Source organism: Phaethon aethereus (assembly GCF_964289735.1).
Source record: "Phaethon aethereus genome assembly, chromosome: 8".
NCBI lineage: Eukaryota > Metazoa > Chordata > Aves > Phaethontiformes > Phaethontidae > Phaethon > Phaethon aethereus.
Genome location: NC_138584.1, coordinates 2,434,372 through 2,578,550, shown reverse-complemented (window position 1 = coordinate 2,578,550; position 144,179 = coordinate 2,434,372). Strand labels below are relative to the sequence as shown.

General features: G+C 42.4%; 1 protein-coding gene across 2 annotated transcripts; it reads left to right on the top strand.

Moving 5' to 3' along the window:
* The first annotated feature begins 32,109 nt into the window (after positions 1–32,109).
* Positions 32,110–101,756, top strand: PLA2G4A (phospholipase A2 group IVA). 2 transcript variants are annotated; one of them, XM_082003127.1, is made up of 17 exons: positions 32,110–32,931; positions 40,853–40,934; positions 56,170–56,318; positions 59,935–60,048; positions 63,288–63,325; positions 66,113–66,254; positions 76,318–76,454; positions 79,943–80,165; positions 81,591–81,705; positions 86,182–86,319; positions 86,640–86,732; positions 89,600–89,671; positions 91,525–91,767; positions 96,928–97,112; positions 99,618–99,813; positions 100,017–100,174; positions 101,190–101,756. In XM_082003127.1, the coding sequence occupies exons 1-17, from the start codon at positions 32,899–32,901 to the stop codon at positions 101,319–101,321; spliced, it is 2,250 nt and encodes a 749-aa protein (XP_081859253.1). In that variant the 5' UTR covers positions 32,110–32,898; the 3' UTR covers positions 101,322–101,756. The 2 variants fall into 2 exon arrangements, with proteins under 2 accessions (XP_081859253.1, XP_081859254.1); XM_082003128.1 differs by lacking the exons at positions 63,288–63,325; positions 66,113–66,254.
* The last annotated feature ends 42,423 nt before the right edge of the window (positions 101,757–144,179 follow it).

Sequence of the window (144,179 nt, the reverse complement as noted above, 5' to 3'; positions counted from 1 at the left end):
CGCTATCCAAAAGATCAGATTTCCCCAGTCCTTCAGGCAAAGGCGAGGGAGTGGCTGAGCAGTGTCACAACTAGGAAGCTATGAGACGTGAAGACAAGTCAGCAGATAAATCATCCGAGAGAAGAAGCCAATGACCTAGTCAAGCCATCTTTCCGTGTGGTGAAGAGCTGGATGGGACTGTGTCCTGGGGAAGTACCCAAGAATCGCAGTCTCTGCTGAGCATTGGCAAGGTGAAAATTAAATCCAGAATCAACAAGGACTCAGAGAATGATGAGTTAGCTGATGCGGGGACACCTTTGTTACACAGAAGAGCGGCTGGCTGCCAGAGTGTGATGAGTGTCCCTATGGAAAGCGTCATTCTTAATCTTCCAGCTTCGTTAACAACTTGTTAAACCTGAACAGGTCCAGTTGTACAGAGAAAACCTCAGGTGGTAAGTGTTTCTCTCTTGGTTTCTTTTAGCTTTCTCGGTTGTGAGCTATCGATGTGATACACTATGATGCAGGTTGTGTTTGCCTTGTTTTTTGTGTGTGTTACTGGCTCATACTATACTGGACAGATGTACTTATGTAGATACAGAGAGTGTGTGTGTGCGTACATATGTTGCACGTCCAGTCACATAAACATGTACTTAGAGGATTTTCTGAAAGTCCAGTGTGAAAAATTAATTTGGTGTGTCTGAAACTCTAGACCTAATTACAGTCTGGGTAAGAAATGTATTTAATTTCCGAAAGGTCTGTCTGTAGATAAAATTTTAGATAAAATGTAGATAAAATCTTTAAATTAACCATTTTTGGAACTTGTGGTCATTTCAATTTAGATGTAGATTATTTGAAACTAATAAACCAAGTGATTCACATGGATGCAGAGGCTTGGTGTGGTGCTGATGGCTCTGTGGATCCCATTGCACCAGGGGCTCGTTGCACTCGAAGAAGGTAAAATTAATGATGGCAGATCTATGTCCTGGCCTTCCTTCTCATCCTTTCCTCCTGAAATTCCGTCCAATCACTTCAGTCAGTGGATGAGAAAATGGCACAGATATTTCTCTAATTTGGGAAGGAAGTTCGAGACTATACGCGTGTGCACTGGGCAGCATAATCTGAGGCATTTCATAACGCCAACAAAAACATACAGAGCTGTTCTGGCATTGTCAAAGTTGGCATCGAAGAGAAACAGTGTGCTTTGCTAGAACAAACAGTTCCCTGTTAAGAAACAGTGTAAACACAGGGATGTCATCCTTGAGAGTCTTTTAATTCTGTAGAACTTTTACCACTGTGCTAAATTTAAATTGGAAATATCAATGCCATTAATTATTAGGAAAGGAGCAGTTAGGTACTTCTACCTAATCTTTCCTTGCTAATGACCCTCTGTGTCCGCTGGACTACTCGGTATTTTCTCTCTGAGTCATTACACTTGTCTGGCAGAGGAATAAAAAGTACTGTGTACGTAAAAAACTTAAAACTCTACTGATAATGGGTATTCCTAGCGTGAAAGAAGATGCTGTGTGCGGAATCGGAGTGAGTTATTTCTCCTGAAGATTCTCCTAAGATTCAGTAAGGACGTCAGGAAGAATGGGTTCACTTTGGCAACCAGTGTTTTCTGACAAGAAAAGCAAGGACTATTAACCCGGATTTATAAACTGCTGAGCTTTAGCTGTAACAATTGTGAGCTTCAAATTCGTGCTCGGTTCTTAGAAACAGTTAAAAATCTTGATGTTTTTACACTGAAGAATAAAAATTTTGAAAGAAAAATGTGTAGGGCAAAAGGGTCTGGATCTGAGATATATTTTTAGGGCTTAAAAAGTGAATCAAACTTTCAAAACTTCAGGTGTTGTTTGGTTCAAGCTTGGGTTAAAAATATCCCTTGAGACCCAGGAATAGTAATCCGCCCCTTCAAAATTCTAAGATTCCTTCTTAAAAGGAGTTTTATAAAACTAGTGGCTGAAGAGATGACAGCATATTATAAAACAAAGTTTAAGTAAAACACTGTCAAAAGAATAAAAATGAAATCCTGTCATCTCAAGTACAAAACTACTTGAAATTTCCAGTAAGCTGATAACGGGTTCGTGAACAGTAAATCGAAGTTAATCAATGATAATGGTTTACTTACAGGAGTAAATACCCAGTCAGTTGTTATTAATAAGTTAGTTGATTACCTGTAAGCAAATACTAATTAAATTTTGGACATTTGGCAGAAAAATGGTAATGATTAAACTGCTTTGATGAGGATTATGATTATTTTGAAACTGAGAAACTGATTACTAGTGGTGTCTTCATAAGACGATATTGTATTCTTTCGAATTTATGATAATGCAAAAAGAGGGCATAGACTTGAAAGACATAGTAATACTACATTTTGTTTTTCTTCTACTGCTGGTTTTAAGCTTCAAAGGATGAAGTGTTACATAGGTCTGTATATAGAGAAGCCTGAAATGACACTAAATGGCAGGAAGTTGTGAGGACAGGAACACAGTAACAAATAGCTGAAGAAGTCAGGACAAAAATATACAAAATGAAGTTCAGGATGGGAACTGCAAAAATTTGTAAACAAAAGAAAATAATCTGAAAAGCATAGAGAGTGCAAGAGAGAAACAGGGAAAGAATTATGCCATGGAAATTCTGGTATAACGATTCACAACAAGTTTGTCACAAGCCCCCAGAACAGCCCAGCAGAATTTTGAGGTTGGTCCCATCACATACCAGAGTGGGACGTAGTAATTTTTAGTGCACTTACACCTAGAGTGTGGCATTCCCTTCTGAGCAGAAGACAGCTGGAAGAAGTTCAGAGCAGACCCAGGAATAAAAAAAGTAATTGGCTGGAAGGTTTGGGTTATGAGAAGGTATTAAAGCAGGTAAATACACCGCGTAACTTGGCTAAATGACAACTCACTGGACTGCTAACTGTCTGTGGACATTGGAAGGGTATATACAGGAGGATGAAAGAAGAGATTCGGGTGTCTTTGAAAATAGCGGGCAAAGTAATGGAGGAAACGTTCCTCTGGATAAGAGGAATCCTTTAACAGTGATGCCTCGCAGGCCATCCCATCCTCTCTCTGGGAAGTGGTGGAAAGAGATGCGGGTGCTGAGCAGGGCAGGAGGAACGGGGAGGAGGTGGCCTGGTAGCCAGAAGCAAAGCAGGCACAAAGAAAAGGCAGGAGAGGGGGAAGAAAAGACATGCCCGGTTCTCTCTTCCTCCCGGCCGTGCTTGGCTGCCCTCCCGTTACGGCGCTGGAGGATGTTCTCAGTTACGCTGACTTCTGGAGGACGTTCTCCTGAGCAAGCCGCTCCGGCAGCGCTGGTTTCACCTGCTAGAGCCTTTCCAGCTCCAGCGTATTTGGACTTTTTATCTCGGCGACTGAGAATTCATTCAGTCCTGCTTAGAACACAGCATTCCATATGAATGACGGCGGATTTTTAGTTAGCAGCACACACATTAATCGCCTTTTTCCAAGTGATTGTCAGCGGGGAGCTCTGATGTTCAGAGAACCTGAATTCAGGGCTGGCCCGGGAGCAGAGGGGGTGCATGCCCATCCAGAGTAGTCAGAGCAAGAAATGCCCATTGCCCACAGTGATACCAACTAACCGGGTATTCATGTCAGAAATGATCGTATTCCGTGACTGTTCTTTAGTGATGTGTCCTATTCCTAATGGGCTGACAAGAAAAGAAATCAGAAGGCTCGAGGACATCACTGGAAAGATGGAGTATGAGCGGAAAAGGCTTATGGCAGAACGATTTGTTTGGTGACCTTTACTCACTGGTAGTGTTATAATAAATTCCAAGGAAATACACCTAGGAAATTTGTTGTTTGAAATAAATAATGGCCTGAAAGAGCAGTTTGCAGCCTTAGGCAAAGCTTAAAACCAAAGACGTAGGAAATTAATCATTAACCGCAGTAATGATTTGTTTTCAACAGTTTTTTGTAAGAAAAGCAGTGTTTTAATGTCATGTCTGAGAATTATTACTCAAGATTTAGACATTTCTCCTGGTTAGGCTTAGGATGGTTTATACATACAGAATGGAGAAGGGATTTTGTCTTGAAAAAATGAATGTGTGAACACGAGAATTAATTCCCCTTGAGGGAAATGCAAGATCCCGCAGGATTTTGAATGAATGTAGAAGGTGGCCATCTATGACCCATTTCAGACCAGCCTTTAAGCATACAATTAAAATAAAGCATATGCTTAAATTTCTTTGACGTCAATGGAACCTCAACAGGGCTTAAGTGATGTCCTGATTAGAGAAGCTTCCATCACCTCACACTTCTGCCAATTTAAAACTGGACTGAAACAGAAGTCGTTAAAGCCTGTGTGCCCTTTCATGTTCCACTGGCAAACAAAGGAATAAAAATGCAGTGACAAATCATATTTGGAACCAGAGCTAGCCGGATTATTTATTGCAAATTTTTATATAGCTTTTGCACAATTTTATATACAGGAAGCTTTGTTTGGGGACGTACGGAAAGATGTTTCATTAGGGGGAGAGACAGCAGGGAAGACTTTTACATTCCTTGAATTAGACGTCATCCTGCCACATGAGCAGGGAGGGAAGAGGTAGCCAGCAAGGAAACAAGGGCTTTATGTTGATAAGCATCATGCTGGAATAAGCGCTGTGTTCTTGGCATCAAGCGAGAGGGAATACTGATGTAAACTGCGCTGAACTTGGCTGTCAAGTCCAGTTTGCTGTTTAGCGAGGAGACTTCTGCTTGCTGAGATTTGAGTATTGACAGCATTTGCTGAAGGCTGGTAATGATTTATGTTACTTCTTAGGTAGTTAAAAAAAAAAAGGCAAGCGGAACAAAAGAAGAAAGGTCAGGGCTGTAAACTCAGAAGTGACAAGTACAACTGCAGTGGAGGTACCTGGTTTATATCCAGTGCTGTTTTGACAAGTGCCGCTTTGTAGAGCTCCACCAAATAAAAGGAAGAACAAATTAAAAAGAGATTCTGGAAACATCTCAAGCATAAGAACTGCTTTGTTCTCTTTTATTTTCTGCTTCTTTACTATTTCTAATAACTTCTGTGCTTGAGTTCCTTGTCACCATAACAATTCTTCACTGGAGTCTTTATGAAAGTACTGATACAGTCTGTCTACTGTTTTTCTCATGTGTTTCATTCACTTGACTGCTCCTCCATGTCTTCTGCCAGTAATGGGCTGGTTTCTCTTAGTGAAAGATTCCGCTGCCACAGATTAACAAAAATATAGTTTATACTTCAATCTGTATTATCTTACATACGTGTAATGTTTTCTTCAGCTGTTTGGCTTGGCAGCTTTGCAGGAGTAAGCCCTGTTGTACTGATGGTAAATATGAAGTTATGTCCCTTAAGAGATTTTAATTTGGGCATATCCAGGAATGTGAAGAATCATAACCACTGAGGACTAAACTATTTCACCCATTTAGTCATTAATAAAAGGGATTATGCTCTATCAAATAATAATAACATCCTCTACTGATTTGTGTATAAGGTTTGTTTTATTTGGAAAATTACTGTATATTCCTTTCCAGTAGATAGTGATACTTGTAAGGGGCAAGTAGACTGAAGATTAAGCTAAAGGGTGTTGCAAAAATTGCACCACCATCCTCTAATATATTTAGGGTGTATTTACTGAAATGGGGGGTTGCAGCCTGTTCTTTTCCAGGCAAGAAAGCTGTTTCTCTGGTCTTCTGCAGTCTGATTTTTGTTCTCCCTGGAGGAAATGGGTAAGTGAGACTTGCAGTTTGAAGGAAGGATTATGGAGGGAGGCCCTCCCCGAAGAGTTAGAGACACTGCCTGGTGGGGAGGAAGCTGTCGTATTCGATGAGATGGTCGTGCCTTCGTTGGCTGCCGACTCATTGGCATCAGCCAGTGGAGTATGCTGGAGAGAAGAAAATAAGAAAAGGTCAAATATCCTTTCCAGCATTCAGCAAGAAATGGTTTAAGAACTTACTGAGGCTGAGTAACATTGCATTTAATGGCTGCGCATGGACATATCCTTCATGTATTTCTCTACGCTCTGAGTTCGCTTAGTATTTGAACCTTTACAGTATCTTCTGGTAGGGATCACCACAATTTTCTTACATGACAAAAACGACCTGATTCTAGGAGGGTAGAGCTCATCACTGTGAGACGTAATGAGTGAAAAGCCTAAGGCACAACCTGCGTTCATTTAGGAATCATCCATCGCAGCGATTTTAATTCTGTATTAATTCAGCTGCAACAGATCCCCGCAGACCACTGCATCCCAGTGCAGAGCATGCGTCTTGAGAGCTGCGGGACAGGGTTCCCAGAGCTGAAAGCCTTTTCTTGCCTCGTACAGACTTGAGCAGCAGCACTAAGGATGGAAGACTGGGGTGCAGCGACCTGCTTTGTGCTGTTACAGTCTTAAACTAGCCAGCCTGGCACTCCGCGCAGCTCAGCACTCCTCCCGCTTCTTGCCTGTTTAGATGAAATTTATCTGGGGAACACATCAGCTAGATGTGCTGTTGGAGGTCAGTCACGTCGGGGCCTTAAGCTTGGTGGAAGCCCAACAACTCAGATAACAAGAAGATAGCCGATAATAGAAATGACCACTCTTTGGAGGAAAAAAAAAATTAATCGGACCCCAGAAACTTTCAAGCTTGCTCTAGGGTTGAACTGATGGAACAAAGCACAGTGTCAGCCTGCCTGCAGGTTGACATGGCCTCCGCTGTGTAGGCTCCTGCTTTGGAGATTATCTCTAATTAAAAAAACCACCGAAAGCTTAAGAGAATGAAGGAAGGTATAGGAAAATTACCCGGGGTATATTTGTAACTCAGAGCTGTGCAAAAAGGAAAACGAAAGGATATTCCTGAGCCCCAGGTTCTGAGACATGAAATGCGGATTTTTTTCCTTGCTGTATTGGGGGGTTGCCCAGGTTTGTCTGTAGAACTGTAAAAAATATTTCTGAACGCATCATGTGTTATCAGTATTTCCACGTTGATCTCTGTGTTGGTCACTTTAGGTATTTCTAGGTTTTAATTCTGTTTCTTAACTTCTACTTGCAAAGCTGACCATCAGTCTGTTATTTTGAGGAGAGCGATGGATTGCTGCTGGGTGGGGTGGTGTTGGTGATGTTTGTTTGGTCTTCATGCTTTCCAGCCATTCCTGGGAGCAGATGTCTTTAATCATTACAATACTTTACTTTAGAACTAAATAACAGGAAGTGTTCATAACAGTACATATAATTAACTGCCAGGATCAATTTGATAAGTAACAGCAACTCAAAAATTAAGTTCTCAAATAGTGGGAAGTCTTCAGGTTTACTCTTATTCTGGAGTGCCTTTGACCATTTATAAGATAAAGAAAGGGTTTCATAGTTTCTCTGTGAGAGATGTGTAAGTCTGTATAATCTCTGAGAAACAGCTGGCTCCTGATTTTCTTGTTTTTATTTATATATTAAGGCAAACATTGGAGCTGTGTTTAACTTCCAGATGATTTATTCCTTATAGTGCAAAACCAAAAACAAAGCCAAAAAAGATACAATTTTCTCATTCTGCAGATGTAAAAATTGTTCACTTCTGTGTGTATTCTGCAAGTTTGGACTCAATTCTTCCCAAGAGATTGTTCAATACAAGACTTATGTTTGATTATTAGATGCTGGGTACCAGATAGCATTTGTACACTGAGGTTCAGCTGGTCTAGAAGTATTTTGAAAATTCAAATTCAGCCTCAGCACACCAAAATGTCTTAGCTTCCTTGTAGCGGAAAAGGGCTGCGGGTCTACAACTCTTACTGGTGGAACAATTTCCTATTTGAGTTTAACTTGTTTTACAGAATGTTTCTTTGTGGTTAGGGAATATTTTTATATGTGCTTTGTTTTTGTCAGAATAACATAGTAGTTTTAGGGCATTAGGGAATAAGGTTTCCTGATAGTCAAAGACTCTTTAATGGTATCTAGGAACTTTACTGACTATTAGAACATATAAAAAAAATAAAGCCACCTCTCTGCCTAGTGTAGTGTCTCATAGTGGTCTTTGATGTAGATTTTTTATGTCTAACTTAGTTTATGGACATGAGACAAATGAAGTAACATTCAGGAGAATGAAGACAAAATAACCTGAAGAGATTAAAGCAGAATTTATCAGCGGAAGATGATTCTTCACGTTGGTGTGTCACACCTGGATGGGGAGCACTCCCTGGGGAATTCGCTGCTCTTTAGCAGCAGGCAGCACTCTTTGGAAATAGCACCCGAGATTTTCACTACTCCTAGGCTTCCATTTTAATTTCTGTTATGGGTGTCGAGGCTCTTCTTGTGGTCACAGAAAAGCTCAGACTCATTTTAGTCAAGGAAGAAGCAGAAGAGTAATGGGCATTGTGAAAAAAAAAAATCCCTTTAGCATACAGGATAAATTGGAAATCTGGGTTTAAGTAACAAAGACAGCGGAGAAGACTGGAGTTGAACTGTTTATTGAAGGGGATGCAGCTGAAAAAAGGCTTAATCATCTTATTGTCACACATTTTCACTTTCTTAACCTCCTGAGCATATAATTCCACTACAAACAGAATTGTATTAATCTGAGTAAGAAAGACATTTCTGGAGTATTTTAGATGTTTAATTCAAACAAAGTTCTTTACTGCAAAAGAAGAAAAAATTCTATTAAAAAAATACTTCAAAAGAAAAATTAATGCCAAAATGAGCCACTGGAAATTTGCTTACAGTGTTATGTTACTGTAGTGGAAATTTTGTTGTAAATAATACAGTGAGAATCTTTGCCATCACAAAAAAAAAAGAAAAAAAAAGAGGATATTATAACAGAAATGCACTCATTTAAGAGAGGAAATGTGCAAGTTACCCTTTAACTGGAGTGTTGCCTCTGAAGAACCTGAAAACCAGTGACCCATGATGTTAATCATAGTATGTCAAGAAAATGTTTATTATGCAATAATTCTCAAAAGGGCAAACAAGGTTGTCCAAACACTACCTTCAGCTTTTTAACAGAAATATTTTACCTCCTGAAAAGTGTCTCTGATATAAACTATGGGTTCCGTTCCATTTTCTTGTGATTCTTGCAGGAGTTCTTTGCAGAAAACATCATTTGCATGATTGAAGCCTTTGCCCTCTCCAGGACTATACACTCAAGCACAGCAAGTGTTGGAGCTGCTCCATCCCATCAATGTTAGAAACTTATTTCTAAAAATTCCAGGGTTGTTGTTTTTTGGGGTTTTTTTTGAATCATGCAGTTTTCCATAAGTCTCTTTGCACACAAAACACTTGGAAAAAATAGAATGAGCAGCGAGTCCTGCATATACTTATTCCCAAGAGTAGAAGGAACATGACCGTAAAGGATATGGGACACGATGGAGTCCCCGAATACCCTATATTCATATTCTTGTTCTTGCTGTGATGAAGAGAGTACAGTCCAAATGTGTACTTCTCTGCTTTTCACTGATGTGGCCTTCCAATCTCCTGGATATTTTGCTTTTAATATTTTGAACCACTCTACTGTGTAGTAGTGGGGTCGACTTAACTTCTCTTGATTTCTGTGTTGATGCAGTTTTTTCAGATCAAGAAGTCTTTGTTAATTATTTTTAGTTTGAATTTCAAACTGAAATGTATTTCATATAGTCTTCTGTTCCAACTGTCATTTTCTGCTCCTTTACATACATGCAAGGCGTAACAGGGGCACTCAAGGATGACAGCAAATTGCAGTAAATCTAAACAAATCATACATCCTCCACAGAGCAGAAGGCAATGAGATTCCCACAGTGGAGCCATTCTTCACGGGATGGGGTTAGAGGGAAAGTCTTAGTTTCACTAAGAATTTTGGGAGAAATTGATAACACAAATATAACTGTAGCTCATGTAGCAAATTTTGAATTGCTAATTTGGTGTGTGCAGCCTATCACTTGATTCAGTTTCCCTGTGAGGCCAGTAGCCGGTGTGCTACTGATTTTTTTAATAGTGGTTGTAGGGCAGAGTGGAGACTTCTAGACCAGTGAGTTCTTACTTCTTCCCAGGCAATATTAAATTATATCTATAAATATGTGATAACAACATGATTTTTTTCAAGGGGAAATCATGCCTCACAAATCTGCTTTGATGTTGTCAACCACCCTTTAGGTGATCCAATTTGATAAACCGGGCTTTTTGAAAAAGAAGGTAAAATATCCACAGTCCTCTCATGGATTAACTACTGGTTAAAAGAGGGGAAAAAGGATAGGAAGGAGCGTTCAGTTTTTGTAACTGAGAGCGATAACCAGTGGAATCTCTTGCTGGAACCTGTACTGTTTAATATATTCATTCAGGGAAAAAAAAAAAAAGGTTTAATAGGGAAGGAACCGGCTTTGCAGCTAACATAATTATTCTGTGTAGCTAGAACTGCAGTACCTATAGACAAATGTAGATCCAAATTCAGTATTGCTGTTTAGGAAGGAGAGCTGGTCATCACTGTGGCTCGCTCAGCAGTCAGGAAAAGGCAAGTAGGAAGTTAGAAATAGTTAGTAAGGAGACAGAAAACAAGCAAAACCATTGTTACTGTATGAACTCACAGTTAGCCCATGTTTTGAATGATGCATGTCATTCTACTCGGCCATCTTAGGAAGAATATAGAAGACAGAAAATGTAAATGAAAGACCAGTGACTTATGCAGCTCAAGAGAAAACCTAAATAAACATGGATTCATCAGCGTGGAAAAAAAGTGACAAAAATCTGTAAGTAACTGGTGATTTGGAAAAGGTGTACAGGAAATTACTCGCTATTACTTACAGCATGAAAACTCAGCTTAAGCCAATAAATGACCAACCTGTAGACAAACAAACAAAAGAAGGTCAGTTTTCTGCCGACTCAAATTGTGGAATTTCTAGACACAGGAAGGTACAGGGACTGAAGGTTTTCCATCAAAAAGATTAGACAGATATCATAAGAATTATGTCCACAGACAGCATTTAAAAATCATGGTCCTGGTGCAACCCCAAGGGGAGAAAGCCCCTAGTCTACATATCGCTTTGGGGAAGGGAGCACGCTACACCCTTTCTGGTTCCTGCATTTTTTCCGTAAGTCCCACTACTGGTCACAGTTGAAGACAAGATACTGAGCAGGAAGGAAGGTGGGAAATTACAGTGAGGACAGCAGATCTTCAGAATAAGGAACTCCATACCATTCACGTTGTTAAAATGATTTTATTTTTTGTCTATTACTTCTTTTTGTGGCTGATCTTTGTTTAGACTGAGGCAACTTTATTTACTTCTATAATGTAGATCATGTTCCAGGGTGTAATTTAATAAAATATTGGGTCCTGTACTCATCTCCTTTAAAATGAATGCTTTTAAGTGGTCCCAGTATAAATAAGATCAGCCTTAGTGTATAATTATTCTAGTTTGTTGAAAAGTCACACGATTTTCCTGGCAAGCACGTGGCAAAGCAGCTGGTAATACGACGTCTGAGTTTTAAATAACGTAAAGCTACCTTGAAGCGCCCAGTGCTGTGAGGTTACTTCAGCTGACCTGGCAGCTCGCGAGGCGGCTGCGCGGGGCGTTCCGCTGGTTGCTCTGACCCGGCGCCACGGCACTCGGTGCTGGACACGGCTGCTCCCCGCTGCAGGATCCGGCGTGAGGTAGAACAGCTCTGCCTTCCGGGAGGGCATCGAGAAGAGGCAGCCAGGTCCTTCACCGCGGTGCACGACGGGGAGACCTTAGACGATGGATGTGAGTTGAAGCGAAAGGGGTACAGAACGGATCTAATGAGAAACTCTTCCTCCACGATGAGAGTCCAGCTGCCCGGGGAGGCCGTGCCACCTCCACCCTCAGAAGTTTACAGTTTCCCACTGGGTCAAGCCCTGGGCAAGCTGGTCTGACCCCAGCCACTGGTTTGAGCAGGAGGTTGGATCAGAGACCTCTTGAGGTCCCTTCCAGCCTGAGCTATCCTACGATCCTATCATTTTATGAAGCCAGACGTAATAGATATAATAGCAGACAATTACAGAGACTACCTTCTTCCTTAATACGAAGGTTTCAGCCGATGTGCTCTACTTCAGGCTCTCAGAAGATATTTCAGGATCGCAGGATTCTGTCTGAAACCTGCGGTTATTTTAGCCCTTCATGTTTGTTTCCATAACAGCCATGGGTGACTTGGCCACAGCCCCAGAAAACTACCGTGTAGGTGGAAGGAGGGACAGAAAGAAGGGGTCTGCCAAGGAATCGGACACCTGAGCAGAATTCATTTGGAGTGCAAATTTTCCTCATTCGTAGTGGAAAGTCCTCCAGAATGATTAGTTATTTTTTAAGTGATAGGGGGAATGTTTGCACATGGATGTGGGGAAGTAAGTGCAGAGGCAAACAGGCTTAGAGGAAATTTCAGTTTTCTGCTCTACCAGTATGACACATAAATTGTCTTAAGAGGACCAAACTGGAAATTAAGAGTGCATTTATTTCTGCCTAATGTCAATGATAGGAGGCACTTGGATAGCTGTTGCTTGCTGAAAATCCAGCTTTAGGCAGGGACCCAGCTAGACTATTTCAGGTTATACAATTGATAAGCAAATTGCTATTTTTCACTAGAAGCACTCTTAAAAGTAAGGTTTACAAATTCCCCCCCCTCGCCCTGTGGTGTTATATACAATGGATTAAATTATTTTCAGCAAAGAGAAAGAGACACTTTATGTTGACAAGAGCAAATTTCTCTTTTTAAGTCGAGGCCTCAGGAACGTGGAGCTATTCCTCTATGGAATAGCCTGATCAAAGAATTTTAGGATTTTTTTCTGATACATTGTCTGTGTCTGTGCTTAAAGTGTCTGTGCTTAAAAATAACTGGAAGAAAACACTGGGTTTGTGTTAAGCATCTGACAAAACATCCCTTTTTGTTTACTTAGTTGCTCGTTTGTCCCGATATGCTCAGTCTCACTTTTCCGTGGTTTGCCTGAAGTTGTGTCTGAGCTTTGATGCTCCCAAGCAGCACATGAAATTGGCCCCTGTAATTTGTCATAGCTTCCCTTATGGGTCTGCTTCAGAAGAGACCTCTGTCTGCTTCGTACTTCACAACGCCGTTTTCCACAGCCTCCAATTGTCTCCCCGTAGCTCACGGCTTGTTGCCGCTGCGGACCAGCCGCTTTCGGGGAGAAGAGCTAAGGAGGCAGCTCGTGGTCTGGGGGCTTTGGCAGATGGAAACGTAAGTCCGGCACGTGCCCATCGGTGGAGGGCAGAAGTGACATCTCCCACTGCGGGGTGTTGCAGAAGGAACAGCAGCAGCAAGTAGTTGTTAGTGGGTTGAAATCATCTGGAATAAAAAAGGAGAATGGAAGGAGGTTTCTTAACCCGTATCATTCAGAGATTAGGTGATGAGGCACCCCACAAAATCTTACACGGGCACAGTGAGGTGAGTAAGGACCTGCAGTGTGTGGGGAAGAATGAGAGATGGGGGAAGGCATCTGCTAAACTTGTTTTGTCACAGGAAAAAAAAATATCATGAAACCCTACCCATAATTTTCTTGAAGAAGTAGGAATAAGACCAAAAATAACTTTCATAATATTATATGAAATAACAGGAACAGTCATAATGTAAAAGAAAGCTTTTCATTTCTTCTTGCGTCAAAAGAAGGGAAGAGGAATTTTTGCTCGCTAGTTAGTCAGCTCCTTATCAAGTGTCTGCGCTGTTTCCTTGGGCAGGGAGAAATCGGAGTTTTCCTACTCAGAACCAAGGGAATTTTGATGGAAATACTGGAGTTCCCCTGTTTGTTGAGTTTTGTGTTTACTTTCACATTTGCTATCTGTAAAACCACGAAGAAAGCACATAACCAGAGCCATACCCTGGGAATAGCGTTTTGCATAAATTCAAAATGCCAAGAAGGAGAGCTGGAGATTAAGCCTCGGGCTGCAGATAACCCTTCCTCGGCACAGTTCAGGGACAGCTAATCAAGCCTGTGAGCAACATGTGGCTTCACAGAAGTTTGTATGTGGCTGGAGCAGGACTGTGCCAGGGTGGAGATGCCTGGGAGAAAGTCCAGCAACAAGACCCCTAGAACACAGCTCATACCTGTGCTGGAGTGGTGGGTGCTTACAGGCACCTCTGAGACACACACGGCTCCTGGAAACCCTGCCTCTCCAGTGCTCAGCTGTACGTGGAACATGTCTTGGGCACTACAAAGTAAGAAAATTTGGGAATTTAGAGCACAGGAAAGGTGGCCACACCCTCAGCCTTGCCAATCAATCGCCAGTCAAAGGAAGAAAGTAACTGACTTGCTAAGAGCAATCATATTCCTGCCTTTTGTCATTTCTACATATCTCAAGACCATTACTGAGCTCTTCTGACATGTTTTAAAGAGTTCTTTCCTAAGAAAAGATGAGTTGATGGTCACCTTCAGACAGTAGTTGACGTGGAAGCCAAAAGGACCTGAATAATGACACCATCGTGGTTTTGCTGAATTTTTCTGGTTAATGTTCCCTCAAATAAGCACAATGAGGAAGTGGGTGAAGGCTGTCCACATCAAATAAGTGCTTTCTGAGCTGGCAGTCCTAGGTTTGCTTTCTAAACATAAACTTGCCCTTCTTCATGACAGCACTTACAGGACAGCACTTTCCTACCATGCCTTTTTTCCTTACAAGATGAGACAGAAAACTAGGTTAAAAGTAATGGCCAGAGTTGCTCAGCTCTTGCAGTGCATCATAGCAGGAGACCACTAAGGTGATGGAGAAAATGAGGTTTCTGGCTTGCACTGCTTTGCACCGAGGAGTGGCTTGCTGCCCTCTAATTGTGGCTACCAGTCTACTACACATTAACGAGCCCTGTTAACAGAATGTGAACGCCACTTATTTACCTCTCACTTGTAGCAGTGTACCCTTTGGTTTTCTGCGCTTTGAGGAGGTCCTAGCTGAGTCATTTAAGCCATTTTTGTTCTTTTCTCTCTGCTTTTTTATGGCCACATTTTTCAAAGAAGTCAGTTCCTATTTAGATGCTAAGTACTAAATTTTAAGATAATACTTAACCAAATACCATTTTTAAACGTTACATTTCTCTATTTTGCAAGGTCTGAAAATGATTTCGACCTGCAGATGTGGCACTTTGGGACATGGTTTAGTGGTGGACTTGGCATTGTTAGGTTAGCGGCGGGACTCAATGATCTTAAAGGTCTTCTCCAACCTAAATGGTTCTATGATTCTATGGGCAAAGCTCCAGCACATTCCATCACAAAACTTAAAACTGGGTCTTTGGAAAGAGCTTGCCGTCACCATCAGAGTGAAACTCGGTCTCGTCTTTCAGTGTCTCTGGTCTCTCTTTTTGGTGTCTCTGGCTTCTCCGAGATGCGTTTTGCGGAGAGCGCTGGTTAGGGGTGAGCAGCGGCGGAGGTCGGAGCCTGGCAGGTTTCCCCACTGACTCGCTGTCAAGTTCACAAACCCAGGGGGGAAGGTATTTTTTTGGGTGTTAATGATGCAGCAAACAATGCAATACTTCAATGTATAAATGTACTTCGGTGCATGTCAAGTTATTTCCATTTAAAACCCTTTAAAGCAAAACAAACAAACGTGGAAGGGAGCTTCAAGTTAGCCTTACATCTTCACCGAGGGCAAAAGTGATAAACTAATGGAAATGGATGTGTCGCCATTAAAAACAACCAAACCCGGCCAGCTGCGGCCCCTCACCCCCCCCTGCCCACTCCCCCGCCTCCAGGTGAAGCCGGTGCCCGCAGCCAGGGCGGGCCAGTCGAGGAGCCGGCCGGCACGGCGCGCGGCAACACACCCGGTAGCGGCGACGACCGGCATCGCCAGGACTTGGCGCGGCCAGAAACGGCGTCTACCTGCGCGTCCGCTCCGCGCCCGCGAGCCGCGGGGCGGGGAAGGAACTAACGGGCAAGGCGGGGCCTGCGCCGCCGAGGCTTGCTTGCTTCTCGCCGAGCTGAAGGGCCCCGCTGCGGCCCGAGGCGCCGCAGGCAGACCCCGTGCGCTGTGTCCAAACCGCCCGTTTACTGATTCACCCCTTTGGGCAGCCCGGCAGCGACGCGGCCATGACCTCACTCTCTCCGTCTCCCACTGGGATGCCTTTATTCCCGAGTCAGGCCCGCGGACGGGAGGGGACACGCCGCTGCCGGCCCGGCCGCCGCCCCTCTCCTCACGGCAGCGCGGGCCGCCCTTAAGGCTGCCCGCCACTCCCCGAGGCTGCCCGGCCCTCGGCGGAGCCTGCCCGCCCGCCTCCCCGCCGCCGCCGGGCGCGCCCGCTAAGCGGCCGAGGGCTGAACGCCACCGCCGGGCGCTGACACCCGGCGCTGCCGCCGCGGCGCGGGCCGGCGCCTCACGCCTCCTTAAGAGGCGGCGGTCAGCTGACGCTGGCGCCTCCCCCGCCGCGCGGCTGAAAAGTGCCGCGTGCCCGCAATGGGGAGCGGGACCCTTCCCCAGCCGGGAGCGATGGCGGCGCTTGCCGGACCCCAGGCGACCGTAAGCGCGGTGCCTCCTTCTTACGCGCTCGGCAGCGGCTCCTCGGCGGGGCGGGACGGGAGAGGAGGGTTGGCGGGGCGGGGGGTGCGCGGCTGCTGCGTCCGGTCCCGCGGGCAGGCAGGGCGCGCAGGGCCCGGGCTGAGGCGGCTGAAGCGCCCGCGAGGGCAGGTCAGAGCGCGGCGGCGGGGAGCGGCGCGTCCCCCCGCTGCGCCCGCCCGCCCCCGCGGCAGCGCGGGCGGCTGGTGGAGCCCCCTTCTGTGAGGGGGGGTGGGGGCGCGGCGTCTTCCCGCGGGCGCCGCCTCAGGTACCTGCCGCCGCCCGGCCGGCCCTGCCCGCGCCCCGCCGCTCGCCTCTGTCCGAGCCCCCGTCGCTGCTCGGTGCCCGCCTTCCCCCGGCACGTGCGCGCGTAAGACGAAGCTGCCGCGAGGTAAAAGAAAGGCAGCGAGGGGCCAAGACGCGTTTGCAGCGCCCGCCGGAGCAGCGCGGCCCCCGCAGCGAGCGGGGCGGGGGCGCGGCGGCGGGCGGGCAGCACGTGGAGGAGGGGCCGCAGCGGCGGCGGGCGCCGCGTTGCGCGTTAGGTCCTTCGGTCTCGGGGTGGTCGGTTCGTGCTTGGCTCCCTCCCGTGTCGCCGCCACGGGTCTTGGCAGCCGCTGCCGCGAGCTGTGCCGTCTCGTTTACTTCTCCCCGCGCGGTATGCGCAGTGAAGCAATCCGTTTTGAAATTTAGAGGGAAGTAAAGCAATGCATCTGTTAAGGAAAAAAATTGACAAAATGTCTGCGACAGCAGCTTTTCTTTTGGGTGTGATACGAAAAGAAAATGTCCGTAAGAGTTCCTGTTCGTGACTTACAGCAGGCGTCTGTTAGCATGTATTACAAGTACAATCACAGACCATAACCCCTTCTTTTCATGGAGTTACTTGTTCCTCTTTGGGAATGAGCTAGCGCACTTTTACTGGCAGAGGCTAATCTATCGTCCCGGCCGACCCCTGGTCAGTCCTGCTGCGTCCTATGGAGAAGCTGCTGCCTCAGTGGTATGACCAGTTCCTGTGCTGGTGGTTGTGCTTCCCCCCAGTAGCTCGGGGGTTTGCACTGGCACAAAGGCACTCGCCTTCCCTCGAGCAGCCCCTGACCGTGGCTCTGAGCTGCTGTGCTGGTCTGCCAGCTGGAGCTGCTGAGGCTCCCGCGTCCGTGGGCTGCGTGACCCCAGCAGGGCTGCTCACAGCCTGTCTGTCGTACCTTTGGGGAAAAAAGCCCTGAACTGCAGGGCCTGAGACTTTCAATCTGGAGGCTCCTTGTAGACTCTGAAACTAGATAAAGGTCTAATCCCAAGTGAGGGGCAGTGGTGTGGGCAGAGCTTCTGGCTGTGGTGGGTATTGCTGGCAGGAAGATGGTCTTCTGCACCTCAGTAGGCTCAGACACTTCCAGTATGAAAGAGTTCATTCATGGGATCAGATGCTTTGTGGTTACCAAGAGTTGTTCAGTCTACGAAGCATTTCAGAGAGAAAATCTGAACCTAAACCTGATATGCTTATTTTATTTTCTTTCTGTTAGAGGGAAGGTTTTTGAATATACACCGTAGAGTTAAGTGCTCCTCTGCCATTGTTGCCTCTCAAAATCTCCATGTTGTCCCTTTGTGACCACCTTTCTGCACTCTCTTGTTCTGCTATGGCAGGGAAACATAACAAAAGAGAAATGGAAACATTTATGCTTGAATCAAATAATTTAATCGCCTCCTGCATGGCCAGTTAATCTGTGCTGGAAAAATACTGGTTCACCCCTTGGTCCCAAGTGCTGTTTATGACTTGTTTGTCTTTAGAAGAATTAGACAAAAAGAAAAAAACCCAAATAAATCCAATGCTGTTGCTTCACTAAGATTGCATACTTGATTTAATCTTAACTGGAATGTATTTTATTGAACATAGTTATCATAAGGTTCCCTTCTTGAATTTTCGTGACACTTTGAATAGATTACTTTTGTCAGCTGGCCTAAAATAGCCAGAGTAGGAAATGTTTCAGCTGATCTGTTTTTGCCTTAGTACACTTCAGTTCATAACTTTCAGTCATACATAGGGGAAAAATAATGAGAGTGGAGTGATTCCTGACTATTTCCTTCAGAGGTATTCCTCCAAAGCCATTGAGCAGGCTTCCCTGACATTTTGGGTAACCTCTATTCTTCCTTGGCAATACCAAGGGACTGAATCCAGTGCAGTGCAGCTTTCCAGGTGCACATCACTTCAGGAGTGCTAGAAAGTGGCTCTGTTTGAGTCTATTCTAATTGACATGCAATATTCAGGTATGTGGCAACTTTGACTTGCATGTGGGTTGGAAGGGGATGGCATTGTCAGTAGAACTGAAGTTCAAGCATATGAAAACGCACTACAAAATATGAGAAAATACTTAGTTTCCCATGGAAGCTTTTCTAGCACAACAGGTAGAAGCTGAGTATGGTATATCCCATGGTTAGTGCGTGGACTTGACAGATGGGAGATTAAGTTCAAATTTATTCTTTACAAAATGCTGATGTGGAGCAAAGTCTCCTTATCCTTTGGGGCAGTACCCTAAGAAGGGGAGTGATTTTGAGGGAGCAAAACTGATTTTTTTTACTGTTTACTTGACATTGATGGGGAAACCCACATTTCAGTGGCTACTCGAAGGACAAGCACATGTCAAAAATACTGTGTCTTGTTGTCCAGAGATGGTTTAAGCAATGAAATCAAGTACTTCCCTACAGCTCTTCTTCAGCTGGTGTTTCAGCTCCCAGCTAAAGCCTGTGGGACCAGTCATGAGACACGTTTTTAAGTTGAGTTTACAACTGCTCTGTTTTTGTTTCATTTGCTTCTTTCTAAACAGAAGCTCCATGTAATCTGTGGAAGGATTGCTCTTTGGTTTCATGGGCAGCGGCAGCAGAATTGGCTATCATCTGTCTCAGAGGTGATGAACTCTCTCGTGTGTGTTTGCCATGCCCCAGTGATATAACTGCATCTTTCTCACTAGTCTGAAAAACAAATCCCAGAACCTGTCTTAGTAATGGAAGTGATCTCATCACTGCCCTAGGTTATAATAACGTGATGTAGTAACAGAATACTTTCAAAAGAACTCTCTCTTTTTTTTTTTTTTAAAAAAAAAAACAACCCTAAAAAACCCCCAACAAACCCACCCTGGTATTCAGACTTTCCTGAGGGCTTTCATTTACTGTTTACCTCAGAGAAATGATACGAATTTCCTGACTGTACCAATTTCCAGTAGCCTGTGTGTCAACGTCTGGAGCAGCATTACTCAGCCCATGGTGCAGGGAGGGGAGGTGGTCTCTAGGACATGTGAAAGTGGTCCATAAAGCAGGAGCAAACAATTACCAAGAACCTCCAGAGGAATTTTTTTTAAAAAAATAAATTGTGGGGAAAATAAAAGTAACTAATGAACACTTAACCTTTAGCCTAGTTTTTTTAAAATGGAAAACATTGTGGCACTACTGCAAGAGAGAATTAGCGGACTTTTCTTAGAAAGGTCAATTCATTCTTCAGCTTGAAAGTGTTGTATAGAATGAGATGGTTTCTATAAAAATTAAGACCACAGAGTGGGTGAGGGGAGAAATACCAGACAGTAGATGATGGGGCCATCACTGCACAGATTTTACTCATTTTCTCCAGTCTTCATAATGAAAGCCAAGGGCTGTCACCAGCGGTAACTCTGAAGCCTGTGTTGGTCCTGTGTTGGTCAGTTGGCAGGTGTGGCAGGGGCACGGACACTGCAGTTTTTCTCCCAATCCGTTTTCCTTTTCCAGAAAGATGGTTACTGAGATAGCACTTTCCATCTCAGCTCATCCTTTTGCTGCATGCCGGGGCTTCCAAGGCTGTCAGACTGTGTAGTGACGGAAGCTTTTGGGATCTGGACTGACAAATACAGACAGTGTAGAAGTCGATGTGGGAGTTGTCCAGGCTCTTCAAGTAATCCCTGGAGGAAAAACAGGCACCTCCAGGATAAAATTAATGTGATCCTAAAGCAGATATCCATCAGGCCACATAAATTATGTGCTAGGAGTGCCTCTTTCCCTCCGCTAGCCAAGCGCGGATGAAGACTTTTCTGTGGTAGACATCTGAAGTTAAGTGAGGTGAATCCTACCTCTGGTATCTCTGTCTCTGAGCACAGTAGTCTCCTGTGCAGGCTGCCCAGCTCTGTTTGCGAGCACTCTTCTTAAATTTTGAGATGCAATCTCCATTCAAAGAAGTGGTAGCATTGGCAGACATTACAGGCTTTATTACTAAATTAGATGTTGCTTGTTGTTTATTTCCCCCGCTTTAGGATACTGAAAGCATATTTTTCAAAATACAAAGTAGGCTGTTTGCAAACAAGAATCTTTGTCTCTCAATCATTCCAGCTTCCATCCCTAAATATGCAGATTTAGGAAGGAGACAGAAAATATGAGGTCAAAAGCTTCTGCATACACAAGTTCAGAACTATACATGATTTGACTCAGTCACACTTGTGTTTTTGTGGTTACCTGATAGTAAAGCCATTGAACTGACTCATCTTTGATATTTATCTAATAGTTTCCTTAAAATGATCTCAGCATAAATCAGTAAAAGTTATTTCTTTTCCTACTCGGATTATCAGTGAGTTATAACAGTCCTTAAATCCTTAGCCAAGATCTGTAGGAATGTGCACTTCTTACAATATATTGTCTTTTTATATTTACAGTGATTATGAAGTTATTTATTTATTTGCACACATGCACAGAGATTATAATAAGATCTGTACAAATGTGTATTTCTAGTAGTAAGTGGCAGTCACAGCCCCCAAGGGATTGCATTTTAGAAGATGTGCATGATGAACAAGACTGGTAAGTGGAACGTTGGGGTAGATGGAGATGATGGAGTAAGAAGCACAGTGAATGCATATGTGTGGGCTGTCTCATCCTGTCTGGTCCACTGCACTGACCAGACTATTAAATAGAAAGATATGGCTTTTGGAAAGCCTTGTAGGTTAAGTGGGGGGTTATTTTTGTTGTGTTTTTTTTTTTTTTCCCTTCCTCCTCCTTGTTACTGTGTCTGTGTCTCCAGACATGTAAATGGGGCTTAACTACTAGAACTGTATTTCTCATGCATTTAACTTACTGTGTTGTCAGTTGCATGCTAAAAATAAATGCCCCCAAATAGAGGATTCATTTTGGCTTGTTCCAAAATCCATTAACGTCAGTGCGAAAACAGACAACGCTCGTGGGCAGTTGTTGTACCAAACACGGAGGAGCTCTCGCTGTGGCCTGAGCCATTACTTTGCATGCTCTCTTAGAAAAATTGTGCCTTTGTACTCAACATGCAAAAGTATAATTCTATGCAAAACCAGCAGCTGCTGCCTAAGGTTGCAGTCCTGTTAGAAAAAAACCACAAAACTACAAATCATTTTGGGGAGAAGGTCTACTGTGTGGACCCTTCGAATTTAACTAATTAGAAATTTTCTGGTTGTTACTCTTGTGTACCATCTTTTAAAAATAACATATAATGGAGAATTGTCAAAAATAATGCACTTTGAGGCACTTCTTCAGGTTTTATAGATATGGATGTCTGCTTAAATGAACATCTGCAATGATGATCATATCTTGACCCAGGCATGATATATACGTACATGCGATCATTCTATAAAATATGAAACTAACCATTCTTATGCTGCTGTTTTGTTTGAATCCTTTTTTCTCCAAGAGAATTGATAATGAGTTTCAAACCATAGCACTGAGTGCAACACCCCTTTATCTTTTGATTAAGGCACGAATCTGCTAAGTTTTCACAGCCATGGTGTTTTTGGACTGTCGTCTTATGTGGAAAAACACTTCTTCATAACCAAAACCCTGCAACTATGAATCAAGGATAGTGCTTGTGAAAAACCTCAAGACAAAGGAGAATAGTAGCTTGTACAACACCTCAGAGGAAGATGCTAGGAAGCAAGTCCTAGCTTTTCTTACATCCAGTTTATTTTTATGGGTTTATGTGTGTGTGTTCAGTGATGATACTTGCAGACTCCTTTTTATTAACAGTCGGTTTAAGGTTGCTGTAGGATGTTGGTGTGATGTCTGTGCTGACAGTAATGGAAATCGTTTTTTTACTAATTGCAAAATCTGCCAATGTCTTGCATTTCTCTGGGATTTTCCACTTTGAATAGCACATGCTCATACAGACCTTCCTAGTAAATGACTGATTACATTTAACTATGACATACTTCCAAGTGTTGCTTTTCTTTTTATACTTAAATTCCTTTTTCCAAGGATCCCAAATGTATTAATTTAATGAGCTCTTCAACGCCTCTGTGGCCTAGTGAATATAGGTTTAATTTTTATAAGGGTGTTTTTGATATAGAGAAATTAAATAGCTGCTTCTAGTCATTAAGTCAAATCTGAATCAAAATTATGTTTAAAAACCTGAAGCCATGTCTCACAGTCTCACCTTAGAAATTCTCCCCTCCCAAATCCATAGTGTTGTGAAAAAATGGCCACTATAATGACTGTGACTTTCATTAGGTGGTGGTGTCTGAAAAAAATTAAGGTGTAGTGTTTTGGTTTTGGGGGGTTTTTTTGCTTATCTTTTATGTGCTTCCGAGGATTTTCACTACAAGTGAACTGAAATAATTTAAAATTTCAGTTTAGGAACTGAAATAATGCAAGCATGAAAAAGATGTTTGATGTGGCTAAAGCGGAAGGAAAACAGGTTTTGTTGCTTGTAAAACTTTTTTCACCAGCAAATGCAAAGTAAGGAGGATCATATGAACTGAGCCTGGCTTCTCCCTCCAGTTCCTTCTTTAAAATTACTGCTTTACATAGGTCTGTCCATGATCAGCAATAATGCTGAATTAATGTTTCTGAAAGAAGAGCAGAAAAAATGATGGCAGTGGAGCAGGACAGTGCTGGCTAACACGCTGGTGTGTGCAGGAGGAGAACAGTGTCCAGCCTGTTTTCTGCATATTTCGGATGAAGAATTTGACCCTGAATTTATTGCATGTTAGAGCAGAATGTATGGTTCATTGTGTGGCTGTCCTGCTACTTGGTATCACTCGTTATGCATAAATGAAGGGCCAGGGAAAGAACGAGCATTGGGGATGAGGGAGACCAAAATTCCTATTGCGGCTCTGAAATGAATAATGTGGGAAGGTGAACATGAGTCTACCCCAACTGAGAGTGACCTGGCCACATACAGACTGGCTATTTTGAATTAACTTCAATTTTGAGTATAAATGTGATTTAACTCTCCAAAAAAGAATTTTAATAAAATTGATGTAGTTCTCTAATGACAGCTTTTTGCTTTGACAAATTGGCATTTTCTGGAAAAAACCTCTTGTTGAAAAGTGCTTGAACATCTCCACTGTGTATTCCTCTGTCCTGTAATAAGTGGCAGACCTTTTCCTTTCAGCACAGGGCAGGCACATCAACCTGTGCTTTAATATGCTGAGAGAGAGTTTGAGTTGGCAAGGGAGGTAGTAAGCCCTTGGTGTGTTAAGAAATAGTAAAATTAAAAGCTTAGATGGTTTGGTAAGAGCGTAGTCATAGAACTTTCTCTGGCTGACAAATCATCTATGTCTCAGAAAAGAGCATGAAAGTCCCCCTTATGTCCCTAATTTTGCAAAGCTGTTTTAACAAGGCAGTGTGTAAATTTGGGGTTTCTTCCTGACTGATTGCTGTCCATTTACTTCTTGAGTCATCGTTTGTGGCTCCTTAGTGAATGAGATTGTTTGTATCTCATTCCTGAAGGCCACATTTAAGGTCTGGGTAGCTGGCAGTTAGTGCTTTTTTGTTGGTTTTGTGGTTTTTGTTTGCTTTATGTAACCATTGGTGGAGGTAACCTCTTGGTACTGGTAGAATCAGATTACAGTAATGTTTGATGTATCTTCTTGCTTATGATAAATAGAAAATTTTCCAATAACTGTATTAAAACTGAAAATAACGTTTTGATTTAACCCATCTCCAAAGCCTTAGTTGGTAATGTTGTGCACCCATTAATAGTGGCTTAGATGCTTCCCCTCGTTCTCTCAGGGCTTGGCTGTGTTGTTAACAGGAGCACTTGAGATAGCTGTCTAAAAACGAAGCATCACCCGATTCAAAGCTTTCTTCCTACATCAGCGGAGAGACTGCACTGAGCTCTTGCAGCAGCTTGGTGTTTTTGCTATTGTTAACTCTGAACTTGGCAGAAGATTCATGCCCTTTTGAAGCTGCCACTATAGCCCTGGGAAAAGAGCAGGCGCAGGCACTTGTCGGCTGGAGCGCGGGTGGCAGAGAGGACCGGGGAACGGAGAGAGCTTCAGAGAAGTCCTGAGAGGCACGGTATGGAAAGAGGAAGCCCAAGAAGGGACAGAGTAACGTGCCACTCCCTGGTGGAGCCGGCGAGCAGGAAGATGGCTTGCTGCTTACCTCTCCAGCCGGGAGGGGAGGGCTGTGGAGGAGCCTCGACAAAGTCTTACTTGGGTTTGTACAGAAAATCAAACCCCCTGGGTAAATGCTTTGCCGATCTCAGTTTGGCTTCACACGCAAGATGAGAGCTCAGGAGCTTTTTTTTGTGACTGCTCTAATCCTGGACTGAAAGTCTCTCCGGGTGGAGACTTGGCTGTGTGGGGTCAGGCGGGCTTTGTCACAGGCTGTTTGGCTTGGTGTGGAAGCCGGGTGTTAGATACAAGGTGAAGAGCACTGGTATTGATGCACTTTCTATTGCAAAAGTGTTTATCTGCAGGCTTCTGAAGAAAAAGGATAGGGCAGTTGGGCTATCCTGCTAGGTCTAGTAATTATTCATTAAATCAGTTGACTATAAAATTATTTATAGATTAAATATGCAAAGAAATCTTTCATAGTGTAAGTTTAGCATTTAGTCTCCCCTCAAGAATATAATGTATGCAGTAGGGTTGTCTGTGTTTGACTTTGTGCCTCTGTGTTTGTGTGTAAAACATACGTTTATATTACATACTCAAACTCCAGCTTGACAATAGTCATAAATTATTTCATATAAATTTTACTCACATCATTTAAAAGAAACTGAAAAATCTCAGTGTCAGAAGTTTGTTCATGACTGCTTTTACTAGAAAGTCCTGACAAATTTTCTTGAGTCACTCTAGCAGCTTTGTCATGCTTTAATATTATGACCATATAGACCAAAGGAAGTGCAGCACAATTGTCCCCATTATTGCAGACAGTGGCCAGAGCTCATATTTTGAGGAAATAGTCCAAAACCAGAACATGAAAGTTGTAATGTTGAGTCATGTTGTACAGACACTATGAGTGTAAGATGACGACACACACCTTTTTGTGTGCAGTCCTTTCTCCATCCCTGCAGTGCCAGCATGACAGGAGCCTCCGTGTGTGCTGGCTGGCGTTACAGTTTGCACTGAAATGCTGGGAAATTCAGAAAAAAAGAGCAGTTTGGATAATGTGCTCTGTATGCTAGTTGGATTGAAAAAGAATTAAAAAAGATATTTAAAGGAAATGTTTGCCTAACTTTCAGCTAAATTTGTTTTCTTTTTGGCATGTTTTACCTGAGCAGAAGCCAGCTATTAACTTCACCAGTTCCTTGGATTTTTAGCTATTATTGCGGTGGTTCTTTTGTGTGTAACCACTGCATGACTGTAATGCAGAAGGATTGTCATCTGCAATTGAAGCCTGAGAGTATCGGGCAGCTTTGCATGCTTGTCTCTTCCCCAAAAAGTCAAGCATAAATACTTAAATAAAAATTCATTCTAATAGTTTCCCTAAAGTTTTTTATTTTAAACCATTCCTGTTTTACAGCGGAGAGGCAAAAGAAGGAATGAAGGTGCGGATAAGTTAAAAATATCTAAGAACCAAGCTCACATTATTTTAATAAAATCTTTGAAAGGTGTTGGCCCAGAAATATTTAGAAGTTGGATGACGTCCCTGTTGTCACCAAGGGAGCGTGAGGGATTTGGATTGAGATCTTTGGAGTCTAAACCTAGTGCCCTAAAACATGGAGAAACGGTTCTTTCCACAGTACCAGTGAGGCTTCTTAAAGGGAGTTCCTGAAGGTTTTGGCAGGCAACAGCTCTTGCCCAGCACACTGCAGCACAGTAGAGGAAATGGAAAGTTTTGTCACAGATCCAGGTAAGAATGAAATACAGGGAACTGTGTTTCTTTTCTTCCCTTCACCTAGATTTTAAAGGGATATATTCAACAAACAACTCTGTCCAGTCAGGTGTTGCACTTTAGATGTATTTTAGAAGCTATTGTTTAAGTGTTTTTTCATTTTTGGCAACACTTTTTAAAGCTGCCACTGGGTTTCAGTTTTTTTCATTTTGGAGAGCCTGGCTTGACATCTCAAACATGCTAGGTACTTGGGGCAGCCATTATCTTGAAGTTGAAGCGTGAATTTTTGTTCTCTGCTGCCTTAATTTGACCTTCCAAAAGTAGGAATAGCCTTAAACGAATAACTGTCATACATAAAAAGTTTATTTGTGGAATAACTATCCCAAAATCCTAATGTACAGAAATGCTGGACATTTTTTAACCTTTTTCTTAATTGCAGTGTGCATATAACAAATAGCCTTCATAGAAGATCATCTGGAAATTATTTAAGTAATAGGTGGACTTGACTGGTGTACTGTAATTGTTTTTTCAGGTAATATATCCTAATAATTCTTCTTTTTCATGGAAATTCCATCAGATTTTTCACATTCTTTGGTTTTTGGCCTTCTTGATGGAAAAACAAGTTAGCTGATTACCACATAAGCTACAGGCAGTCTGACCTATGCAGTGGAGACTAGTGATCTACTGTTTGAGGTTTTTTGACAAGTTTTGAGACTCTGCCATTTAAACTATCTGTCTTGTGGCTTGGATTTCTGTAGAAAAAGACAGTGATCTTTGCCATTTTTAAAGAATATACTAGGAGTCCCTCAGGTGAGCTTTTTTTTTTTACATTCCAGACTGATTTTTATTTCTGGTGTGATTTCAATTGAAGTAAAATACAAGACATTGGAGAATAGTTCTGTAAAGGTATTAACTCAAGGAACTCTTTTATTCTCAGAATAAATTAACTCCTTCCTTTGAATTTACTCAGTTCTACTTTCTGATATTTCTGTTAAGTTTGTCGTATGGTAAAATCATGTACAATGACACAGCTTTTTCTTGTAACCTCTCACACACTGTTGCAGTGAGCCTTGTTAACCCCTCTTTGTGTAAGAAATATAATTGTAGAGGTAAACCATCATGCACAGAATCAGTTGCCTCTTCCTTCAGGCCCATAGTTAGTGTTCATGGTGAAAATACAGTACTTGGCTGGGTAGGAACTGTACTGGGAACTTCCACGGCTGATGTGAAATAGGTGCAGGTATTCAAGCAGAAATGCTTCCAGCCTCTTGAATACTTCTGTTGGTAAGGTCGTTCCATGCAGAATGAAAGATAGGGATTTTATTTTTTTTTTTTCTCTTGGACTAAGTCCAGCTTAATTAAGTTTATTACAAGAGCATGTCTAATTTCCCTGACTCACCAAGTCTTGCCTCCTGTTACAGGAGGTTACTGTACCATGGAGTTTTCCAGGCAGTACTGGGCAGCTATATATGAGAGCTGGCCTGAATGGTATTACCACTTCTGTCTTCCTTGCTTTTGGCCTCTAAAGTAGCGTCCAGCACTAGATAAGGTGTAAATTTACCTTGCTCAAGATTTCGGTGATGTTTCCAGAGTTTCAGCCCTACAAGTGTATTTTATAGCGCTCTCCTTCCATTGAAAGGAAATCTTAGTTACTGTGTGTCACCTGTAGTCTCAATAATTGCTTACAGGATGACAGGTCATTTTTCAGAGAGATTCATGATCCTTTCATCTGTTATGTCCTCTTCAGCATGAAGTCAAATGTAGTTTCCTAATCTTAAAATCTCCTGTCTAGCTGTTCATGCTGTGTCAACTTCCTTGCCAAACTTCACCCCCGAGCATCTTCCAAAAATGTGGCACAAAGGTTGAGCTTTTTTGCTTTTCTGCTCAGAATCCTTCCTTCCCATGCTATCTTAGCAAGGCATGGGAAGAACAGTCATTGCATGTCAGCAAAGCATATACTTTTTCATTTGTGATGGAAATTGAGTGATGGGTGCTCTACAGAGTAAGAGGTAAACCTTGTTTCTTGTGTGGGAAGACCTAAATTAAGAAATAACATTACGGTGATTTTCCAGGATGCTGGGCAAAATCATGTAGAAACAGATTATTTGTTATTTCTGTCATACAATCGTAGGATCAATCTGTAACCAAATAAAATTCCGTAATCTGATTTGATAAAAATGGATGGTGACATTCATACCAAAAGCCTGAGTCAGTACTTAGCTTATTCTGCACCCCTTAATCTTATCATATTAGATTGAGCATTAGTGACTGTACTGGTGAGTCGCACTTATTCACTTATTTTTTAATTGTCCGTGTCCTTAGTCTTTTAAGAGGAATTGGCCAGCTTGATATAAACAATCTCCCTTTTATGATTTTTCTTACGATCCTGAGGATGTATTCTGGTGGCGATATTTATACTGTGTTCTGCTTTACTCATTTTCAGAGCTTTTCCGCTTGGTGAGACTAACTGTCGAGTAAGCTCATACTCAGCACGAAATGGGAAAATCTCATTATTCTTCTTATCCTTTGTCCTCGACATATCCTGTAAAACTGTAGGAATTTACTGGATCAACACTGAGAATGAAAATGTTCTGGTAATAATCTCTGTCCATATGTGTGTGTGAACTTCTTTTGTGGAATTGTTCTGTTACTGTAGGTCTTTAGAGACAATAATCCCTTATCCATTTCACTCTGCCACCTCAAGTGAAAATGAGCTAAGATCACAGAAGAGTCTTGATTTAAACAGCAAAGCCCCTATCCACTAATAGCTTGTTCCTTTTGATGTCTGAAACTCAGCCTAACAATTAAATGCTCTTGGGCTGGTAGAAGTAGAGTTTATTTTTGGGTGAAAGTGAGATTTAGGAATTTAGCAGAAAGCTGTCTCTGTATTACATGACCAAGCTAAACTCTGGCCTGTTCAAGAGGCTATGTTTGCTATGGTGTTTTGTAAACTTGGACATTTGTCAATAAAACATCAAGAAATATATTGTTAATCATTCTGGCCAGCTTAGTTAATTTTGGTGGCACTGTATGAATTGACAGAGTTTGTGCTTGTGTCGTTGCAGAGGCACCGCGTGTGAGGTGCTCTGTTAGTCCTTTAGGAAGGAACGCTATGAGCCCTGGGAGCGGCACGGTTCACAGACGATGCGATACCACTAGATATCGGGGAAACAAAACAATACATGTTAATGACATTAAGGTGTCCTTGAAGATCTGCTTAGAAGTGCTGCTGGCTGTGCAGTCTGCCAAGGCTTGGCCTGCCACCAGCTTCAATTTGAGTTCAGTTCTTTGTATGCGCTTGTGGATCCAGTCCTTAATTAGTTGATGATTTTTTCCATTAGGCTTTGTGGGATGGATAGTGTATAGTGGCAGTGTTAAGCGAGATGATTTTGGGATCACAGCTTTATTTACTGCAGATGTTTGAATTAAACATTCTCCAAGCTTTTTGCAGCTCTTGATGGGTGTAAAAGGTGGCTTCTGTTAGTGCTGTATTTTGGATCCTCTGCCACACTAAGACCTTAGAGATAGAAATGTATTAGTGTGCTTAACCCAAGCTCCATTGATAATGTAGTGCAAGCTTGCAGACGGTATGGTGTAAGTATCTTAGAGTCAAGTAACTCTTGATTTGAATTAAGTCCATTGTAAAGGACATAAGTATGCAAGTCACTTAAACATAGATGTCTGCTACCACTTCAGATGTCCTGCTGGCTTCTGGCAGAGCATGGATGCCTGTCCCTCTGCCAGCCCCAGTGTGCCTCGTGTACACTCACATGTATGAAGTGGCTCTGGATGCCTGTCTTTGGGTACCTGCTTCTGTTTATCACATTTTGAAAGAATTAAGATGGCAAACAAAGCGCTCCAATTTGGAGTAATACCAGCATGACTAGGGCTGGGATCCGACATGCTGCTGGTTGGAGCTGTATGGGAAACTAGGATATTGGGCTTTGCCTGTCGCATCAGGGTCTACTTGATCCCTGGCCCTTTTCTCCCTATTCAGAGCCTCTGCCTGTGTAGCTTTAGCTCACACTTTGTGCATGTGTCTGTGATACAGTCGTTAGTTACGTGATTGCATATTTGTCTGTCTGCATGATCCTTGCCTTATTCAACATGGAGGGCAGATGGTGCTCAGGGATTTGTTATGGCTCTGTAGTCAAAGAGGCTGCTGTTTGCAGGATCACAAATGTGCTTCTGGCAGATGTTGAAATAAATGAGGCAGGGGTTAGAGGAAAAGAGAGGATGATCTCATGTCTAAGCCAGTCGACCAGCTGAGTGATGATCTGGAGAACTGGAACCCTGCCTCTAGGATGCTGGACAAATAACTCAAACCAGGCTTCTTGTCCTAGGCCTAGCCCATTTTCTTATTTCCACAGATAGAGCAGTATCCTGAGCTTGGTTTTGTGTATCTTAAAATGAGCATGGTGACTTGTTGGTAGCTGACTCTGCAGGTGTATCTTCTGTATTACGACTTGCGAATTTCCTCTTTGTTACAGTGATTGGATAGTCCTGACTGTTCCCTTTTCTTGATTGCCTTTGAAGTTTGCAACACTTCCCCAAACTGATATGGCAGGGCTTGTTTACCAAGGTTCTCCAATGTCCCACTTTAAGTAGGACACAAGGTAAAATAAACTTGAATACAACAAACCAGCTATACAATATGCCTATAAACACAATGCTACTTCCTGCCCATCTGCCTGTTTACACCAGTGCTGAATTTGTCTGATAGAATTTTAATAAAAATAAGTCTTTGCAATTATTATTACAGTAGGAGAAATAACAGTGAATTTGTGTTAAATCACTTTAAGTCTGAAAAGCTACTTGCTTTCTATGATAAAGATGGCTTGTTCCTGTTGCGCTGGCATTGAGCTGCCTCTAATGTAAACGATGAACTGAATGTATGTTAAAGTCTTGCTTATTCAGACTTCCTTAGATAAAAACAAATAAATAAACCCAGGGTAATTTCTAGCCTCAAGCTCTTGTTAGGGCTGACAGGATCAAAGCAGGGATATCGTAATGTTCTAGTGATCATAACGAAACAAAATTTTTATGGAAATGCCTGCACATAATTGCTCAAGAGCAAGGGTTTTGGGGGTGACATAAATCATCATTCTTTAGGGCTGATTCTGCCATTTCAAACTTTGGGCTCAGGAATCATTTCCTTGAGACCAAACCCCACATGGTGCTTTTTTCTTTTCAGTCTGAAGCTTCTGCTCATGGTTGAGGTCTGATCGTGGTCCAGCTGAATCTGAGAACTGATCCTGTCCAGTGGTTTCCATGTTTTTTAGTGATGCAGAAAGGAATAACCTCTCTCAGTATATTTTTACTTTGATGGTTGGAAAGAGTTCTGAAACTTAAGGCCTCTGGTGGCGGCCTCTGATTTCTGTAGAAATCTTCACAAAGTGTTCGGAAAACAGTGGCCAGTGAAGAACCTGTTTAAATCCTGCCAGCTGGTTTGTAGTTTGTCCATCAAAGCCTCTTGTGGATCTCTGTAGGCAACTAAGGTGGCCAGGGAGGTTATACATGGCGTCAGTTGGAATTCCCTTCCCAGGTTTACAGAAGGGCACTGTTGCTGCTCGTTTATAGTTAAATGAGCAGCTGCTAAATGAACTCTCCTGTGCTGTTGCTGTGGGTTAGATCCTGGAATTTGTTTTCTGTTATTTTCTTAGATGCAGTTAGGGGCAATGTTGGGAATTTGCTGTTTGTGGAAAAAGCTTTCGAATTGAAGGTGATACGCAAAGCTGTGTTAAAATGGTTTAACAGACGGTTGCACCAGACAATTGCAACCCCCTATAGTAAGTTCCTGACTGTCATGCCTGTGCTCTCCAGCTGGCTTTTCAGTTCTAAAATTCATGTGCCTCGGTGTGAATGCAGGACATATCCTTGTACCTCACCTTGTACGGGGAGGAAGGTACACAGAGAAACTTCATCTCTGTCCTGTCCTGACGATGTGAGCATCTTAATATAGAAGCAAAACATGGGAACCAAGAATTTGTCGCTACAGTAGAAAGGCTGTTAACTAAACACTGATTCTTTTTTTTTTAACTAGGGTTGTAATGCGTGGAAGCATGTACATTTGAATGTATGTAATGGATAAATATAATTGCTCCATTCTTTTGTTTATCTGTAGAGCTGCTAGAAACACTTGGATGACTGGAATTCAAGATACTTGGTTCGTGCTCTTACCCTGAGGTAGAGGAAATAAGCTCAAGAAATTTCTCAGGCAAGTAAATATCTATACCTCCATAACTTACATGAAATGAAGTTCTTGGTAAACAGAGGAATTGTGGGAAAGGTCCTGAAGTGGAGGAACTAACTTGCTCTGTTACAAAATACAGTTTAAAAGGAACATAAGAATTTTAATTTTTTTTTTTTATTATTTAATAGTTAGAGGATCTGTCACACTGAACTCTGCTCTGAAAAACTGGGAAGCCTCTTCTGTGTAGAATTGAAGTAGACATTTGACAGTTGTCTTGAATAAAAATTAAGGCAAAAATGTCTGTCATAGATCCTTATCAACACATTGTGGTAAGTGGCTTTGAATCTTCTATGTATACCGTCTTGTATAACACATACTGTCTCATATAATGTATCCTATTAGAAGTTACTCTAAATAAGTATGCAGCATTAGAGTTATTGTTAATTCCTTAAAGAAATGGTAACTGTGGTTTCTTCATAGATTTATTTGAATGAAATTTGAAAGATTCAAGTTAGCTGTTTTGAAAGCACGTCATGGCTTTGAGTGTGTAAATCGAAGTGGAATATGGGCTCCTAACTTAACCTCATGGGTATGATGTTGTACAGCATTGTTCTCAAGGTCTGGCCTCTTCAGAGTGTTTAATCAAAGTGCCTGTAGTTGACTAGTTTTTCATACAAGTTTTTCCACACATTGCTTTTCAAACTGAACTGTAGTTTACAAAAGTAACACCATGTGTCTAACTTTCTTTCTCCCTTACAGTACAATGTTTTTTGTGTAATTCTAGTTACCGAGTAACACTCTCTTCTCATCAGTATGGATAGAGGGTTGAGTTGACAATTTTGGATATTTAGATCTTAAACCAGCGTGTATCGGTGAAAAGTGGTCTCCCTCAGGGGACCGTACTGGGACTAGTACTGTTTAATATTTTCATCAATGACTGAGTAGTGCGGTGGACATGCCTGAGGGATGGGATGCCATCCAGGGGGACCTGGACAAGCTCGAGGAATGGGCCCCTGTGAACCTCATGAGGTTCAACAAGGCCAAGTTCAGGGTCCTGCACCTGGATCGGGGCAACTCCCAGTATCAGCACAGGCTGGGGGTGAAGGGATGGAGAGCAGCCCTGCCCGGAAGGACTTGGGGGCACTGGGGGATGGAAAGCTGGACTTGAGCCAGCAATGTGCGCTCACAGCCCAAAAGGCCAACCGTGTCCTGGGCTGCCCCCAAAGCCGCGTGGCCAGCAGGTTGAGGGGGGGATTCTGCCCCTCTGCCCCGCTCTGGGGAGACCCCCCTGCAGTGCTGCATCCAGCTCTGGAGCCCTCGGCACAGGAGAGACATGGACCTGCTGGAGCGGGGCCAGAGGAGGCCCCAGCAATGCTCCGAGGGCTGGAACAGCTCTGCTGGGAGGACAGGCTGGGAGAGCTGGGGGGGTTCAGGAGCAGAGAAGGCTCCGGGGAGACCTTATTTCAGCCTGCAAGGGCTTAAAGGGGGATGATAGGAAAGATGGGGACAGACTTTTTAGCAGGGCCTGTAGCGATAGGACAGGGGGTAATGGCTTTAAACTAAAAGAGGGCAGATTTAGACTTTAGACTAGATAGATAGAAGGAAGAAATTTTTGACCATGAGGGTGGTGAACCCCTGGCCCAGGTTGCCCAGAGAGGTGGGAGATACCCCATCCCTGGATACATCCCAGGTCAGGCTGGATGAGGCTCTGAGCAACCTGCTCTAGTTGAAGATGTCCCTGCTCACTGCAGGGGGTTGGACTAGATGGCCTTCAAAGGTCCCTTCCAACCCAAAGTATTCTGTGATTCTATGTAGATTCAAAGAGAACCTTCAAAATAGAGCCTGCAAAGTCTAAAGGTCAGTGAAGTGATCTGTGCCACTCAAGAGCACACTGCTGCCAAAAGCTCCTGGTCCCCCTTTCCTGCTTTTTTCCAGTGCTCACGCTGCATCCCTTGTACCAGCTCTCAAACGCATCTGGTTGGGGTAAGCCAACTGACCTTGCTGAATTGGCAGAAAAACAGTTCAGTGCAAAAGATTAGTTCTCTGCTGTCAGAGCTGGCCCAAGGGAAGGATACAAGCACATAAGCACAACCTGTATCATTAGAGAAGTATGGGCAAGGGAGGGAGGAGAAGGGAAATGGGAGCAGAACTGCCCTTTGTATGGCAAGCCAGCAGAGTGGCTCAGCGGCTTGTTGAATCCTGGCTTTCAGCTGTAATGCTCACTCGTGTATCTTTGCTTGAGTGACTTTCCAAAGTAAACACTGAAATTGCAATTCCTACTCAAACTGAAATCTTGAGAGAAGATGGGTGTGTTCATATCAAGCACTTTTCGTAACAGTCCCAGAATCTCGCAGCAGGAAGAGTGGTATGTGCTCAAATAGTTACCATGCACTTGTCATAATGTTGAACTTTTACATTGCTAAAAATACTCTGTATGCTTCCTTGAAGTGATCTCTTATCAATTATGTGGTTTCTACCCCACGCAGTCACATCCTTTACATGAGTTTGCAGCCAGCAGATGTCAAACTTGTGTTTTACTCGCTGTGTAGTTCTGTGAACGCTGGTGTAAAGGCAAGTTTAAGGTTGATGTCTGTATTTAACAGTGTTTAAACAATACACAAACTCCCTCCTTTCTGCATCAGTGCCCTCTCCTGGATGGAATGCTTGATCTGACCTGTACCTTTATGAAAGAGGTCTCTGAGCTACTCAGTTGTATGTCATTGAATCATTCACGTGAAAGATCTTTTTTGATACTAACATATATACCATAATGAACAAAATGCCACCCTAGAAGTATATGTAGTTATAGTCCTCTGGCAATACTGAACGGCTGCTGTAGGAATGTTGCTAATGCAGGAAGCAACGCTCTTAATGCAAGAGCTGATCCTATAATTGCTTGAAAAGTGAATGGACATCTTTGAGGTTTCTTAATTCGAAAAATGAAATTGCATGGGAAGTTTTACTACAGTTTAGAACAGTCAAGGGCAGCAGGCTCGTATCAGTGCAAAAGTCTTGAATTTTTTAATGACACTTGGCATTAAAAGACTGAAAAGAATGCTGCATTTTCCAACAGTCCTTCTGTTAACTATTACATGTTTTCTGATCACTTTATTTTTCTTTTTTTCCCCCCCCATTTTGTGAAAGATTTTTGTGAGTAATAAAAGAAGGCATTTGCAAAGTTACTGCAAGTACAGACAGAACTGACCGTACCAAAAATGCTTTTAGATTCAGAGAATAAAGGATTAAAATGTGTAATACATCTTCAGTTACACTGATATGGGGGATAAATATTATAACAATGGGGAAAATAATTTCAAGATAAAATTTGTGTGTGTATATGCATAAATGTTTGTCCTTATTGTAAGACCCTGTGAAAGCAGAGTATGGACTTCCTGAAAATCTGTTAGTTAAGAAAACAGGCAAATGTTTTCATTTGTCCAGCCCAATCGTGAGCTCAAGTGTCCTTAATATGAAGGAAGTAAAAGTAATTAAATACTTATTACACAATCCATGTGTACCAGAGCTTCCCAATTGATTTTTCATGTGCAAGTGTATCTCCTGATTGAGTTGCGTTCTGTGACTCAGCATCCTGGGATATGAAAAGTACTCTATTCAGTGCATGCAAATCCCTTGCATTCTCAGTAAGTGTGGAAAGTTTGTAGGTAAAGCTCAATTGTGTTGCAGGAGATCTTAGCATCTTGTTCTCTTTTCCAGTCCCATAGTGGGAAGGTAATGGCATGTATGTACATACAAATGCGGTGATACGTAAAATAGAGGAAATAAGATAATTAAGGAAATTTTAGTGTGAGGCAAAAAAAGCAGTCAAAGGTGGGAGAGGAACAAAGGAAGCAGGAGGAGGAGTTAGAGATGGAGAGCTGTGGTGTGAGAACAGGAGATGTTGAACTATGGCTGTGCAGGATACTTGGAAAACCTTGTGGATTGAACCACTAGAGAGTAGATACTGACCACAGGAGTTTCTGTAATTTGGGAAACCCATGTTCACAGAGGGCATATCGAAAATTTTTTTCTTTCTCTCCTTTCTTCTCTAAATTTATGAAGAAAGTGGAGGTGAAATGAAACATGTATGTAAAGCTAGGTCATTTTGGATGATAGGATTTAGGTTTCTGAGTTAATTGTGAGCTTCTGAAATTTTTAACCTGGATGAGATTTTTAAAGGTATGTAGATGTTGCTCCACTCAGTGTTGCAATGTTTAAGTGATTTATATACCGTCGTCTATTTTTCAGAAGTAATTGAGGAGTTGGCAATGTACAGATTTTTATCAAGACTTAAGGTGAACATAAGTCACTTTAGAAAATGCAGCTTAGTCATCTTAACTAGCAAGGGCTGGATTTATAAAGGTATTCAGAGTCAATACATTTTGTGAGGTATTTTCAGGGGGCATCAAACTTTATAACTCAGTTTTTCCAAAAACTAACCAAAAAATGCTTCTGAAAGTTGTGCTGGCTATTAATACGGACATTTAGCCCTCTTAATGCCCTTAGAAACTGGATCCTAAGTGGAAAATTGCCTTAATTTCCGATTGCACTTAAGTTGCATGAAAAAAGTTTATTTTGGGATAAGAAAAGATCTAGATACACACTTCCTGTGTATCTCTGTGTATCCCGCGCCCCCCCCCCCGAAGATCGTTTATTTTAGTAGTTGCAAATTTCTTCCAAGCGTGTGACTATGGCCAAATATTAATAACTCTATAATTATAAGCTTTAGTGTGTTATTTTGGGTGAGGCATGGGGAAAGAAGATAATGTTTTTCTGTTTTGCCAGACCTCTGTGTACTCACATTCATTTCAGAGGAGACCAGATCTTAAACCAGACTTAACTTTCTTGGCAGAACAACAGCTGGAATGATGGGGTTTGCCTCTTAAGTCAATGAGAAGCAGTTCTCACGATAGCATTAGCAAAACAGTTACCAACTTGTAATAGCAAGTAGTGACGATCTCTGTTCAGCTCTCATGAGAGTACACTAGGAAGTGGTGGTTTGGCCTTGTTTTGACGGTAGGCATTTTACTTAGGCATATGAGTTTCATGAGTAGGACTAGGAGATGCAAGAAAATTACTTTATGGAAGTGCTTTTGTCAGTGAGCATCTTGTAGTATCCCCATTTTACAGCGAGGACTCTGAGGCACCAGAAGAGCACACGAGTTCCACATAGCAGCTAGTAAGCAGCAGAAGTAAATCCAGCACACCCATGTCCCATGCTTGTAACTTAAGTATGACTCCATCCTCTTCTTTGTTGCTAAATATTCAGTGATCTCTGATTTGTGGTCTCTAGTGAGGACAGGCTCTTTCTCAACAGCTAAGAATAAGGAGAAGGGTGGTGCTTTTGTACTTTGGGCTATTTCTCTTAATTATAAGGTTGTATATGACAAAGGAACTACATCAGTCTGTGTGAACAAACGCTGAGGCCAGTGCCGCATTGTGAAACCGACATTTCGGTGATCTGACATGCGTGTGAAGGAGGCACACACTGATAAAACAGCTTCGAGCACTTTCAAGCAGCAAACAAGGGACAGTGAGAGTTGTTGTTTTCTGGAGATTCACAGCTTGTAAAAATTCTTGAAGCAGGGTAAACGACAGAGCTGGGGTAACTTTATGTAACTGTGTTCACAGTAGCACCAGCTGTTCCCAGATACCCACTAAAATCCCCATTTACCCTGCTGTGATGGAAAGCTCTGGACTTCTTTTTTGCCATGTAGCAGAGGCAGAAGTTTGTTCAGGGAGAAGTCCCATCCATCCATCCATCCATCCATCCACTCTTGGAAGCTGCAATGCAAAAGGTGACAGATGGCACGAAATCATTAGTATGTCTTCATGTCGGCACAAGGCAGCCGTTGTATAGGTGTTGCTGCTTAACAGCTCTGAATTCCAACATCTAAACCCTTTCTGTTGGGTTTGAGACTGCGGTGAGTTAACAGTCCTGGTTGGGAGAATGTTTGAGCCTGGATTCCATTTTTACTGTGGTTGGTGGCCCACTTGCTGTGCAATGATGATTTCAGTATACCACTTGTAAGGTAATAGTTTACATTGCCACAGTTTTCCCCCTGCCTGCTTACTTGTTCTTTGAACCAGACAACTCCTACAGCTTACAGGGAAAAAATTACAGAGTTGAAACTTACTGCTGGGCAGACTATCGTGAAATGAGGCTCCAGCAGTCGTCACAACATGTGGGTGATTACAGTCTTAATAAAGATGCAACAATTCAGTGTCTGGGTCAGCCAGTGTCTGCAGTGAAGTATCACGGGGCATTTTCTCCTGGATATTTTGCCATGGTGATGTGGCTATGCCCTTGCAGAGCTCTAGACTGCAGACTTGTGGAGGAGTTTGGTATCATTTGTGCTGTTTTTTAATGTGTCCTTGACTCAACTGTTACTTAAGCATTCATAAGCCACTTTTGCTGTCTTTAGAAGATTGGTTTTGGCTTTTTTTATTTTCCTTATTTTGAGAAAGTGATGCATAACCTATAAGAAACTGTCATTTTATTTTATTTTTGTTTCTTTGTATTAGAGACATCCTGTTCTGGTTCTACTGTCTGGATGTAAGCATGTTGTAGATGTGGAATAATGAGGCTTGGCTGAAACAACCAGTTCTGAAATAGTCACAAGACCAACCTGAAGGCCCATATAGACTCTGGCAGCTGAAGCAGTAGCTTAAATGGAGGCATGTGCCACTGTTGAAAGCTAAGCCACGTGTGGGTTGAAGGGTTTGTTGGCTTATCTGTTTGTTCCTTTAAAAAGAAAAAAGAAGCATCCAGATGAAAACATAGCAAGAAGGCACCAGGCACAGTCTGAATAGTGTATCCCATGTCCCATATCAAGGGTATTGGCGATAATTTTAAATAAATTTCAATGAATTTCCTGATTCTGGTTCTTCCTCCTTTTTCCTTCTGATTGGAATATGTTGTAAGACCTTTAATATTTGGTTAGTTGTTCCTAATGACTGATATGCAATGTTTATTCTAGAGTATTTCACAAAGTTAATGGCTGTTTGGGAAAAGATAGAAAGAATATTGCTGTTTCAGTTTTAGAAATGGAAAGGTGTGGTAGGGGTGTATCACTGTGTAGGATGGGTGACTACCTGAGGTCCCGTAGGAGGTATGCTTTTGGTACAGCAGCTTGAGCTGTAAGAGCCCGGCAGCTTGGACCTGATGCCCTTTGTAGAGGCAGGCTCAGATGTGAGGGGATCCCCTCCCGCTGCCCGAGTTTCTGTGGCAGGAGGGTGAGCTGGCACGCTCCAGGTCGCACCAGTGGGTCAGTCAGTGTCTAGGCGCCGTGGGCAGTCAGACAGCTTCAGTGGCTTAAGCTGGCAGTGTAGATGTAAGTGCTGAGAGGCAATTGGCGTGAGACCTGATCCTGGCTTTAATATGTAAAATTTAAAACTTGCCAACGAGCTCTGTGCTGTGTCCCTGTAAAGGCCAATGTCGTCTGCCTTGCAATATGCAGTGGTGATTCTCATAATGGTATTCAGTAGGTTGGTCAAACTTATGGCTATGTAGATAAAGTAAAAATAGGTCTGAGTTACTGACCTCTTTTCATTAAGATTTTAACTTTTGTTTCTTAATTTCATGCCTTTTTCTACTTCCCTGTTTTGTTCAGAACAGACCTGCTCTTAGAAAGGCAGCTCCTCCTGTGTGCTTGGGCTTTGCAGGAAACAGGAAGCTCCAGAAACTGCATGCAATTTGCTTGTGAATGTTTTAACAGCTCGCTTTTCACCTTCCCTCCATTGTCTTAGGGACACTTGCACTTTGAATAATGACGTGTATTGAAAAGGTATATCCCATGCATTACTAACTATACCCCTTGCGTATGTGGTATGCATATGTCCGTTCCAGAACGTATACTTTGAAATAATTGCACCTATTCTTTTTACTGGGTGAGGGTAATTACAAAGACAAGCACACTGTAAAATATTTCCCTTTTTTATTTCTCTTCTTACCATACCAACTCGTCCCTGACTGACTAAATGCCTTAAAGCAGGTTCTGTAGAGAGGAGGAGTGTTATTCATTGAGATTAGTAGGTGTGGCTGCAGGAACATCAAGCAAGCCTGGTATAAGGTCTGACCTTTCAGTAAAGCTACAGGGTGCAGTTCAGCTTTTAAGATGCTCTATCCTGTATGAGTTTCACTCTTACATTTTGACTGGGTGATTTCTCTCAGTTTTTGGACAAAATGAAACCTATTTTGATAGGTGATTTTTGGTTCTGGAGCTTAATCACCTCTAACTCTCTGACTTCCAGGTGGAACACCAGTATTCACACATATTCACTGTGACAGTAAAGCAAGCCACAAATGTCACAAAAGGAGCGATTGGTGACATGCGTGAGTATTTCTCTTTCTATTTTTCCTCTTTCTTCTAGGAGACTGTTGCCATAGGCGGGGGGGAGATGACACATCAAGCTTGTCATGCATTAAATACTTGTTAGTGGGTTAGTGGTTTTTTTGTGCCTTGCTTGTTAAAGCCAGGGCAAGGTACCCATTTCATTGCTCACTCACTCTAACTCAGAAAGCAGATTTGCTGCTCCTTCTTTCCATTGATCCAAAAAGGCTGAGTGAGTTGTAAACAATTTGCCTACAAGCAAGCAACACCTACACTTAGTTTTTTGGCTCTGTCGGAAGTGCTGTTCTGTGTATAGTGAAACTGGCAGTTGCTGTATCCAAAAGGCTGTGGTTTGGTGGAGGGAACACTTAAAAAGAAAGAAGCCCAAAGCTCTGCTGAGTCAATGCATTAAGAAGAAAAAAAAATCCAAAACAGGTAAGCAGATTTCATGGTGGAGAGCTGTATGACACCAGCACTTCTTCCCCTTTCTGTTAGGCTTCTGAGCCTCTGGACTTGGTAGCTGAACAGGAGGTCACTAGGAAGAATGACCCATGAAAACTCGTTTGCCCTTAAGCAGGGAAGAGGGAGAGAATAATATATTGGCTGAATCTGTAAAAAGACTATTCTTGCTTCCTTGATTAGGACTGTTTTGCTGTCAGGTAGTCTCTCCCTTTTCCCTGGTGCTTCATGTAGAGCGTTGCATAGCCCACGTCTTGTATGCTGGGGCTGGGAGGATGAGTGTGGTGCCTCACTCCTGCTCTCATCAGGCTTGTTTGACATTGCGATTGTTTCTCTCCCAGCACGTTCCTGGAAACTGCCTTCAGGTCAAACTGCAGCAACTGCTTTGACACATAGCTTTGCTTCAGTGGCTTAACAGTTTTTTGGGGTTTTTTTGTAATTAGTGTCTACTGTTGATATTAAACTTGGGCATAAGTGGGAGGGACAGTTGGAAAGGGAACATTAAAGAGCCCCAAGTATGAGGGGGTAGAGGGGAGTCCTGGCAGAAGGAGAGAAGAAGGAACTGGAAATCTATTCAGCATCTACTGTGGGCTGAAGGAAAGGAGCACACAGAGAAGATACAGTGGGGTGTAATCCTGGTGGCCTCTCAGGGGGTCTTCAGGTAAGAAGACCTCGGGAAAAGTGCTGTAAAGAGTAGAACAAGGAGCCCGCAGGTTTGTGTATGTATGGAGATGGGTTAAATGGAAAGACACAGGTTTTCAGACACAGGGGTCTCTGGCATGAGACAGTGTGGGGACCATGGGAAGGGAAGAAAGGGGGTTAAAATGGGGATCCCATGATATGATATTAAAGGGAGTCTGGAAAAGGTGAAGAAAGCCAGAAGACTATGCCATTATTTTTTTGTATTCCCTCCTCCTCCCCCCAGGACAAGTATGGTCCTGCAGTATAAATTCCAAATATTATCTATCAATATAATTGGATTTTTTTCCAGACAAAACTCTTATCTTACCAAATCATCAAAACCAAAAAGCTACTCAGGAAGAACTTTTTATTTTGATAAACCTGACAGAACTATGCTTAAGGGCCACTGAAACCTGCTTGGTTTCCTGTCTGAGGCAGCTATGAGGCACTGTAGCCTGAGGCACCTGCAGTCTGGGGCATCTCTGAGTGAGCTTCCAAGTTCCCGGGGCTTGTTCTTGGAGTCCTGGCAAATCCCCCAAAGTGGGGAAAAAACCCCAGATCATTGCTTCTGTTTTTATTTTGGAAAATTAAAACTGTTTTTATTTCCCATGTATACACAAAGCTTTGTGTGTTGGAGCCTGGAAGCTATTTGATCAAATCAGTAATCATTTTAATGATTTAAGAAAGATGCATGAAGCTGTGAGCGGTGGAGGGTCTTTACAGTTGATGGTGCCAGCCTAAATATATATTTTTTTTTTTTTCCATTTGATTTACCAATACTGTAACTTGCTGAAGGCTTTTCTGAACTTTTACATTGGTTTTCTGATATCAGGGATAGGATTCACTACCAGAGAGGGTGGCTGTGATACATGAGATGCCTTGATTGGGGTGGGTACCTGTGTGTTGCTCTCCCATGACGGACACTACCAAGCTGTTGGCTCTTGTGGTGGGTTTCTCCTAATTTATTCTGTAGGTGTTGCTCCAGTTTGTGTAGACAGTGACTGCTCTGTGGGCAAGAGGTAATTTTATATCGTGGTGGTGATGGAGGTCCTGGGAAACATGAGAGATTTTGTATAATGTTTTGCTTCTCTTCTTTTTTCCATATCAGTCTTTGCAAGACTGAGTGAATTGAAGTTTATTAAATATGTGAAAGTGTTTATAATTTTGCTGTTTATGTAATATTTTTTATCCTAAGCATTTGAAGCCTACCTCTGCTCAAGGAATTTTAGATGAGAGGTTTAGTGGGCATGGTGCCCCAGCTCTGTGGGTGGTCATGGAGGGCCTGACTTCATCCACACCTCTGTCTCCTCAAGCCTAGGGTGAGGAGATGTACAGTACTTTGAGCAAATTTTTCAAGATTTCTTGAGCTCTTTATTAATGGAGAACATAAATGGTTGTGTCATCCTTAAAACTAGATAACAGATGCCCACTGCACTGTAACTTCCACAGGCACTGTGTTCCCTTGAGGGAACAGTTCAGCCACAGAGCACTGCTGATTCAAGACACATTTTTAGTGTCCTGGCTGATCTGGGTGGCTGGAACAACAGAGAAAGCCAGAGCTAAGATAGCTTCCAGCCCTCTATTTTTATTTTATTTGGCTGAGGTTTCCCATTGTCTCTGTAAGCTTTGAAATTTTTGTAGAGTGATCTGACAAAGACAAGCAATCAAATCTGAATCTGGGTCATACCAGAATCTGAGTAGCTAAGCTACAGTAGCTGCTTTTGTTTCTCACTGATAAAGCCCATCAAAATAAATGAAAATGGCAATAACTGCATCATAGAGTTTTTCCTTGCAAATGCTTTTCATGTATGAAGGAAGCTAGTCCACTTACACCAGTTTGTCATCCTGTGAATGTGTTGTGTGTGGATCATCAATGAGAATTACTGTAAGAACTCATGACCCAGGATGTCTGGGAGCGGGGAGAAAAGCTTTGAGAGCAGACTCCCTCTTTCCCAGGGCTTCATTCAAGTCCCTTCTTATTTCAGGTATCTGCCCATTTACTCTTGCCTTTGTGTAGGAGTACTTCCTTTACTGATTTCACTTGTTTTAATTTTATGGTGTCCCTTTCAAGGTGACTCCTGCGCTCTAGATACCATCCTAGCAACATCCAATCAATGCAGCTCTATCTTTACAAAAGATTTAAATTCTGCTTGGTGACTACTGCTCTAATAGCTGTGCTCAAGGCTTCTGGCTAAGTCTTTTTACAAGCTGGAAGATATATGAGATGAGCAACTGCAGCAGAGGTGTGGTGGGTTGACCTCGGCTGGCTGCCAGCTGCACACCAAGCCGCTCTGTCAGTCCCCCTCCACCAACAGGTTGCGGGGGAGAAAATACGATGAAAAGCTCTCATGGGTCAAGATGAGGACAAGGGGATCACTTACCTATTACTGTCACAGGCAAACCAGACTCAATTTGAGGAAATTATTTTAATTTATTGCCAATTAACTGTAACAGAGTGGGACAGTTAGAAATAAAACTAAAGCCACCTTCTTCGCTACACCTCCCTTCTTCCCAGGCTCAACTTCACTCCTGAATTCTACATCCTCCCTGCGAGCGATGCAGGGGGATGGAGAATGGGGGTTGTGGTCAGTTCATAACACGTTGTCTCTGCTGCTCCTTCTTCCTCATGCTTTTCCCCTCTTCCAGGTAGGCGTCCCTCCCACACCATAAAGTCTTTCACAACCTTCTCCATCCTGGGTCCTTCCCGTAGGCTGCAGTCCTTCAAGAACTGTTCCAGTATGGGCCCTTTCCATGGGGTACAGTCCTCCAGGGACGTTCCTCTCCACGGGCCACAGCTCCTGCCAGGAGTCTGTTGCTGTGTGGGCTCTGCATGGCTGCGGCTTCCTTCAGGGCACATCTGCCTGCTCCAGTGTGGGATCCTCCATGGGCTTCAGTGTGGATCTCTGCTCCTCCATGGTCCTCCATGGGCTGCAGCCTACAGTGGAATCTTTGCTCCAGCCCCTGGAGCACCTCATCCCCTCCTTCCCTGACTTGGTATCTGCGTAGCTGCTTCTCTCACATTTTCTCCTTCCTCTCTCACAGCTCCTGCACCATGTTTTTTTACCCTTTCTTAAATATGTTATCACAGCGGTGCCACCACTGCTGCTGATGGGCTTGGCTTTGGCTAGCAGCCAGTCCATCCTGGAGCCAGCTAAAATGGGCTCTGACACAGGGGCAGCTTCTGGTGTCTGCTCACAGAAGCCACCACTGCAGCCCGCACCCCCCCCCCCGCTGCCCAAAACCTGCCATATAAACCCAATACAAGATGGAATATCTCAAAATCTGCATGTTCTTGGCAAAGATTTAATTATCTTAATTGCTTAGCTTTCTGCTGGTTGCAGGGGTCAATAGACCTTGTAAAATCACTCCTTTGACAGGAGCTTTTGGAAAAGACCTTGCCTCCAGTCCTGTGAGTTCTTACATAGTAGATGTTTGGTTTTCAATCTGCTCCAGATACCACACAATACCATAGAGCCTTTCCTTACTTCTGTGACAGTACAAGAACTTGTAGAAAAAGACCAAACTGCAGCATTCTGGAAGAGACATGCTTGCAAACTGTGGTTCTCCTTTCCATAGGATCTGTCCCCTTCTGGATTTTCAAGGGGCTTGGTGGAAAACTGGGCCACAGGAAGCATTGTGAAATTTGTCTTACAACTTTAAAAATCCATTATTCTTTAAGTATCCTAGCTTTCAAAACAATTGGTAGCATCTACAAAGGAAACCAGTTGTATGACTCTAATCTTAATGATCACTAATCTTGCTTAATCCTGTTTTGAAAGTGCAGTTTTTATTTGCTTCATCTACTTTTGATGTTATGATAATAAACAGTGTCATTCTGGGCACTTTAAACGTTTTTATTTGTAAGAAAATAAAGTTTGGATAGCTTGTGGCACTAGTACTCAGCTTCTCTCCCAGTTTCTGTCCACCCAGTTGGAATTAAGGATGCATTTCCACTGTAGTTAGGCTGCTCAGATAAACAAGTTAAAGTATTGGGAGCACTCCTGTCAACAGAGCTCAACCCTAGTTGCAAAACTTGCTAACACCGAGGTGGAAAGCAGATTCTATAAGCGGCTCTTGGCATGGTTGGCCCACGCTGCTGCAACCAGCAATAGACGTCCCCCACAAGTCAAGGAGATGTTCTTCCACTGGGGCAGTGTCGCTGATGTGCTTCCTGGTTGCCTCCTGCTTCTCCAAAGGAAACGAGGAGCTGTGGCCTTGCGTGGGACGATTGTGCACCTTTCCCTGCCTGCGGCACCAGCCTGGCCCTGGCTGTAGGATCTGCTTCAGTGATGTGGAGGGAAAGAGGAGGTGATGTCCAGTGCAATTTCATTCACCGTTTCTCTCTTCATACGCCTTTACCCCAGGGTTTGCTTCCAGCCGTACCTCTTGGTGTTGCAGTGTTTTAAGTGTGAGCTAGCTGAAAGGAAAGGAATTGGAGGTTTGCCTGCCTGTGTTAGAGCAGGGACAGAACAGTTTGTGTTACAAGCATCTCGTTCAGGACTAATCCAGCTGTTCTCTGTATCACAGCTGGCTGGTCTTGCACCTTGACCTAGCTACAGTATGCTTGATTTAACTGAAGTGTCATCAGATAGTGTTCTTCCTGCAAGACCATGAAGCAGGACCTGATTTTTTTCAAGGGAGCTTCAAGAGGAAAACAAGCCAAACTCCTCCCCTTTGCCAGCCTAACAACCTGGAAAAAGTAGGTCAGAGTTGGCCAATCTTCTAAGTCCTAGAGGCTGCACATGCAGATCTTCACATGGCCAGGAGCCGTAAGATGTACCTAACAGAGCAAGGTGGAGGAGGAACGCTGGAAGTATCCTGCAGGAAGGAGATAGAAATGTTCCTCTTTGGACCCATGCTGCTCCAGTCTGTGCTAGAGTGGCCTGGATGGGCAACAGAGTCCCAGGATGACTAAGCTTTGTGGGCTTCAGCAGCCCCTTTTGATTTGACTCTTCTCGAGAGCCCTTGTACCAGCTCTGCTGTTGGTCATGTCCTGCAGGGGTCCATGCTCCATTGCCAACCATAGCAGCTGACTCTGGCTCTGAAATATGTATCCTTAAAAGATGGGTATCTTCAAAAATGAACACTACTAGTAACAACTGCTCATGAAATGTCTACTGCAGATCTCAGTCTAACACTGAGGCCACTGTAGACTAGCTTTCAGTTTCCTTGACACATGCAGTGGTTTTGCCCTATTGTAGGGTTAGCCAGAAGCAGTGCTGGGAGGTGAAAGCCATGTTGGAAACAGGCTCGTGTGTTCCACAGTGAAACTGATCCAGAAAATGCTGCTCTTTCCAGTTGCAAAAGTATCATCTTGATGAGACCCAAATTCTGTCTCTGAACACTTGCCATGTAGTTATTGAGGCAGGGATTGTTTCTGTAAAATGTTAGTGAAAACTTACGTTCACCCTAGAGGAAGGCTCTCCTGTTACTCCGTTACACTGCAATGATAACATCGAAGCAGTCATGCTGGCTTAGACCCAGGATCCGTCTTGCCCGATATTCTGGTTGAAGGACTTCCTTGTTTCCCAGCCCTTGCCATGCTGTGACCAACTGCAGCCCCAGGAGGAGGGAGCTTGACAGTGACTGGGAACTGTTTCTGTTCTGTGTGCTGTCATGTCTTCAGACAGAACTTCATGGTGGGCCTCTCCTCCAGGATGTTGCAGACACCACTGTCTCCAGTTTGAGCGTTTCACTCCCTCCATTTAGGAGGAGTTTCCCTCTTATTCCATTTGTCCCCTGTAATACTTTGATTTCTTCCTGCTTTCTTTTCCCTCTCATCCCCCTTCCCAGGGAGGGCTTTGAAGTTGTGTTAAGAGTTGGGCTAATGCCTGATCCTAAGGGAGAATCAGGAAGAACATCAGTTGTAGTCACATACAAAGGCAAAATACAAACAGGGTAAGCATGTGATGCTTCCCTCTGATCCTCTCCAAGCACTCGACTGTCTTCAGCAAGGGACTCCCTGAGCTGGGTGTGCTTCTGACATAGTAAGTAGCCCTCACTGAGTTTCTCTTGTATAAGCTTCACTGGTTTTCCTTGGATCCACGTAAGTGTTCTCATCCACAGCTCCTTTGATAAGGAGTTCTGCAGGTTGGTATCTACTGCATGAAGACGACTTTTAATTTGTTTTGAAAATGGGGTTTTTAAAAGTGTGATTTGAAGCATCCTCAGGTTACCTGCATTTTGCAGGGTGCCAACTGTCCCACATACCGGTGTGTACTAAAGAGGAGTTCTTATGCATAAATAAATGTGCTAATTTATATATTTGTGACTGAATGTGTTCTGAAAAGGAGAAAAAAGATATTATTTAATCTTTTTTTTATTATTTAATCTTATTGCCACAGAAAAGAACACTTTCATAAAGCCTGTCACTGAAAACTGTGCTCTATCAAAGCATCTGGCCAAGAGCGTTATAGGACAGTTGAAATACAGGGAAAGTCTGCTTAATGCTAGGTTGTGCCATGCTGAGTTGGACAGGTTAGCTCACACGCACAGCCGTCCCTTTCCCTTTATGGACCTGTGAACGTCGGTGTTCATATGCAGTTCTGAATAAGCGCTTCGCAATCCCTTCTTCAGTCCTGTAAATGAAATTCCTGTAATCTGACTGAGCAGCGAGGTTGGAGCAGACACAACCCACAGGTGTCACTTTATTTTTGAGTTTCCTGTAATTGCTTGTAGTAGCAATGATGATGGTTTTACGAAGATGTGATGTTTATGTAGCCAGCCTGAGCCTATACTTAGCTCTGGTTCTGCCCAGTTGGGACAGCTACAGGTTTTTAAAACTTTCCTGACCATTGTCTGAATTAAAAAGTCAAAGGAAAAGCCTCTTCTCACTCAGAGGCCTGGAGGCTGCACTTCAGCAATATAGTGAATCAAGATCTAGGGCTGCTGGTAGAGGACCAAAACCTCTAAAGCCTCATGATACCAAACACAGATCCAGTGTAAACTTGTTCTGCGGATTCAGAAAACGTTGCCAGTTTCAATTTGTATTAGCAGACTTTATGCCAGACTAGGAATAATCTATACTCCATCAGCTAACATAAATCTGGAATAAAAGTCATATTGTGGGTTTTGAGTAATACATCAGGAATGTGATGATGTGCCTAAACCTACTCTAGCCCAAATTATCACTGCCCAGATCTGGCATTACTGTGGACCCATGGTCATAGCTGAACTAGGCAGCCACGCTGCCTGCTCCTTCTCTCCTGCTTGTGTCTTTGTTGGCAAAGTGAAATGTTTCACAGGTTTAACACTGAAAAAGCTCTTTAAGAACTAGCCATTTCAGTTCATTAAAAAAAACCCAAACCCCTTAGATTCTGGCACGCTACTAGGAAACCAGATCTTTCTCTAGGCTATTGCAAGCTAATGTTTGTAAGCTAGTGCTAAGTAAGCACTTTTCACTGCTGTCTGTCTGCAAAGGGAACCATACAGATAACCTAGAGAAGTGAATATTTTTTTGGTCTTGGCACTTCCTCAAATTCGGTTTAGAACCTACTGAAGGGTTCAGCTGACCGGTTTGGCTATTTTTTCCTTTCAAGGCTGGCTCAGCGAGAGCACTAGTAGTGTCCTACCCCATAAACGAGGTGGTAGTGCACAGCCTCTGCTGGAAGTTCAGCTCCTTCCTTCACTTAAGTAACACCGGAGATGAAAAGCACTGTAATAAAAGGCACTAATAATCTCTGATCCTGTGGTTGGGTAATATGTTTATTTCTCATAGCATAACTGCTGCTTTGGGAGCTGCCTTACTTCATTTGTAGTCACCTTCTGCTCATGATATCTTGCACTGCATCATCCCCTTTGCAAAACCCATCCTGAAGATGAAGGCCAAGAGCCCTGGCGTTCCTTATAGTACCTTAAACACAGGCAGCAAGTGAGCTGTCACCTCCTCCTTGGGACCCCTTTCTGGTAATTGAATACTCCTGGGTATTTTAGGCTCCCTGTGGCCTTCTGACATGGCTCTAGGCCCTTAGCCTAGCATCGATATTACTGCTGGAGTATGGATTTTTCTGTTTGAAGACTCACAGAAGTGTCTACTCGAAAGGAGTGGGAGGCCTGAATTTATACTGGACTCGGCTACAGTCCTCTTTGAAAATGGAAATTCAGAGCATACCTAAAAAGACAGATCAAAAGTTCGGCCCTGTTGCTGTTAGCTGCTTCGGTGTTTTATGGTATTGGATGGAGGGCTTGTGACTGCACGGCTGTGGTGGCTTTTAATGCAAAGATTACCTCCGAGAGCGACGAGGTGCGTTTGTACATGGCAGCCTGGCACAGCCAGTTCGGCTCCCGGCATTCCTGGGCTCCATCTCTTCAGGCGGGAGAAGGGCTGCTTGATTTCCGAAATCACACCGCCAGCCCCCGCAGCGAAGACTCTGCGTACTGGTGCGTTGGCAGGGAGGGTACACCACGCCGGCGTCCTACCCCGAGCACCCCGCAGCCGAACCGCGGTCTGCCACCCCCTCCGTCCCCTCGCACGGCCAGGTAGCATTGCTGGCTGCTCTCAGGGGGACTTTGCGGCTCTGCCTTTTTTCCATTCCTCCTTGCCCCTCTGATGCGCAATTAATTCGTCAATTACTGGTGCCTGTGTTCCCCTGAACGCAGGAGACATCATTTTTTTTAGGCCCTTGTGTTAGTTTGTCCTTTCACTAGTGTGCAGCGGAGCAAGGGTAAGCCAAATCTAGTAATCCATATATTTGTTAGTATGTTGTTTGGGAAACATTAATTATTTGGGAATTACTGATATTTGACAATTCTTGAGAAGTACTGTTTTTAAGAATTCCCTTTTTTAAAATTGGAAAATCACATTAAACTGGGCAAAAACTTTATTTTAAAATTTGTTACATTTGTACCTGTAAAAACCTTCTCTCTGACTGTGGCAGAGAGATCAAATCGTATTCCCTGCCACTGTGAAGCATATTGTCCAGTGAGCCCCATAAAATTCACTATTTGAATAAAACCTCAGTCATCATTTTTAAACACTCATCAAAATTATCTTTCTGGCCTAGGAAGAAATTCATGTAGCTCGTGCCATGCTGGTTTACTGTGATTGATCCTAGTTAGCCTTCAACCCATTGCAGACGCCTTCGTGCCCCCCGCGTCGCGTTTCTCTAGGGAAATGGTAGGTTTGATAACTTCCAGAAGATTCAAAGGAGCCCTGCAGCCACCAGCAGCAAGTACGTATTGCACAGCCTGCTCGAGCTCCCTTCCCCAGCCAGCGCCGCTTGTCCACAAGGCACAGCTGGCATTTTTTAGCTTCCGTCCCCTCGGGGGAGAGGGAGGTAGTCCAGCAATTCCCGTTATTAGCTTAGCCTCAGTGAGGCCGCTCAGCTGCCCGTAATTTCATGCTAACCAAATTGTACTGTAGCGCAGTAAGCCAAAAAAATGGTGGCCAGTAGACAAAGATGGTCATTCGGGGCCTAGTAAGATTTTGTCAACAGGGAAGCACTTAATGGTGGAGGCTGTTGGTTAACTAGAAGGCAAAAAATTCCAGTGAGCCAAACTACCATAGTTCTTTAAGGAAATTCCGCCAGGTACTTGCTGGAATATTACTGTAATTGCATAAATATGGTACCTGGAGAGCGTGGGTCCAAAAAATTTGGATCCAGATTTAGTTTCTATAGTGACTGATGCATATATTAACTGAAATTAATGTCGTTTTATTTAAAACTATAAACAAGCGTTTATGACATGCTCATGTGGGGAAAAAAAGACAAATTCTTACAGTGCAGAATTTTTTTGTAGGAAACCAGATTTTGGAAGGCTTCAAGAACTTTGCATTTTGTTCAACTTTTGTTGAACAAATGGGATAAATTTTAACCTATGATGGTAATGGCTTCATCCTTGGTATTTTATATTTGAACAGGATTTCTGTAGTTTCTGTATGTCTATTATGCTATTGAAATAATTGAAATTGGAATGACTGAAATATAAATTACATGTCTGAAATATTAATTATATTATATGGGGGCCTGATGACAGTCATCTCACCAAATTAGTAACATAAGATCAAATGGTTTCCAGTCATTGTAGAAAATTTTACAGGTTTCTTTAGTAGGCAGATTGCTTAAAGCATTACTCATTTTTAATGTGAAAATGATTGATTCTAATTGGTGTCCATTGTGTGTTTCACTTCATGATTCATAATGTAATTTAGAAATAGAATTCTATAGCAATTACTTAACCAGGTGATAAATCAAACAAGGAAAACACATTGAATCTTCACTTCCTACCTCTTGGCCGTTTCTTAAGCCAGTGTGTTTAAAAATAACAGCTTAGATGCTGACACTGCTTTTGTTATTGGATGTCTGTCTTCAGCCTCTGGAGATTTGGTGGATGATGTAAATCTTACAAAAGGATTATTAGGAACATTTTGTTAATTACCTTTATAATTCATCTAGCTATAAGCTGCTAATTGCAGGACCCTCTGTTAGTTCCATTGACATCAACGCTGAAATTCTAACTGTATTTTTTAGTGTAAAGGTGGGCTTTTAGATACACTTTTACTTAATTGTCGGTTCATATTTGTTTTTTCCTGAGAAATACCAATGGACTTTGGTCCCCCTATTCCAGAGCGTTATCTACGCTGTTACGTATGAAGCTCTTTGACACTGGGAGAAGCGTGACGTTTTAGTTGCGTGCGCTTATCGCGGCACTCGCTGTAAATTGAGTGTGCCAGGAAGAGAGGAGTATGGAATCATCACATGCAGTCACTGTCTTATGGTAGTGCATGTGTCCAGTTGCAAACCTTCCGAGTTTTCCGTTTGCGAACCTTCCAAGCTTTACCTACATTAAAAAGTTGAGATGTGCTGCAGATTGCTAGCCCACAAATTATGGAGGAGTCACACGGGAATCCTTGTGCAAAGAATAGCCTGGAGCCTAGCTGAGCTGTTTAGAAACTTCGTTTTCTTCAGAAGTGTCCTGAGGAAGAAGTACAAATTCTTACATGTTCCTTCTCCTGAAAAGTCTGTGGTTGGTATTTCAAATAGACTTCTAAAATAAAAGAGCAATTCCACAACAATGTTGTCTCTACATAGATGAACTTAATTCTCTTGTACTGATTACACTTGCAAAACATCAGATTTTGACCCATAAACCTTTTCATAAAGGTGCTTCTTTTGAAATCAAAATATAGATAATCAACCTACTTCTCACTTACATTTTCAGATTAGCTTTTTGAAAAACATACCTGGCAAATCAACTAGCAAAAACACGGGCAGGAATAAATACATCCATATAAAAGGATACACACTCTCTATTTATCTATCTGCGTATGGTTCTTTAATGTTTTGAAATACATGAAGTGAATACTTTTGTGTTACTTGCCAGATTGCTGGTAGCTAGTTTTTGGTCCCCAACCAATAATAGAGAGTAAGATTTTGCTTAATATAGTGTAGCTTATAGCAATATCTTAATCAGAGCACCAGTCTTCCAGTATTTTTCCTCTTCATCTGAAGAAGGAAGTTATAGAAGAATAGATTTTCTTAATTGAAAATAGCACAAAATAAACTTTCAGACATGAAAGGGCAGATGATTAATTCTTTGCCTTGGGTTAAAAAAGATAATAAAGGCAGGGAGTGAGGGGGTGGCTTGGCAATACTGAGTTACGAAGATTGATTGTTTTAAGTTTAGTTGTTCTGTGCCTTGGGTTTAGTTTCTGTTTCAGCACTGATTTGGAGTCTGTCTGATAGGAAGTTAGTAATAGCATCTGTATGCCAGCTGTGCAGCGGTACGGGGTTTCCACGTGCTTCAGGATTTTGAATACAGATAGGAAACCATTGGTGTTTGTGTTTAAAAGAAAAAGTTACGGGTTTGTGACTTAGAGCTGATCATATAGTCACATGAGAAATCGAACGGAAGGGGAAGCATTGAGGTTTTGCCCAGAACACTGTTCAGCGCCAGTATTTTGGTTAAAACCCAAGCGTTTTTAGGCAAGTTCTGTCTCTTGGCAGAGCAAATCTGTAGTGCTTATTGCCAAAGTAGTGCTCGATGTCTTACTTAAGACTTACCAGATGAGAACTTGTCACTGCTGATTTCGGTAGATATGTTGCTGTTTAGTTTCAAGGGGCCTTGATTCCCTTCTTTCTGGCACAGTTTTGTGTAGTAATTCAAGGGAGCTAATGTATTCAGTAAAAGTTGGCCATTAGTTACATCTGCCAGTGAGAAAACAGATTTAAAAAACACTTGGAGGTTGATCCCCCTGTTCCCCTGACTTTAAATAAGAGACAAGATCAGACATAAATTCTTAGGAGCTAATAAAGAGTGCTATTTAAAGGTTTTCCACATTGATCCTCAACTTTAAATAGCTTCTTGTTAATTAATACAGGTAGCAGTGTGACCTGCCAGACCATAGCAATTAGCTAAGCCCCACAGACAAGGAGCACAGTGTAAAACTCCCTAGGAAGTTCTGGGGAGTGCTGTAGCAGTCCAGGGAAATTCTCACAGAGTGAAATCTCTGAATCACAAAATCTGTTTACATACAAAATTTTAATTGAGGAAGCCTGAGTCTAGGAGAAAGTTTGTTTACTGTCCCTAAAGTTGCCCTAGCTAGAGGAATACTTAATTCAAAGCATGACCCTTGCGTGTTGTTCTCCATCTCCAGAGATATTTGAAGTATTTTGTGGGTAAGTTCAGTATCTTTTTTTGTTTGGTGGTGGCATCAGAAGGCACGTTAGGTCTGGCTGATGTTGCCCACAAAAATTGCCAGGGGGCCAAATGTTTTGAGTTTTGATTCTGTTGTGCCCTGGTACAAATACAGAACCTCCTGAGTAGTTTCAAAAAAGCCTTTTTTTTTTTTTGTTGGTTGGTTGGTTTTTTCCAAAAGATGATTGATCTCCGTTTGAGAGTATCAAACTTTTTTGTTTTGCTCTTTTCTTCTCCTTCTCCCAGCTGAAATGACCATGTGGTTCTGGGCCTCAGCTGTCTCACTGATAATGTCTTACTGGAATCCAAGGGTCTCTAAAAACATTTGACTTTGTTAAAAAAATGCATCTTTAGACTTAAAGTGCGTACAAGGAGTAACGTTCAGACCTGTTTTACCTAGTAATGGATTTTATCTCTTTCAAAAAGAGACCTTTAAAGAAAAGCTTCTTGTTTATGGTGTGTATTGTGTTGCTTGAAAATCTTTCACTAAAGCCGAGGACAGACTTTGAAGAGAGGATGCTGGAAAGGTGTGCGTTTTGCCACAGCAGAGCAGGTGGCTTTTCATGATCACCAAAACCACAGAAATAACTTCCCATGCTTTCCTGTGAAGCATCTGGGCAATGTTTTAGTGAAATCTGTAAAGGACTACATTGGACAGAGAAAACCTCACTGGATGGAAAAAAAATACACGCTTTAACTGGCTGGAAAGGTAGGATTTTTAGGGCTGCCAACAATGCATTCTTTTGTCTCAGGAATGGCTATTATTAGACAACAGATGAGTTTTGTCAACATGTATTTTTCTCCCACTGATAATTCTGATTAGCTATAGTTGGCATATGTTTCTGTATTTTCAGTTAGTGTTCTGCACAGTTGTTATTCAAATATACTGTGTAAATAAGTTCTTGATTCTATGGTGACTTCCATGAAGCTCTGGTGATTGCAGTGGCTTCAGATTTGAGCAGCTCTCCGTATGCTGTGTTTAGCAGTACGTAAGTGGCGTGACTGATTTCTTTTATAATTGCCAAACCAGCAAAGGTGAAAGAGGATCCAAAACTGTATATCAAGCTGCTTGTTTTCATTAATTGAAGACTCTTTTTGTGGAACACTTACTTCTGTGACACAAGCCAAAGTAATTAAAGGCTAGAAAGAGAGGAAAGGGATAAAAGCTTTTAAAAAACATTACCACTGCCTGGTAGAAGTACACGTATTTCCAATAAACTTGAATCAGTCCCAGTGCCATTCTGTTTGTTCCAGGCTTTTCTCCTCCCTTCTTAAAAGCATAATATCTGTTTCTTTTTGGGAGACTGTTAGTATCATTGTATCATTCATGTCATTGTATTTATGTAATTTATATCTCTCTGCCATAGACCATAAGGTGATCTGTGTTTTCACACAACTGTATTGATTAGTGCAACCCAAACTTGAGTTTTATCTGACTTGAACATCTGTTTTGCTCTATAGTTGACACACCAGATCCTTATGTGGAGTTGTTCATCCCATCCGCCCCTGACTGCAGGAAGAGAACGAAACACTTCAATAACGATGTGAATCCTGTGTGGAACGAGACCTTTGAGTTCATTTTGGACCCCAACCAAGAGAATGTTCTTGAGGTAAATCACATCGCTGGGCTGCATCTGCTAAAATGGAAGTTGTACAATGTCTGGAAGGTTAAAATAACAGTAGCTTGTACGTGTATGGCATCTGTTGTCTCAAGAGTACAGGGGTTTTTTAAATGTTAAAGACTGGTTTTTGCCTTTAGGCATGGTGCTAAGCAAGAGGTGTTGTATAAATTGTATTATTCAAGGAGTAGCCTTGAGAGTCATTGTGAGATATGCTTCTGAGTCATCTCTCGGAGTGCTCCTGAGGGCGAGTAGCTTACTATTCTTCACATCAGCCATAAATTATTTTCTCCTGCTTCCTACACTGATTCAACTATTATGGACAGTGAATAGGTAGGGGTAAAGTCAAGTCTCTGCCCATTCCCTGCTTCTCTCTGAGGAGGCAGAAAGCAGAAGCATGGTTCTGTTGTCTCCTCTATGCCTGGAGCCAAGGACTGAGTAGCCCACCCAGTGGTGTTATTCCATGTGCAGGCTTGTCGACTAAGCCACCATTAAGTCTCAGTATGTTAAGCCTTTCCGGGTTGTGTACAAAAGGTGAGTGTTAAGTGTAACTATTTCATAAGTGGGCATGGCAAGCATTTAAGGTTATCTCTAGTCCCTTGTTAGCTTCTTCATAGGGGATATCCCTAACATGTGAAGTCTTCTGACCCAAGCTTAGGGAGTTTCAGGTTAAATTGTCCAACTGGGACAGAGGCTAAAGCCTGTGAAGCTTCTCATTGAGCTAGTAACCATAACCCCTTGGGATAAACTGTTCAAGATCTGAACATTGAATTGTGCTTCCTACAAGGCTCTTTGTGTTCCTGGGGAGAAGGGCAGGTTCTACAGTTCGGGGGGGAGGAGGAATCCCATGATCAGCTCAATGGTGCATGAAGAGCTATTGTATGCATCCTGCACAAGAGACAACAGTACTAGGGAATTCACAATAAGTTCACTACAGCTTTGCAGAAAGCGGATTACCCAAAATAGCTTCCACCAGCTGGTCAGGTGCAACAGTCACCTGAGCTGATTCTTACTAAATGTTTTGGTCGTAGATAGGCAAACTGACCACATGAAACTCAAGTTTGAAAATCTCTAACTTAGTTCTTGCTTTCTAATAACAAGTTAGGCAAATAGATATCAGGAATTGGAAAGAGGAATGAAGTGATTCTGGCTTCTTTGTGAGAAACTATTTGTGGAAATAGGAAGAAGAAAAGAAGAACTTAGGTTCGTCAACCTGCCCTTGTTGCAGTATGGGAAATAAAAACTGTTTCAATTTCGCCTGATAAAGCCTCTGTGGAATCTAACAGACATCCTGGGGCAGAGAGTTTTACCTGTCTCTCTGCAGATCCTGTGTTTTTTTTGAAGATCTGCAGGAGCTAAAGCCGACTAAATAATTGACATGACCTGTAGCAGCTCTCATGATCTTCAAAAGATGAGTGGAATGGCAAGTAATAGTTAGAATATAGTCCCTTGGTTTTACTGCCATTGTATAAAAACTGGGTCAGATTCTACTTACGCAGCTCCCATAGTAATGTAGGAATTTGTTGAGTATGAAATTTTGTTCAACGTAAAGGATAAACTAGTAAAGTCACAGACAGCAGTGCAGAATGGCTTATCTGCTGCCTTCTTGGGAACAGTACCACCTCTTGTACTTGGTATCTTTATGCATTCTGATATGAAGAAGTTGAGATGCTGGCAAGCCATTAATTTCTTACTGTTACATGACCTCAGATATTTTTGACCATGTGGAGGCCTGGGTCATTTGGCTTCCTTCTGTGGTAATAATGTGACTAGCTTACCTCCCACCAGAGTGAGAGCCCCCAGTTACTAAAACATCTTTTATAATTTGGCTAACATTTTGTAAGGAGTTTCTCAGTTTTTAGCACGGTTTTATGCTGTCATTATAAAGTACAGGATTTTATGAGCTGGTACACTGTTGATTTCCAGTATGGCCATAGCATACTGCCAGGTTCTTACAAGTCTCTATCTCCTGTAACAGAACACAAAAAGATTGATTATAAGTAGAATTTGGAAATGTATCTTTACAATAACTAAAGGCTCTTGCTGGTTTCTGAGATACATGCTATAAAATTCCATGAAAATTGCCTGCAAAGAGCCAGTGATACCATGTAATAATGGCTAACTGTGGACCTGGTTGATAGGTATATTTGCATACACACATGTGTTGGTTTTGTTCACGGTAAACATTCTTTTCATCATGAAAGGTATAGTCTTTAGGTTAAAACTGATGTTTGTGTTCTGCCATTGTTGCACGCACACACACGTGGTGCCTGGCAGAGCCTTTGGATTCTGCATGGAGTGCAGTGTCAGAATTCAAATCTGTGAAACCACCTCCCCACACAAAACCTCTTTGTGAATTCTGAGGCTCACACAGATTGCACAATCCTCTCGACTCCTCAGATTATTTTAATATAAATCTTTAACTCTATCCCAAGTGCAGTTTTCACTCTGAAGTGTAAGAAGCTCTACAAAATCCCATTAAGAAGTTCCTGCTGTTGCCGTTGGTTTTAAAAGACAGCCCTCACAGATTACAGCAATGGGCATAAAGTTCTGCAAGGAAGCAGAAGAATGTAGATGCCATTAAAATAATGAGTTCTGTCCTAAAATACAGTTCATCATTTCAAAGGGTTGCTTGTGGCACAGGATGAAGAAGATTCTTTATAGCTGAGAAGAGGCTGAACCCAGATGTAGCAACTTGTTATTCAAGTGATTGTATCTTGATTCCATTTGTTCTATGCAAAAGATACTGTCCAAGCCACAAACATATGATACTTTAGAAGATACAATTCCACAAAATGGAAAAAGATCGTAAGCCAAATGGGTTTGGAGAACTCATTTAATAGAAAACATGTAAATGAAAATTTGAAATTCTTTCTGAATATCTTACTTGAGAACTTGGAAGGTTGCCACTGGGAAAAAAAGAATGCTAGACATAGACCCACATGAATTAGAGCGAAAGCATTGAACAGCGTTCAGCGGTACCCACATACATCTTTGGATAGTATCACATTTTGAAAAGATATATGCTCTGACATGGAGAATATGAGTAGAGACTTGAAGATCTGGCTGGGTACAGGGAAAAGCTTTGTGTAATCTGGAATGCTGCACATTTTGCCAAATCATTGCTGTAAAATCTTGGTCTGTAGATACAAGGCTAGGATGTATGGATTCTACCTTCATTGAAAAGTTGCTGTATGTTTTTTGGCATATCACATTTAAAACTATATAAGTTTCTCCATGGAGAAGTTTTACTAACTGGAAATCAGAAGTAATTTTGTATTTTATATGTATAATTTGAAGTTATTACGTCTTGCTTAGAAAGATGGTGAGATTTGCTGACAGAAGGATGCTCGGACAAAAAGGCCTTTGTGACTGATACTGTCATACTCATGCAATTGAATGCATTGAAGGTGCCATCTACGCTGTACATGAGCTTATACTGTTTTAAAAGAACATGTCTGTTGGCGTTGGGCGTTGACTGGGTTTGGTTAATCGTATTCCTTTCCATTTTTTTTTTTTTTTTTTTTTTTTTACTTTTGGCATAGGCTCTATGGAATTAAAAAGGGAGTTACTGAAGTCGAATTGAATACCTGTGTATCTTTTCTAGGTTACTTTGATGGATGCCAACTACGTTATGGATGAGACTCTTGGCACATCCACATTTCCTATATCTTCTCTGAAACTGGGAGAGAAGAAGGAGGTCCAGTTAACTTTCAATGATGTAAGTTGCAACATTCATAACTTTGCCTTTGTTGGTGCAGCTTTGAACATAATGGGAAGTTCTTAAAAGAGCACCTCAACTGAGAGACCTAAACTGTTGTGCAGACCAGGACATATCACGTTTCAGTCCTTCATCAGGTGTCTGAATTTCATCTATGCCCCATTCTGGTTAGACAAAGTTTCTTCACAGACCGATAGAGGATGGTGCTTATTTATAAAGGCTGAGAGATGTGTCCTAAGGACCCTCACTGAGTCTGATATTACTCAGAGTATTCCCTTAGCCACTTTGTCGAAGCGTAAGAAAAACATTTGGCCTGTTCTTGATACTCATCAGAAGTACATGTTCCTAGATGAAAGGAAATCCAAGACTATTTCTGATCCCATCAGTCTACCTCAGTACTATGTATGTATGTGTTTTCTTAATACAGAGCTAAGTTTTGAATTCAAGAAGGGATTAGAATATGTCATGGAGGGGGTAAGGGTGGCAGCCTTTCAGTCAGGAAATGGTTCAATATTTGGGAGCACAGGAGCAGGTATCTCAGGTGAGGGTTGTTCTCTGCCTACCCTGTTCTGACACTCATTTCTAAGCATTTAGTGTTGTCCATAGTTAAACACAGAGTGTGGCCTAAAGGCCCACATGTTTATCTTCCGAGAGAATTAAGTAAAAACAGTGCTACTGAATGCCTTAGTGAGAGAATCCTCTTTCTGAGAGAATCCTCTTTAAAAGTGTAGTTTCAAACTTTTGCTTGCTAAACCAGTTGCTGCACTGTTGGCTCAGTTTAGTTTAATGGTCTATGTTAGCATGAGAGGTTACGCAGAGTTTGCTGGCCAGTTTATTACCTCTACTACTGATGCCTGTGGCTTCCAGAAAGCTAAGAGAAGTTTTTTTATTATTATATGTTTCACTTTCAATAAATGGCTTGTTGTAACAACCCTAGTTAACATGCAATAACGCAGTAATGTGAACGCTCTAAAAAAAAAGGCAAGTCCCAATTGGATTATTCTCTTTAAACACGTATACAAAGCAATTTGAGTCAATTTAACTGGGATTGTCTGCCTGCACGGTAACTCCAGGAAATTATTCGAGCTGTGTGTAATTGAGCCTGTTCTGCATGTATTAGAATACCATCATTTATTAGAGTAAAATACCACAGGCCATTCTGAACATAATTCAGTACTTGTAGTTATATCCATCAAATCTGGTTATCTTTATATATATTATAGGCATATACTGTATGTATAAATACTGTCTACATTTCTGTTTTGGGCTATTGTTTATTACATGGTCCGAGGTCTGGATTTGTGACTGCTCTGCTGTTTTCCATGTGATTTAACTTTAAAAGTGTAGTTACAGCAAATAACTGATTAAGACCTATTTATTGGAAATCGGAGAGTCCTGTTTAAGATTTAGTGTTTAATTAGGCATAGCCTTGGGGCAGTTGGAATTTGGTACCCTCCTTTTTTTCTTCTTTTTCCCCTAAAGTTACTGCATTTTTTTAAGTTTCTGCATATTTATTTCACTAAGCGCTTCACTTGTAACTCTTGGGCTTCCAGAGTGTGGGCTGACTGCAGATGCCTGGTTCTGCCATGCACGAAGTGAGGTAGTGAGAAAGAGCTGATGGTCTTTTAGCAACAAATTTTGAAAATACTGTTTACAAAACTCATGTCAGTAATATAAGGCCTTGCCACATTACAGATATGCTTTAACTTCTCATCAGCACTCAGCAAAGCTTGGTAGAGGGGAAAAAAAACAGTGAAAAAAGCCAAATACACTCTGAAATTTATAAGCAAAGGCTAAGGGGACATCCAGCCAGGTTGAGCTCAACGTATACACAACGTGTATTCCTGAGATTTCTGTGGCAGTCTGTATAAGGTATAGAAAATGGCATGCTAGTTCCGTATTGGAACGTTTCACGTCAAGGGTTTATTTAATACCGTGTACGTACATTTCTTTCAAGCATTGGATCACTGCGTGGTTTCTGAAGTGCTTTCTAAATTAGTAATATCAGGTGCTGGAATAATATAATTACTACCCTGTCTTTGAAGTATTTCCGTAAACGACTCTTCACTCTGTTTCTTCATGTTCGCCCTTTGTTATTCCTGTGCCTTTTCTTTCTCCCACCACCCTGTTAATACGCTACCTCATTTACAATTCCCGTTTCAGAGGGCAGGAGTGGAGTGCCAGGTTTTACCTGGCCCGTCGGCAGGTACGTGAGATGTGGGAGGCCAGAGGCAGCTTTGCGCTGCCATATCCTTAACTACCCTGTATAAGTGTCAGGCAAACGCTCAGTCTGAGGTGTTCTAGCTCTGTTCCTGGTGATCACATACCACAGGCGAGGAGCATAATTCATTTATAGCTAGAGGCAGGGCGAAGCAAGACGCTGTGTGTGAGCCTGTTGCACTCCTACAAGGCCGTCCCAACGTGTTGGTGACCACTGCGTCTGAGAGAGCTCGCGGAGATGTGAATGCCTGTCTGCTCTGTCTTAGTTCTAGCAACCTTGTACTCTTGAATTTTGCCTAACAAATGCAATTGGTACTTTAACCATCATTTTTTAACCTTTTACGTGCAGGGACCCCCTTTAAGTGCTCTATGAAAGAGGTAGAGGAGACAAACCCATCGCTTACAGATCACGTGGTGGTGTGCAAGTGAAATCATTGTGGAGTCACTTCTATTAATTTATGTGCATCTTCCAGAAACTTCTAAGCAGTCACTCTTCCTGACTGATACTTTAAGTGTATTTAGCTGCGTAAGGACACTTGGTGGCTCGTGTGGAACACAGAAGTCATTCCCTCACAAGTCTTTGTTTCAGATACAAGTTGCGTATGAAGTTTACCTGGGAAGCAAGTGGCAGATAGAGAGTGGCTGGCAGTAGAAACAAAGGATCATAAGTGTGTGAAGACAATTAGATCCCTTCAGGCCAAGGATGAATAGCACTGTCAAAAAGTGATTGTTGGTGGAAGAAAGCCAAGACAATGGGATCTGATGAATGAAAGTCAGGACCCAGCAGCACCTAGCAGCATTTTCTACTGTATTCAGTGCTAGTGGTGTATTTTGGAATCACGTTTTTTAAAAAAAAAGTTCCATAGGACAAAACTCATTCATGTATTTCAGAAATGTCCTCCTTTTTAAAACTAGTGGCTTAAAGAAAAATTCTGGCAGTAATAGTTTATGTTCCAGGTGTGTTTGTGGTTTTTTCCCTTTGCAAGTGGTGTAACCGTACTTAAATATTTCCTGTTTAGGTCACAGAAATGACTTTGGAATTGTCTCTTGAAGTATGGTAAGTATCTCGTATTTGAAAAAAAAAAGGTGGAAAATATATTAGCAGCAAAGGTATTTTTTATTTTACTCTGTTAGTTAGAATTTTCTTAAAAACATGTCAGAGTGCAAAAATTTCTTGTTTTAACATAGAAATACCAAGTATTGTAAAGTTAGGAGATTTTAAAATTGGGGGTTATTTTCGCATTGTAATTCTATCATTGACTTAAGCACCATTACTTGTACTAATAGGTGTGCCCTTTCCACGCATTTGCAGGAACAAGGCCATCACATATGAATTGCTCATCCTGGTTTATGTTAACCGCTTTCCTTTTCAAGCGCTTTTTCTTTAATAAACTCATAGACATCAGGTTCAGCTGTTACCCTCATTATTTTAGCTTCTGCGGTAACTTTGTGTGTCACGTTAACTTTCAGCATATGCGGATACTCATTCCAAAGCTGCCACTGAAATGTATTTAAATGTTAATACTATGCAGAACTGAAGTCAAAGGTGAAGATCTCAGTAGGGCCGGGATTTCACCACGTGCAAAGCGCAGTGGATGCCTGCCTTTTTTTTTTTTCCATTTTTTTCCTCTCTAGCTGTCTTTCTCCCTCCTTCTTAGCCTATCTAGGTGAAAGACCAAAAACCACCTGAAGGCATAATCAGAAAAATATCTTTTAAGTCTAAAAATTAATTACTGAGAGTAAGGCATGTAAAGAGTCTTTTTTTATCTGTAACTATAAATAGCAGTGCTGAGCACTGTAACTGTAGAACTCTTTCATAATGACTCTGGAGACTGACAAACATCCCTCAGGGATAATTTCTGCTCATCATTTTGTACTACTGAAGGTGCATATGTGGGTGGTCCTTGAGACCACCCCTAAACATTCCAGGGCTTGTACATTACAAGTATTCCATATCTCTGATATTAAATTAACAGAAGATGCTTGGCTATGTCTCGCTGCTCTTAGGTGATAGGCTTTGAAATATGATAAACAAAAGGGTAAAGGGTCTGATCAAGTTCTGCTCTCTTATTCTCAGATGGCCGCACAGATTTTGGATCCTGTGTGGACCGCTTGTTCACTGTATCATATATACCTTCACAGAACGTTACTTCTGGGCAGTCTTTTTCTTAATTCCATTATTTTATTACATAATAGGTTTTTTAAAACGTGAGGCATTATTATTTGTGCCTAAATAGATCCATTTCACCGTTTTATGTTTTTCATAAAGGACTTGTAAAAATGCTGCCTAACGTGTCAAAGTATCTGCACACATTTTTAGCTCATCTTTGTAAATACGGGAATTTCCATGATGTGGATACCAGGACAAATTTCCACACTGCTCCTCGCTGCTGTCTGCTAGAGGCAGTGCTGCTGGGAGGTGTTGTAGCTCAAACGCCTGGAATGACGCACAGCCTCAGTGAGTTACCTAATCCAAATGAGGTGACGGTTCACATTGTTCGTCCTGCCTTGATACCTGAAAAGGGAAGTGGGAGCTGAAGTTGTAGCTTTTATTTAAGTACAGTACTGAGGTCTTTACGCAGCCCTATGTACATTTTTGATCACACAATGTGGGAAAAAAGCTAGAGAAAAAGGCTTAGTTTTTCCTGTGGCCAGCCAGTAAGTACAATTTGGGTGAGATCCATACATTGTTTGATTGTAAGGCTGAATGGATACAGGGTGAAAATTGCCCTCTCTAACGTGAACCTCTGACTTAAGAAGAGTGAATGCTAGTAGGAATGTATGAAAATTTTTCATTGCAGTTCTTTGTTCAGTGGATAAGTAGAGAATTCAAATTTCTAGACTGTAAATTTATAATTGTGAGTGGTGAACTCACTGTATTTTAATTTAGGTTTTTTTAAGAACACATAATATGCCACAAGAAGTTGCATACTTTGTGTTTGGTTTTCACTAGTATGTTGTCATGGTTTAACCCCAGCTGGCAGCTAAGCCCCACACAGCCGCTCGCTCTCTTCCCCCTGGTCAGATGGGGAAGAGAATCAGAAGAGTAAAAGTGAGAAAACTCGTGAGTTGAGATAAAGGCAGTTTAACAGGGAAAGCAAAAGCCGCGCACGCAAGCAAAGCACAACAAGGGATCCATTCCCCACTCCCCGCGGGCAGGCGGGGGTTCAGCCATCCCCAGGACAGCAGGGCTCCATCACGCGAAACGGTGACTTGGGAAGACAGATGCCATCACGCTGAACATCTCTCCACCCCTTCCTCCTTCTTTCCCCAGCTTTATATGCTGAGCATGACATCGTATGGTATGGAATAGCCCTCTGGTCGGTGGGGGTCAGCTGTCCTGGCTGTGTGTCCCCCCCCAGCTTCCCGTGCCCCCCCAGGCTGCTCGCTGGTGGGGCAGTGTGAGAAGCAGAAAAGGCCTTGACTCTGTGCAAGCACTGCTCAGCAGTACCTAAAAGATCTCTGTATTATCAACACTGTTTCCAGCACAAATACAAAACATAGCCCTATATTAGCTACTCTGAAGAAAATTAACTCTATCCCAGCCAAAACCAACACATGTGTGAACAATGAGGTTTCTATATAAAATGCATATCTTAAATACACAGTGTGCCATTGTTCTTTGTGTCCATAACTCCATGGAACCAGCTGATGCAGTTGTGTTGCATGCATAATCTTTATTTTATTCTTTTTCTCCTCTCTCCTCTCTCTTCTCTCCTCTCTCTTCTCTCTTCTCTTCTCAAGTTAGTGAGGAACTTACTTTTCCACTCATTTCCCTAGGTGATATTTTTAATTCTGTTTTGCATTCTGCCTTTTGTTAAAGCCTATCTGTTTTGCAATATAGCTCTTCAACTGATCTCCGCTTCAGCATGGCTCTGTGTGATGAAGAGAAGAAATTTCGGCAACAGCGAAAAGATAATATCATGCACAGTATGAAATCATTTCTAGGAGAGGAAAACAGCAAGAACTTGACCACTTCCCGTGATGTAAGTACGGAGAGTTCACATCAAGACTTGTATCGCCTTTGGAGTCATGCATTTGTCTCTCAAAGGAATGAATGAGACACATGAGGTAGAAGGGTTCAGTGTGAAGACAGCTGGCAGAAGCAGAAAAAATTATTTTTCCTCTATGCGCATACAATATTTAGGCTGGAGAGTAATGTTTCTTGTGCTCTAAATTTATAGATTAGAGTTTAAGGAGACAAAATCCTGTGCCAAAATGAAGCTGCACTTAAATAAGACATGCCCATTATGTGCAAAAGGACAATACTGTGTAAATGCCATCATAGGATGGAAGTCACAGCTTTTCACTTGCACTGGCACATTAAACAAACTGCTGTGACTTCTGTCTGGTTCTTTATTGGTATAATGCTTAGCAGGCTGTGCCTAGGTTAAAATTGGGCAAAGGAGATAAATCCATGCTTTTTATTTTACTCTGATTCTGAATTCCATGCTTTGTTAAGGTGTTGGTTCTGAGCTGAGATCGTCGTCTGAGAAATGCCTGGAGGGCGTGTGAAATATCTGCTGCACAAGGCGTGTGCAGTGGCTCTGGGCACGCGCCCAGCTGCCAAATCTGCCTTTGCACACTTGATATCCAGCCTGTGCTCTTAAAATGGGCTTCTGTATGGCCTTCACGTCTAAAGGATTAGGCAGGAAAAGAGCTCTTTTCATGTTAGAGTCAGCTTAGGAATGATTTTCTTTCTTTCCTTCCTTCTTTTCCTATAGCTCTTTTTATAGGATTAGGATTATGAAGTTTATTTCTTAGAGAATGGGAGAAACTGCAGCTTTCATTGACTCACTGGCACTCTGTATCAAGCCAACAGAAAGTTAAGCCAACAGATCTAGATGGACTAATGGTGGCTTGGGTCACATCAAAATGAGGAAGGATGCTGAACCCTGCTGATCTTTTCGGTGATTTCATAAAACAACTGTGTTATTTTGAGTTAATTAGGGATACATTTTGTAGAGATCCACTTGTTTTGTAGCAGTTTTTTCATCCACCTCTTTCTTCCTTGCTTGTTCCCTCTCCTCCTCTGCTCCCAGAATTCTGACAAGGAAGATGGTTGTGTGTGGAGGGATGTAAAGCAATGAACAGAGCCAATGACTTAATCTGGGTTGATTAATTAAACTGGGTTGATTAATTCATTGATATAAATTCCTTTCGTGCATTTTTAGTACAAGCAGGATGTAAGAATCTTTTGCAGGAACTGGGATCAACAATGAAGAAAATTAATTTTTAATTTCTATGAAGTGTTGAGCAGGTGGTAAATGTGTTATTGTTGTATACTTTTGAACTCTGTCTTCCTTAATAAAATGTGCTTGTGTGAGCTTTCTGAGGAAGATGAAAGAATTTGACAAGCATTGTACTTATTTTATTTGTAGTGTTATAAATTGTGCATATTGTGAAGGAACATTTTCAAGTTTTTTTAATTCTCAGTTCAGTTATTTTAATCTTAACACATGCAAATCTTATCAGAGTAGATATTTGTGAATGTGACATGTCTGATCTTCTACAATGGAATAATACCATCCTTAGAACGGATGCAGATATTCTACCAAGACCCAGTTAGAACTGGACTGATATTCAATGCCTGAAGTATCAGTTCTATGCAGGTGGTATGTGTGCATGAATTATTGTAAACCATAGGTAAGATTTCATATTCTTTTTGACATCATCTTCCATTGGTATCCCTCACTGTCTCAAATACTGAAATTTTATCAGTTAAAATGCATCTTCCAAGACCAGACAGTAATCTCTAATTGTAGGTTTATCAGCCCTAGGAAGGACTGAGGTAATGTGATCCTCCTGTTTTTCGTGTACCAAGTGTGTATTTTTAAGCTGACTTGTCAGAATTTTTAGCTGCTTCTAGCGATGAAAAAAACCTTTTTGTTCAAATTAAAATATAGTTTTGTCCTTAGAGCCTGCCATTTTTACTTTTATTGCAACAGATGGGAGATAGCAGGAGGATTTATAGGATGTTTGTAGTCTTAACATGGCATCAGAAGTCAGGAGATATAATGAGTATTCTTACTTATACTTAGCTGCCTATGAGTCATTGTTTAATCTTAAGTCACTTACTCAAAGTTCACCTGAGTTTCTTAATCTGTGAATAGCAACACGCGTGCCTTGCAGGGATGCTAGGAGACTTCAATACCTGTGAAATAATTATACATCTCTGGATGCTGAAGTGAATACTTCCAAATTCCCTTACTTAATCTTGAGGCATATTCTGAAAACATAGAGCATGAGATTTCTCATACCTGTGTTAGTGCTCAGTTTATTTTTATAATTTTTGTTGCTTTAAACACTTTTCTAAAAACACCATAATCAATTAAAGAAAGCATATGGTTCTCTAAAACTGGACTTGCAGAGCAATTTTTTAATAATCATCTTTTTTTTCCACCACAGATATTCTTGTCCAGATTTTGTGCACTGTTTTTCCAGGACATTTGGATAAAAACATCTGCACCACTCATTCCCATTTAATAAATCCCTGATTTAATATGGTTTAACTATTTTTGCCAGATAACTGGAAAATCTGATTGAGATGCCTTTTTCAGAGCTCACTTCTCTTAAAACATATCTTGTTTCCCAAATTCTTTTCATTTTCCTTCCCAGTTGGGTGATTTAGCAGTCAGCACTTGTTGAGCTTGAGGTGCCCGTTGATTGAAGTGGAACTGTGTGGTGCTGAGCTTGTCCACACAGTACAGTGCCCCACGGATCCTAGAACTGGCACAGATGCATTGACAAAACACTTCATCAGCGTTGTTAAATGCTGTTCAGCGGAGTTTGTTTGGATGCTGGGTGAGCTGGTGTGTTTAAACTAGCTTGGGTCCCTCAGCATTGTGCCGTGCAGACCCACCACAGAAAAAAGAAAGCCATGCTGGCATGGCCTTGTGGTTGTTCAGAAGTGGGCACAACCGTATAGAATTGAGCGTGGCTGTGTGGCCATTCTGAATTCAATTCACATTTTTGCCGTTGACTCACCACGTCACTTTCTTGTGAGTCACATAGCCTTTTGGTTTAAGTTTAGTACCTCTGCCCTGGTTCTGCTGATTATGTACAAAGAACTTGGGGATTTGGAGTGCCTCAAAGAGTGGGGTGCGTCAGCCCCAGCCTGCGTACATGGAGGAGCGTGCAGACCTTGGTATCCTGTCTTTTCTCTGCTCTTTCTCAATCGTGAGATGGCTTCTTGGTTCTTTTCCCTTTGTACTCTGTCTGCAGCTCCTTCCCCCCCACCTCTGCTCTATTTATCCTAGAGGGCAACATGTAAGATGGGTGTATGTAATTTCGAATTTTACCATTTCTTGCCCTTAAACATGTTGGAAACTGAATTGCAGCTAAAAAGCTGCTTTAACAAACTTGCCTGATTGGAAATGCTCTACTTCTCTCTGCAAAGCAGGAAAGGACTTTTAACCTTTATCACCTGACTTGTGCCTACAAGTTGACTTAATCAGTTGGCTGAAGTAAATGGATGTAAAAGTGCAGTAGATGCTTCTCTTCAGTTATTTTTTTCATTTAAAACTTTTACGTACTGTGAGAAGCTTACTTAAGTTGCTGATCTCTGCTCTAGAGCTCTTCAGTTGAACTTAATTTCTGGAAATAAAATAGTGATTGCAGCTCTTCGTACATACTTTGCTTTGGTATCAAGCGGAAATGGATACCATACATCCACCTACCTCTTGGTATACCTGCCCTCCCCCGGTATGGGTATCTATGGTTCCCAGAATGCCTGTGGATTAAGTTTACAGGAAGCATTTGCAGTCAGGATGCTAGTGACTCTTCTCAACATTCTTTGTTGATCCTCCTTATGGATTTCTCTGCATCCCGAGGAAAACTCAGATTTTCCCTTGTGCTCATGCCACTTCACTGATGAATAGATTTGTTGAATACTGGTGCTTTGGAAGTGTTACCGCATACTTTTTCCAGGCTTGCACCTGCAAACCACTGTCTTCATCCTGTTGGGATTTGTCTGTGTAGGTTAATTAGGTAGTGTTTGTAAAGACCTTTCAAAGCCTAACGTACATTATTAAATTTGTGGTTAGTAATATGGCTCTTCTGTTCAAAGCAACTGCTCCGTTATTGGGGTGTTGGCTTAACAAAACAGGCATGTCCTAAATCTTTACCTTTGTTTTGTCATTTTTTGATAGATTTCTATCTCTGGAGGTGCATGATGAATGCTGATGCCAATAAATACCTGTGGTTTCTATTACTAAAGCTTAACATTTACAGAGATAATCAAATAATCTCACTGCATCAAGAATAAGCAGTTTTAGTGGAATGGAAGCCTCGAGAAATGTCTCAACATACTTGGTCATTGTGCATGGTCATTTCCACGTGACTGCACGTTTTCAGTCTGCAGGGATGTCTCACGGCTTGGAGTGTGGAATCTGCAGAAAGAAACTAAACTCAGTAGTCACACGGTTCCTTTTCTTGTAACTAATCCCATCTATTGACACCTTAAATTGCATTTCAGTGAAATTTTTGACTGATTACCAGTTTGATCAGATAGGGACTTTCTGCACAACTGTGTAATTCTTTTTATGCTTAGTAACAACCAAGAGGTGGTTACCTTATCACCATTGAACAGTGGAAAATTCTTCTAGGTTTCGGAAACTGGGAACCAGGTGGGACCTTTGCTAAAACACTTGATGATGGTAGCAAGTTAATTTTTAGAATCATAGAACCACAGAATCATAGAATATCTCAAGTTGGAATCGACCCATAAGGATCTGGTCCAACTCCCTGCTCCTCACCAGACTCCTCACCTAACGCTAAACCGTATGACTAAGAGTCTTGTCTGGATGCTCCTTGAACTCTGACAGGCTTCGTGCTGTGACCACTTCCTTGGGGAGCCTGTTCCAGTGACCAACCACACTCGCAGTGAAGAACCTTTTCCTAATGTCCAATCTGAACTTCCCCTGACGCAGCTTCATTCCATTCCCTCGTCTCCTATCTCTGGTCGCAAGAGAGAGGAGATCAGCACCTTTCCATCCACTGGCCCCCTTGAGGAATGTGTAGACTGCGATGAGGGCACCCCTCAGCCTCCTCTTCTCCAAGCTGAACAAGCCAAGTGACCCCAGTCACTCCTTGTAAGTCTTGTCGTTGAGGCCTTTCACCATCTTGGTTGCCCTCATCTGGACACAGTCTAATAGTTTGATGTCCTTCTTAAATTGAGGCGCCCAAAGCTGCACACATTCCTTGGGGTGTGGCTACACCAGTGCAGTGTAGAGTGGGACAGTCACCTCCCTTGACCTGCTAGCTATGCTGTGCTTGGTGCACCCCAGGACACAGTTGGCCCTTTTGGATGCCAGGGTGCACTGATGACTTATATTCAGCCTGCCATCAACCCAAACCCCCAGATCTCTTTCTGCGGGGCTGCTTTTTCAGCCTCTCATCCCCCAGTTTGTATAACCAGGACTACCCTGTCCCAGGTGGAGAATCTGGCACTAGCTCTCATTAAATTTCATACAGTTGGTGATTGCCCAATTCTCTAGTCTATCCAGATCTCTCTGTAAGGCCTCTCTACCCTCTAGGGAGTCCACAGCTCCTCCTAGTTTACTATCATCAGCAAACTTACTTCATGTACATTTGATTCCTATGTCTAGATCATTTCTAAAAAAACATTCAGGAGTCATGGTCCTAAAATTGAGCTCTGGGGAACCTCATTGTGACTGGCCATCAGCCTGATGTAACCCCATTTACTGTAAATGCTGAGCCCAACCCATCAGCCAATTGCTCACCCAGCCTATGATGGACTTGTCCAGCTGTGTACTGGACCTTTTGTCCAGAAGGATACTGTGAGAGATGGTACCAAAAGCCTTGCTAAAATCCAAATAACCGACATCTACTGGCTTCCCTTGGTCAACTTGATGGGTGACCATGTCATAAAAGGAAATGAAGTTAGTTAAGCAAGACTTGGCCCTCGTGATCCCATGCTAACTATGACCGATGACTGCTCTGTCTCTCAAGTGTTTTTCAGTGACTCCCAGAATAACCTTCTCCATAACTTTACCAGGCACTGAAATGAGACTGACAGGCCTGTAATTACCAGGGTCTTCCTTCTTACCCTTCTTGAAAATTCAGACAACATTTGCCAGCTTCCAGTTGACTGAGGCCTCTCCAGACTCCCAAGACTGCTGAAAAATAATAGAGAGAGGTCCCACAATAACACCAGCCAGATCTTTCAGTACCCTGGGATGAATCCCATTGGGCCCCATAGACGTATGTGCATCCAGCTGGAGCAGTAATCTCAAACAAGTTCAGGGTCAACTGGGAGTTTTATCATCCCCCCAGTCATGGTCTTCCAACACAGGGCTCTGGGCATCCCTGGGCCAGCCATCGCTGATGCTAAAGACAGAGGCAAAGAAGGCATTAAATGTCTCTGCTTTGTCCGCATCCCTATTTGTGAGCTGACCGACCTTATGAAGTAATGGACCAATGTTATCTCTGATCCTCCTTTTGCTGATAACATATTTTAAAAAGCCCTTTTTCTTCTCCCTCACAGTGTTGACCAGCTTGAACTCTAATTGAGCTTGGCCACATAAATTTTCTCCCTACTGCTTTTGGCTCTGTCACAAAGATATCATTTGGATTAAAGCTGGTGTTTGGATTGCTTTAAAAATTTCTGTGGTTTTGTAACTAAATAGTTTATTTAATAACTAAATTTAATTTCTTCTCTATTTTGGATTATGGATAAGAAGGACAGACATTTTAAAGGAATTCTGAGTATATTTTTATTTAGAAATCTTGCTACAAGTGGCAACTTCTTCAAATACATTCTAATTCTTCAGAAAGTAGGCAATTAGAGTTCTAAGTAACAGGGCATTGTGGGGGCAACAACTTACTAATGCCAAGACCTGATGTGGTTTATTCACCCAAGGGTTAGGGTTAGGGTTACTGGTTGTATTTTAAGGTTTGAAGCAGTGCCACAGGTCTGTGCTAGTGAACTGAACTTGAAATTCTAGACATTATTTCAGTAGACAGGAAGCTAAGGAGGGTCATAGTGATCGTATTTGACTGTCACTATATATACATATTTTACTATTTGACCTGAAGAATCAGAAAAATCAGGCATTTCTCTTTCCTGTAAGGAACCTAAAATGGTGCCCTATTAGCAAGTAGTAGTGAATAAAAAGTGCAGTATAAGAGAGTCCTAGAAATACTGGTTGGAAGGGACCTCCGGGTGTCAGCTAGTCCCAGTTGTCTCTGGAAGGAGCGCTATTGCCAAGACTCAACTTACTGACAGTAGAGAAAATCAAAGGGATTCTGCCTAGCAAGTTCCAGAACAATCTAGAGTTTAGTGAATTCCAGAGACCTAGCTCTCATGCTCACTTTTCAACCTTGGTCTGAGCCCAAACTCAATCACTTTGTGAGGTGACCAAGAAGGCCAACAGCATCCTGGCCTGTATCAGCACTAGTGTGGCCAGCAGGAGTAGGGAAGTGATCGTGCCCCTGTACTGGGCACTGGTGAGGCCACATCTCGAATCCTGTGTTCAGTGTTGGGTCCCTCACTACAAGAAGGATGTTGAGGTGCTGGAGCGTGTCCAGAGAAGGGCAACAGAGCTGGTGAGGAGTCTGGAGCACAAGTCTTATGAGGAGCGGCTGAGGGAACTGGGGGTGTTCAGTCTGGAGAAGAGGAGGCTGAGACCTTATCGCTCTCTACAATTGCCTGAAAAACGGGATTGTGGTGAGGTGGGTGTTGGTCTCTTCTCCCAAGTAACTAGCGTTTGGATGAGAGGAAATGGCCTCAAGTTGCGCCAGAGGAAGTTTAGATTGGATATTAGGAAAAATTCCTTTACGGAGAGGGTGGTCAAGCATTGGAACAGGCTGCCCAGGGAGGTGGTGGAATCGCCATCTCTGGAAGTGTTCAAAAAACGTGTGGACATGGCACTTTTGGACATGGTTTAGTGGGCATGGTGGTGTTGGGTTGGTGATTGGACTTGATGATCTTAAAGGTCTTTTCCGACCTTAATAATTCTGTGATTCTGTGACTGTAGCCCAAGAAGCTCCCGGTGGCTGCATTTGGCCCTGGTTCTTTACTCTTTGTGAGCAGCAGGTGAGGTACAGCATTAGTCATCCCCCTGGCATTTGCTTTAGGAAGTGGTCACCAAGGCTTCCTGGGTGGCTTGCACAATGCTGACCTTTCAGCAGGGGATTCAAATCCCCTGTGAGGACCACAGCCAGATCAGGAGACTTCTGGTTTTTAAAGAAAGCCTTACCCACTTCATCCCAGTGGGTAAGACATTCAGACTGGACAGCAGTCTGAATCTGACTGCCACAACATCGCTAGCGTTACTTTCTTTCTGATCGTGACCCAGAAACTTCCAAAAGACGTGTCTCTGGTTGCATCCTGATGTTCTGTGTAATCAGGGAGCTGCTTTCTTGTCGAGCAGAGCCCCCCCGCACCCTTTTTCCCCACCTATCTTCCTAGCCCGCACCCATCCAGGGCAGTGTGGTGCTGTCCCACCAGGTCTGCGGCACCCTATGTCACGGACCTGTGACTGCCCTTGAACTTCCATTTTTTTTTGTTTGATGTCCACTCTCTGTGTATTAATATAGAGACATTTGAGGTAAGCCTCTGAAGACTCTTCCTTCTGAGCAGGCATATATAGGTCTCACTACTAGCTTTCTCCCATGTGTTTCTTCTGCATTTGCAACATTTCCACCCTTAGCTCACTTATGTTCCTGTCATTGAAGTTAGTCTGAAGTCTTCCTCATTCAGTTAGCAAGTCTGTTCATAAAGGTGTTCCTCACTGTGTTTGTCAGGTGGATTCTTTCTTTTCCCATGGACCATCTTCATCAGCAAGCAAGGTTTCATGCTCAGGAAGCCAAGACACACTGGTGACACCACTTGAGCCTGGTAGCACCTGCTTGAGCCATTTGTCTTCCAGACTGGAAAGATCACAGCTCCAAGAGGGGGCAAAGCACCTGCTCATCTCCTCCCCGCCTGTATAAATGTTGCCCACATGGATGAGCAGTGAAGAGTAGCAACTGGAAGATCAGGGGAGACTCAGCTATCTCTCCGTGCCGCTGAGGATCTGGAGTCTGGGCGGCAGACCTCCCTAAAACAATTGGTCTGGCTGGCAGGTTGGTCTGTGTCCCACAGACGAGGGAGTTGTCAGCTACTGTCACTTGTCACTTTGTAGCGCTGTTTCTTATCCAGTAACCTGTGATGTCTGGTCCAGAACCCTCCTTGAGAGCATTTGTTCCTTCCCTGTCACCAGGGCTCTGAACCAAGGCGAAGAGGTGGAGGTAGAAGGGGAGTCTTCTCTCATTGCCAGAATTAACAACCTTGCAGCTCCCCCTCTCCTAGGAATTCATGCCTTCTTCTTGCCTTTGTGTTGCCTCAGTCATGTCATTGTCCTTGCCTGCATGGGAACTGGGCACATATAGCTTCCCTTTATACCTGAGCATGCCAGGTGCTTTGTTACGTGCCTTCTGTTTGCAGCTCCTGGTTGCTAAATGGTGCCTAGGTACAAGATAAATAGGAAGCTGGAAGAAAGTCTCCTCTGCCCCTCCATGGGTTTTCCACCTTGGCAGAACCTCTCAAGCTGGTTCCTGGCTTCCCTTGCTTGTGATCGGCAGTGCTCTCCTCCCATGCTGCAGCCCAAAAGTACTCCTGCCGTCCAGCTCTTTGTGAAGCAGAAGGGACTGAGCAAATGTTGTACAGATATTGTACATCGCGCTTGGGCCCAGAGAACCTAAGGGGGACAGGTAACTTCATGAGTGGGACTACAGTACTGTTGCACCCAAAATACAGTGTTTAAAAGTCGTATCTCAAAGTGCTTTATTAAAGTATTTTGCTGTCTCTTATACATGTACCACTAAGAGACTGCAGAATACCTTCTTTTTGGCTTGTTAGAACTTTTGTGCACGGGTTTGGAAAAGCACAGGTTTCTTCTCTGCTGTGAGGATCTCTGGACAGTGACCTCTTAATTGCACAAGCCTGGTATGTTTGGCCAGTGATTGATGAATAATGTTTATTTACTGCTTTTAAATCTTTATCAGAATTAATGTGCTGATATGCTATTCTTCTCATCTATGCAGGTACCAGTGATAGCAATACTGGGTTCAGGAGGTGGATTTCGTGCTATGGTGGGGTTTGCTGGAGTCATGAAAGCACTCTATGAATCGGGAATTTTAGACTGTGCCACTTACATTGCTGGTCTCTCGGGATCCACATGGTAAGGATTTTTTGATTCTCAAAATCACTGAAACTTCTTTTGCTCCATTTTAGACTCAGTAGTCCCCTTCTTAGTGGATTTAGCGGGGATGTCTAGGACCTGTTTGCTGATTCTTTCTTGGCATAAGGAGATTTGAGCAGATGTATTTCAACTTGTAGGAAAGAATATCGACTGACCCCCATGCTGCAGGGCATCTTGCTATGGATTGCCTTGTATCACTTTTCTGGTCACTGTTTAATTGAGAAATGACGTTGTTTTTTAAAATGTTTGTTAGTTGGATGGGAGAAAAGATCTTCAAAGATGTCTCAGTTAGAATGCCCTAATCAGGTAGGTGTCGTTCTGACTCAATGAATGCTTCAGCCCATAACAGGAACACCATCAACAGGAGAAAATCAGAGTGACGTCACTGTGTGAAAGGCGCTCTCTGGGTGTTATGAGCTCAGGGCTTTGTGGGCAGCAGAATGCTTTGAACCCAGTATTGTCTGCCACAGCCACTCTTCTGAATGAGAGGGTTTCTCTCCTCCCTGCTCATTGCTATGAACCTGCAGCCTTTTGGCTTTTATAAAAATTGTCCCAAATTACACTTATTACAAATGTTGAAACTATTTGTTTTGAAATTTAAATGAAATGATGTAACATATTTAAAAGCTGTGTAATTTTCATCAGCCAAAGACATCTGACAACTTCAATCTAAATTTCTTAACTGTTTGGACTCCTTAACACTACATTATTTTCATTAAGTGCAAAATTGCAGACTTTTTTGTCTAACTTTAAAACTTGCTTTTAATGTCAACAGATCAGGTTGCAGTAGAGGAGGTTACATCTTAAAAAAATTTTGAACTTTCCAGGGGAGTATCCCAAATGTCACAAAATATGATTTTATACTGGTTTTTTTTTTTTTTATGTACCAGTTTCAGTACTGGAGCAACATCTGAATCCAGTTCAGGGCCACTCTTGTACTCAAGAAAAGTGTTGACAAACTGGATTAATTCCATCAGAGTACCACCTAGGCAATTAGGGGGCTAGAGCACATGAGAAAGTGAGGCAGCTGGCTTTATTTAGCCTTGAGGAGTAGGCAGAGGTGGTGGGGGGGCAGATCTTGCTATTCTCTTCAGCTACCTAATGGGTAGGTGCAATGAAAACATGCTTATTTTGGAGATGCACAGAGAAAGGACAAGGGGCAATGGCTGTAAGTTTCAGCAAGAGAAATTTGGTTAGCTAGTAGGAAAATTATTCTGCAGTGAGAGTGGTCAAGTGCTGGAATGTATTGCCCCATCCTTACTTGACTGGGCTGGGTAAGGTGTCATCCTCTCTCTCTCTGACTCAGTGAATACTTCATGTGAAAGTAGAACTTGACTGAACAAAGACCTGAGCAACCTGATCTGACTCTTAGGTTGGCTTTGCATTGAGCAGGAAGTGGGAATAGAGACCTCGAGGTTCATTTCAGTCTGAATTGTAAGATTATATGAATGTCTCATTTCTTTGAGAGTAATGAAAAAAAGACTTTTATTGCAATAGCTAAATATAAATGAGCAGGGAATCTGCCTGGGATGAGTTTTATCCCCTGTTTTAACTCTAAGGAAGCGCATGAATTTTGGTTCTGCACGTTCTATGGAAATTCTCTAACCCTAAAGTTGTTAACTCTTTTGAAATAGATAATGACCTGTTCTATTCCTTGTGTGTTTTTTGGGTTTTTTTGAATTATTTTTCACTTTTGTGAAGCTTGCTTCCCCACTCCCAGACTAGATAGAAGGCTTTCGGAATGCCAGAAGGTTTTGAAATGCCAGAAGTGTCTATGAATTAGAGCAAGTTTCTTGTTTAGATTGAACTATAAAAAGTTGGCATCCCTGGAACCTGGGCTTTCTATCACTAGTGGTTGGGGGGCAGATTTATCACGTATCTATTGAGACACCTGGATGTACTTTCATCAAATTTGCAAAAAATGGAAGATACAATTTGGCTGGATGAAGAGCAATGTAGTGTGAAAAATTTTCACTGCATTTCTAGACAATGGTATGTAGTCCATGTTCTGAAAAGATATCAGTCAGCTGGCCATGAGGTCATTTTTGGGAAAGCCCAGGTGTGAATACATAAGTTGATCTAATGTAAAACTATCAAATCTGTATTAAAATAGCAAGATTATCAGAACTGATTCAGTAAGAAACATAAGTTGGAAACAGTTGTATTTAAACAAATTTGCTTTTGCTGTCTTGGTGGTGTCACCTATTCAGACTTGCCTTGCTTGATGAACAAATAAATTGACACTTCAGTGCTCCCTTTCTTTTCTTTTTTTCCATGCAGTCTTTTACTTGGGAATAATGCTCTTTTTCTTTTTCTGAAGGGTGGAGAATTCCTTTCCTGGAGGGAGAGGCAGGTTTTTGCTTGTTCACTCAGATGCATGCCTAACCTTGGAGCAATGCATTTACCTCCCTGATTGTTTCTGTCATCTTGCTTCAACCTTGTACTGAATTCTTCATCCTGCATTTTCCTTTCTCTGCTCACATGGAAGCTTGCTGCTGTGCTTGTTCCACCCACGAGCTGACGTGCATGCTAAGCTTTAGAGACTGCACAAAGACTAATGAATCAAGTTCTTACATCATGCATGTGACAGGGTTCATCATGCTATCAAGTAAATTGCCAGGCGGTGATCTCAGGGCCGAGCTTACACAGCATGTATCTCACTGCTGTGCAGAATTATGCCTGCAGTATGGTATGTGTACCTGAGCCAGCTAATTCAATAAATAATAGTGAAATTAGTGTCCAGTAGATTACGACGGCCTGTCTGGAGTCTTCACCCATCGTGTTACTTAAGCCAATCAAGAGTAAACCACAGTTGTCTGCATGTGTGTCCAAACTTTGTTTTGAGTAAACAAAACTTCGGTTTCCAGAGTTACTCAGTGACAAAATCAAGATTTGCCTGATAGGCCTTTTCTGAATCCTCAGAGTCAATTAAATTTCTGCACAGGTTGTAGTTAATTGTGCTTCATCTTATTATGAAAACATCTAGATCCTGGAAAGCATGCCAAATACTAATATATTTTAGGATTTTTTGAAGAGTGCTAATTAGCTGGAGAGTGACAGAGAGGGATACATCTTAGAGTGAAAGAACGGTGTGTGTTTGTACTCATAGGACCTCCAGTCTGCCAAATTTAGGTACGCCGTGACGACTTGAGAAGCTGTTTTTCCAGCTTCTGATGATTCTGCCCATTATCTTCTAAAGAGATAAATGAGGAACACTTTAATCTTTTACATCATACACATTATGGAAATGTAAGTTGAGTGTTTGATTGTATGCTTACATTTAGAACAAATTGTTTAGCTTTCTATGCCTTGAGAAAAAAGAAATGACAATTTACTTTATAAACAGTAAGTAAACTTATCTGATTTAATCAGTAATTGTATCAAATTATTTATGAGCTTATTGTATGTTTCAGGCAGCTGACATTGAACCAGGCTTTGATACTTACAGAGCTTATTTTCCATTGCAGGTACATGTCAACTTTGTATTCACACACGGATTTTCCAGAAAAAGGACCAAAGGAGATTAATCAAGAATTGATGAACTCTGTGAGTCACAACCCACTTCTGCTGCTCACTCCTCAGAAAGTCAAACGCTACATTGAAGCACTGTGGAATAAGAAAAGCTCAGGGCAGCCTGTCACCTTCACAGATATCTTTGGAATGCTAATAGGTGAAACACTTATCCATAATGTGAGTTCATTTTTTATGATTATTAGAGTTGTGAAACTATTGTGTAATAACTGCTGCTCCTATTTTTTTGAAATGACCTTGGTGACATTTAACAAACCATGTTTAGCAATCGGAATATTTAAAGTTATAGCTGAACAGATATTGGGTAAGAAACATAAAATGCTTTCCTTGCTCTGGGATGTGTTTCTGAATGGTACTTATTTCTTTAAGAGCTAGGAAAACATCATGCATTCATGTGCAACAGAAATGAACTCAAGCGCTGCATACTTGTAGCAAGCTCTTAGCATTGTGTGTCATCCATTAAAATTACTACGCAAGCAATTTCAACAAAAAATTACAAAATGATGTAACCTCTTTATGCATGTTTTGCTATAAGAAAAGCAGCATTTGCTTAACAAAATACTAATTTCAAGGTGAAAGATCCACATCCCTATTTACTATTACTTGTTTTTCTGAGAAGTCAGACAATAAGAGATCTTCATACTGTTGTATTTTACTATTGACAAATCCTAATTGACTGAATTGGGCACGCAGACTTCAAATGAGTCAGGTGAGCAGAATTTGGATTTGATCTTATCGTGATTGAAATGTGTTAATAGATTCACAGATGTGTTTTATATGCTTTTGTATTTCATGAGTATACATTGCCACTAGGTTTTAAAGACTCTAAAATACCGAAAAACAGGAACACAGCTTTTGGTCACTATGATATATAGGGTAAGTTTCTGATGATGAAGGGATGTTAATGACCGTGTGAGGTTGATTAGAAGTTCCCGTTTACTAAGGAGTTAAACAAATGCACAGATGTTCAGCTTAAAGCTGAACCTGACACAATCAGTGGAAAATGGAAATAAGGCTCTTGGTTATTCCCAGATAACACATCTTAGTACTGTTATAGTGACATTCAGTCTTTCTTGATTGCAGACTCCAGAATGTTTTCTGGAGGAGATGCAGATCCTTGGTTAGCATATGTACGCCTCTTAATAGCCCGTTTGCTTTTCTTAGTTATCATTGCTGACTTTTCAGAAACAGCACAGACTGAAAAACATTACACGCTTATTAATGGTGGTTCTGCCTACGAGGTTTTTCCTTGTTTTCGCCTTTTACAGTACCAGAGGGAAAGAACTTACTTTGTCCAGCAATACTGTTTTCTTTTTGGCCATGTTATTTTGGATTCTGTAACCTATGCTTATCTAGTCATCCTGTCATGTCTTGTCCCACTCCTTCCTTCCTGAATCGTGCAGTTAAAAGGCATTCAAGCAGATTACTTCTTTTTACAAATTATTCTGCTCTGTTTTTCTTGGAAGTAACTGAGTTTATCCATTTTCCTTCTCTTTGAGGATTTCAGAGAAAATGAGTAGTCTCCCAAATATCAGCAGGCCTTTATAGGATCTGTTTGGACATAAGGTCTTTCTTTTCATGCAGAGAATGGACACCACTTTGAGCAACATGAAGGAGAAAATCAATAATGCGCAGTGTGCTCTCCCACTGTTTACATGTCTCCATGTCAAACCAGATGTCTCAGAGCTTATGTTTGCAGGTATGTTTTCAATCTGTGTATTGAGTCACTTGTGAAAAGAAGAGAGAAGTTTGTGGCTGGAAAAAAGCCTATTTTTTAATACTTCTGAGAGTAATTGTATCCTGCAACTTGGTACACTTTGAAATTATTAGTCTTTGCAGCAAGGATTAGGAAGGAATTTTCCATTCTTCAGGGCTTAACAAAATGAAACATTCTTCAGGGCTTAACAAAATTCATGTTTTTATGAACTGAGTACAGGGAGATTTTAATTTATAAAAAGAATAGGAAGTTGCGACGTTGAAGGATATACCAAACAGGCACATCAGAAGGACAGATCTGATGGGTTTTAAAAGGTGGTGGGGAAGTGGACACATTTGTGTTCAGCAGCTTCTGGGAATCTTGACACTAGAGTCTGATAACAAGAAGTTACTCAGGGATAAGTGTTCACATACTTAGGTAGGTGGATACTTAACTCAATCGGTGCAGTATTTGCACCAAGGTTACAGGGTGGTGGAGAACAGGCATCACATGGATGTATTCCTCATGGCACGCCATGGAACTGAGCCTTTTCTTGGCTTTCAAGGTGCATTGTTTCCTGTCCATGGAAAGACAAACAGACTGTATTTTAGGTCAGTGGCCTTTTATTTCTCTATCATTCTTGGGTTTGGAGGCATATTCTTAGACTATTCTGTAAGCATTAATTTATGAAGGCTTTTTTTCCCTGAAAATAGGTCTAACATGATAACAGCCTCTTTAGGTTTCTGTGAAATGTTAAGTAGTGGCCAAGTTTTCTTCTCTACGTGTTGCAAAAAAATTACTTCCTACCAGTTGAAAAGAATATTGCTTATTCATGAAGTAGCTAAGTACATTGCAGGAGTCAAGACAAAAAGAAAGCTGGTGTTTCTCCAACAGCAGAAAGCTACTTAACATTGATATATCAAATAGGTAAAGGGAAATGTCTTCAGTCATACAGGATTATTCCTCTTTCTACTAAGAGTGCAAATAGAATTGAACAAACAAATTCCCTCTTTTTTACTTCTTGCATGGTGTAAAGTATTGTTGGTAACACAAAAGGGGCTTTTGCTTTTATTTATTTCATAGGTTTTAATCCCACTTAGTAGCTTCAACTGAGAGTAGGTCCAATTGTGCAAGATGCTGTACAAAGAAAAGGGTGTATATATCTATATAGTTACGCATACAACTGGGAAGGGAAACACCAAGTGGCTTGCCCAAGGTTTGTAAGTCAGACATTGTATCCACATTTCCTAAAAAGATTATTTGGAAAAGCTGCTGTCAAAACTTAATGAAATGGAAAATGAGGTTGTAAATCAGGTTAAACTTTTCATGGGAGAATGTCTACTTTCCTCCTTAGGAAACTGAAACCTGTTTGTTTGAAAATAAAAGTATTTTGTTTTTTGATGAGCTTCTGTTTTCTGAGAAAATTTATTTGGGTTACTATTTACCGTTTTAAAAACAAAATGATCTTCCGTTAATAATGGCCTTCTCTAAGCAAGACCAGAGCATCTGAAGGCTGGTCTAATTTCTCTAACCTTACCAATTGCTCTAAAAAAGGTATTACCTCTGCCAATGGATCTTGTTTTCACTTTTTTGAGGCTATCATCTATATCATTGTAGAGGATGCTAGATCCATTTCTATTGTAAGCTTTTTTTTTCCTTTTAGAACTGAACAGCTATTCTTGATGTGAAGCCTATAGTCAGTTTTGAACGGAAATATTTACACTTTCTTATTTACTAGCTTATAGATGTAGGTGAGATCGTTCATGTTGTTTCAGGTTGAAATGCATTAATTATATCAGATAACATTCCTTCTGAGAGCGGTGGTGCAAGATTTCATGCAGCTGCTAATAGCTTTCCTGCCCCAGGCTCTGCATGTTTTGCCTACCAGTAGTATTTCTGATCCAGGTGGCGCCGGCCATGCCCAAAACTGCAGTAATCATTTTAACTGAACATAATTACAGTGATTTAGTTACAGACAGCTTTTTTTTTTTTTTTATTAAGATAGCTTCTTTAATGATAAGGAATTACCTGAAGATACTGATACCCAGTGTTAAAGAGCGGAGTGGAATTTAGTGTTTGGCTATGGTATTGCGTGCTTCCATCCCCTGTCAGCCTCGTTCACCAGCTTTGCTGCTGCTGCAGTGGCATTCCAGGCAAAATTTGGATTTTGGGCTCTTGCTCTTGAAAGTCATTATAGTAAACTTATGTCTGTGAGAGGGTGAGTGCATGTGTTGCTCCATACCAGTAAGCACTACAGAATTTGGGAAGCAAGGATGGCTCGAGGTATGGATTCATAGCGCTCGGATCCCAAGTTCCAGGTTTCAGAGGGATCCTTCAGTTGGTGCTTGGTCAGCCCCATTCATCACACACACTGGATTGGGTATGTGGTTTTGATCTGCCTGTGTGCAGCAAGGCTGGACTGTAAAGTGAGTCTGGTCTCAGCGTGTGAGTACTGCCCATGCATATATGTGCTCAGTCCTGAATCTGCCAGATGCTTAATGTTGGCAAAATATTACCTCTCTCTTTTCCCTCCTAAGAACAGGAAAAATCTGTTGCAACTTCAGCTGGTATGAAGCAGTGTAGAGTTATGATCTAACTTACATCCAAAATGAAGTGAACACAGCTGAGTGTTTTGGCTTTAGTACCATTTGGATTAAGCCAAAGCCAAGGAACTAACCCCGTTTACTGGGATATAAACACTTAAGTATTGCTCTTGGTATAAGAGTTCTTGTCTGTTGGGATATTCAAGTCCTATTCATTTAAATGGCCGCTGTCTCAACGAGCGTCTGGAATGGCAGAAGCTAATGCTGAAGCCCTTTAATTTTAAGGCAGAAGTCTTATTTCCCTGAGCAGGCTATGTGATTTGAGAAATCATCTTCTTCAGTTCAAGTGAAAGTGGACTATCACAGATTAAATTCTGATTCTAAATTCAGTTTTGCTGTCAACATGGTTCTGAATACATATCTGCCAATTCCTGTTTATATATCTAAAGGGAAATACCATTAAATCCCTGGATTGGATCTTCAAAGGAATTTCCTTTTGCTCCAATAAATGTGAAGACTTGTGGGTGGTTTATTTGGAAAATAGGAAGTTGTATTTGACTTAGCATAGATAAGCATTGCCCCATGAAACAAAACTCTCAGCAGTCATGATTAAATCTTTCCTTTTCAGGATGAGTGGTTAACCTCATGCTTAACATTTCAACAGAAACACTGAGTATCTTGAGGAGTGGATAGCATCCTATGACTTGGGGGGAGGGTTGAAAGCTGTTTCTTTTGCCTTTCTATTTCAGAATTACTTCTAATTTGTTTACAGAAGCAGTCAAATCAATCACTACTAAAATATGGAAGATAAAATAGATAAATGGGTAAAATACAAAAAATGTAGGATATTTTTTGTTCGTTATTGCTCCTTTTTTGAAATTAATTCTCTGATGTAAGCAACTCCCCTGGTATCAAAGAAAATACTTCAAAATCAGCTAAAATCCATTTTCAAAAAAGGCATACATCATAGAACGTAAATGACTTCTGAAATTTTCTGCTAAGAACAGAAGATGCATTTGAACATTTTATTCGATATTTTTATTGAGCTCTCTATTCAATAAATTCACATGTACTTTAAAAAATACGTTTTGCATCGTTTGTATTACTAAGTTTCTCGGCTGCCTCTCAACTTTGCCCTTTCATATTGGATTTCACCAGAAACTTTAGATTTTGGTGGAATCCAAATGCATCTCCTAGAATCTTTCACAACTTGTGTGATATTAAATAATTGTTCTGCCTCCTTTGTCACTGCCTTCCACATTTTCGTTAGGATCATAGTGAAAGAAGAGGAACTTGGAACTTAGACCCACATGGCATTTCATGTGACAGGGAATTGTATCGAAGCATGAGATGAAAACCAGATGTCATTTTCTTTTTCTCATTTGTGATCACTACCTTTATACTTCTCTTTTAACAACCTCATATTTTTTCACCAAAGTTTGTTGTGATAAGAGAGAATGAGAATGAGAATTCCTCCTCTGTTCTGACATTAGACTGTCCTTCATTTGAAATCAAAATTTCGACTTTTGCACAACCTAAGAGATATTTCTGTTGGTTATTTGATTATAAACTAAAAGAGGGTAGATTCAGACTAGATAGAAGAAATTTTTCACACTGAGGGTGGTGAACCCCTGGCCCAGGTTGCCCAGAGAGGTGGTAGATGCCCCATCCCTGGAAACATCCCAGATCAGGTTGGACGGGGCTCTGAGCAACCTGATCGAGTTGAAGATGTCCCTGCTCACTGCAGGGGGTTGGACTAGATGGCCTTGAAAGGTCCCTTCCAACCCAAAGATTTTATGATTCTGTGATTTGGCTTCCCATTTAATTAAAATTTCTTCGCTTGGACAGACGCTTCATTCGTTTATGTATATTCATCCTCTGTTTCTATTCAGGTTGAGATTGCTAACTAAGCACGATTTTGTTTCTTATTTTGCAGACTGGGTGGAATTCAGTCCCTATGAGATTGGTATGGCAAAGTATGGCACTTTTATGTCTCCGGATTTGTTTGGCAGCAAATTTTTTATGGGGACAGTGGTGAAGAAGTATAGTGAAAATCCCTTGCATTTCTTGATGGGTGAGTATGTGACAGAGAGAGACTCTCAAATAAACCTAATTTCAGTAGTTCGTGGACAAGGGCTTTTAAATGCAGTCACACAGAATGTGAGACAATAAGTAGAGTTCTCAGTTTGTTGGGAGACGTCCATTTGAGAGATTTCACAGGCATGGATTGGCATTCCCTGGTTAGTTGTGTCTGATATGTACATCTGAGCTTATGACTTCGCATGTTGCAAAATGAGAGGTGTGTTCGGAGGGCAAGCGACTGCTTAAATAGTGCAGTATATGTGGGTTTTTTTTCTAGCAGCCTCCATTCATTGTTTACTTTTTCTCTTTCAGGTGTTTGGGGCAGTGCATTTTCTATATTATTTAACAGAGTGCTTGGCGTCTCCAATTCTCAAAATAAAGGTCCCACCATGGAAGAAGAATTAGGTAATAATAGTAAAAAATTCTTCTACTATGCAAAACAATTACTAGCAAGATTGAGTGCACTCTCACTCTGGAAGGATGGCACGCAGCTGGTAGTCATTTTAAGAATGGGGAATTCAAGTAACTTTAATTGCTGACATTGCAAGATGCTGATGAGGTCAGGGAAAGAGAGTTAGTAATTTTCTTCTCTTTCACTTTTGTTTCTGCTCAGTATCAGAGGTACTGGAAGTCATATGCATATATCCAGCTATTTTCATGAAGTTACAAGAATCTCACTCCCTTTTTTAGGTTGTTACGCTAGTTTTTGGAGATCAGAAGCTGACAAACACTTGATAGTTACTTGTGTCTCTTGACACTGGACTGTATTATTCAAGGGGTTAGTAAAGTAAAACCAAATTTTATTATCTGGGGATTGTTAGATAGTTCCATTCTAACCACAACTCACCTGTCGGTATCTGATCCTTGGCTAACTAACTTAATTATTTCAGCTTCATTCCTAATGCAGTAACGGTACCTTGGTTTGGATAGACTTTATTGTGTTTTGAGAATGCAATTGATAATCAAAGTTTTTTTTACACTTTTTTTTCCTATTCAGAAGATGGCATTACAGGGAAATATATAACCAATAAATAAATTGTACTGGACACACAGATTTTTCTGAAGAGCATGGAGAGAAAATGCAGATTGAGTTGACTTTAAAAAAACAACAAAAAAACCCAAGGCCCTTATCTGTCTGTAATAGATGGTATTCAGCTGTTTGTTAATGTACTTATTTATGGATGAAAATGAGACCTGTGCCTCCAGGTTCATATTTCTTATACACCTCTAGAGTGTTAACACCTACTAATGGAGGATCTCTCTCAATAGATTTGATAGTGGAAAAGTCGGTGTTACTGCTTTTAAGATGTTGAGAGACAGAATGTTATCTCTCATCTGTGGCTCATTTCACATATAATTTTAAAAATATGCTTTGACGTGGGATTAGATATGAAAATACTAACGTGACTTGAGCTATGACCTATTACGAGAGCTGTAGATGGACCAATGGTATGTATTGGTACCAAGGTGGTACCAGTGAAAACTTGGTACCACCAAAGTGAATGGCAAAATGCCAGTGGACATCAGAAGAGCTAGTGTGCACACAGCATGTATAAATCACACCTAGAAGCAGTAAATAATAAATTTTGCATGGAGGTTGCTTTAAAGAGATGATTTTATGTCCCCCAAAAAATTGCATTTCTTGGTTTTTTTTACCTTCCTTTTTTGGAAATTTTTATTTTGACCTGTCTGCTATGTCATCACTCAAGAATATGTACATGTTTGTCTTTGGTGCATGTTTGTCCATTGACGGTATTTGAGTAGTCATTGAGGACCCACTGAGTATTAAAAAGAAAAAATATTTAAGGAAAAATACATGATGACTAAGGTCTTCTGTTTCTGTGGGGATTTTTACAGTGTTGTGTGTAAATCTGGGAGGACACAGTCCTCTTTAGAAAAAAGGCAACAATGGTGGTCATCTGTATCCAGTATTTATTACCAAGGGTAATAAGGCTCTGGTTTTTTTACGCTTGATATTATGGTGACTCTCTCTTCAATCTTCTCTTTCAGCCAGGCGTGCTTATAGGAACTAGTTTTAGACTTAAGCAAAAAGTACAAAGTGTAATTGCTATTGTTTTGATACGGCATTTGGTAGAAATTACAGCATTTGTTGGAAATTACAGCCCAAAGCAAGGGTGTGCCACCAGAGACCAACATCTACATTATCATTCTGTGGGAAAAAGTAGATGTTATTTTATTTTCATTTCTTAATGGAAAAAACAATTAGTTGATAATATACTCAAGTTCATTAGGAAACAACCTACATTCAGTTTATTTTAACTGGCTTCCAATTTCAATTAGAGGTGAGTTGTAACATACATTATACTAGGCAATAAAGGGGTTTAGTTGGGTACAGTTGCTTCACTGGACTTCAGTCTCTGCCTCCAGTCTCTGTAGGATATAAGCTTCCAAGATGAGGCTACTCATAAGACATTGCAAATCTACTGTATTTCAGGAAAGGCTTCCCTCCATAATTAGCCTATAACCCATTTTCACATGAATTCACCTGCACTACAAGCCTTACCTGAGGAGTGGAATGTGTTGCTTTTCCAGTACTCATTTTGACTTTTGGATAAGTCCTTCAGATAGTAATGAATGGTTAGCAATGACTTTGTGGTTGTTTTGGAAACAAATCTATTAACCGTAACACAATGGAGATGTTTACCAGAGAAGTTCACTCATTTCTCTCAATGATATGAGATGAAAACCATTGTCTTTTCTACCCATGTAACTGCATTGGCCTTTTTTATTCACGCATACTCCAGTAGAACGTCCATAACCATCTTGGCTTTTGTTTTTCCCCCACTATTTTTAAGGGTACCCATTCATACATGTATGAATGAGGTTAAGCGTTCCTCTTTTTTTTAAAAAAAGGTAATTAACAGAAATTAATATTGTCTCCCTCGTTTACTAGGAGTTATTGAGGGGCCAGAAGCTTTACATCTAAATTTTAATCAAGGTGAATGAAATGTGTCAGATACGTGGTGCATGGTAGGTACAGCTTTAGGTTTACATTTTGTTTTCTCAGCCCTTTGGCTAATTTTAGTGCAGGCACTTCGCAAAAATTGCAGGCTACAGCCAGTGTATTCTGATCAGACTCTGAGCATAGAGGTGTCCACAGCAGATTGAATCTCTTTAGCTGTATTTTCTGTTACAAAGACTATGACAGTTTTATGACTCAAATTGTTTTGAAATTCTTAGCTGTTTTAATTCTATTAATTCTAATAATTAAACCCTAGCAGTTTAAAGTAATTTTCTATTTCTTTCAACAGAAAATATTAGGCTAAAGCACCTTGTAAGCAATGACAGTTCAGACAGTGAAGATGAATCACAGCATCCAAAAGGTAAGGAAATCCTCACATTTTATTTCATAGTTTACTTTTTTCATGAGCTTTTGCATAGCATGGTCAAGTTTGTGGATGTTGTTAATTAGCCATAGCCAGTTTTCCTTAGTCTTATCAGTAATCTCTTATAACTGAGAGCTCTGCTGTCATTTATACCCCTGGCATCAGCCCAACAGGGCTTTACAGAGGTCTGCAATTTCATGTACACCCAAAAATTAGGCTTGCTGAGCCGGTAATCTCCAGAAGTCTGTTGCCAGCAAGCTACTGAGCTCAGAGGCACATTCAAATTCTTACCAGCCCAGCAAACTAACGCTATCCATTGCTTTCAAGGGTTCCTTGATAAAACACTAGTTTGTGTTTCCAGCATTCATAGATGTCTTCCAGCCTTCCTTCTGAGCCAGGAAATTCCTAATGCTTGGCACAGTGTTTTAAACAGTGCCCAAATCCAGTTTCCTGGAAGGGGCACAACCACAAAGAGAACACTGGGCAGTGGGAAGAAAAGATCCTATTGAAAATTGTCTTTAGGCACCTAAACCACGTGGGGATTTCTGTGAGTTTAGTCAGGGTCTCTGTCTCATCCTAATAATGCTTTCTGTATTTGATGATACTTTGGGGACAATGGTGATTTTCACCTGAAGAAATCAGTTATGTTTTTAACAACTAAAGCAAAGGTGGGAGTGCAGGAGGAAAATAAAATCTTGTGTGATAAAACAGTGAATTTTGTCATCAGCTCAGTTAAATGATTACTTCTTCAATTCCCTTTATGTGTAAAATAATAGGGAGAGGGTGATACCACATTTTGTGTTTATTTGCGCATTTCCTGTTTAAGCACTATAGCCAGCACAAAACACTACATTTCTCTCATAGTTTGTAGCCATAGTGGACAACCTACAAATCTGTTGTTTTTAAACACTTGGTAATCCCTCTCGCTTCTATGGAATATTATCGTACAGATGTTGGAACTCTAAACTTTGTGGTGTTTGATGCTTGTTTTCTCTCTACTTATATAAAAAGCAGCTCCTTTAAAGCCTGGATTAGAGAGGCTGGATTTAAAGCACTTTAAATCCACATTTCAGTGCTGGATTTAAAGCATCAAGCCTGAGCCTGAATTATCTTCTTACGCAAAACACCCCAAAAAGTCAAGTTTTGACAGTTTACTAGTGCAAGGTGCCACCAATCTAAGTCATTTTTACTGTGATGTCTAGCTATAGGCATCTAAGTCTGGATGTTTCATTGTACTTTTTAGTTAATTAAAACCAGATATTGATTGTAGTCTACAGTTTACTGTAAGGATGTTTTCAGATATTGTAGAATTCCCATGCTATAGCATTCTCTTTTATGCAGACTAACTTTGCCTTCTTAAGGAAAGCTGGGTTTCTATCAATCAGCAAAGGATGGAGAAGGGTGTCAGTACACATCCAGATGAATTTAGGTCTATGTAGACTATGGACCTTGGTGACTCAAGTCTGTTCCGCAAGCCCAGGAGAGTTTGCATTCTGGGTGCTAGCACAGATAAAGCTGTATCCTCATTGCCCTTTCCATCCAGTCTAATTACATCCAGCTCAGGTCATCTAACACATTCCCAATCTAGTTTCCTGATGGAGACATCCACACTACTGTACTGCAGATAAAAAGTTTCACTGGCCCGTGAAGTTAAGAGGATGGTTTCTTTCCATTCCTCTGAAATTCTTGCAGCAAAGCTCCTTCATTCAGTCCACGGCTCCTTGAAAGAAGGCTATGACCCAATTCCTTTTATTTTAGTAGGTCCTTTATTTGAGTAGACCCAGAAATCTTGGTTTTATACTTCATATGTTAACTGTCTCACTGTTGGTTATTTTCATTTTCCTCTACAGGCACTGAAAATGCTGAGGCAAATCAAGAATATCAGAACAGCAGTCAAGAAAGCTGGGTGCAGCGAATGCTGATGGCTTTGGTGGGTGACAGTGCCCTTTTCAACACCAGGGAAGGGCGTGCCGGAAAAGTGCACAACTTCATGCTGGGACTGAACCTCAACAGCTGTTACCCACTCTCTCCTCTGGCAGACCTTCTGACTCAGGAGTCTGTGGAGGAAGATGAACTAGATGCAGCCGTTGCAGGTTAGTTCGCAGAAAGCCGATACTGCTGGGTGTTCGTTGGTAAACCCTGAAAGAGCGAGTTCTCAGTGTGGTGACATCAAACTACGAGCCTTCCAACAGCGTGTGCCTGAATGCAGGAGAGTGTTTCTGTAGCGGCAGTCATGAGTATTGAGCAGCAGCAGGGGTTATGAGGTGACCGGCTGTCTCAAAGGGCACCAAACAGTGACTTCTGTCTGCTGCCTGCCTCCCCCGTCCCCTGGCAGAGCGTGCAGAACAGTCACTGCCTTCTGGAGGGGAAGTGGCTCTTTGTTATGAAGGAATTGCTGGCAGAGGTGCCAAGCTGCTTTTGTGTATGGTGCCCTTCATTAAGGCCACTTTCTCACTCTCTTGGACATCTCCAAAGGCTGTCCTGTGTTGTTCCTTTTGTCTTACTGGTGCAAAGCCCTCCGGTGGAAATAAAACTTTTCCTTGGCCTCCTACAAGGCTTCCCTGTTCCAAATATTTTGTAGCTCTTTGTCTGTCTTCCTCTGAAAAACCTGTGGAGGTAACTCACTTCTTTACGTGTGGATCCTTGCTTTGCTGACAACCATTTTCTTCCCAGTGTGACTGATCGGTCAGGTGTATTCACATTTCACGTGTGTCTGGTGTGTAGATACATCCACATTTCACGCTGGCATAAGCAGCAAGCAGGAATGCGGATGGAAAATTAGAATTTCAGAAAAATGTTATTTTGTAAAAGAAATTCAGTGTCTTCCCTCCACTCCATGAAGTATATGGTGTCTGGGACAGTAACTGCAGATAATTAGGAATCACGTTCGATTAGTATTGTGAAGATTTGTGATAGACAGTGTTCATTACAGTCTTCTCGATGAGAGCTGGTGAATTCTTCATTATTCTTCTGGCACTGGTACTTTTTTTTCCTTCCTCAGTAGGCAACAGAGCACTGAGTCAAGGATGTGAGTTTCCTTGTAGAAAAGTTACGTCCCAGTGAAGATGCATACTTGGTGGAGCCTCCACATACAGTTTCTGTGATACAAATTGTAATGCTTCTGGATTGTTACGGATTATTACTGACACCCATCAAGCCGAGGAACTACGAATCTCTGAAAGTGGTGCTCCTCCCGTGCTCTTGCATAGCGGCGCAGCGCTGCCAGCCATCCCTCCTAACAGTAGTAGTCACTTCAGCCCTTACTTTCTATTGAGAGGAAAGAGATTGTCCTAGCTGGTCATTATGCAATAGTAGATACCAGATGTCGTTTAAAAGCTTAAGTAGCAATGTGTATTTGTTAATGTAACAAATCTGTTTGGGTGGTTGTATAGTAATTTCCATCTGTACTCCACTTTCTAAATATTTTTATCATCTCAGAGGTGTTTACAACTGGGTAATCTTAATATTTATGGTAGTTGTAAAAGAGGCAGGAAAGCGGGTAGTTAATTTATGGTTGGAAAAAATGACAGTTGATGAGAATTTTGCATAATTAAGACATGGATAATCTTCAGAATCAACGACCAACTTCCTCATTAATTTCAATTGAAACAGAATGCTGGTTTGACAGAATGAGCCTGCACCTCTGAGACAATTACTTCTGAGTGCCTGAGATTTCTCTGGGTAAAACGTCTGGCAGAAGTTTGACATAACTGCATTTTTTTTAGCGTTAGCTGAAAAAGCCCACACTCATAAACCTGACCTAACAACTCAAATTTAACAGCTATGAGTAGTGGCAATATTACAGTCAAGAATAGTTAAAAAAACCCTTGAAATTTCAGTAGTTAATATAAAATTTAATCATTCAGTAGTGTGATAAATGTATCCACATTTTAATGCTGTGAATTTTGCCAATATACGTAAGAGGCTAGGTGCCCAGAGGAGTAGATAAAAAGGAAACTTTGGTGTAAATTTAAAATATTGTATATTACCAAGGCGCTGGATGCATTTTAAGCTTTGCATATTTATTCCTATCACTAGCAGTTTACCTGTCAGTTTGAGTACAGAGACAAGACTGAATTGCTTTAGGACTTGCTTTCTCTTTATTACCAGACACTCCAAAGGAGAAATAAATGAATCAAAAAGGATATAAATAATACTTTACATCTCCAGTTCTCTCAAACCTTCTGTATTCCCACTGAGGTGCACTGCAGAGGATGAATAAGCCAATGTGAAAGTCATTAGTGAGGACTGAATTTAGGGTCTGCAGTGTGTACAACAGAGATCCCCGCTACTTGATCCAAAAGTAAAATGCTTGGTTTCTCTTTGCTACAGATTCTATTTATGCTGAGAATTTTCTTAATTGATCTCAAATATGCTTTAAAACTTTATACCCCTTGCATGATTTCATTGTGAGCTCAGAGTTGTTCTGTTTCTGTGCCTTGATATTACAACACACCAAAATCACTTGAGAAAATGCCAAGTGAATAACAATAGGGAAAAAATAACTCATAATCTCGGCTTCCTTATTTCAGTATTTATAGAAACTGTTATAGTAGATGCACGTCAGTAGCAAATGCCCTTTTCATCTCCCATAGTTCCATTGAAGCTGCCATCTGTGACAAAGTTTGGTCTCTAGAACATGCTCTCCTTTTTATTTTCCAAACAGTTCTTAATATTTGTTTGTGTATCCAGTTACTGCAAATCAGATAGGCATGCTGGGCTCGTTTCACACAGAGCCGTACTCGTAAACATCTTGTGCTTCTCCCAGTTCGCTGTTTGATAGACTGAAAGCTTCTCGTAATATGGATGCATCTCTCAGAAAAGCAGTCCGCATGGGCTGAAAATTAATGTCCCAGGCTCTCAGAGCATAAATACTCCATTCAGTCTTCATACTGTTTGATGAATAATGATGGGTTGACTTACCAGGGCTGCTAGAGTGTATAGAATGATCGTCCTGGATTCATGTGTTGTGAAGTATAAAAACAACAAAGGTTTCTCTCCAGCCTTTCAGAAAACTACAGTGTAGGCTATAGAGTAGGCAACGCTTCTTTTGGCATCAGGAGTGCTTATTGTACCTTACACTTCTCCCAGGAGCAATTGCGGGCCGCTCTGCAGTGTCCTGACCCACAGTTCAGTCTGCCTGCTTGCCTTGTCCCACCAGGGTATCGTGTGCTGCCTCTGGCCTCTGGCTCCAGATCCTGTGTAAATCAAATCAAACTACAGTCTGAGTCTGCTTTTAAGTCATGTCGTTAAAATAACACTGGATTATCTTCATTGCTTTTTGAATTCTGACTCTGTAACATGGACACAAGTTACGTTTTGGAACTTTTCTTCTCCGTTCAAAGATTAGAAATGTACTTCTAAAATTAGTGATAATAAAAAGAAAAACCTTTACGTTGAATTTATCCTGTAATCGCAGAAGACCGTGACTAATAAAAACAATCTACATGGTTGTTACAAATTGACTCATGGTAGTATGATGTTTTATCATTTAAAATATAAAATTATCATGATAAATTTGATGATAGAGTCATGAAGGCTATAAGTGATAGGAACCGTCTTGTTCTTCAGTGCCTTTTTGGTAGGAGGTTTGTCTATGCAGTAACACGCCTACCACTAATGTTATTATAGGTGGTACAAGTCTTGTTTAAAGGATCACTGTTGACTTTCAAATTCAAATTTTGCAAAATAAGGTAATACAAAACTTGAACAAAAATGTGTCTGCCATTTTGAGAAATTCTGTTGAGAACAAGGGTTAAATTATGTTTGAACTCTTGTCTTTAAAAAGGGGGGAGGACAAAACTGATCTATTTGTGCTATAAAAGGATCTGTAGTAAGTGTATTTTTTTACCAGTGTTTTTTTAATTATAATGAATTTGATAAACACTAATATATTTTCATTGATTTATGCAAATTCATGGTTATAAAATACATCTGGTTCTATAGGTCTGTAAACACACTTAGCCCTTTAAGCAATAAGCAATGATGAGAAAGTGTTTTCTCCCTTAGAAATTAAGACAAATATTAGGAAATGGGTGCCTCATTTCTTAGCAAAGAGCCCTTTAATAAATAATAACAGGAAAAAAAGTCAAAATATCTGTTCTGAGATTTTTTTGCTGCTCATAACAATAAATTTCTCTCATGGTTCCTGAAATGATAGGAACTAGAGGTCAAATTATTTTTGATGGATTTTCTTCACATTAAAATATCTTTTTTCAGATTACTGCCATCACCAATAAGTAAGTGCTAGGAAATTTAATTATACAAGAAATAATTATATTATTCTATTCATCATTCCTTAGATCACACTGCCCTCTACAGATATTAGCATTAGTTTTTAGTCAAAAGGCAAAAACATGCACTGGAAATGTTTTTAAGATCTAGAGCAAGAAAAAACTGTCAGGAGAAAAAAAGTACTGCAGGGATCATTTCGTAGTATCCAGAGACTTGGGTAAGTGCAAAGGAACAATTGCTTGTTCTTCCCCGAGCTGCACCCAGGGAATACCGGGGTTGAAGGGGAAATACCATCTTTTTCAGGCCGCAGTGTGGGCATTAGAGATAGGAGACTGTTTTACACTCTACCGTGACCGTAATAGCAGTAAGTGGCGTACATGTCATTCTACCCAGTGCTTAAATTTCAGGTACGGGTATGGGTTACCATTTCTTTTTGTTCCTAAGTATTCTAGTGAGTATGAGGTCACGAGATTTGATGTAGGTTGAAAAACAAGACTCGGTAGTCCCAATTTTAATGGACAGAAACAGGCATAGACAAGCGTCACGCAAAAGCGGAGTCACGTTATGGCTTTTTAGGCAAATTTCAGTTACTTGGGGAAGAGGAGCTGGGAAGGATGGGGCGGTTGGGAGGGAACCTGGGGGAAGAGGTTTGGGCAGGAGTTGTAGGGCACTGAGGGGTTGTACTTTAGAAGTGTGTCTCTTAAATGTCCCATAAACACTTTCCTTTGTGTATAGGTTGTTGGGGATGAAAGGGTAAAGCTGGCAAGGCTAGGGTCAAACCTGGGCAATCCCCTTCGGTTATATCTCGAGCCACCTTCCAGCTCTGTTTTTTCCCCTCATTCTCCAGTTGTTTAGACGAGACTGAAAGTTCCACGTGAGTTCAATGGTATGTTTAGCTGGGATACAATTCCAGTTCTGTGGAATCTTCAGTACTTGGGGAAACACTGTAAAGCCCATCACAATTTCAGTTCTTAACTGGTGTGTTCCTCTTTTGTTTTGTTTTCATTTGTCCTGCGCAGACCCTGATGAGTTTGAGAGGATATATGAGCCACTAGATGTGAAGAGCAAAAAGATTCATATAGTGGACAGTGGGCTAACGTTTAACCTGCCATACCCACTTATCTTAAGACCTCAAAGAGGCGTTGATCTCATCATCTCTTTCGATTTTTCAGCGAGGCCAAGTGATTCCAGTCCTCCTTTCAAAGTAAGTAAGATAGGCCATTCCTTTCTTTGTGTTCATAAATTTGACTGACTTGTATTCTTCCAGTTGGGCTGGTTACACATTTCATGCGTCCAGAAGGCCTTAATGCTATTGTAACGACAGCATTGGAGCAATTTGTTTCCACGTCAAGGCAGAATATTGCACTCTGCCTCAGTTCCTGTTTACATGACTCACATGAGACAACTGACACAAAGAAGGGTAATATAATTCGTTTGAAGTAGTAGCTCTGTTTTTATGGAAGTCTTGCCTTCACGCTGAATTGCAGAATTTTATTTTATGTCAGTATTAAACAAGTAAGTCGCTTAACATTGTGCTAGTGCTCCAGCTCTGTACAGCTCTTCTCCTCTGTGATGTAAATGGATGGTTTTCTGTCATTATCTTGCAGAAACATGCCTTCACTCAGTCACTCTGGTATTGCTAAATACATAACATTTTGGAAGTGGGGCTAACTGCTCATTTACATTGCACTTGGATAAATCCCAGTACCGTTTAAGTCGGATTCCTAAATCCATTCAGGCCAGAGCAAAGCAGCCACAGAAAAACACAGGTGAAATGACGTGGCTATTTTCTGTAGCAGGTGTGGAAAGCACAGCCGTACAACCTACGCATCCAGACAGCTCCAACTGGTCAGAAAAGTTTAATGTTCAATCATTTTGGTACCTGGCACAGAAAAAGCAGCAGTACTCAAAAAAGAGACAATATTTATTTGAAACTCAAATGGATATTATAAAATAACCAAGAAAACATGTCTGTTTGAGAAACAACTGGCATTCTTTGTTGCTTTACAGACAAATTTCAATTAGAACAAACAGAGTATTTTTTTCCTTCAACAAGGAAGGAAGCTTCATGAGAATAAAACAAGCTGTGGAGTCACCATCACTGGAAGTGTTCAAAAAATGTGTAGACGTGGCACTTCAGGATATGGTTTAGTGGGCATGGTGGTGTTGGGTTGATGGTTGGACTTGATGGTCTTAAAGGTCTTTTCCAATCTTAATGATTCTGTGATTCATGAGAAAAAAAAGGAATAACTTCTATAATCTCTAGGTCTCTTGGGGACTACCTGGAAGAGTAGAGCACTGAGAAGACACGTACTAGTGCCGAGATCCTTCATTTTTCCCTAATTGACTGAATCCCACAGTCTGTTTCTTCCTTTAATTTTCTGTTTGTTTCAGAATTTGTCTCCTTTTTTGTCATGACTGAGTATTTTCTCCATCAGCTGAATTTACTGGCACAGCACTGCCATCTCCTCTGAAACATCTTCTTTTTCCTCCCTATGTTGTGTTCTGCACATGGAGTATGTGGAAAAGGCTGTGTGCAGTTGTCTCTGTTACTCTTAGCCTATGCATTGAGCTTTCTGTCTCCGTCAGCTTCAATTTTCTGTTCCATTTTGGGGAACGTATGATAACATGGAGAGATTGTTTGGAAGTCAAGTGGTATGCTGAAGCATTTTCTGTAAACTCTAATTTTAAAAAGGCAAAATCATTTTATGCAAGAAAAAATGGTGGGAAAATTAAATGGTGCCTTAGGTTTTCATGAAGCCACCGTTGAAGGGAATGGTTCATTATTTCCGAAGCGCAAATATGTGTATAATAAAAAGAGTGACGTACCTCCAGCTAATACACAGGTATAGTCCGCAAGCAGAGGCTGTATGCTAATGGCCTAAAGGACAGAAACCAGTTCTGTTTACTGGCTGTGCAACCCCATTGGTCCTGCTTGCATTACAAACAGTAAATGCCAATTCAAGAGTTGGCCTGTATCTATGGTAGTGCTCTAACACATTTTTATTACTAGAACACATAGGGAAATCAGCCAGATGAAGTCAATGACTCTATTCTTGTTTTATCATTTTACACCCAATATCTTTTAATCTCTTGCGTATCCAAAACAGTTGCCCAAAGAAGGGTCCTGTTTCATTCAAAACCAAGATAAAAGATGTTGACCTTCCCTCTCCTCCCTCTCACACACCCTCATTACATGCTTTTGAGTCATTATTTACAAATTATTTTCTTTACTGAGTCGTCACGAGGGAAAAAAAAAAAGCCTGTTTTCCAGACTTACTTCTTCACTTAGCATGCTTTCAAATGCTGTTCTGTGCTGTGATGTGACTCTGATCATAACAATGCGTGGATTGGTGTTTATTAGTTCTCATTGGTTTCCATAGCACTGATACTCAGTTTGCAAGTACAATTACGGATGGTGTTTTCCAGCTGTCAGCACTGTAAATTCACCCAAAGATTTATGTGCCAGACCAGCTCTTTCCTTCCTGTGAATCATCGCAGGTGGTGAAGACTGGGCAGGCTGAATTAGGTGCTCAGTTTGCCATGCTGGGCCGTCTGTACAAAGATTGACTTGATCAGTCCTTCTGCTGTAAAGAAGCGCAAGTTAACGAAACTGCTTGTAGTGACCAGTTTGACCTGTGTCTCGCTACATAAAATCGCACTTTGCAGTGGATGCTTATATGCACGTGAGTCTTTGGTATCTTTTCAGGAAATTTTGCTTGCCGAAAAGTGGGCCAAAATGAACAAGCTTCCTTTCCCGAAAATAGACCCAAATGTATTTGATCGAGAGGGCATGAAGGAGTGCTATGTTTTCAAACCAAAGGATACCTCTTCGGAGAAAGACTGTCCAACTATAATCCATTTTGTTTTGGCCAACATCAACTTCCGAAAGTACAAAGCTCCAGGTGAGCACACAGTTTCTGATGCTAAAGCTAGCTGTTCCTTTGAGGCTTTGCAACAACATGGTGAGTATACACCAGGAATGTTTTGCCTCTGAAACAAGTCTATCTGTAGTAGTTAGGGATTTCAAAAGAGCCCTTCAAAAATAAGATGGTAAGTCCTCACACCTAACATTTAGATTGTTTTTTTGTGTTTGTTCTGTATGCAGGCATTCCAAGAGAAACACAGGAAGAGAAGGATTTTGCAGACTTCGACATATTTGATGATCCGAATACACCGTTCTCTACCTTCAACTTCCAGTATCCCAATGAGGCTTTCAAGAGGCTTCATGATCTAATGGAGTTCAACACCCTCAATAACATAGATGTATGTATGCCAGTGTGGAAGGAGCTTAAAGTGTCTAGATTTTTAAAGGGGAAAGTTGATGATGTGAGTACAGCCCTCAGTCTGCCATACAGAAGGTACAGGGGTTTACTTCATTGTTTGCCTAATAGTTACGACATACAAAGTGCTTCCTGCATGTAGTTGTGCCCCTTGCTATTCTCAGAGTTGTGGCTGGATCATAGCCCATTATAGTTAGTGGAAGAAATCTGCTTTATTTTAATGAGGGCTGGAGTATACCCTAGGTAAGTTCATATCCTTTTAATTTGGTTTATGTGGTGTTTTGTCATTTTACCATCAAAAGTCCCGCAGGGTAACTGAGCAAAGGTGTCTGCACAGGATGTAGACGTTATGTTCAGGATTTTATACTCGGTTCTGTATGTATGCTGATTTCCTAACTGGAAAAAAAGGAAAATAGAAAATTTTTGTAAAGATCTCTGGCAATGTCTTTATCAACTAATTCAGTAATAATTATTTTTAGTTGATACTAGCTGTAACACAAAGACCATGATCCCAGCATCCATAGAGTGACTTGCCATATTCACAAGTGTAAATGATCATCCCAGATACGGAAATTATTTTTTTTTTCAATATAATGAACAAATCTTGTTACTTCAGGACAAAAGTGAAGCAAAAGTGAAGATTAACTGTTTCTCAAGATAATAATTATTATCTGTATCCTTTAGGTATGGATTTTCTCAGTGTTTGGTTTACCTTTCAGAATTGCACTGGGACTCCGTTTAAATGGGGTATATTCTTGTGTGACGACTTTGATGTTGGTGGTATTCTGTCATCTATTAACGACATTCACATCAGTGTTTTATACAATCAAGAAAGCAGTATTCAGAATAATACTCAGCAATCACTTTGTTCAATGACGGAGGAGTGATAAAAGCAGAAGAAACAGTCGTTGACATCTGAAGGGGTCTTTCCTATCAGTTAATGAATTATTAAAATGTTAGTTATTTCTCTGGATGACATGTTGTTCACTGTTTTCCAGGTGATCAAGCAAGCTATGATGGAAAGCATTGAATACAGAAAAGAGAATCCATCTCGCTGCTCCGTGTCTCTTAGCAGTGTTGAAGCAAGGAGATTCCTTAATAAGAACAATCTTAACAACAACCATACGTAGAGGATGTGTTATAGGTCCCAATCCTTCAGGAAGCTGTTTCTGACGTTATAACTGGAGTCAAAAAGACATTATCAGAGCTTCACTTCTCCTGAACAGGGCTGTGCAAAACTCCTGAAAACATTTTCTCGTGAATTTTCAAGTTTCGATATAGTTTTATACTTCTGGTTTTTTTTTTTTTAAACTGAAAACATTTCAGTATGCTAATATCCTTATTTTAAAAACTACGGAATTAGTTTGTCTTGACTATGGTCATTGGGTTTGCTGTCTTTTTTCTTACAAAAACACTGGTTTCTTGTAGTGGGGCAATTGTCTGATTTTTAATTGATGTAGACTGGGCATATCTTGAAATGTAAGATGGAATTAGAAACACAATAGAATAAAACTTTAGTAACAGAGACAATATGTATACCTGGGCCGGGGCTCAGATTCCACCCTGCTTTGTATCAGCGAGAAGATTTCCTCTGACTTTGGTTTGAAAAGTCAGTAATTGCTAACTACTGCAGCTCCCTAGTACATTAATTCTCTTGGCTGCTTACTAGCTCTGTTAAGGTTGATTTCTTATACTGGAAGGGGTTTTGCTCACTAATAACCATTGGCTGTAATTGGCCTTAGCAAAACTCCATCATCAAGCTGTGTTTCAAATTTTGCTTTTCTTGCGTGAGTGGAGTCTCCCAAAACAAACAACAAACTTTTGATAACAAACAGGTATCAAAGAAATGGGGTTTATAGGTCTTTGATATTATAAGTAGGATCCTCCGCTGGTTATTAATGCTAGTAGAGCTTTTGTAACTGATGCTAAGAAGGATCTGGTCTTGAATCTTTTAATCTCAAATATTTTCGCAAAAACTGAAGTCCACGTTACTACTATTTAAGAATGTATGTAGCCACTCAGCAAAAAACCCATCCTCTTATATTTTCTTTTTCTCTTTTGTTCCACAAAACTACGTTCCTTGAATTCTTGAGCTAGTAGTGCCTGTGTGTTAAATTATTGTTAGTTCATGTATTTCTGATCAAAAATTTTATAGGTAAATTAAAAGTGATGTTGCATTTGATCATGATTAAGAGCATCACATTTCTGCAAAGGGACGGTGGCAATGTTTACTGGGAATAGATAAAGCATTCCTAGGTAAGAATGTGAAGTAGTTCACGTGTTAAGGCCTGTCTTTAAAAATATATTTTTAGTAGGTTGAAAAATGAAAGACGGTGCAGAGACAAAGATTATTTTAGATTATACCTCCACAAGTGTTGAGGTGACTCTGCACATGCAGAGAAAAACGCAGCCTCGCCTCCGAAAACTTCCAGCCCTCTCTGAAATGATGTGATCAGCAAGTGCCTAACACGGGAAGGAGCAGAAGGGACCGCGGGGGGTCCCGATGGCCTTGCACAGTCTGTGAGATCTGGGAGCCGCACGTTTTGGGAGCGCTTGGCTGGCTTGTCTCGTTACTTGAAGTTCGTGGGACTACTCTGAGCAAACGGAGCCGGCAGTCCCAGCCGTTGTTCCTTGGCTGCCGCCTTCTGGAGCTTGAAGAAGATCATAGGGGCCGAGTAGTTTCATCCAAGGCGGGACTGCTCTCTCTGAGGGTTGGCGCAAAGGATCATCCGGAGGGGAGAGGGGAGAAGCGCATCCCCAGCTGTCCTGCGGGTCGCTTGTCCCGTGCTCCGCAGCAGGTGGAGAAGAAGAGCATCCTTCCACCAGGAGCGTCGTCTCCGTGAAAACAAAACACGGTGTGAGGGGGATGCTTTGCAGGACCGCGGTCGGAAGGCGCACGATTCTCTTCAAGAGCTGTAAGTGGAAATTCGGTCTTGAGATTTCTGCTGATGCGAATGGGGTTCCGATTTCGCCCTCGTTCTTTCTGGGACGGCCGTCGGGCTCCCAGCACACGCGGAGGCGACGGTGGCAGCGAGCGCCGTCCCTGTGCGCTCGGGCTGTTCAAAACATAGCTCATCTTTTGTTTAGTGGTTTTCTGACAGTTTTTACGACAAATGCTCGTTTATCAGACTTTATTGCTAATTCAGTGGCTGTTCTTTTTATTGTGAATTATTGAACTATTTTTAATTGCTAAAATCTGTAAGCCCATGGGAAGAGAAGTAATCATCATGCATTTCTTTTAACAGCCACTGCATCATCCCTCCTTAAATCTACATGCAAAGTTACGTGATTAATAAAATTTTCTGTATTGATTAATAGGTTTTATTTCTGTTTGAGTTAGTGCAGGTTTAAAATCAAGGGAGAAAATAAAAGTAACTTATCTTAGTGCTGCGTAATTTAAACATTTTCAATAAATTTTGGAATACAGGAAGAAACTGGTACCGTTATTGTAATATTTTCTTTTTAATGTGTTTTTTTTTTGTTTGTTAACATTTGTATTTTTTATTTTATAATATGTACTTACTCTGTTTTATGGAAGTGTTTTATCATGCTTTATACAGTTTATATTATCGCAGTGTTATCAGACAGTAAAAAAATAAAAAGTAACTATATTTGGCACCCACTGGTTTCAGACAGTTTATTTTGATCACTGCATGACATTTTCACTTTTATCATGAAGAGATGTGGGACAGCTCGATGGTGTGCAGAACCCAGTGGGACAGCTCACAAGCAGAGAGTTGCAGGTTTTTGTCTTAATTTAGGTGTTAAAACTAGAGCTTTTTTGAGCGGTTCAGTGTCTGGGGACAGCACAGCAACCCATTTTTATTCCTGCTGATGCATTTTGATGTCGGCACTCAGCCAGGTATTTCGTGCCGTTCTGTTAAGAGCTGCTACAGCGAATTACAGTTCAGGCTTGGGTGTTGGGTCTTCGCTGCCTTTAATCTTGGACTTCTTAAAAAAGCAGGTCAGGGAGGGAAGTTCCTCCAAACCTGTTCGGATGAAATAGCTGCTGGCCTGTTGCTTCTGCTTGCTGAAAACCAGGAGCGGTCTGTCATTTGCAGGTACCTCAAAACGCAAGGGTGTCATTCTGATAGAAAACCTGTAAATATTTTTCTCCCATTCCTGCACGGTGAATAAAGAGTCAGCTGTGACCAATAGGTCTAAGAGTAAAATATTCGAGGCATCAAAAGCTTGTGGTCTAAAACGTCTGTGGAGGGAGTAACAAGGGTCTTGACACGCACCAAACTCTCTTGAGTCAACACTGCTGGGAACTTGCAGTGCTGGAGGTACTGGTATGGTTTTTCCCATCCTGGAGCAGACTCTGCCGGGGCAGGAGTCCGTCTTCCTCTGCTAAAATCAAATTTGTTATTACAAAAATCCTAGGTCTAACTTGTTTAAAAATTTGAAGTGTCTCGGGCTCCCCAGAAGCTCATTAGTAAGTTCGTAAGTGTAATTTCACTGCAGTCTCAAACAAAAAACCTTTCTCAATTCTGTGTCCATAAACTTCAAGTGGAGAAATCCATCTTCGTACGATCAGAAACTTAGAAATTGCAACCTTCATTCAGTTCAGCTGCGGAGCAGGAGACTAGGACTTACGGTCTTAGTCACGTGCTGCATTAAAGGTTACGTCAAAGGAGAATAATGTAGAGAAAAACCTCTTCCGCTTCCGACGGCTGATGTGAAACCAAGAACAGGCACGTTTTTTCCTTGGCCTAAGGAGTTGGTGCTTTGCTTCTCATTTTCCCTTCTTCCAAGCCCTGCCTCACCTGTCCTATACCCGCAGTCGTTTCTTCCAGCCAAACGTATTGGCAGGATGAGGTGGGTTTCGAGAAGGAATTATTTCAGACGTCAGAAACCGTTTCGGGTGACGCCTGCGGCACGTGAAGGTGCCGCCGTGCCAGCCCGGCCTGGCTGCCGAGAGCTCGGCCTCGCGGGTGGGCTGGGCTCCCGCAGGGCCAGGAGCCCCGGCCGCGGGCAGCCTGGCACCAGGCCCGGCCCTGGCACCGCGCCGCTGCCCCGGGGGACCTTCGGGCAGCCCCGGCTGCCGGCAGAGCCCTCTGGAGCCCCGGCTTGCCCGTTTTCTTCAGCAGCGGACGCGAACGCTCAGAATAAAATCCGATCGACCCGGCACGCGTGAGAGCGCGCCGGCGTTGGCATCAGGCGTGTTTGTGCCAGCGAGAAGAAAATCCATTTTGGCAGGGAAACGGCGCCGCAGCCAGCGCGCCTGCTGGCTTGACCCGGCGTGTTTTGTCCGCGGGATGAAGCTGGAGAAGTCGGAGTGGACGGGCTGCGGTGTTCCCCTCACCACAGCCCGGGTCCCCCACAGAGCTCTGCTTTCGGCGCGGCGGTGGGCTCCTTTTCGACGAGAGCCGGTCAGCCGCTCTCTGCACGCAGGCGGATGAGAGGCCGGTAGCGCCGAGGGGCGCGTTGCGCAACCGCGTGCATTTACATAACACGTGTTTGCTCCGATGCTCGCTCAAAGCAAAAGCATGTTGACATTTCCTGAAGCTGTAAAGTCACCCATCGCTCTTACTGCTTTTGCACTTCGCATACGGCCAGATTTGTGTATTGATGTGACTCATGCAATTAAGTTATAAACTCCGGCCCTTCTCACGCTAGGTGCAAAGTAAAGCCCGGCGTAGTTCACAGGCAAGGGATTCCCCATGACAACAGAAACACGAGGCTGTTCTGCATGCGAAGAACAGGCAGCGCGGCAGCGGAGTTGGCAGAGCGACTTGTCTACCTTTGCATTAACCAAAAAATGACACATTCGGTACAACAGGAAGAGGAATTCCTGGTGTGACCGTTTATCCCTTGAGTGCCAACCCACGCCAACGTGGCTCAAGCAGAAATTGGGGACCAAAGGCCAAGCCAAAAGACTTCCCGTTCTCTTCAGGTTTTGTCAGGAGATTATGGGAGTAGAAGAAGACAAGTCCCAAAGCAGGAGACCCCGGGGTGGGAGGAGAGACCTGGAGCAAATGGGGCGCTGAAAGGGAAACGCCAGCCGCAACGGGGCGGCCGGGCACCGGTGCGAGGGCTGGGGCGCGGGGATGTCTGATGCCTGCGGAGGGGAACCATCCTGCCGGCGCTTTGGGCTTCCCTGCGGCTCCGTCTGCGCCTGGAGTCATCTGCCCCATCCGCGAGGTCTCCCCGGGACCCGCCGGAAAAACCTTGTAGAATTTAACACTGACCCAACGTTATATTTTGTCATATATATTGTATAAAGGCAAAAAAATTTTGCTTTTAATCAGAACAATGCTCTTTGATCAGAACAACATCCTCCTTAAATCCTGCGGCCAAGCTGGAAGCAGAAGCCTGAGCGCTTTGGGATGATTTTGGCCATTGTGCTTCCCTCTCATTCTCAGCCAGATACATTTTTTTAGGCAAGTCAGAAGTGAGCAGGGAAAAACAGGCAGCTCCATTCTTACTCTTCTACGTATTCAACGTAACTTCTGCCGTTGCAGAACAAGCTACATAGGTCAAGTTATACAATTGGGCTGTTACTGTTTTCTAATTTAGCTTCATATCTGCTCCTCGCCCAACGTGCTGGACGCGGTCGCAGGGACGGGTGGCCGGGGCCAGCGCTTGCTCTGCACAGGAGGTGGGAACTCGCCTCTTCTGCAAGGCAGGTCGTTCAGTGCTTAAGACGAGGAGGTTGATGCAGGAGGCACGTTCCACGTCCAGCTTGTGTTCCAGACATTTTGTTGCCAACACGTTGTTTAGGGCGTTTCCAGAGGGAAAATATGAAATGGCATTAACTGATGACATTAAAAGAAATGGAGGAAAGTATTTTGCCAGCGTGTTTGGGAAGCAGAAACACTGACGCTTTGCAGCTGTGGATTTAACACAAATCTTTCCTTCTGGTCCCGTTTTGCTGAACCCCGGGGGATTTGCTACAGGACGTTTTCGTACTACAGCCAGACGCTGTTTATGACACTAAGCCATGTCACGCTGTCAGCAGAAATAGCCCAAACGGCAGAGAGAGTATCTGCGCCCGGGCAATGCGGATGTGGAAGTCTGTCTGTCTGTCTGTAGCCCCAGGCTCTCGCTTTTGGCCAGGACACCGCGGGCGACGGCTGTGGAGGAGCCAGGCCCGTGTGTGCCGGCGGGTCCCGGGGCAGGATGAGCGAACGCGGTGGGCGCAGGGGCCGGCGTGAGGTCTGAATCGACGGGCGAACCCCCCCGGGGGTGTTGGGGGGACGCGCGCCGGGCGCGCGCTCCGAAGCTGGTTTTTGCTGTCCCGTTGCAGCACGTGCAGCCGGCGATTAAGGCTGGGAGGAACCGACGGCCCGACAGCCGGCGCGGTGTTCGGCATTTTCCCCTCTGCCTGATAAAGCTGTTGGAAAACACCAATTAACTAGTTCTGCCTCCGGTACCCTCTTCCCATTTTGAACTGGTGGTTGTTTGACCTCGCAGAGGTCCAAAATTGGGTAGAGCTGATTAACTCTCGTTTGCTGCTCCTCCCTCACCTTCAAGTCTCTTTTGACACCTTGTTTAAAGCCACATTTTCCCTCCATTTTTAGGTGGAGAAATTTCTTTCAAGCCGGTTTAGAGCTGGTTTCAATAACCCGCCGGACCTGAGTCCTTTTGCTGTTACTGCGTGCCCGTGTGCCTTTTCTTTCTTTTTTCAAGTAGCGTGGGGCAGGACAAGGGCTTGCCAGAAAAGAAATGAGGTAATAATTTGGCATCTGAAATCCTCGCTGTGTCTTTATTGCTCGCTTCCTTTTCTTCTTTTGTTTTTATTTCCTTTTTGAGCCCGAGCTGTTTCTTCCTTAGTCTGTTCCAAACGCTGTCTGCCAGCGCGTCGGCGGTGACCCCGGGAGCGACGGCGTGCTGACAGCGCGTGCGTCGCGGGAGGACCGCGTGACCAGTGGCTTTGGCAGTGAGATGCGGGAGCCGTTCACCCATCTTGTACATTCTTAGTTCCCCAAGGGGAGCATCTGTGCTCTCTGTTCCTTCTCACCCTTCCCTGGCGCTTCTGAAACAAGACAGGGAAACGACGCCTACATTAGTGAGGTGCCTGTAATTAGCAGGCTCCGTTAAGTTGCTAAGGGGTAATGGTTGCATCCAGCAGTAAAGGAGATTGAAGCAACAGAGCTCAAAGGGTTGTGGTCAGTGGCGCGGAGCCCAGCTGGAGGCCTGTAGGTAGTGGTGTTCCCCAGGGATCGGTACTGGCTCCGGTTTTGTTCAACACCTTCATCAATGATCTAGATGAAGGGTTGGAACATCCCCTCTCAGCAAGTTTGCTGATGATACAAAAGTGGGAGGAGTGGCTGGTACACCAGGAGGCTGTGCTGCCATTCAGCGGGATCTGGACAGACTGGAGAGTTGGGCGGAGGGGAACCTCATGACATTTAACAAGGACAAGTGTAGAGTTCTGCACCTGGGGAGGAACAACCCCATGCACCAGCACAGGTTGGGGGTTGACCTGCTGGAAAGCAGCTCCATGGGGAAGGACCTTGGAGTCCTGGTAGACAATAGGTTATCCATGGGACAGCAATGTGCCCTGGTGGCCAAGAGGGCCCGTGGTATCCTGAGGTGTATTAAGAAGAGTGTGACCAGCAGGTCGAGGGAGGTTCTCCTCCCCCTCTACTCTGCACTGGTGAGGCCTCATCTGGAGTATTTGTGTCCAGCTCTGGGCTCCCCAGTTCAAGAGAGACAGGGAACTTCTGGAGAGAGTCCAGCAGAGGGCTACGAGGATGATTAAGGGCCTGGAACATCTCTTGTATGAGGAAAGGCTGAGAGACCTGGGGCGGTTCAGTCTGGAGAAGAGAAGGTTGAGAGGGGACCTTATCAGTGTCTATGAATATCTGCAGGGTGGCTGTCAGGAGGATGGAGCCAGTCTCTTTGCAGTGGTGCCCAGTGACAGGACAAGGGGCAATGGGTACAAACAGCAGCACAGGAAGTTCCACCTCAACATGAGGAAAAACTTCTTCACTGTGAGGGTGACAGAGCCCTGGAACAGGCTGCCCAGAGAGGTTGTGGAGTCTCCTTCTCTGGAGACCTTCCAAACCCGACTGGACGCGTTCCTGTGCAACCTGCCCTGAGTGATCCTGCCTTGCCAGGGGGTTGGACCAGATGATCTTCAGAGGTCCCTTCCAACCCCCACCATGCTGTGATTCTGTGATTCTGTGAAACCGTGGGTCACCTTATCAAAGATGATTAATAGAAGTCGCAAAAGGTCATTCATAGCTAATTTTTTCTTCATTCCACAGAGGAACAGCTCAAAGTTCATCCCGCGTTGCCGCCTGCCCCGGCCGCCAGCTCGGGCGTGCGCCCGGGAGCGCGCGGGCGGTCCATACCCGCTGAGGCCTTACGCTCCAGGCCAGCGCGAGGGCCGGGGCGTTTCGCCCAGCGGCGAAGCAGCTCCAGATGTGGCCATGGCAAAAAAAAACCCAACCCAAAAAAAAGGGTTTCTGGTCCACTGGGAGTTTGATGTTTTGCTGTTTTGCACAGGTCTGGCGTGCCGGCCAGAGGCTTCTCCTTTTCCTGGGGGCTCTCCATACTGAAAGCCCCGTGGCCGGCCCGCAAGCAGCCGTGCCCGTGGGGCCGTTGCTGTTCCCAGCCGCCCCGACGAGCCGCCGGAGCCCAGGCAGCCCCCGGCCTGGCCTGGCCCTTCGGGCACCGCAGTCCTGGCCCGGCCCACGCCTCGCTCCGTCCTCTCCACGCGGTCGTCAAACCCGAGGTGTTCCAGGGGAATATGTGTAAATGCCTGTGTCCCAAAAACCTCCAGGCGGCGAGGGCTGACGGCAGGGCAGTGAGCCGGACGCCTTCCCTCCTCCGCTCTCCTGGCGGCGTGTAGCAACCCGCCATTGGCCCGGTGCTTCGGGTGCTTCCCGTTCACCCCATTCCAGGAGAATGTGGGAGACGGTAACACACCATTGCACACCTTAGACTTCACATTTGCCGAGTGGAAGTACACGGGGGATGTAAGACAGTTGTCGTTTTTGCAAGTCCTACCGCTTCCTCATCCGATTCTGGCTTTCCAGCCGCCTCAGAAAAATAGAAATCTTCCCGTTACACCTGGCTGCCGTGAAGCAGGAAGATGTTTGGGTGTTTGAAAGTATTTTAAAAGGTTGCCACCAACTGGCTGAAATACCAGAAATACAATCTTCTAGATGAACAGATATTTATACAGTTAAATATATGTATTTAAAATCTATGTTCAACTTACGAAGTGTCATTGCTCAGGAGCAAACCCAACCCTCTTCTCTTCTCGTCCCCGTGGGCCGGTGCAGGTTTCCAGCTAAAGGAAATACTGAAAGTAAAAAGGGTCATCGCCCTGATGTTTAGTTCATGTGCCAGTAAAGGCAGCAGAGGAACAAGGTCAGGGCTTCTCTTTTTGCTTATAAATGATGCGTAGTGAGAAGGGTGAGCTGTGCATGCAGCAAAATGTGACGAAAGTGACCTTCCAGGTTTAATAAAATGGCTAAAACCTGGGAGGAGATGAAAAACAGGTAAACGCTGAGGGATGCCGATTTGCCCGGTATGTGCTTTGCACACTGAGAGAGGCGGAAGCCCCTCTCCGTCTTGAGAGTCTTCCATACAGCATTCGCTTTAACGCAGCTGTTTTCCTGGTAAGCGACGATAACTGGCTGCCCACCGTTTCCGCCAAATCTCAATCAATCTGAATGAAAATTCAACGCCTCCAACTTCAGTCTACAACTGCGTTTTACACTAAAACCAACCATTCCTTCTTCTGCCATGCGTTCCCCTTCTGGCGAACCGAGGCAGCTCCGACCCGTCCCTGACGATGTAACCCAGGCGGTGAGCAGTCTTTAATCAGTGTCTTTTTTAAAAAAATTTATTTAATGCTTTGTTTTTAAAGGACATTTTGGTGCACTGACTTCAAAGGATTTACCAGGAGAGATTTGGAAGGGACCAATGGCATGGCTGATGTACAGAAGAGAAAACAGGTCAGCTAATGTTGATGGAGCTGATTGAAATAAAATAAGCCCAGGAGCGCGGCGTTTCGTTCTGCAGCCTGAATTGGAACACGTGGAAGGGGGTAGATGAAGGCTGCCAGAGAGCTTAAATGGCAGGTGGTGGGTTCCCTTCATTGCCTGACCACTGTAATCTGGTCAACAGGGAACGTGCGTGTCAACTAAACAACATCCACCACACATTTTATTTCTTAAACAGAATGCAAAAACATGCGAAAAAAGGCAAGCTGTGAACCCAACGGCTCCTTGCGCGTGTGTGGCTGGAAGGGTGAGGCCAAAGCTTTTCTTGCAAAAATAGATAGTGGCGGCTAGGCTAGAAAAACATGCAGAGAACGACGCACAGAATAGCTGCTAACTTGAACCTTGCATACAGACCTGAAGAGAATTCGCTATTTTAAATTTGGTTTCAAACCAGAATGAGCAGTCCGAGTCCTGTAGCTGAACCCCTTCTAAACAGCTCACTTCAGTAAAGAAACATTTCACTCCAATGTAAAATTTCAACATTTATGTTCTACAGCGTGATGAAAGCCAACTTTTCTGCTTTGTTGTGTAATGTAGTAAATGTCAGATTGAAAAATTCAGCTTCATTGAAATGTCTTTCTATAATTGCCCGTGATGTTGTAAGATGCACTTAGCAAAAATGTGTTGACTTAATGGATGCAACTGAATCACAGTTTTCTGATGGCAAACTGTCGCAGTGGAAAACAGCCTTTGCTAATATTTTCCTAGTTGCCTGTGTGGCTGGACACTGAGGAAAGCTCTTGCAAAACACAGAAATTTTTGTCTTATGAATCTATAGGTAACACCTAAGTAACGGTCTTTTGTCTTCTAAGTAAACACGGGTTGTTTCTGGTCAAGCATTGGCACAGGCTGCCCAGGGAGGTGATGGAGTCACCATCACTGGAAGTGTTCAAAAAACTTGTAGACGTGGCACTTCAGGACATGGTTTAGTGGGCATGGTGGTGTTGCGTTGATGGTTGGACTTGATGATCTTAAAGGTCTTTTCCAACCTTCATGATTCTGTGATTCTGTTTAGGAAAAATAAAAGTAATTTAAAACTCCGGCCTTCATCTCCTGGCAGGAGGAGGAAACAGTGCTCAAAGTGCCTCCCTAATGCCAGCTTTGGCTCCTTCAGTGTTTGCATCACCGCCAACCCCCCTTCCTCACTGCTGCAGGCCGATGGGTTTTAGCAGTGCGGTAAGGACGGTCCTGGGGAGCGATGCGCTGCTCCCCAGAAAGCCTGGGCAAGCTCAGGCCTCGCTCACCCCGCAGAGGTGATAAAGCCCTTCCCCAAGGTAGAACAAGGTGCTAAATGCTGTGATGTATGAGCTCAGTAAATGAGAATTTAATGATTCATGAGATTTCTCCTGGATGGGCAAACACACTTTTTGCAGGACATTAACACTAAGTACCTCCGAGCAATCTGGTCGCCCCTCTGGTGAGGAGGACGAAACCTGCTGTAACCGAATGAGTCCTTTGGTCACAGGACAGACCACTGCAGAATCAGTCCATCGAGCTGCAAAAAGGCTAATCAGCCTTGGAACAGAAATTACTGCAGTGTAAAACTGAGCAGGTTTCAGTCTTCCTTTACAGTAAGTCACGTCTGCCAATTTGTCGTAAGATTTTTTTAGGAATCTTGTTCCAAAGCATTTTCTACTTTCCGGTGGTATTGCAGCAAAAATAATTGTAAGTCTACCAATTTTTTTTTGCAGTAGGATTATGTATATGAATATGAGACATTCATGAATGAATTGCTGAACAGCTTTGCGTTTTGTGGATTCTGTAGTTTAGTTTAAGGAAAACACGGAGAAGACTTGGTCAGTGCCTCCATGCATCGAGCCTCTGAGCTTACCCCGGTTCGCTCCACCTGTAGGTGCTGTTCAAGGCTGTTAGTTTAGCTAGTTAAAGTATGGTTATTTGCTAAGGAACTTACATATCGCTTCATAGCACCTTCGTCCACCCGCTTCATAGCAGTCTGTGGCTATAAAAATCCTGGCCAGCCTGCAATTCATATTATGCACAGGGACAATTGCATGTGAAAACAAAAAGAAAATAAACCTCTGCTTCTAAAAGTAAGAAAATTCAGATTTCCAATGGTTTTGTGGCAGTGCCAAATCAAGGAAGAGCTGCTGGCCCTTTCTCTTACCTAGTAGGAATTGCAATGAGTCGGCGCTGCAGAGGAGAGCGTTCTTGGCCACGTTGTTGATAACCGCAGCGTGTGATCCTCACGCACCGCCGCCACCGGGGCCATCGGTGCACTCGTGTCTGAGGTTCCTGCCATATCCGCATGTGGAACACTGAAGTACGGTTGTGTCCTCTGGGGTTTCTGCTTGTGTTTTACGCCTAATAAACTCCCATGCCACTGTCGTGCTACAAATAGCCTGAAAGTAGTTTTAGGTGAATTTCAGCCATAGATATACAAATATAAAGAAAACGTAGGACATCTATGCATCAAGTAAGTCAACTCCTGAAATCAGTCCCTGCTGAGGTTTTGATCTTTGGAATGGAAGGTAAGTCCATGGAGAATAAGGTTTCCTTCACAGGCTTGCTAATGTTTTGCTCTGTGCCTTGTTGTTTTTCTTGCCTTTAGGTATTTTCAGCTGTAAAGACCTAACAGATAGATGGCTACTATATTATTTTGTGTCACCCTGGTCTGAGTAGGCAAGAAAGAAAATGAGACTCTGTAGCTGGACTTGGTTTTGACACATAAGAATTTTATATGTAGATACATACATAAATATATTTATAGCAGTTGTTCTTTAGAAGTGACAGATCTGACATAATATTTCAAAATCTGTTGGATTTAATATCAGATCATGGAATAGTTTGGTTTAGAAGAGACCTTTCAAGGTCATCTAGTCCAACCCCCTGCAGTGAGCAGGGACATCCCCAACCAGAGCAGGTTGCTCAGAGCCCCATCCAACCGGACCTGGGATGTATCCAGGGATGGGGCATCTCCCACCTCTCTGGGCAACCTGGGCCAGGGTTTCACCACCCTCATTGAGAAAAATTTCTTCCTTCTAGCTAGTCTGAATCTGCCCTCTTTTAGTTTAAAACCATCACCCCTTGTCCTATTGCTACAGGCCCTGCTAAAGTCTGTCCCCATCTTTCTTCTAAGCCCCTCTCAGCCCTGGCAGCTGCAGGAAGGTCTCCCCGGAGCCTTCTCTGCTCCAGGCTGAACCCCTCCAGCTCTCCCAGCCTGTCCTCCCAGCAGAGCTGTTCCAGCCCTCGGAGCATCGCTGGGGCCTCCTCTGGCCCCGCTCCAGCAGGTCCATGTCTCTCCTGTGCTGAGGGCTCCAGAGCTGGACGCAGCACCGCCGGGGGGTCTCCCCAGAGTGGGGCAGAGGGGCAGAATCCCCCCCTCGCCCTGCTGGCCACGCGGCTTTGGGGGCAAGCCCAGGACACGGTTGGCTTCTGGGCTGCGAGCACACATTGCCGACTCCTGTCCAGCTTTTCATCTCCCAGTGCCCCCAAGTCCTTCTGGGCAGGGCTGCTCTCCATCCCTTCATCCCCCAGCCTGTGCTGATACCTGAGGGGGTTGCCTCAACCCAGGTGCAGGACCCTGCACTTGGCCTTGTTGAACCTCATGAGGTTCACAGGGGCCCATTCCTTGAGCTTGTCCAGGTCCCTCTGGATGGCATCCCGTCCCTCAGGCGTGTCAACCTCACCACTCAGCTTGATGTTATCCACAAACTTGCTGAGGGTGCCCTCGATCCCACTGTCTGTGTCATTGATGAAGATATTAGAGTGCTGGTCCCAGTACGTGCCCCTGAGGGACACCAGTCATCACTGCTCTCCATCTGGACATTGAGCCATTGACCACTAGACTCTGGATGTGACCATCCAACGAATTCCTCATCCACTGAACAGTCCACCCATCAGATCCATATCTCTCCAGTTTAGAAAGGAAGATGTTGTAGGTGACCATGTCAAAGGCCTTACAGAAGTCCAGATAGATGACATCCATAGCTCTTCCCTTGTCCACTGACGTGGTCACTCCATCCTAGAAGGCCACTCGGTTGGTCAGGCAGGACTCGCCCTTGGTGAAGCCATGCTGGCTGTTTCGAGTCACCTCCCTGTCCTCCACGGGCCTCAGCACAGCTTCTAGAAGGACACTTCATCAGAATTTCACAGTGAGGGGAGTCGCACAGATGCAGGGATGGGAGAAGAGCAAGAGGAAAGGGGGTCAACCAAGAGAAAGAGAATAAATTTCAGCATGTGTTCCCCACCCATAGCCATAGCTGTCTCTAACAGCTGGATATCCATCAAAAGAGTAATGAAAGCCATCCTGCCCTTGTTTGCCAGTTGCTAGCTAGTAATGCTTCCAAATTCCCCGATTCTTCAGCCAAACAGGAACACTAATTAGTCGTCATGTTTTTCCCAGGTGTGTACAGCATTGTTTTAAGTCTCCCACCCAGAACTAAACAAACGTTTAGTTCCTTCTTAGTTAATATTTACCTGTGCAAATAAAGCTGTGATTATTTCACAGGTTGTCTTGTAATAGTTACCTGTTTTGTTTTCTCTTCCTGACAACGAATTGAAAAATCCTGACTGGGGCTGGAATGCAACTAAAATATTGTATCAAACTGTAGCTCATATTCATCTAGATTTCTGCTTAAGGACAGTCACACTGGGATCTGTATTTTTATGTAAAATAATCTCTCTCCAGTTAATAGCTATATTTGGTTTGGAATTCACCAAGTACGTCCATAATGAGAGTTGTTTCAGAATTTAAGAAAACTTTCAGAATTGTTTAAGAACTACTAGAAATGTCTCCAAAGGTCATGAATTTTGTAAGGGTGAGAAGTTTCAACAATTACTTCAACAGTTCCTTGTTTTAGAATTAATACAGGATATTTTCATCTGATGTAAAAGAAAAAGAAGAGTCCAGAGAAAGCTTTTTCAGGTGGGTTAATAAAATAAGTTAATTTTAAATTCAATTTCTGGAAAGTCTTCATTCCATACAATGTTACTTGGTAAGAATTTGAACTGATTAGGCAGTTGAGGGCAAGGTTTGGTGCTGAATTCCCACGTGTTCTGCAAACACTCAACTGCAGTGATGACCATGGAAGGAATAACAACATATTAAACTTTTTCCTGAGTTACTTTGACAGATCCTTGACGTGAAGATGAGGCTAGTTCACGCATGGACGACTGTTGTTATTGCAGCAAAGGTGTTAATTAAAGTCAGTTTTAGCTCTAAAATGGATGTCAATGTGAATTTGCAAGTCTGGTCCTGCCCCCCCTGCAGAGGAGAAACGACGTAGCATTTCTGCAGGTGTTGGTTGCTTGGAGGGACCTGTCTGGGTGTGCAGCTCTCTGGAGACCACTTTCCAGCTGAGAACAGGTCGTCCCATCACTAAGCCAACATTTGTTGTTGGCTGTTTGGCAACTGGCTGCAGAACTGGGGTTGTTTCAGGGGGAGCTGGAAATGTTCCTTGTTGGCAAAGACGTCACTGCACTCCTTTGCGTGGTGGCGCATCGTTTTTCATCGCTGTTGAGGGTGGAGCAAGAGAGCAGTAGGGCCAGACGCATGGCTGGGTTGGGGCCGTGCCCGGTGTCTCATGAGCTGAGAGCTGCTGCTTTAGTGCTGAACTGAGCCCCAAAACCTTTCCTTTTTCAGGCTGCGTGGGGTGACTGGTGCGAATGCAAATGCTACCCATGCCGTATATAAAATCCTAGCTGGGTTAGTCCATCAGTTTGGACACAAAATCTATGTACTGGCCAAGAAGTCCAAAATTTTTTCACTGTTTGTCCTTTTTAGGCTCTGTTACATCCTGTGTTGGCAGCAATGCTCCAATTTTGCTCCTTGTCCTCTTAAACAAAATGATTCCGACATACTACTTTAGTTGCTTGAAGGTCTGTCCAGTTGACCCTTCCAAAAGTGTTCAACTGCCCTCTGTACATTGTCATCTAAATCAGAATGCTAGAAAAGATAAGGCAGACCCAGTAATAAGGGAGGGGAGGGAAATGCATCATCCCAGGAGCTTTTCACTCCGGTAGGTGAGGTGTTTAAATTCACATGTCATTTTTGTGAGTACTTTGAAGAAATTTGTTTATCTGTTGCGCTGCTTGGCACTCATGACAAATGGTGTAAATAAATACAGAGCACGCACTATGTTAGATAAGAGGTTAATTTTCCCGTGCTTGAAAAATCTCATAGTGAAGATGGAGAGTGCTCTTCTAAAGTAATTTATGCTTAGGAGAAAAATGTAGAAGGCACGAAAGGCGGTAGCTTTCACTGATCGCTTGCTAGTAAGCAGATCAAGAAAATTGCAAAGGCAGCTGGAGGTGACTTTAGACATAAGTCAAAAAAGTATGCTATAAGGAGTAGAAGAATATAATAGGCTTTTGCCATATTAATATATGCATGAAAGACTCTCTTTTCAAGTGAAATAACTCAACTGTTTTGTTAAGCTTCATGGGGAGAATAAATATATTCTCCCGTTTGCAGAATTTGTGGTTAAATCAGCGCCTTGCTGGCAAACTAGCTACTTATATCTGTGTTGGTTTTTACCATCATCACATGAAGATTGCCTGTTGTGCTGACGGCTTTTGAATCTGTTGCCATCCTGCTGTTAGGTGGAGAGCAATTGAAGGGGAAAAAGAAGAAAAAAATTGAATGCCATGCAGGCAGAGAAAAAGCCCAAGCTGCAGGATGAAAAGCAACTCATAGACTTTGCAGGAATTATACGTAAAGGAAGGAAGACTGTGTGGCTGTATTTGACTTTACTTCTCCATTCTCTTACTATTATGCCACGAAAATAGTTTAATTAAAACACTTACAGCACTCCAGATGGAACATGGCTTTAAAGCAGGTGTATACAGCATGAAGCCTACAGCGTGAAACCTCCAGAGCTCTTTTTCCCCCTTCAAGAGACAGAAGAGGGTCCATTGGGTTCAGTGCAGAATGAAATCTTGGAGTTTTCTCAAAAGTATGTTTAAATATTGGCAGCCCCCTCCTGTTCCTTTCTTTATTTGGCAAGCGGCAGCTCTGTGGAAGACTGCTATGAATCTAGACAAATACCGTTTAACAAAGTTGTTAAAAGATTGCTTCAGCTTCAGCTCCTTTCCCTTGATAAAATCATGGGGTGGATTTACGGGATGTTTTCCTTGCTGCTAATCGGGGTTAAGCTTGGTGTGTCCTTCATTCGTGTTCAGAAAAGCTTTAATACAACCTGCTATAGAAAAATCAGCCCATCGCAGTTATAGTCAGTGACTGGGTACTCTGAAGTACCATCTTATCAATCTCTCAAAATCCTGCCAATATTTTCTTTATTTGTACAGAAATCTATTTTTTAAATGCTTATAATATCTTGGCCTCAGTGAAATCTCTTGACAGTGAATTTAATAGATAAATTTTAACCAGACCCTCCCCCCATTCGCTTCTTATTTCTCTTTCAATGTCTTGCTGATCATCAGCTTCTGGTCATAGCACAAAAGAGCAAGAAGTGATGGATTTGCGCTTTGATTTGTTTAGCTTTAGTAATTTCTACACTAAAAGGTTTATTTTTCTCCACCTGGGAATATACTGGAGCTGGAAGTCAGGACGCTTGCCTGTCTCTTCACCTCCCCTATTCAGGAAAAATGGAGCTCGTGAGGATGGAGATTTGCCCTGCTGGCAGCAGAGCCCACAAGGTTACGTGATACTGTGTTTAGTGCCACCCTGTTACGAACGAATTCGAAATGTTGAACTCTATTTTCTGACATTACCTTGAAAGGACTTTCTTTTTGCCAGTCTACTTTGTGCATCTACTTTTATTTTATCCTTGAATGCTCCTGTTGGCCGTTTGTCTCTGAACGGGACTGTACGTAAATATATTTTACCCAACCACATCCATATTGCAATGCCATGGTATAGAAATGCAAGACTTGTGATCGAGACATCAAGAGTACCCAAAACTTCAAGATAGTAAAGTCAAACTCTTTGAGTCTCCAGTAGTTTGTGCTTAAAATGTGAATACTGGATATTCACTTCTAACTTTAAACCTGAGAAATTTCAGCTTAATAAAATTGGAAAAGGGACTGAAAAAGCCTATAGAAATTTTTACTATGGAATTTTGCATTTACTGTGTTCAAACGTTTTTCTAAGGAGTGTATAAAACTGAAGCTGGGGCCAGTAGAAGAAGACAAGGACCTGTCTTGAGTAAATCAAGCAGCAAAGATGTGGGAAAGGAGCAGGTTGCTTATTTGGGCTATGAAAGGCTGCAGTAAGCAGAGATGTACGTGCTGGGAGGCTGAGGAGTCGGGAAAGCTGCCAAATCGGGGCTGGAAAGGGCTGTTTGCTCTTTTTATACAGTTTACCAAAACTCTGCAAGGTTCTGGTGTTTGTTTTTCACCTGCCTTGATAACCCTGAGCTGAGCAGCGTTCCGCTGGGCGGCTCCCCCACCTCAAACCAGTCCTGCAGGCAACATCTACTGGTTTCTGGGCGCCACCTCTTGGTCACTGGGGATGGGTCATGCCTTCTGCTGGGCTTGTGAAGCTCTTGCTCGCAACACGCTTTATTCATTTCAGGCTGCGCTTTCAAGAAAATAATATTAAAATAAATGTAATGCAAATGAGAACCTTACTTATTCACGGTTCGGTTAAAAGCAGAACAATATTACAACAGTGCTCTACTGCGTGGTCTTCAAGTAGGTCATCTCCTGTGAAGACTGGCAGCAAAAATTGCTGTTGTTAGTGAGAGCTGGATCATGGTTGTATGATTTCAATGCATTTTTCCATATCCTGCTCTTGAGCTTCTCTATACAGTGCTGAGATCTGGGGCATGTGGTCAGGTGTCCGCCACTTGGTATTGAATGCGATGCTGACCATAGAATCATAGAATCACAGAATAGTTTGGGTCGGAAGGGACCTTTCAAGGTCATCTAGTCCAACCCCCTGCAGTGAGCAGGGACATCTTCAACCAGAGCAGATTGCTCAGAGCCCCGTCCAACCTGACCTGGGATGTATCCAGGGATGGGGCATCTCCCACCTCTCTGGGCAACCTGGGCCAGGGGTTCATCACCCTCATTGAGAAAAATTTCTTCCTGCTATCTATCTAGTCTAAATCTGCCCTCTTTTAGTTTAAAACTGTTACCCCTTGTCCTGTCACTACAGGCCCTGCTAAAAAGTCTGTCCCCACCTCTCTCCTCAGCCCCTCTCAGCCCTGGCAGCTGCAGTAAGGTCTCCCCGGAGCCTTCTCTGCTCCAGGCTGAGCCCCCCCAGCTCTCCCAGCCTGTCCTCCCAGCAGAGCTGTTCCAGCCCTCGGAGCATTGCTGTGGCCTCCTCTGATGGATGGGCTCTGCCCTGGACTTTGCGCGTCGGTGAAGAGAGCCATGAACCTGAGTGGCAGCAGCTCGTTTGCAACACCCCTGCAGCATCAGCTGGAAGTTTAGTAACATCATACCAAGAAATGAGGAAAACCTGCATCTCTGAAACCAATTCCAAAACTGCCTCTTGTAAACCACACATTTGTGAGCAGAAACAGAATCTCATGTTTTGGATCAAATCAGGTTTGTCTCGTTGTTTGGTTTGGGGTTTTTTTGGCCTTAATTTTGTTATTTTTGTGGGGGTTTTTAGTCCCTAAGACTAGCCACGCCAGATCTTTCAAAGAAACCCAGTATAGACTATAGGGAGAACGCAGTCTGATGTGGAAACATGAAAGGGTGAGGTTCAGCATCCTCTTTATTAACTCACAGAAGGACGGGTACCGTTCTCCGTTGCCTTTCTTTTCATTCATCCCATCTCTTAGATAACTGATTAAAGTTTCAGCAATCGATTACGACAATGCATTTCAGTTCCTTTGTTATTGTTCTCAGGGAAGCAGGCGTTCCCAGCGTGGTACGTGTTGGACGGTTTTACGCCCGAGCCCCCGGTGGCCTGCGCAGAGAAGCCTGAGCAGATGGCGACGGCTTTCCCTTGGGATCCACGTTAACGTTTGGATGAAAATCTCATCTGTTACTTCCTTGATGTTGAGCGCTTGAGTGACTCTTGGGGCGTTAGCGGAGGAATTGCAAATGAAGGAGGTCTGCATAACCACGGGTGGGATGGAAGAGGCGCATTTTAGTTTAAAAAGAACCTTTCCACCCTGTGCCTGCAGTGTCTAAGCCGTTGCAGTATGCGAGCCCTCCAATGTCATCATCCTTTGTGCCTTCTCATCAAACAGGTTCACCTCCTCGCTCTAAAACTACCTGTACTTTAGTGACTAATTAAGGGACTTGTGCCTTCGGGCCACTTTCTACCTTTAAAGGGCAGGAATTGCAGCACTATTAGTGGTGCTAATTAGATAAATAACAGTTTTGTAGCCTGCCTCAAGTCCTTGAAAGAGGAGCAGGAGGAGTTAACTGCTGCTGCTTTTTACAACGGGGATTTGTGCCGCAAAGCTCTAGGAATGACTTGCTGACTTATGGTCTGCCTCTGTTTGCAAGTTTTATGATGCCACCCAGGATTAACTGATTTTGCCATTAAAGGGAGATAAAATGATAAAACTAAAAAGCAGTCTGTAAATTCCAGCAACAAGGGGTGCCAACCTCTGCGTTTTGTAATGGATGGGACTTTGACATTTTTATGTTCCTCTTGATTTGCAGTTTGGCTCTAGCTGGGGGAGACAAAATTAATTGCCAGGCAGTAGAGAGAGAACAGTGCAACTAATAACAACGTGAGTTTATAGGACTGTGGGACGGTTTGGAAAAGCATGAGGATATGCCTTCATATTAGTCTATCTTAATCAGGTATTAAGGAATCATTAAAAGAGACAACGGAGAGTTGTAAAGGAACAGAGGGAGGCCTACAAATGTTTAAAGAGTAGTCTGGAAAGTCCAGGTGGTGAAGGCAAAGCAAAAAGTAATGGGATTAAGCTGCACCAGTGCAAATCTAGTGTAAATGCTCCCCACGCGAGGGCTCTTCGTTCCTCTCACAGGTATGACTTGAGCATCCATCACCTCCGAGAACAGCCCCGGATTTTACAACCAGAAGCGGAATTTCTTCCAGCCCTACAAAACCCACGGCCATCGTCCACCGCAGGGTACCTGCACCCTGTGATCAGAGGGGTCCGGCGCCGCGCCCCGCGTGCGCTGGGAGTGGGCAGCAAACTGCAGGGCTTCGCTTGCTGAGGGGCTCAGACGAGCCGGCCGCCCTTCGCAGGCTCTGAAGAAGACTGGGTAAGCTGATGCTGTCCTCTTGGCACGGCTTGCAGGGACAGCATTGCTTCTTGGGTTTTTTTTCCCCCCCTTTCAGAAGACATTTAGCAGCACACTGCTCAGTTATGCCCAGAGTCGGTACGATCATTAAGAAGGAGAGGAATTGGAAATCGGTAGATCTCTGACTGGTCCATCATTTACGCTCATTACAGCTTGAATTAACTAGGCCAGCAATACAGCCTGGCAGGAGCAAAACAATGGGTAGTAAAGTGCCAGGGTTTGATTATTTTTTTAATTCTTTTTTTTCCTTAAAATGAAAATGGGATGATCTGTGCCCCCCCCCCCATCCCCTCCCCAAACAAACAAAGGGCTTTATTTCAAGTGCGTAATGATGACTGTCAGCTCTGCAAAATACCCTCTTACTATTTTCCGCTGCCCCGGTTACAATTCAAGGGACCAGCTTTGTTCCGTGAACGTAAAATTGTTGTGAATGGATTACGCTCGGAGTCATAATTCAGCCAATCCAAATCCTCGAGGTTTTGAGACATGAACCGCACACTGGTTTTCACCAACAGAAAGGAGCTCGCAGGGATCATTATTCGCCTTGGACGATGTGATTTTCTTACTCTTGTAATCCGAGCTAGGTACTGAAGAAAGTTTATATACCTGTAAAATATTCACGACGAACCAGCCTGTCCAGCCACGTTTCCCTATGGGCCACCCCTTAGGATGGCCTTAGACGTGTGGCACTGCCCATTTTCCGTACGGTGTCTCAGGGACCTGTGTTCTCCTCGTCTGGCAGCTACATGCAAAAGTTAGGAGGCTCAGAGGGTTCTTGCTGTCTGTGCACCCAGATATTCATAAGGCTTCTAACACTGCAGTATCCTGTTTCTAAGTATTTGATTTTATCCTCCTCTAGTTCCTGTGTGGTGAGCAGTAAAATTTGAATTATTCCATCAAAACTCGGTTTTTTCCTTACCTAGAAAACCAAAGGTTTTCCTTGGCAGGGTTGGAGGGGCAGGGGGAGAAAAAAAGACAAGGGAAAGAAAAGAAAAACATTTAGAAATTGAGTTTGCTAAAAGAAAAAAAGAAGTGTTTTCTATTTTCTCTCCTATTTGGTAGGACCCTAGAAACAAGCTGAAATGAAATCACTAATTTCAATTGTTTAATCTGGAGATTAAAAAGCTATGTGAATGCAAAAATTTCATTTGAAATAGAAATTCAGGTAAATTTAGCAAATACGTAATGACTACGTTCAGCAAATGAGAGTCAAGGCACATGCTGCAGAAATTAGTTAGCTAATATGGGATTTTGAAAGTCTGTGTGTATATCCTGGGCCTAATACAGACTGAAATTTTATTCCACTCATTTATTCCCCTAAGGGGTAAGTCAGGGAAAACTGAAAGTGTCTCAAAGGACGGTTTAACTGATTAGTACTTTAATCTGATTTTACAAAGTTGAATTTTGAAGGAATACTACTAGAATTATCCCTAGAAGGCAATATGGCTGTATTTGTATGTGCAAAACACTCTGAAAATGCTATGAATTTCCCTTTCTAAGGTTAACCTCCATTTTTGACCATGGATCATTGTTTTAATACAAACAATAAATGAGAAAAGATAGATTAGCATTGGAAGAGGCAATCTGTAGTCCAAGTAAACAGTAAGTAACAAACTGAGAGGGCTTTAAACTAGATTTGAAGGGGGAAGGGGATAAACCAGGCTCACTAGAGTTGAGCCTAGGGGTGGCGTGCCAGAGTTGCAATCGATACCCCAGCTCAAGTGCATCTACACCAATGCACGCAGCATGGGCAGCAAATGGGGAACTGGAAGCCATTGTGCAGTGGGACAGCTATGATGTAGTTGCCATCACAGAGACATGGCGGGATGACTCTCATGACTGGAGTGCTGCAATGGATGGCTATAAGCTCTTCCGAAGGGATAGGCACTTGGGTCACAACAACCCCATGCAATGCTACAGGCTTGGGGAGGAGCGGCTGGAGAGCTGCCCGGCAGAAAAGGACCTGGGCGTGCAGGTTGAGAGCCGGCTGAACATGAGCCAGCAGTGTGCCCAGGTGGCCAAGAAGGCCAACAGCGTCCTGGCCTGTATCAGCACTAGTGTGGCCAGCAGGAGCAGGGCAGGGATCGTGCCCCTGTGCTTGGCACTGGTGAGGCCGCACCTCGAATCCTGTGCTCAGTGTTGGGCCCCTCACTACAAGAAGGATGTTGAGGTGCTGGAGCATGTCCAAAGAAGGGCAACAGAGCTGGTGAGGGGTCTGGAGCACAAGTCTGATGAGGAGCGGCTGAGAGAGCTGGGGGTGTTCAGTCTGGAGAAGAGGAGGCTGAGGGGAGACCTTATTGCTCTCTACAACTACCCGAAAGGGGGTTGTGGCGACGAGAGTGTTGGTCTCTTCTCCCAAGTAACCAGCGACGGGACGAGAGGAAATGGCCTCAAGTTTTGCCAGGGGAGGTTTAGGTTGGATATTAGGAAAAATTTCTTCACTGAGAGAGTGGTCAGGCATTGGAACAGGCTGCCCAGGGAGGTGGTGGAGTCGCCATATCTGGAAGTGTTCAAAAAAGTGTGGATGTGGTGCTTCAGGACATGGTTTAGGGAACATGGTGGCGCTGGATTAATGGTTGGACTTGATGATCTTGAAGGTCCTTTCCAACCTAGTGATTCTGTGATTCTGTGAATCACTCTTAAGAAATTTTTCTTTTATTGATAATGTCAGCTCATAACATCTTGTTCAAAATTATATTTTTATCTCTTTGAGGGGAAGGAGTCAGAGAGATTGAGACAGGAATGATGCTAATGTGTCACTTTGGGGTCTAGCAAGCCTGCACTGAATACTGGGATGTAGATGCCATCAGATAAATTCTCATTTGCACATTTATGTTGCTAAATTGGTCTTATAGTAAAAGAGAATTTAGCCTCTTCTACATATCATATCTATTTTTAAAGCTAGAGGAGTAAAATGTGACACACTTTTATCCCTCGGGGCTGCAAAGCATTTCAGCTGAAGAACCCTGAATATTAAGTCGGATGGTCCTAAAATGAAGTGTTTGGGAATTTTGCTTTCAAGGCGGTATTATTAGTCAGGCCCCGGTTTGCATGAAGTACCTGAGGCTGCCTCCAAGGTGTTATAAAGCTTTATTGCTTCCCCAGTGGATGGAGCAGTGGAGAAACCCTCTGCGGGAATATATTCACTTGCAATTTGCTTGGGTAGTGTGCTGTGGCGTGCAATTTATTTATTTATTTTGTGGAAACGAAAAAATCGTGCAGACTCTTCCCGGTGTCTCTCGCTCCAGGTAGTCTTTAACTTCAGCTCTGTCACTGACCTCTTCCTTTTGGCAGGTCAGTCCTCAGGAGCTCCCCGGGCACAGCGTGTTGGTGCAGTGTGTCCCCGAGCATCCCCGCTCGAAGAGGTACAAGATACCGAGGTGAGAATCGGTCTGCCTCCCGGGCACCGCGGGCTGCCGTGGCTGATTTCTATTTCTGAGTGCCACTCCCGGTTTATTCCCGGCGGTAAAATTTTTGCAGCAAACTTAATGAGGTTTTTCTTACCTTTGGGAAATTTAAAAAAAATACTAATCACTTATTCAGGGCTAATCTAATCTATTTTCAGGGATGACAGGAAGAGAGTAGAGGGGAGGGGAAGACACCTAATGAGTTATGAGCTGGTGGGGGAAACCACACTGCAGTCGTCTGACTTCTCCAACAACGAGAAAAAAATCCAGACTTGACAAATCCCACCATCGATTTGAGTCCTGAGAAAGTCAGCTCACAATTCTCAGTGTATTTATGACTTAGTATAAGATCACAGTAACTGGGATCCAGTTTCCAGAGGAAGCTGCTAGAAGCTGGTAATCATGTTAAAACACATGCAGAGCAGATACCAGTCCTTCTGGACACTTCCTTTACCACAGCAAAGCCTGAAGTGAGCAATAACGAACATTTAGGAAGATGAATAAATGAGCCTAAATTTGCTGATCCTGCAAAACTCACCCCAGAGAGTGTGAGCGGAGTTATTCAGGTTTAGTTCTTCAGATCTTTAAATAAAATTTCAAGTAACCATTAATTACAGTTGGTTGGGAGGTTCAGAGAAGGGTCTGGAGTGGGTAGAAAGGAAGTTTTAAGTTGTCAGAAAATTAAAGGAAACTAGATATCAAGATCTGCTGGGACCAGTATATTTGAGAGATATGTGGTTTCACGTGTAAGTAAGAGAAATGTAGTATTTCCTCTAGAGCTTGTGGCTTTCCTTCTAGTTCTTCACCAGGAGGTACCAGCAGGAAGAAAGGTTCCTGCTACGGGCTCTCTAAGTTATGTGAGACTCCAGTATGTTGTAGAGCAGTCTTGACGTGTACCAGCGAAATTCCTGCAGGTATTACTGTGGTGTTAGTAAATGGTTACCAGAGCAGTGTCTACGTGTACGTGTACCTTCTAACGAATCACTGTCTTTACAGAGTGCAGCGTTCAGTGACCCTGAAAGAAGGACGTATGCGCACATAGCTTGTGCTGATAACTTATTAGCACACGAAAAACAGACGATAATAGCAGAGGGTCCCAAAAATACAAGCACAAGGTTGTAGGCCTGCAGAGGCCTCGAGAGTGCGGGGCACAGACTGATAACTACTTGTAAACCTGTACCATGAGCGGTCATTACTGGTCCTTAAGGGATGTAACCGTGGACACTGGATAAAGCTGATTGCAGGTATGACAAAGAGAACCAAGAACAAGTACCCAACATAGAGTAATTCTACCATATCCAGTAAATCTTGACATAACATGGAATTCGTGCACCAACGAAGAGAGAACAAGTAAGCAAACTGTTAGGAAAGTCATAAAAATAACCCACGCAGACTTAGGAGTGAAGAGGAAGAAATCCCATTATCAGCATCATAATCCTGCCGGTGAGGAGTGTGGGACGCTGATGACGATGTAACGACATTCAGTGAAGGGTGGGCATAACACCAGAGAAAGGAGTAGCTGTGAGGAAGTTTTGCATGCATGGATTTTAGTTATATCATCATTGCAAAAGAGCTGTTATAATTGGATGCTTTGGACTATAAACATCCGTATAATTGTAACTGAACTAATAATAATTCTTGGATCAGACTGTCAAGACTTTAATTCGACAGTAGGTTGAGTAGGGTGTTGGTAGGGTTGTCTGCCCTTGAAGGCTATTGTAAAATCTGGATGTAACAATATGTATGATGGATAAAGGGCCTTTTTGTGATTTCCAAAACAAACAGTAAAAGTGGTATAAGTGGTTTGTTAAAACTAGATACGTCACTAATAATGCAAGAGTTAAAATAAATTATTCCTCAAAATGTTAATGTTTGCAACCCATTCCTCTAAAACAGGGCAATTACAAGGCTGGTTAGGATGAAACACCTAGAAGAACCTTGTGAAGACTGTCATCCAGGCCAGCTAACAGGGAGCTACTTGACTGTGAAGAACAAAATTGGAAAACAAAAGGAAAAACCAACAAGCCTTATGGAAGTTTGGGTACTCAGACCACTGTAATGGGTGGCTGTCTGCTGAGTATGTACTAAGAACGCTGAAAGGCTTCACATCCTGATGGACCCTATCTGCTAAAGCTATTCGATAGTAGGGGCTTTAAAATCGAGCTACACATGAATATTCATTATAGTGTTGAGGACTATTGTACCTTTCAGCAACTGGGGAAAAATGGAGTATGGATAGTGGAAAATTTTTTAGCTGGAATGAATGAAATTCTTTTAGGTGGACTGTATTTCCTTCCAGCTGATTGCTATTGCACCACTTTCAGCAAAGAAACTGCAAGTCCAGCTGTAGAAATTCCTTTTAAAATTGTAGCCGAGGTGAAGCAAAAGGACTGGAAGCAACTGGCTTTCAGCAGAGATGTGGTCCTCTCTGGGAAGAAGTTGTGACAACAGCTGCATGTTTAGGTGGGCTTTCAGTAAAGGAGGAGATAAGGATTGGCTGAATTCTTCTTAAGAAAAGGGTCCTCGCAGGATTTTTGCTGCTGAGGCCTTTATGAATCTGAAACATCTAGTTCTCAAAAGGGAGCCACGGGGAAAAAAGTGAGGTCCTACTTTTAGTAAATGCATAAGAAAAGAAGAAAGTTATGAAGGAGGAGAAGGTGACCTCCCAAAGCTTGTATTGGATGTCTTCTAGTAGAGTGACAGTCAAACAAGGTTGCAGGTCCAGACAAATCTGTTTATTTTCAGGCAATAGGAAGTTGTTCTTCCTATTCAGAAAGACAGACTTTCACATTTGGCTTTCTAAAATGTTAAATTTTCCAATATCCATTTCTTAATTTAGTTTCCTGTTTAAAATGATAATTTTCAGATATTTTCTTTACAAGAGTTGATGTTTTTCTGTCACTTCTCATCAGAGATGAAAATTCAACAGGTAGCTGAGATAGGTGAACAGTGCTTCTCCCGTTGCTAACTATGGACTCTGGGAGAACGAAGAAATAAAATTCACCTAGTAGACAACAGTTAAGAAAGTTGGCTTCCTCTTAGGAAGACGGTGAGTTTGCGGTTCAGTTGCTGCTCCCTGGGTGAAGCATTTTGCCAAAGAATGAGACCACCTCTATACAAAACACAGTTTCCGTTGCTTTGAGAGTATTTCCGGAGGGGTTGTTCTGCACTGGCATATTGCCTTTGTAAAATAATGCACTTGGACTCTGTAAATTAATGGAAGTATTCATTTTAGTACTTTGGTGCAGAAGCTGGGTGCATGTGGACTGATTTTAGCATCTCCTCCAATCTCTCCCCTCCTGCAGCTCGTCATCCTCTCCCCACCTGCTGTGGTGTTTGTGGTTTTTGGGGGGTTTTTTTCCTTTTTTTTTTTTTTTTTTTTGCCTGTGGGTAGTTAATTTACCTCTCTTGCCAGTAGAAATGGCAAAGCATCCCATTGAAATTTGACAAAGTACCAGTGAGATTTGACTAGCGCTGTTTAGGTAGCTGTATGCATATATTTAAAAAAAAGGGGGAGGCTGGGGGTAAGGGCATAGCCATATTTTCTCTTAGATTTGTCTCCATTCCTAACAGTGAACGCAGAGCTACGATGTCCTGCCGTGGAAGTTTCCCCCACGTCCACTAGATGTTACTAGTGCTCTGTAGAAGTGCATTATAGCAGCTGTGCTGCAATATAAATACATACCAATTCCTGACCAAACCTCTGTAACTGAGCGTGAGGAGCTCTTTCTGTGTCAAACCTTTCCCCATCGTCAACCCTCCCCCCCCATAATTTACTTTTTCGATGTTAGTCACATCTAGAATTTACAAAATTGTCACTTAAGAGTAGAAAGTGACAATTTTACTTCTAAATCTCCTAGTTGTGGAGACCTCTCTTGCCCTTGCTCTACGCACATTAAATGCATCCAGTGTATGGTAACACTTTAAAGAGCAAAACAGGAAAATGTAAGGCTGTCCTTTTTAATTCTTCTGTGAGTTTATGACTTCAATCCTGCAAAGAATTACGAAGGAGCTTTACTTTCTCTGCTGTTAGTATAGGGATTAAAGGAATATGTTGTGAAGATCATCATTACTTTTAACTGTGGGTTCTCATGTTTTCATCTTGTTGTTGTTGTTTTGTTACACTAGCACTTTATTTTTAAAGGGAATTCTTGTGTCTTTGCAGCTCTTCTGTTGTGTTTGTCCTCTCTCTTTCTCCTCATTCAAGGATACAGCCAAATGAGTAGGCTAGTGCAAACCTATCTGCTTACTTCTGTCCTGTCACACATGATCATGGCTTCCACTGCACCAGCTTTAGCGCTTTACTCATGCTGTCGTTAACCCAGCAGAAAACCAACCCAGAAAAAAACCCTACAAATCTAGAAAAAATCTGCTAGTCTTTCTGAAGAAGTGTGCTTTGGGGTGGACAAACACTAGGAGGCAGGGGACAGGATCCCATCCTCCATCTCCTTGGGAGTTTTGTTCTTCACTGGCATTTAAGGAGCTCCAGTGGTTGGTTGAGGAGAGCAGGATGCAGCTCCTGGATTGAGGTGGGAAGGAATGAGCACTGTTGACTTTCATTGTGAAGTTCCTGAGTTTTATCTCACAAGCTTGACTTCTACCCTGTTTTCTTCCATCTGTTTAGGAGGCCTTCAGCAAAACATGCTAGTGGAGAAAGTCACAAGTAGGCTTTCAATCTACTATCACACTGGGGAGTTTAGGGACAGCAAACCATCCACATATCCTGCTGAATGGCCCCAAAATTGTTTCAGGCCATCTGCAGGCTCAGGAAGCTGATGTTGCAATGGTTGTCCTTAAATCACAAATCAATGGGTATCTCTGCAACCCAAAGCATTAGGGAATAGCAGCAACTTCTCAGGTTGTTCAGGGACTCAACGTGCAGAGAAGATACTGGCCTTAGCAGGGTGCTGTTTAAAACCCGGATTGCATTCCTCTCCCACGGACTGGCTGGGTGGCCTCAGCCTTGCCTGGCCTCTGCAGTCTTACGTTTTAATCTCTGCACCCGTCTACCCTCCCTTGTCAGTGTGTGCAGTGACCAGGGAAAAGGGCTTGTAGGCTCTGCTGAGTGTGGCACAAATAGTAATAGACAACTTATGCTGTGGAAGAGCTGGTTGTGCTCAGTTTTGAACATTCTTTTCAAATACCGGAAAAGGCTTGTACACCAAAACCTTCACCCAGCTCCTCAGAGGGTAGTGGCGGTTTCAAAGCTGTTAAGCAACTTTGTTAAGCCACAAAACGTATCCCTTGTTAGCCATGCCTACATACACGTGGTGTAAAGCCTGTGGTCACACCTACATGCTTTCAGAGGAAAATTGCACAGTTTTCAAAACAAATTCTGGTGGCTTTCATTCCTCTTCCTAGTTATTTCTGCACGCGCTATTTTAAAATGTTTATACACAATCTAATTAATCCAAAGTTGTTCACAAATTTTAACTGCCTGTAGTAACAGTTCAATAAATTGGCTTAATCAAGCCAACCGTGTCTCTTGCAGGAACTATTTAATGTCTGGTAGCTTTAGGAGAGAAGTCACGAGCAGATGTGATCTGGCTGATTGATCCTTGGCTGTGGAGGCTGCGACGGAGGTGGATGAGCGGAGCAGCCTGGGAGCGCTTGTCCTGCCCCGGCCCTGGCCGGGCTGGCTCTGCCCATGGCCTCCTGTGGCTGGCAGGAAGGGTCAGAGCCGGGTCATGACGTTTAACTGTCTTTTGTAATTAGATGTCTGTGGCGTCTCTCCTGTGAAACTCACCCAGGGGAAAAGAGGCGGGGCTCATGGTCATCCATGGTGCAGGAGACCTTGGTACAGCTTTCTCTTCTATCTGAAAGGTTTTCAACTCGTGCCTCCAAGAAGAGTGCCTTCACTGGTAGGTTGGTTCTCTCTTCTACTGCCTGGAAGCTTAATTTCCTTTGGAGGTAACCTTAATACAAATATTAATTGACGGTCACCACCACAGTGGTATCAAAAGCATTCAGTTTCTTAAATTCTTTTCAAAAGGACATAAAAAAATGCACATGCCAAATAGTTCCACCGGGTTACCAGCCCAAAATAATTAATATTTACTGATGTGAAAGAAGTGCTGAGCATGACCCAACTGGTTAGAGCTCCTCCTGGTTCCACCCTGTAGTAACAAGTTGCACAACGGCTCTGGCACGAGCTCAGGAGCATGTTACAACACCTTCCCTTCCTCTCTGCCACAACTTGGCAAGCACGAACCAAGAATGTGGACAAGTTTCTCTGCTTACATGTTGTGTTTAGGCAACACTTTGGGGTGTGCTTCTCCCAGCTTGAAAAACGAAAAGTGTTGAAAACCTTTCAGTTTCTTCCCTTGTAAGATATTCAATCCCGATTGCGTTACCTGGCTGAGAATCAAATTTTCTTCTGAATGCTCCTGGGAAAAATCTATGCAAAACCGCTGGATCTCTTCCCATCATCAGTCATTTACTCCCTTCAGAAGATCGTAAAATATAAGAAAGAAAATAGAGCAATTCAGAAATGCTCTTCCGTGTCGGAAACACTTCCCTTTTCTGATCCTGACTGCTTGTCTCACCTGTGTCGGATTGCGCCGCGCATGCGGTCATCTGTACGCACGGAGGCCGGCACACCTGCGGCTGCTGAGCCGAGCCGTGCTGTCCCAGTGGCCCTCGTAAGGACAAACGGTGATTTTGGAGAAAGCGCCATGGGGATGCAGACCCGCCAACCCGTTTCAGATTATTGTTCTTTTGCTTTTACTGAGGCTTTTACTGCGTGTGGCTGTTCCGAATCGTCCCAGAGGGCGTTTTGTACAGGGTGTAAATAAGATACGATAAGTAAGGAGTTTGGTATTTTGAAACTCTATACTTTCATGTAGCTGTTCTGCAGGTATAATTTTCATTTGGTTCAGTTTGGTTTGTGTCAGGAATTGGAATTGGATGCGAATTTCATTGCTACAGATGGTGCCTTGACAGGAAACTTTGGTCTAGTACAAATGGAACTGAAATTTCAAATTATGCCCACAGGCTTAAAAGAAGAGAATCCAAATCAGTAATGCAGCAGGTGTTGGCCATTTGTAGTTCCTGTTCCCTCGTTCGGGCGATATCAAGCATCCTATCAGTTCTGGGACTTGGGCAGCTTTGGCTCTGGTGTATCAATGTCAGCAGTACCTTTTATTTTAGCTGAAAGGTGATATCTCTGCATATCATTTAACTGGGGTTCAGCCCGAATGTCAGTCAAGGCTTTATTAACTTTTCTTTGTCCATGCTTTTATAAAAACTCACTTTTCCACCTGAAATGAACATATTGGGCTTCACTGGCCCCTCTACTTAGGATCATCCTAATTTAAAACCCTTGACTGCAAACTTCAGCAGCTCTTGGCTCTGTTATCTAGAAGTCATGCCGTATCTTGATGGTCTTGGCTAGCTTGCTGTTCCCTCCTCATGAATTAAAGGGAAAGTTTGAAAATATTTGAAAAAAATTGCTTGAATTTGCACAGGAAGCATCTCTGCATATTGTCAGGGCAAAGGAGATCAACTCAGAGCTTCCAGGAAATGATCACATTATTGACTTATGACTAAACCGGTTCAAGTAGTTACATAAGCCCTTTTTAAAATTTTCCGGATAAAGGAGCTGTGATTGGTCTTATTGTTTTCTAGCACTGTACCATGGTAAAATGTGTGGTGCCCTCCAAAGCAAGGGCAACATCAGTTTTGGTGCCTCGCTGGGGTTTATTTTAGCTGGTGATGGCAGTAGATTTGCAAACTTCAGGTTAGTTATGCCACATTTTTGATATGGAAGAACAGAATTTCTTACAACAAGGTTCACCCGATGGCAGATAGCATTTGCTCACAGTTCTGCTCAGTGATAATAACAGAAAATTTCTGAACCTTGTGTTTTGTTTAGAAGTCCCCCTATGCTAACAATTCTTCTTAACTCTGATATAAAATAACATGTTTCGTTTCATAAATGAAGAGACAAGTCTATGAGGAAATATTCTGAACATTTAGTGTAACTTTTTATAAAAGGAGGGGATAGAAAATATCTGTTTAAAAAAACCCCACTTTTTGGAAAATATTTATGTATAAACATTTGTGGCATCATTTGAAAGTGCCACCACCAGAACTCTTAAAATGCATTCATCTAATCTTCTGCCTTAATTTGTTTGATGGTTGTTCTTCTATCTTTGGGCCTTCTTATAGATGCCACAGATAAATTCCTCATATTGGTGTTTATAGATCATGATTAAATCTTCTTTTGACTTCTCTTTTGGTTAAACTGAGAAGACTGAACTCTTGGACTTTTTCCATGCGAAGTAAACGTCCCAAATCTCTGATTTCTCAGTAGGCTTTTTGAACCATATGCATCCAGACAAGATGGGGTTTGCTGTTTGTTAGCTCTGCCATATGCTTACAGATGTAGAATTCTATGTTTCTCTGCAGTTAGTGTCGCTTGCTTTACCTGCGCTCCTAAAGATTAATGTAATCCGAAAGATTTAATGTAAGCCAGTGATCGCTCCTCTTTCATGTTTTCCCCTGCCCCATTCTTTGTTTCCCCTGCAAGTTTTAGTTTTCCTTCCTCATATCACTAACAAAAACATGAAAAATAACAATTAATCCTTGTGGGATCCTGCTGAAAATATTCCACATCATGCTGGTATTTCAAGAGCAGCCAGGTAGCTGTATATCCGCTGCCACCATGGGGTTTTTGTAGTACCAGTTACTTTACCAAACCACCCACGATACTTAATCAAAACTTTCTGGTAAGGGAAACGCAGGGATACGTCAGCTACCGTTAACGTTGTCCAGCACTCCTGTGGAGTGCATGGGCACTGCTAGGTCAGCCGCAGAGCAGCAGAAGCTGAAGTTAAGCTGTCTGAAGTGCGTGGTCTGTGCCTGGGAGACAACAGAAACTTCCTCCTCTTGTTTTCAGTCTCACTTCCCAGTCAAAACCAAGACCCTCCTACCCTGCTCCTTACCTAACTGAACATTTGTCCAGCACAAAAGGGGCATGGACGTACTGCAGAGAGTACAGACAAGGGCCACAAAGCTGACGAAGGGCCTGGAGCACCTCTCGAGAAGGCTCCGGGGGAACCCATCAGTGCCTGTAGATACCTGAAGGAGGGTGTGAGGAAGGTGGAGCCAGGCTCTGTTTGGTAGCAAAGGGCACTAAGTGAAACAAAGGAGGCTCCCCTGAACATCAGGAAATGCTTTTTTACTGTGAGGTTGACCAAGCACTGGCACAGTGAGGTTGTGGAGTCTCCATCCTTGGATGTATTCAAGGGCCACCTGGACACAGTCCAGGGCAGTCCTGGGCAACTGTCTCTAGGTGGCCCTGCCTGACCAGGGGGGTTAGACCAGATGACCTCTGGAGGTCCCTGCCAACTCAGCCATTCTGTGATTCTGTGAATATCCCTGAAGTTTTGTGTATCAATTCTTTAATTCCCTACTTTCTCTGTTTAAGTATGTTCAGCTCTTACTTGTGCTCTCTCATACTCTCTGGTAAATAATTAGAGGAATGAAAGCTGATGACCCTGGGTTAGAGGCTACATGTTCCTCTGACCTGGCTGACATACACATGAGCTGTCTTTACAAAATAAACAGCCCCCACCCCACAAAACCTACAGCACAGCAACACTTCCTACAGTATTGAGGCACAACACAGACTTTAATTTGCAATTAATTTTTTTTCTGCGAAGACTTAAAGATTCAGGACAATGTCCTGCCTTGCTCACATCTACAAAATGTGAGCTGTTGCATTTAAGACCAGGTTGCAGCCTTTTTGCAAAGATTTACTGGATGGGTGTGTTTATGTGTGTAAAAGTTGTCTAAGAGGTTTTCATCCGCACTGCTTCATTAACTGAAATTAGTACAATTAAATTGGTTCTGGGTTATGCTCTGTGGTTGCAGCTTTGAGGTCCTTCCTGTTCAGACCCAAATCTGTGTCTCGTTGAGGTATAATACTATAAAATTTATCTGAAATGTATTTATGAATCTGGTTCTCCACAATAGAAGCTCCATCTTGCAAAATAACCTGTCCTCCAGCCACGTCCTATGAGGAACCACCTCCACCATGCCCCTGCAGTAGCTGGGCTACTCGTGTGTGCAAGGTTAAGTGTACATACATGGTGCAGGTCTGGAGTCTGGGTCCTGGCAGAAACTTCAGGTAAATTCAAATGCTTTGCAAACTGCTTTGCTTGTGAGCTTTTGTACTGCCTCATACGCAGTTAATTTGAAAAAGGAAGCGAACTCTAGCTTTTTAATCGGTCTAGAGAGGATTCTTTTACCCTCAAACCCCTCAGAAATGAAGTTAGGTTTACTGTCTCCACCATGGCCTCATATTGCGTTTTCAGCTTAGAAAAATTCTCTCATATCAAAATTAGAGCCAGAGGGAAATGTAGTTTTCTGTGTACATTTGGTTTTGCATAATTGAAATAAAGAATTGAATACATTATTTACATGATATAGTAGCCATTCTTTCATAGAAAAAGGCCTCAAAAGCTAGGTGACAAAGATGAGGACTGGTTAAATAGCTATTGTCTCCACAAGAGCTGTTGTGACCCGAGCTATGGGTTGGTTTGCCAACATGCTCCCATTTGTGACCCCATTTCTTTCCAATGCCTTCCAGTGATCACTTGCTCCTACGGACGGAACTTCTTCTTTCGACAGTTATTGCTACTTGGAATCTGGGATTTCATTGCAGATATGGGAAAGAGCTGTCAAAACCAATATGAAAACCAAACCGTGGAGGGCGGAGAGAAGTTTTCCAAGGGGTGGAGAAATACACACAGTGGGGATGAGTGCAATGAAGGGTAAATCATAATGAATGAAAACATTAAAATAAAAGCAACATATTGTTTGAGGTTTCCCAAGAAAGTGAAACAAGAAAAAGTTCTGAAAGTGGCAAAGGAGTCTGTAAGGTCAGTGGTGTGTCTGTGTAGACATGGAATTCACACTGTGATTCTTGTTCAGTGACTCTCCACTATCTATTATTGAGAGGAGACTATGCAAATGGTTGGCATTAGCATTTTAACACATAGCCACGTTGAACTACTTGAAAAGAATACACCGAAGCCTATGAATGCAAAAAAGATTTTTTTCTCATCATTCAGCGCTATTCCACTGTTGGCATTTGCAAATTATTTTGCACAAATGCGGACAGGAGAGAATGTCTAATATTGGAAGTTGTCACGATGGAGCTGTTTTTCCCAAGCTGTGCTACCAAAGGTATTTGTTTACCAGGAGGATGTTTATCCTTAAATGCTTGATATGCAGTTGAAAGCTGAATCAAAGGTCTCAGTGGCTTTCCCAGTGGACAGATCCTCACCTCATAGACATGAAAAAAGTCCTACAAGGGATGACATAAATTGGCCATCTTGCCAATAATCTTGCGTGAGACAATCAAAGGTTCCCCTGCAGACAAAAACTATGTCACTGTAGTTTTATATCACTATAAATTATTCCCATAAATTTTGGTATTCCATACAAATTCCAATCCTCTAAAGAAATTGAGAATAATGGTCTAATACAACCAATTCAGAATAATTCCTCACCTCTTATATCAGTTTAATGGGAAGCCTACCTTAGGTACAGAAGTTGCACTTGGTTTGAGAAAACACAAACATGCCAACCTGGTTTTAAGTGCGCTACACAGACACTGCGATGTGCTTGCAGAGGTGCTGGTTTAAAAAAAAAGAAAACAACTTCCACAACCTATTCTAGTTTTTGGACGGAGAATAAATAATATATTGGCAGGTATGCAGCATAAGTATATGTACGTAGTTTTAACACATGTAGAGTTGTAATTTAACTACTGTAGAGGTCGTATAGTATGCCTTTGAACATACTGCAAAACAAATGCAGGAATTGTGCAGAGAGTGGGCCAGTAAAGGAATGGAGCTACATAGCTCTTAGCTGTGGTCTTGCAAATCAGGATGAAATTGCTTTCCATAGTCTGAAAAAATTGTATAAATCCATTGCTCTGTGTTGATTAACTCAAAACATAAATTGTTGAGGTGTCCTTTATTTGTATAACCAGTAAGCAGTTTTCTTGAAAGACCAGGACTACAGAAATGCTACCTGGTACTCAACATATTGCTGTCGTAAGAAAAAAATGCACTTTTAAAACACAGAGCAGGGCTCTCCTGAAAAAGCCCTAAATGTCTCAGATGATGAAAGGTATAATTTCTGAGACGAGGGCTGGGACTGGCAAACAGACTCTGAGAAGACGCTGTTCAAAATGGTTGCCCTGTCATGGTTTCGGATATGACTCAAGAAAGGACAGAAGAGCTGACCTACATCTCTTTGAGTTTAAGTATGTTGGCAACTTGTTTAGATAAACGAGGATAAAACTCCTTTAATCTGCCAGAATGTAATTTGATTTCCTGATGTTTTAAGAAGAATTCCTTCTCTTTCGCTCCAACTGCTAAAACTAAGTTGCCTAGGTAACACAGAAAAGGAAAACTGTTGCCATGCACCCGTGGTGCTCAGTGCGACTTGGTGAGCTGACAAACAAATGTGGTCCAAGGAGAAGCAGCCGTTCACTGCGTGGTTAGATTTATTTTGCTGGGTGCTACAGTCTGCAGAGCCGCCGGATAAAAAAAGGATGGAGAAATCAACCTGGTTCACCCCGGTGTGGTTTTTATCTCACCCTAAGTACGAGGGTCTTAACAGCCCCACTTTCCTTTGTATTACGAGTTCCTTCTGTGGTTAATCTCCTTCCAATTCCTTAGCAGTTGATTAACCTTCTTTATTCACGACACAGAGGAAAATCAATATAAAAACTTGATAGCTCAAATTCAGTTTTATTTTTGGAAAAGCCTTAAAAAAACGGTAGATGAGGCTATAGTTTGAGGCTGAACACCACCCTGTCCTTGCCGTGTTCTATTTTTAGAAACTCCTGTGCTGGGCTTTGCCATTCATACCTCAGATCTGATCTAATTGTTGAAGACAAAGAACTGCTCTGGCTGTCTCTCAGAGGGATAATCTCTTATGCTGAGAAAATCTTAGACTTAATTAAGACAGTTTTATCATTCCTGCGGACTTCCAGAGTGGCACAAAAAGGCCCTATTAATACTCAGAAGCTCTTGCTATTCTAATCCAGTGATATTAAGCAGAGGTTTATTTCAATGAAGGTAACAACCCTCTCCAAGAGGGACTTGTTTTGCACAGAGCTGTGGATTATTCCTTTATCTCCTCTAGAGGCATCACTCCAAAACTTACTGTACAAATAATTATTTTTACACCTCAAAAGTGGTACTAAATTCAAGGCCCCGATTGAACTGTCGCCTGGAAAGTATAAATATCCTCTAAGTTTACTGGTTATAAGGCTTTTTTATTTCTATAACTGTTTAACAAGAAATGTAAAGATATGCACCTGATCAAAGCAAGCCCCCTGATGTTTTATGCAATGTGTCTTCCTTTGACTAGAACAAAAAATAGATCTGAAAGTACTTTAATCTGTTGAAAGCAGAACTGTACTTACAGCACGCATCAGATCTCAATTGTTTGAAGTCACTTAGGATTTTCTCATCTGACTTGACATTGTTTTACTTCACTGTTCGTGTATTTAGGATAAAAGAAATTCATTACTATTTTAAAGTTAACACAAAGAAAGTAGTCATGATCAACACCAAAGGTTTCCAATTCCTTGTCTGTAGGTTTTCTGGATGCTTTTTTTGAGTGACTCTCTGTATACTTTTTATGTACACTTACATATTTATGTTAAATTACTAGTACAACACATTATGGTACTAAAGAACTGAAGGTCAATCCTGTGTAAACATCCAAAACTCTTTCAGGTCTTCACTTTGGTTTGCAAATTTGGGATTGGATTCTTGCAGAAAGATGCTCCGTGAAGATTACTGGTATTTTCTGCTCTTGAATGGAGTTTATACACCAATTGGGCAAGAAGATTTCAATAGAAGGGACAAAGTATAGATTTCAGAAACTTACTTTTGGCTTGAGATTGCTCAGCAACGCTTGTCCAGCAATCAGTGTCTATTTTACTGCATCCAATCACTGATGTGCAGTTGTGAGATTTTCTTTGTGTTTTGAATGTTTTTATAAATTCCCAGGAGTTCTACTTTCTGAAAGGTGGATTTAACACATGGGCAGCTTATTTCCAGTCATTGGTCTAATACTTGTCTTATCTCTATTGCTTCTACCTCTCCCAGAGATCTAAAGGCCAACCTCTGTAGGGCCTTTGGCACGGTCCCCCACAACATCCTTCTCTCTAAATTGGAGAGATAGGGATTTGATGGGTGGACTGCTCGGTGGATGATGAATTGGTTAGACAGCTTCATCCAGGGTCTAAGGGTCAACGGCTCTTGGAACTTGCACCTTCTACTGAAAAGTTCTGATGTCAAAAGTTCTGCAGTGAAGGAAGACATTTTGCCAAAAAAAATCTCCATTTTCTTTGCTCTACATTTGCTCTTTGGTCTATATCTTAGCAGCCTTTAATCACAGGCCATTGTCCTACAAAACAGTCTGCAGGGTCTGTGTCTGCCCGACACAGGGGCACTGCCTCCTCTTTCTTTCCTTTATGGACAATGGCTTGTTTATATCCAGTCTTTGAGCTATCCCAGTCTGGTTCTTGCTGACATCAAATGGAACAACTTATTTTTGGTGCCATTTTGCCAGCTGGAGTCCACCATCTTGGCCAGTCCTAGCTGTTAAATATTATTCCTCCTCTACAACTGCCTTGTGTAAGGACTTTCTGAACTACCTCAATCAAAATCTGATGTAACTTAAGCTATTTAAGTAGTTTGATTTCAGATCTTTGCTAAATTATGTGTTGGAGAGAGAGAACAGAGAAGTATTGGGGGATGAAAATTTCTTCAGCTGCACAATTCTACTAAAAAAGGAACATAGAAGAGCAGTTAAGTTTCCTTCCCTGCACCTTGTCTAGGGAAGCAACCCCTGGCTGATCCAGTGAGCTTTACCATTTCTGTTTTGATCTACTTTGGCTGTTATTACATAGGATTTTTAACATGGGAATTCTTTCCAATCAGGAAGTAATTATAATCACAGACTGAAACATTTAATGGAACAACAATCCCATTTTTATTTATTTTTTATTGCAAGCATATGTTTCTCTCCTGAGTTTTGAAAGATGTTGCTACATCCTCTTCAATCACAGAAAGGAATGAGCCATGACATTTCTTTTTAATGAAAATGCTGATCTACTGTTTATCTTCATAGAGCTAAATGAAAACTTTCAAAAGCTGACTTGGTTGAATACATTTATGGTTAAGCCTGTGAAATGTAGTGCTCATGAGAACTTTGATATCTTTTTTCATGTTTAGGTTGATTTTTAAAATCAGGGGAGAGCTCAGCCTGCTTAGTATTTCGTCTCTTCCTGGGTCTTCGCTGACTTGTGAAGTGGTTTTATATAGTAAGAAAACCTGAGTGTTGAGCAGTGAAGCAGGGCTGGTAGGGATGTTTAAAACGGTCCTTTCCTGCCAAAAGGGAATCAGTGTTCAGGTTTACAGAAGGGGATGGATCATCCAAGATGACAACTCCTGTGCAGTTTGTTTGTATTTTTTTTTTTTTTGTTTTAAGGTTTTTCAGTACGGTTTCTGTTGTGTTTGGTTTTTTTAAATGGAGGACGATATAGTAGAGAGACAAAACCTGCTTTACCCAGCTCTCCCTCAAGGCACCAGAAAAATCTGTTTATGCTCTCTCTCTTCCTCAGAAAGGTCATGTCCCTGACAGCTTCCTCTGCCATCCTTCTTCCTGCTGACGCTTCTTGGAAGGCCGGTGGTGATCAGAAGGATGGCAAAGTTCAGCTTCTGTCCACATGCCCCCGTCAGCTGGACGGGGGGCACCCCAAGACGTGTTCTTTGCTTCGCGTCTCCCTACGCCTTACCTCACCGCGCACAAGGGGGCAATGGCAATGCCACGTCATCTCAGCTCCTGTAACAGGGACATCGAATCCCTCCAACAAGCCAGTTTTCTTAAGAGGTTCATAGCTGGGTTAAAAAGGAATATTTAAGTGTTTGGCGGTAGCTAATACTCTGCTGCTTGCAGTAATGCAGTTGAATACATCAGTGCACCAGCATTTGCTCAGGGACCAACGTGAAGAGTGCTATTTCATACCTAACGTTAGTTGGCTTAGTTGTTCACAGAGAGCGGGTTTTCAATAAACAAAACATTTGCCATGATAATGATATAGCAGACACACACTGTGCCAAATGACTGTTAAAAATAATTTGTGGTTGGCATGGGAAAATTGCCATTTGTAAGTTGCATAACAATACTGCTTTTAGCAGCAGGTACCCAAAGTACTTGAGGTTGCCTGGATTCTGTTCAAATAAGTGCTTTCATAGCCAATTATCAAATATTAGCTGGGAAGGTGAAAAGAAATTGGTATGTTTTGTATCCTTCTGGCTTAAATTTCAAAGCTTCCACACTTAAAAAAATTTAACAAGGATGAACTATAGATTTAGAAGCCTTACAGAAGTTTTTAAAAATAAGCAGTAGAGTCAGTGTAACAGGGAGAAAAAGCCCCCTGCAAGTTCACAATTCCTTTCTCTATTTCCATTTAGAAACTTTTTTTGGTGTATTTTAATTTCTTTCTGAATCAATTGAAACTAATTGCAACAACTTTGAGTACTATCTTTAAAGGAACATGCAGGTTTTAGGATCTCTTCTTATTTGTCCAAAATAGCTCCTTGAACTTAAACCTTCTCATGCAAGTAGGTATGTCATGAGACCTTTTAGACTTTCAAAAGGAAAGGAGAAAGTTATTTTTGTAATTAATTCTTCAGTTCTAGCAGTTCTAACTTGCTTTAGGTGATTTCAGGTTTTGCCTTTATGTTGTCCACATAATGATAAATGTTTTCCTTCCTTTTTGTTCTTCCCTCTTCTCTTTTCCTGTATTCAATTTTACTGTAGTAGATTTTATTATTTGTGTATGTTGTCAGGGTAGCTTCTCCCCTAGATGTGGTTGGAAGCAACTAGAATGAGATTCAGCCAGGCTGGGTCCCTCGATAGGCATTCCATGAACACTGTTCTTTCACTCGATGATGCAAAGTTACAACACGCTGGCTCTTTAGACGGCAAGCAGAAAATTTTTGTCTTCTAAATCTCCAGTTGTGGTATTGTACAATTCCTGGTTAATGTAATTGTTGCCAGCTAGAACGAGACAAGCTATTGTACTTTTTTGCTTTTTTGCCTGCTTTCTGGTCCACTCCTGGTATCACATCCACCAACACAATAATTCGCATAGCTTCGTGAATACCAGAAGGCCAACACCAGAGACAGGCTTAGGAAGACTGGACCTTTCCTAGTTGCATCAGATTTAATCGCCACACCTGAAAGGGGTAGGTGACCAGAACCATCAGTCTACACAGACGTAGACCAAATAGTAAGGTACGCTCCCCTTTGACGGTAATAGGCAGTACTTACAGGTGTAGTAGTACGTATGTGGGCTAGCAGTGTGATCCGTTGTGCCCCTCCAGTTCTGAAGAAACAACTAACGGCAGTTTGTTACAGACTCCCAATCTGGAGTTTGTATAGTCAACTTTTATGCATGGATGAATTATGCGATTCCCTACACAAAGTTACGTGGTTTGCAACAGAAGGTTCCTCTTCTCTTTGAGAGCATGTCCATTCAGGTTGCTATCCATCAGTGTCTCTTTTCTTAAATAACTTGTTTCTCTTCTGACCATCAATTTAAATATAATTTTCTTCAGATGGAGGTCAATCTGCTTTTAAGATATGATTGATTTGCTCCTATTTCCAGGTGTGGTTCCACATGGCTGTAAAACATTCTTGTTCACACATATATTCTTACTTCAGGACTTCCAGATTTCTCAACTCTGAAGATTCAAATTATGTAAGCAGAGATAAACAAACGTCTTTTGGTATAGGTATGTTATATTATATAGATACAAATTACATAGATGTATATTGTATCACACATATAATACCTTTCTAAGTACTTGCTATTCACATCTTAACAAGCATCTGGTTATGGCAATGTAAACAGTACTTACAGAGATGCCTTTACTTAAATTCACTTGACTTTCTTCAGACTACAACACCCTTGCATAGCCTTCCTGCCTATCCTGCGTGCTCAGTTACAGCAGCTGTCTTGCACCTCTGTCTCCAAGAGTTTTTTGAACTCTCTTTGAGATTTTTGAATTGCATGGCTTTACACACAAGCCATCATTTAGCTAATTATTACCAGTTTTTATTGTCTCTAAAGAACTCCAGAGAAAAAATGTAAAGAAAGTGAAAGTGCCTTTAGATTGGACAGGTTCAGCCCATTTTATGCAAGACGGCATTTCCCTATAAATATAGCCCTACTGCAAAGCATGGCAAAACTGCCAGACCACCAGACGACGGTCTAACTTGCAATTAGTAGTATACAAAGAACAGTTTCATGACAATAATTCAGCATAATTCATCTAGTTTAAAAAACGTGGTTTTGTGCGCTAAGGTACCAATCCAAAGCAGTGCTGCTGCTAGGGTCTGACCCCGCTCC

Bases quoted from the DNA above. Each gene is read 5' to 3' on its own strand.
- PLA2G4A (XM_082003127.1), top strand. From the start codon at position 32,899: ATGTCTGTCATAGATCCTTATCAACACATTGTG. The intron at 66,255-76,317 runs GTAAGTACGGAG...TCATCTATGCAG, and splicing joins ACTTGACCACTTCCCGTGAT to GTACCAGTGATAGCAATACT. The intron at 86,733-89,599 runs GTAATAATAGTA...TTCTTTCAACAG, and splicing joins CACCATGGAAGAAGAATTAG to AAAATATTAGGCTAAAGCAC.